This window comes from Pinus tabuliformis, chromosome 8, assembly GCF_031772625.1.
Source record: "Pinus tabuliformis cultivar Carrire ecotype Pingquan chromosome 8, CPIR1, whole genome shotgun sequence".
NCBI lineage: Eukaryota > Viridiplantae > Streptophyta > Pinopsida > Pinales > Pinaceae > Pinus > Pinus tabuliformis.
In genome coordinates this window covers 553414104-553558282 of record NC_142294.1, presented here as the reverse complement: position 1 = coordinate 553558282, position 144179 = coordinate 553414104, and the positions used below count along the sequence as shown (strand labels likewise).

General features: G+C 38.4%; 1 protein-coding gene across 1 annotated transcript; it reads left to right on the top strand.

Moving 5' to 3' along the window:
* Positions 1 to 24653: 24653 nt before the first annotated feature.
* Positions 24654 to 99342, top strand: LOC149236658 (uncharacterized). Its single transcript, XM_089372446.1, has 3 exons — positions 24654 to 24870; positions 86855 to 86919; positions 99008 to 99342. Exons 1-3 carry the CDS (start codon positions 24726 to 24728, stop codon positions 99098 to 99100), a joined length of 303 nt encoding a protein of 100 aa, XP_089228572.1. The 5' UTR covers positions 24654 to 24725; the 3' UTR covers positions 99101 to 99342.
* The last annotated feature ends 44837 nt before the right edge of the window (positions 99343 to 144179 follow it).

Sequence of the window (144179 nt, the reverse complement as noted above, 5' to 3'; positions counted from 1 at the left end):
ACTTTTAATTTGCAATTAGGAACTTGCGTGATAGCATTGTTTGATTGTTGCTAGACCATTTTGGGCTAGTGGGATCGCTTCTGTCGCAGAGGGGATTTTCCTCTCCAACAATGAGGGTGTTACAGGATATGCCTTGGTTTTGTGGCAGGGATTGCCTTTGTTTTGTGGCAGGGATATGCCTTGGTTTTGGATCTTCTGATGCAAAGAAACCTTGCCAGGGATGGATCACCGGGAAAGGGGATGTCGAGGAACTGGAAGGTGAGTGACTGCACGGAGGGGTGGCTGGGGACTGGATTGCTCGAGGGACTGTGTAGCAGAGAAGGGAAATTCGGTGGACGGATTTGTTTTGGTCATTAGCATTGCCAGATGGAATCATATGCACATTAGGAGTGTGCCCTAGAACAATGGGTCGGTAATGTTCATTGAGGGAACAAATAGCGCAAGGATCATGTGTTGGACATTTGGATGCAGGTTTGATTTTGGCAGTGGATCTTGGACTTTCTAGGAGGAGGTGAATCCTGGTATTACTTTGATGGTGGAGGTGTTAGCCTCCATATTCCCTTGTTGCTGATGTGGCATCGTATCCTTTTATTTTTGGTTGAGCAAATGTGCATTATGTGTATATGTTTATATTATTGTAAATATTGTATTGAGCTAGATTTATAAAGCTCCATAGAGAATATGATTATTTGTTGGTTGAAGCAAATGTGTATAAGTGTATGTGGTTGTATCGTAAATATCGTAATGAGATGTGTTATAAAGCTCCAGTAAATGGTAAGATTGTCGTGTTTTCAATAGATGTCAAAGCTGGTTTATAAAGCTCCACAGGCAATATGTATGTATATATTAGCGGTTTTCTGGTCATAGGTGTCATAGGTGTCATAGAACATTGAGGACGATGTTCCACAAAGGGGAGGGTTTTGTAATAGCCCTGGTAAAAAATTAATGTAAAAAACAAAATAAGACCATGGTCATGGGACATGTATTCCAGTTGAATGTTGGAAAAAAAACATCCTAATGGGTGTATATTTCGGTTATTATGGCTAAAGAAAATTAGCAAAGGCTTTAAAAAGGAAAGTGGCATTAATTGACATTTTATTTATGAAAACAAAGGAAATTATGAGAAAAGGAAGGTGAAAGGTCACATGTTGCATGCGAGGAGGAAATTGAAGGAAAATAATGGAAAATGAAGAAAATAGAGGCCTCATTAATAAAAAGGCTTATGAGGATCAGTTCATAGCTTTTGGTTAGTGTTAGATTTTTGTTAATTCATCTTTGGAGTTGTTCTCAAAAGAGGAGAAAAGACCAAGAGGAGAAGGAAAATAAAGCAAGCAAAGGAAGGACAAGGAAGGCAAAGGAAGCAAGGATCAAGCAAGGAAAGGTGGTTTAGGAAGCTTCAACGGGAATACTTGCAGGTAACAAATTGCATGTATGATTTCCTAGTTGGTTCTAACATGCATGGCATATGCATGTGTGTATTTTGGTTTCTTTGTTATCAGTGGCATGGATTTTGTCAGGTTTTGACAGTGGTTTTAGCTTTGCCTTGCCATTTGTGGATAGCCATGGTGTGATGGGATTCTTTCTCAGTTAAGCTTTGGATTGCCGAAAGGTTTTGGATCTGGGTGAGGTGGTCTCAGGAAAATCCCAAGGGTTGGGGGTGGACATGGTTTTCTCTGAGAAGCCCTCAATATGTGGGTGGAGACAGAAAATTCCTCAAGGGATGTTGAATGAATTTTGAGGTATCCAAGCTCGGTTTGGTTTTGTGATCTTGGAGACAGTTTAGGTGAGATCACGGTAGTTTGATGGTGGAGGTGGCTTAACCTTGCATTCCTTTGGTTGTACATGCATTGTTTATCCCATGAGGTCCCACATTCATGCTTGGAATATGGAACATGGGTGATTGGCTGAAAGAAATATTTGGTTTAGCTCAATCTATGGTCGGGTGCTACGTGGAAGTCCCTGACTTGGTTGGCGTTTTCATATGATTGATAAGAGCTATATTTCCTTGTAATTCATGAGTAATTATACTTGTTATTATGTGGATTTAATGATTTTCCCATCATTGTTGTTTATCTGGTCATTTGTTGCTTATAAGCATGGTTTTATGACAAATTAAAGTTATGGCTCTTATCATGTATTCATTCGTAAATGAATGGTTATGAATGCATGACCTAATAGATGTTATTGCGGCTATTATGAGAGGGCATTAGACCTTCTTGATGTTTCTAAAAAAAAATCAGATCTCTATGTCAGAATTTGCATACATGACCTCTAGGTTGCACGTTTACATGTGTTTGATGGAATGTCAGTCCCGGTTGGGAGGGGCCAGGTCAAGTTTTGGTTTATAAGCTTTGTTTCTATGTCATTTATCATTTCTAGAAGTTTCAATGAGTTATGGGCAGAGGCTTGAGTGTTAAGTTTAGATAACAATGGTATGTTATATGCTTTAACACAATTTACTTCAATGTTCCTTATCATCCAAATGACAATTTCCAACTATATCCAATAGCAATCACTTTAACTTAAACACATTGATAGTAAATGCAGATAGAACATAGAAACATGTGCAAAAGACAAGCCAAGACAAGAGGACACAAGATGTGGCGGATCCCAAGGACAAAACCCAATGTGGGGGAAACCCTTTGATCAAATCTTATTATTATTCTTCAATAGTTCAACAGAGAGAGAGTACAAATATCATAATTACATGCCCAAAACAGTCGTGCCAAATCAACAGTCAATGTAGCCCTAACCAGAAAGTCAATGGTGGTCAAAGCTGCCCCAAAATGTCCTCTAAGTAGCTTGGTCAATAGTGGAAGAATGCGCCTCCCAAGGGAGTCAAAGTCAACACAAAATTAGCTCGGTCAACCCAATAAAAAGCCTATTGTAATTTATATGCTCAAACCAGAAATTCAACACAACAGTCAACATGGTCAAACAGTCCCCAAACACCTCGAAAATTATGCCAAAGAATGTGGCCTGCAAAAATTGAAATTCTGCCCACAAAACTGAAGTCAACGTTGGTTTAAATACTCTGAATCAACGTTGGTCAACGCATGCCCTAATCTCTGAAATTTTCAGCCTCCAAAACCAGTCCAGAATTTCGTCCTCTTCCACACGTGCGAAGTAGAGAGCCTCCAAGTTGTACGAACCAGTCAAGAGAGGAGAGAGAAGATGATGTGATGAGTTGAGAATGATGCCCAAATGAGAGAAGGGTCACCTCTATTTATACACTTCATTGAGGGTGAGGAGACACATCCATTGGGCTTCATGAGCCTACATTTGACTAAGGCCAACCTTGACAATTTGTCCATGAGAAAGAATAAATTTAAAATTCCATTTATGCTTGTCAGAATGAGATGATATTTATATCAAAATTGTACCTCTCGAAAAGAGGAATCCAATGCAATAATCATCTGCTTCATATAGCTATCTTAAGGTGGAAGTTGGCCCTAGTTGCCAATTTTAGCACTACCTCTCAACTAGGGAGAATTCCACCTACCAATCCACCCGTCATCATGCTATCCTTGTCATTTTGTACTATCCTTGTCATCACTGCCCTGCTCTACTCTGTTGAACATGAAGTAATAATGAGAAGAAGTGATCGAGAGTGAATCATAATATCATACCACTATCCACTGATAAATTCAGTCCTTGATCCCAAATCAAGTCCTTGAACACCATGCATCCTAGTCATAGGGAATATGGCAGTATGTGATGCATCCATCAGTAGTGCTATGGTCCCTACCCATATTTTCCAAACTCATTCGCCAAATGAGAGGTACTTCCCATGAGTCCCAAACTCTATGGGTAGGATGTGTGTCGGGGCATCAAGAGGAGACAGTGAACCACTCATCCTGCTCATATTCTATAAGAGAAGGTGAACCACTCATCCTATGCATATGTCAGTCGTAGGGGAAGGTGAACCACTCACCCTACATGCACGTGTTGGGTAGGTGAAGGTGAACCACTCACCCAACACACATGTCAACCATAATGGGGTATCACAGGGGAAGGTGAAACCACTCACCTTGTATCCAGTGCACCACTAGGGGAAGGTGAACCACTCACCCTATGATCACTCATAGCTCCAAGAAGTAGCCCAAGCCCCGAGAGCTCCCAGAGCTCTATGTACAACTCATACGGGACCCTCATAGGAGGGTCATTCCATGACTCTTAATCTCTCTCAAAAGGTTAAGAATTTGACCTTCCCCAAAGACTTCGTGAGGATGTTTGTGACTTGCTCATCTGTTCTAATATGTTGGAGCCTTATTGCTCCTTGTTGTACCATATCCCGAATAAAATGGTACCTGATATCAATGTGCTTGGAACGGTCGTGGAACACAAGATTCTCTAATAGTCGAATCCCACTCGGTTGTCACAGAATATCACAATGGTATCTATCACATGCTCAAATATCTCACTGAAGAGCTTCCTCAACCAAACTTTCTTCATAACAGGCCATACTCGTAGCAATGTATTCGGTCTCGGCGGTGCGGTGCTTATTGCAACCAATTTCTACTTCCTGCTCATCTAATATATTGAAGCAAATACCAAAGAGAAGCAACACAGACGTGCTCTTACAATAAACCACACTACCAGCCAGTCATCATGTATATTCATGCAACCTCAAGCTCCCGATAGTGTATCTCAGTCCATAGTGGATTGTGCCCTAGAGATATCTTAAGAGACTCTTAGCAGCAATCCAATGAATGTGATGAGGCTCAACCATATATTGACTCAAAGTTTTCATAGCAAAGCATATGTTAGGACGAGAGTTTACCAAAAACATCAGGGCCCTCACAAATTGACGATACATAGAAGGGTTCGCCAATCCTGGCCCAACAAAACTACTACATAACTTCTTAAAGTTCAGTTCCATGAGAGTAGTCACGGACTTTCAATACACCATCCCACATCTCTCAAGTAGCTTCACAATGTATTTTCCATGAGAAAGGAAAATCTCACTTGGCTTTTGCTAGACCTAACCCTAGGAAATAATGCATCAGTCCTAGGTCCTTCATCTCGAACTCAGAAGCCAACTCCCTCTTACATTGATGAATGAGAGGGTCATCATTATCATAAAGAGATCATCCACATAAAATCTTAGATGAGTGTGGATATGTCCTTTTCACCTTGAAGTATAGATTTGGGTCAATCGCTCCTTATAAATCCTAGCTTCATAAGATAACTATTGATCCTCTCATACCAAGCCCTAGGGGCTTGCTTCAACCCATAGTGGATTTCTTCAACTTGCATACATGTGTCTCACAATCTTGAACCTTGAACCCCTCAGGTTGTTCCGCATAGACTTCCTCTTTAAGCGAACCATGCAAGAAGGCAATTTTTGACATAAAGGTATTTTTCTCTAGAAGTAGAGGGCTCACTAAGAGGTGGATCAATGGGATCCATCAAACCTTCAACATCGGCATTGGTTCATCAGACAGAGATTCATCCTGCTTTTCTGCATCAACATCATCATTGTCCTTCGTAGGGATAGGAATATCTCAGATCTTTGTAAGAGAAGAATCTTCATCGAAAGTGACATTATGAAATAATCCACTTCCCTTTGTCCAGACACATAGATTTTATATGCCTTTGAAGTTTCACTGTAGCCCATAACGTCCTTTCTTCCTAGGTGCATTTAGTTTGTTTCTTTTCTCTTTCGGCACATAAAAATATACGGGACAACAAAAACTTCTAAAATGAGAAACATCAAGTTTATTACTGGTTGATCTGGATTTAAACAGGAATGCAACAAATTACAGATATAACCATAAATACAAAGATGCAGCAAAAATAACACTTCATTTCATTGTTATCAAATACTGAAATATGCTTACAAACAGAATGGAAATAAGACTAGTTCGGGCAATGGTAGCTTATCTCTAAGAAGAGATGTGGCGGCTACATGCCTCTGAACTGTGTTACAATGAGGCTCAAAGGCCTATTTATTATTGAGAAACAATGGAAAACCCTAAACATTCAAAAACATGACACTAGGAGATGAAGTGCCAAACTATGGACCCCGTTTGGGTAAATTAGTACATCAATTGCTCGGGGTCATAACTTTGGCATACGATCTTTGTTTGACATGTACATACCTTGTTAGAAATATCTATTCGAGGACTACAACTTTCGAGTGGCCAACATCGGTCTAGGTCACATGTTGACCTACGTTTTCCCCAAAAAACGTCATTTAGGGCCTCAAAATGGCTCCGAAAGTTCAGGACCCAAAAATTGCCAAAAATGGTAAATTGTGCTACAAATAAGGAAACTAAAAAAAACTGAAAGAAACAATGGTGGGGGTCAAAGTGGAATAGGCAGGTGGCCACCAATATCCACCTAGATCATCTATGAAAACTTCTCTAGGTGTCTTGAAGTCCAATGCTTGATGTGGGCATATATTTTGAACATACATAGCGATGTTGGCAGCTTTTCCCCATAAGAACTTCGATAGACCTTGGTCATTAAGCATGGCACGGGTGGCTTCTATGATAGTTCGATTCTTCCTTTCGCCAACACCATTTTGTTGTGTTTTGTTCAGGAGTATATGCAGTAGTGGTCTCCCTTTAATGTCAACTTCTCTACAATAGTCTTTGAATTCATTTGACTCATATTTGGTCCCATTATTGGTCCTCAATATTTTGATCTTCTTCCCTGTTTGATTCTTGACCAAGGCTTTGAAAGAGCGGAAACATTTGAATACTTCATCCTTCTTCTTTAAGAAATATATATATGTTTTGTGAGAGAAGTCATCCACGAAAATAACATAGTATAAATATCCATCCAAAGATGTTACGGGCAACATACCTGATAGATCATAATGGACCAATTGAAGAATATTGGTGTTTTGAGTCTCACTTGAGGGGAACGGTTCCCTTGTAGGTTTTCTAACTTTACAACTTTGACAAACACCTTCACGATTTAAGTTGAATTAGGGCATACTTGTGACCATCTTCCTTACATCGGGTAAGGCTTTGAAATGAAGGTGAGCAAATCTTTGGTGCCATAATTCAGATTGAAGAGAAGTGTCACAAGTTATTGCTCCCAACGAACTTCCTCCAACCCGATAAAGACCTTCAACCCGAAATCCAACAGTTAATGCATCTCTTGGGTTCGTTTTCCAAACACTAACCTTCCCATCAATGAATGCCACCTTAAAACCTTTGTCTTCCATTGCATAAATAGAGACCAAGTTCTTTTTTCAGAGAATATACATATAACACTTCTTGTAAGTGGAGGGTTTGACCTTGATTTAAGTGAAGAGTAACAATCCCAATTCCTTTTATGGGATAACTGGCATTATCCCCGAGTATAATCTCCATATTCATCTTTTTTTCAACCAAATTTGAGAGAGCTTCTTTGTACACAGTGAAGTGCCTTGAGGCACCACTATCAATCAACCAATGGTCTAATGTATCTGGAGGAGAGGTAGTGGAGAGGGCTGAATAAGATTAAAAAAAAATTGCATTACAACATTAACTTCTTCATACCTCGAGTTTCTCGACTTCTTGGGAGGACGACCATTTCCATTTCGAGCAACGGGAGCATTCCTCTTTCCTTTGTTATCAAACCTATTGTTCCTTTTATTTTCATTTCCTTGAAGTTATTTTTATTGTTGTCATCATCTCTCGGAGTATCCTTCTTGTGAGGACACTCTCTAGTGAAGTGGCCAAACCTGTTACAATTGAACCACCTTCCTTTCCTTCCTTTTTTGAATCCCAACTTGAACCCTTGACCTTGATTCCTTGGACCAACATTGTTCCTCCTCGTAGAATGAGCGGATAAGGTGGTAGGATTGTTTCCATTTGAAGGCTTGTCTCTTTCCATCATCCTTATTTCTTCTTGAGTGCATCTGGCCAATAATTAATCAAATCCTTAAATCTTGTCATTGTTGAGGAATTTAGTGTTAAACACATCCCAATCTCTTGTAACGCCTCCAAGTGCAATAAGAGTGATGTCCCTGTCACCAATGACTTCTCCAATAGATAGGAGATCATTCTTGATCTCGATAATCCTCATGAAGTAGGATGGGATGGAGTCTCCTCTATCCATCTTGATGTTTCAACTTATTCTTGAGAAAGACAAATTGATTTTGCATTATTTACTTTGAGCATCCCAACCAACTTGTCATACATCTCCTTAGATGTTTCCAAATCAGAAATATAGGCAACCGAAGGCTTATGAATATAATCAACAATAATTTTCTTTGCTTTAACCTCACCTTTCTTGTACTTGGTTTTTGCAGCAACGAATGCATTTTAAGGAGGTTCTGCTATTCTTCCTTTGACATAGTCCATAGCATCGTTTTCTTCCAATGTCAAATCTAGACTCATCTTCCATGCATGATAGTTGGATTTTCCTTAAGCTTGTCCTCATATTTGAGGGAAGATGTAGTCATCGTTGAGACTAGTTCCAAGTCCTTGTCCAACAACTTCGCTTAGTGATTGCTTGCATCATATAAGCTATCTTAAGGTGGAAGTTGGCCCTAGTTGCCAATTTTAGCACTACCTCTCAACTAGGGAGAATTCCACCTACCAATCCACCCGTCATCATGCTATCCTTGTCATTCTGTACTATCCTTGTCATCACTGCCCTGCTCTGCTCTGTTGAACATGAAGTAATAATGAAGAAGAAGTGATCGAGAGTGAATCATAATATCATACCACTATCCACTGATTAAATTCAGTCCTTGATCCCAAATCAAGTCCTTGAACACCATGCATCCTAGTCATAGGGAATATGGCAGTATGTGATGCATCCATCAGTAGTGCTATGGTCCCTACCCATATTTTCCAAACTCATTCGCCAAATGAGAGGTACTTCCCATGAGTCCCAAACTCTATGGGTAGGATGTGTGTCGGGGCATCAAGAGGAGACAGTGAACCACTCATCCTGCTCATATGTCATAAGAGAAGGTGAACCACTCATCCTATGCATATGTCAGTCGTAGGGGAAGGTGAACCACTCACCCTACATGCACGTGTCTGGGTAGGTGAAGGTGAACCACTCACCCGACACACATGTCAACCATAATGGGGTATCACAGGGGAAGGTGAACCACTCACCTTGTATCCAGTGCACCACTAGGGGAAGGTGAACCACTCACCCTATGATCACTCATAGCTCCAAGAAGTAGCCCAAGCCCCCGAGAGCTCCCAGAGCTCTATGTACAACTCATACGGGACCCTCATAGGAGGGTCATTCCATGACTCTTAATCTCTCTCAAAAGGTTAAGAATTTGACCTTCCCCAAAGACTTCGTGAGGATGTTTGTGACTTGCTCATCTGTTCTAATATGTTGGAGCCTTATTGCTCCTTGTTGTACCATATCCCGAATAAAATGGTACCTGATATCAATGTGCTTGGAACGGTCGTGGAACACAAGATTCTCTAATAGTCGAATCCCACTCCGGTTGTCACAGAATATCACAATGGTATCTATCACATGCTCAAATATCTCACTGAAGAGCTTCCTCAACCAAACTTCTTCATAACAGGCCATACTCGTAGCAATGTATTCGGTCTCGGCGGTGCTTATTGCAACCAATTTCTACTTCCTGCTCATCTAATATATTGAAGCAAATACCAAAGAGAAGCAACACCCAGACGTGCTCTTACAATAAACCACACTACCAGCCAGTCATCATCTGTATATTCATGCAACCTCAAGCTCCCGATAGTGTATCTCAGTCCATAGTGGATTGTGCCCTAGAGATATCTTAAGAGACTCTTAGCAGCAATCCAATGAATGTGATGAGGCTCAACCATATATTGACTCAACGTTTTCATAGCAAAGCATATGTTAGGACGAGAGTTTACCAAAAACATCAGGGCCCTCACAAATTGACGATACATAGAAGGGTTCGCCAATCCTGGCCCAACAAAACTACTACATAACTTCTTAAAGTTCAGTTCCATGAGAGTAGTCACGGACTTTCAATACACCATCCCACATCTCTCAAGTAGCTTCACAATGTATTTTCCATGAGAAAGGAAAATCTCACTTGGCTTTTGCTAGACCTCCAACCCTAGGAAATAATGCATCAGTCCTAGGTCCTTCATCTCGAACTCAGAAGCCAACTCCCTCTTACATTGATGAATGAGAGGGTCATCACTTATCATAAAGAGATCATCCACATAAAATCTTAGAATGAGTGGTATGTCCTTTTCAACCTTGAAGTATAGATTTGGGTCAACATCGCTCCTTATAAATCCTAGCTTCATAAGATAACTATTGATCCTCTCATACCAAGCCCTAGGGGCTTGCTTCAACCCATAGATGGATTTCTTCAACTTGCATACATGTGTCTCACGATCTTGAACCTTGAACCCCTCAGGTTGTTCCGCATAGACTTCCTCTTTAAGCGAACCATGCAAGAAGGCAATTTTGACATAAAGGTATTTTTCTAGAAGTAGAGGGCTCACTAAGAGGTGGATCAATGGGATCCATCAAACCTTCAACATCGGGCATTGGTTCATCAGACAGAGATTCATCCTGCTTTTCTGCATCAACATCATCATTGTCCTTCGTAGGGATAGGAATATCTCAGATCTTTGTAAGAGAAGAATCTTCATCGAAAGTGACATTATGAAATAATCCCACTTCCCTTTGTCCAGACACATAGATTTTATATGCCTTTGAAGTTTCACTGTAGCCCATAAACGTCCCTTTCTTCCTAGGTGCATTTAGTTTGTTTCTTTTCTCTTTCGGCACATAAAAATATACGGGACAACAAAAACTTCTAAAATGAGAAACATCAAGTTTATTACTGGTTGATCTGGATTTAAACAGGAATGCAACAAATTACAGATATAACCATAAATACAAAGATGCAGCAAAAATAACACTTCATTTCATTGTTATCAAATACTGAAATATGCTTACAAACAGAATGGAAATAAGACTAGTTCGGGCAATGGTAGCTTATCTCTAAGAAGAGATGTGGCGGCTACATGCCTCTGAACTGTGTTACAATGAGGCTCAAAGGCCTATTTATTATTGAGAAACAATGGAAAACCCTAAACATTCAAAAACATGACACTAGGAGATGAAGTGCCAAACTATGGACCCCGTTTGGGTAAATTAGTACATCAACTGCTCGGGGTCATAACTTTGGCATACGATCTTCGTTTGACATGTATAATACCTTGTTAGAAATATCTATTCGAGGACTACAACTTTCGAGTGGCCAACATCGGTCTAGGTCACATGTTGACCTACGTTTTCCCCAAAAAACGTCATTTAGGGCCTCAAAATGGCTCCGAAAGTTCAGGACCCAAAAATTGCCAAAAATGGTAAATTGTGCTACAAATAAGGAAACTAAAAAAAACTGAAAGAAACAATGGTGGGGGTCAAAGTGGAATAGGCAGGTGGCCACCAATATCCACCTAGATCATCTATGAAAACTTCTCTAGGTGTCTTGAAGTCCAATGCTTGATGTGGGCATATATTTTGAACATACATAGCGATGTTGGCAGCTTTTCCCCATAAGAACTTCGATAGACCTTGGTCATTAAGCATGGCACGGGTGGCTTCTATGATAGTTCGATTCTTCCTTTCGCCAACACCATTTTGTTGTGTTTTGTTCAGGAGTATATGTAGTAGTGGTCTCCCTCTTAATGTCAACTTCTCTACAATAGTCTTTGAATTCATTTGACTCATATTTGGTCCCATTATTGGTCCTCAATATTTTGATCTTCTTCCCTGTTTGATTCTTGACCAAGGCTTTGAAAGAGCGGAAACATTTGAATACTTCATCCTTCTTCTTTAAGAAATATATATATGTTTTGTGAGAGAAGTCATCCACGAAAATAACATAGTATAAATATCCATCCAAAGATGTTACGGGCAACATACCTGATAGATCATAATGGACCAATTGAAGAATATTGGTGTTTTGAGTCTCACTTGAGGGGAACGGTTCCCTTGTAGGTTTTCTAACTTTACAACTTTGACAAACACCTTCACGATTTAAGTTGAATTAGGGCATACTTGTGACCATCTTCCTTACATCGGGTAAGGCTTTGAAATGAAGGTGAGCAAATCTTTGGTGCCATAATTCAGATTGAAGAGAAGTGTCACAAGTTATTGCTCCCAACGAACTTCCTCCAACCCGATAAAGACCTTCAACCCGAAATCCAACAGTTAATGCATCTCTTGGGTTCGTTTTCCAAACACTAACCTTCCCATCAATGAATGCCACCTTAAAACCTTTGTCTTCCATTGCATAAATAGAGACCAAGTTCTTTTTTCAGAGAATATACATATAACACTTCTTGTAAGTGGAGGGTTTGACCTTGATTTAAGTGAAGAGTAACAATCCCAATTCCTTTTATGGGATAACTGGCGTTATCCCCAAGTATAATCTCCATATTCATCTTTTTTTCAACCAAATTTGAGAGAGCTTCTTTGTACACAGTGAAGTGCCTTGAGGCACCACTATCAATCAACCAATGGTCTAATGTATCTGGAGGAGAGGTAGTGGAGAGGGCTGAATAAGATTAAAAAAAAATTGCATTACAACATTAACTTCTTCATACCTCGAGTTTCTCGACTTCTTGGGAGGACGACCATTTCCATTTCGAGCAACGGGAGCATTCCTCTTTCCTTTGTTATCGAACCTATTGTTCCTTTTATTTTCATTTCCCTTGAAGTTATTTTTATTGTTGTCATCATCTCTCGGAGTATCCTTCTTGTGAGGACACTCTCTAGTGAAGTGGCCAAACCTGTTACAATTGAACCACCTTCCTTTCCTTCCTTTTTTGAATCCCAACTTGAACCCTTGACCTTGATTCCTTGGACCAACATTGTTCCTCCTCGTAGAATGAGCGGATAAGGTGGTAGGATTGTTTCCATTTGAAGGCTTGTCTCTTTCCATCATCCTTATTTCTTCTTGAGTGCATCTGGCCAATAATTAATCAAATCCTTAAATCTTGTCATTGTTGAGGAATTTAGTGTTAAACACATCCCAATCTCTTGTAACGCCTCCAAGTGCAATAAGAGTGATGTCCCTGCCACCAATGACTTCTCCAATAGATAGGAGATCATTCTTGATCTCGATAATCCTCATGAAGTAGGATGGGATGGAGTCTCCTCTATCCATCTTGATGTTTCAACTTATTCTTGAGAAAGACAAATTGATTTTGCATTATTTACTTTGAGCATCCCAACCAACTTGTCATACATCTCCTTAGATGTTTCCAAATCAGAAATATAGGCAACCGAAGGCTTATGAATATAATCAACAATAATTTTCTTTGCTTTAACCTCACCTTTCTTGTACTTGGTTTTTGCAGCAACGAATGCATTTTAAGGAGGTTCTGCTATTCTTCCTTTGACATAGTCCATAGCATCGTTTTCTTCCAATGTCAAATCTAGACTCATCTTCCATGCATGATAGTTGGATTTTTCCTTAAGCTTGTCCTCATATTTGAGGGAAGATGTAGTCATCGTTGAGACTAGTTCCAAGTCCTTGTCCAACAACTTCGCTTAGTGATTGCTTTGCTTCACTCTTGCTTGGGTTTTGTCTTCACTTGAGCTCCAATACCAAGTTAGTTTTAGATAACAATGGTATCTTTTATGCTTTGGGACAATTTAATTCAATGTTCCTTATCAACTCAATGACAATTTCCAATTATATCCCGTAACAATCAAATTAACTTAAACACATTGATAGTAACTGCAGATAGAACATAAAAACATGTGCAGAAGACAAGCCAAGACAAGAGGACACAAGATGTGGAGGATGCCAGGGACAAACCCCAATGTGGGGAAACCCTTTGATCAAATATTCTTATTATTCTTCAATAGTTCAGCACAGAGAGAGAGTACAAATATCATAATCACATGCCAAAAATAGTCCTGTCAAATCAGCAGTCAATGCAACCCTAACCAGAAAGCCAATGATGGTTAAAGCTGCCCCAAAATGTCCTCCAAGCAGCTCGGTAAACATCAGAATAATGCGACCAACCAAGGGATTCAAAGTCAACCCAAAATTAGCTTAGTCAACCTAGTAAAAGTTAGCTGTAATTTATGAGTTCAAACCATAAAGTCAACACAACAGTCACCACGGTAAAATAGTCCCCAAAAACCTCGAAAATTGTTCCAAAGAATGCGGCCTGCAGAAATCAAAATTCTACCCACAAAATTGAAGTCAACATTGGTCAAATACTCCAAGTCAACGTTGTTCAATGCATGCCTTCATCTCTGAAATTTTCAACCTCCAAAACCAATCCAAAATTTCATACTCTTCCACACGTGTGAAGTATAAAGCCTCCAAGTTTTACGAACCAATCAAGAGAGGAGAGAGAAGATGATGTGATGAGTTGAGATCATGTCCAAATGAGATAAGGGTCGCCTCTATTTATACACTTCAATGAGGGTGAGGAGAAACATCCATTGGGATTCATGAGCCTACATTTGACTGAGGCAGACCTTGACAATTTGTCCATGAGAAATAATAAATTCAAAATTCCATTTCTACTTGTCAGAATGAGATGATATTTATATCAATATTGTACCTCTAGAAAAGAGGAATCCAGTGAAATAATCATCTCTGCCATATGAGTTGTCCTAAGGTTGAAGTTGGCCCTAGTTTCCAATTTTAACAATATGTCATGGGCCTGAAAAAGTGGATCAAAATTTGGGCTAACTAGAAAAGTCCATAGTCGCTGGTAGGTAGGCCTATGGGAGCGACTAGAGGCTTATAGTCTCTTGCATGCCTTGGAAAGGGATCGGTTGAGGCTCTAGGTGAGTGAAAAAGATATTTATCTTAGGGGTTGAACACCTGGAGGGGTTGGGTTGCTCTTGGAGGTCATGTAACACTTGAGGGAAGTTAGTTTTTGACTCCATTTCCTTAAGGTCTTATAGGAGGATCAATCTTATCATAGTGACCCTCAGCTCATGTTTACCCTAGGCAAGCCAGTGAAAGCAGGTAAATGTGGGAGGAGTGCGTTACAGCCTTATTCAGTAGTAAATATCCTTCACTTTTTCCTTCTTTGACTTCTTCTAAGGTTCTACCATTGCCTCGGCTACATGAGCTTCACTTCTCTCATTTCTCTTGTTGTTTTGTTAGCTTGAACAATCCCTTTTAAAGTGTCCAAACTCATTGCACTTAAAGCATTGAACCTTGGACATGTATTTATTCTTAGACTTTCCAAACTTTCCCTTCTTCAACTTCTTGACTCAAGCTATAAAGGCTTGAGACTACTCATTTGATCCAATGTCATATTTTACCTTGATCCTTTATTCTTCCAGAATGCATTGAGCCCACAAATCATCAAAAGGATTCAAATATTTCTTGGAGTAGATGCTTATTGAAAATTTTCTCCATTCTCATGGTAATGCATTTAGTACACAGATGGTCACTCCCGAATCAAAAATTGATTCTCTAAGCCCTTGCAGATGGTCTCTTAGCTGAGAGACTTACATGAGAAAGGATTCCACATCCTCATGCTTTGATTTCTTCATTCTATATAGTTGATTCCACAAAGACATATTTTATCATGATGTACTTACATCGTACAAGTTCAATAGCGTGTCGTACATAGCCTTGGAAGTTTTCAAGTTTTAAACAAATGGAACAAGAGAATATTTAATGGATTCAACTATGATCCTTTGAGCCCTTACTTCCCCCTTCTTGTATTTTACTAGCTCTTTGTCTTGTCTTTGCTAGGTTCAATAATTTCCCCAGTAACACACTCCATTACTTCTTGTTTTGTGAGGATCATGTCAATCATTTTCTTCCATGCTAGATAATTTGATGCTTCAACAAGCTAATTGCTCTCCCTGCAAAAAAAAAAAACCATATGAGATGTAGTTTTAGACATGAAGTAATGATATGATACGTACTTGATAACCAATATTATTCTCTTCCTTGATGATGTCTTCAAATTTCTTGATGCTTCCAAGATCACTGAAGAGACTTCAATAATGTCCTTGAAAGATGTTTCCTAGGATTCCTCCAACGACAACTTTCAAGAGTGATGAATGATACCAAGATCCTTTGAAGCTTCCTTCAAAGATGCCTTTAAATAGATCTCCTTCTAAGTGAGATTAGTAGCCTTCTTGAAGTCCTCCTCTTTGGGCCTTCCTGATGTGAACCTTCTTCTAGATCAATAAATTTCCTTTATCCTTCCTGTTGATAAGAAAACCCTTCTTTGTGTCCACAAGATTATCCTTCCAACTGCCTTCTTGTTCACCTTAACTTTGATTCCATGTTGGAAAATGTGTAACATGGAAACTTATTAATCAATTTTCCTTTACCTTAATACTTGCTTGTGAACTTAGTTATTCTTCTTGTGTTCTTTAGTTAGATCTTTTCATCAAACAAATATAAAGAATGAAACAAAAACAACAAAGGGCATAGAAATTAGGCTCTCAGCCAAGGAAAAACCCCTCTAAGGGGAAAACCCCTCCAAGGGGAAAACCCATAAAATTATTCTCTTCTTATAGAATTTGCTTCAATTGAGACACAAAGACCCAAACCATAGACCAAGTCATTCTCCAAGTACCAAGTCAGCCCTTGAACATGTCTTTCTGTGATTTTGCACCAACTAGCTTCAACCTGCAACTTCCACCTCCCAGCTTCACTACTACAACTCGTTCTCCATCTTCGATCCTGCAATTTCAACCTTGCAGCTTCTATGTAAACCCTAATCCAGCCTCCTTATGAGACCTTCCTAGAGCCAGACAACTCTTGCCAAGGTCAACGAGGTTAAGGTAGGGTATTGTTCCTTCCAACTACAATATTTTGCACTTTGTCCTACTGCAACTTTGGCCTCTTTCTGCAACACCAGAAACCCTGTAACTTCACACATGTGAGAGAGATAAAGCCTAAAAACAAGATTTTTCATGCTTCTTTCTTCTCCCAGAGTTTCGCTTTTCTTCTTCCTGCTTCCCAGCTACAGGTCAAAATATTTCTTGAGAGATCAAACTTCTTGAGGGAGTGAGTGCTAAATGAGGTTGAACCGATTCTTTATATAACCTTTCTAGAGGGTCAAATTCCTTCTTTAGGGAAAACTTGTAACTTCCAGGTTTGACTTATACATTTAGAGTTTCCAGGACTATCTAGATAAATTCCAGGACTATCAAAATAAATTCTTTTTCAAATTACATTTTACTCGGAAGGGTCCTATAAACACGATGTTGACTCCTTTGACTCATGCCAATAAATCCTACGACCTAACAAACCCTAGAAGCATTAAGAACATGCTTCTACCTAGAAGACCAACAATAATGAGCATGAAACCCATGCTTTATAATAATAATTGTTTCTTCTTTTCTTTGTTTGTTACATAGGATGCATTTTGAAATGAGTACAATGATAATTATGAAGACCGAAACTAGTTATATTCATCAACACTCACTTGTACTCCTATGTCTCTATCTTGATTTACTCCTTTTGCCTTGCTAGTCCCTGGTCGTACTTATGAATTTCAAATGGGCTATGGACATATTTGGACCTAGGCCTATTCTGATTTCTAGCACCAAATTAATATTACTTCTGTCATTGTAAGCCTGATAGACTTTGTGATATTAGAGCATTAACTTCTTCATGCTTTTCTTAGGCCTTGATAATCTTCTCATTATTATCCTTGTAAATTTTGAGTTAATCCCTTATGATTATGAGGGTCTCATCTAATTAGGAAGCATCTCTACCACCCTCCTCTCATATGACTCTTCTTCTCTATTATGAGAATTTCTGTCCAAACTGTATTGCACCATTATGTTGCATAATATTTTTTGTCTTTTTATTGGAGTTGTATCTTATTATATGCTAGAATAACACACTAAATTGTTAGTTTAAAATAATCACAAACAACATTGAACATATTAAGTTACCTTGGATATATCAGTACTAGCTTAGGCCGACATGAAGTGGTTGTTTGACACATTCAGACATAACTTAAATAATTTAACAAGTTTTAAATTCAACAAGGTCATCACAACAAACATTGAATTTAACTCTCTCTCTACTTCGGGCTCTTTAAGTCCAAAAGGAAAACCTCAAGCTCCTATTTCTTTTATGGTAATCTACTTCTCTTTAGCCAATTTAGTCCCAATTTTGAACCTTACCTCTTATACCAATTTGTTACACACCCAACCCCTTAATTCCATATTAAATTTGTGGGGCATAATCTAGACTTGGTCTTCAAGTTTTATTATGAATATGGGGTTATCAAAATTCCTCTTTTTCACATTACCTCAAATCACAATTTTGATACCACCTTCATCTTTTGCTCGTCGACAGTGATCCGGGAGGATCCAAAAAGGACTAAAATTCAAAGTCTCCAAAATTTAATGGAAATATTGTCATGTCAAAGAGCTCGATGAGATGATTCCAATGCAATTTGAATCACATCAAACTGATTCTATATGCGGAAGATATCACAATTTGAAGAATTTTGACTATTCAACAAAAAGTCAAAGTCAACGTGGTAGCATGACACATGGCATGACATGGAAACATATGGCACAAGGTAGGCTAACTGGGCAGATGTTGTGAAATTGTGAAATCTGCTACGAAATCAGATGTTGTGAAATCTACTACAAAATCAAAAGCCATGTATTATATATTAAATATTTTGGTTATAACAACTATTGATAATGATCACATGGGTGTCATATTATGTTGGTCATCGGGTATATTATATTAAATGCATTGGTTACATACATGGGCATAGTATATACCAATATATGGTTGTTGTAACCACATCCAAACACATCGTCAAAATTTTAAATTGGTGGATATGTTAATGCCCAAGTTTTACGACAACCATAAAATACATGGACCAATGAATATCGAATACACCCAGATACCGATTGATTCGAGGCATATTGGCTCGTGGTTTATGATATACGCCTGAGGATAGTTACAACGATATGCCAAATATAATGCATGGTTTTAGATTTAAGACATTTGTGGTTTATATTTTCTGACTTAGTTACCAAAGAATCCACAGTAAAAAACCATTTTTCATCAACGTTCCAAATCCCAACTGGGATCCATCATCAGGACTTCATGAATGCTTGATAGAAGAAGAGCTTAATTGAGGGATTAAATAGTAATGAGGAGATTTGGTTTAGGGATGATATGAATGTCGGCCATGTTTCAATCATATTAATTTTATTGATTTATTTTATTTTATTTTTTTTAATTATTGATGAGTTAATTAATTGATTGTAATTTATTATAAATTATTATTATGTTAATTATTATAATTAAGTTTAACATATGGCTCGTTTGTTAGTAACAATGTACCATTTTTATATATGTTGGAGTGCAACCTTCGCGGGCTCGTTACAGACCCCTAATTCTTATATAAACCAAGTGACATGTTATTAAACACGAAGTCTCTTTGGAGCTTTTGAGAGAGCTTTTGGGGAGAAATTATGTGGTTATGAAGTTTTTGTTGAGTTGAGAGGTTTTTTTTTTAACTTGGTTTCTTTTTTAAGTTTATGTTTTTGCATACAGTGGTTTTGGAGCTTAATTTTATAGCAACCAAAGGAATTTTGGTAGCAAAAATCTCAATTTCGTAGTAGAAAGCTCCATTTTTGCAGCAGGCTTTTGTAGGCATTTTAGAGATGTAAAAAATCATTTGAGACTTAACATTGTATTAATAAAGAGGCCACTCTCTTGGAGGCAAGACCTGAGATGTAGTCCACACTGGATAAACTTCGTTATCAATTGGTTTTATGTCGATTTTCTCATTGTCTTGATATTTTACATTTCATTTTAAATTGCAACTTCATTAAAGTATTTCATGTTTGTTTTAAGTTAATTGTTGGTTTAAGTTTTATCATTCACACTTGAACATTTTTACAATCCAAGTCGTTTTAAAATATTCTGGATTAAGTTCAAATCAAAGAGCTTTCCAATCATATAAATTTCATCTCATTTCGAGCCCCAAGCACAAAGTTATGCTCATGTGAAGTTTTGCCCCTTAAGGTCCACATCATCATCCATGCATGTCCACATGGATGTCCCTAGCCACACAATGCCTCTGCATTGGCCCATGTCCCCAACCCACGTGCTATACCGAACCTCAGCATATCAATGATTTTCTATATCATACGCCTTGTTCCAAAGCTTCCAAGGTTATGATATCTATATACCAATAAGGTTTGCTGTGCTGATATGTTCGTATGGTTTTATTATCCGATATTCTGGTAAAGCCGATCTATTGATATACCCACAAAGATGATTAGGTTATTAGTGAATTTATTTATAGCTAGAAATCATTGCAAAAAACCAATAAGTCAATAGGTAGGTGACCAACTTTATATGCCATCTCATAACTCTAACACCTAATCATTATCGACCATGTGGCGAAGATTGACATGCATATCTGGATATCAGGATATTCGAGACTTTCCAAAGAATAATACCTTAATATGATAACTCAACCTATCACATCATCCTCCAACATCCAAATATCGCCTGACATGTGGAAAAATCCAATGTGTACTATGCGATGTGGCACCAACTGACATGTGCCATGAGTCATTCATACAGTTGGCAGACGCAAAGGGGAAAAATTTGGGTGACATATGTCATACACGTAACATCATCATTTGTGACATTGTCATGTCGTCACCCTTTGAAAACTCTTGATATCCTAAGGCTATCATTAGACATGCCTGATCGACAAATTGTTTACCAACAAGTGATAACCTATCTACTAGAGCCATGCCATATTAAGGAGTTTATTAATACGTTCCCAAAAATTCTCCAATGTCTAATATCTGATAAGCTCCTCCTAGTTGGCTCTTAGTCCTAACTCTCATCGATCCATGTAACTTGGGGCTAAAGATGGGGCCCACAAACTCCAAATTTATAAGGAAACTCAAGGGCTCTGCCTAGTTTTTCCTCTATTAACACAAGAATCTTTAATTGCCATCAACAACAAAACCCACTACCTTTTACCATGAGGCTTCAAGTCTTCTTATCTTGATTTCTTATACTATAGGGAGGCACATACGCTAACTCATCTCCATAGGTAGACACAACCTTAAGCTCCCACCATAATACATGGTTAACTCCACCATCAATATAACAATGATACAACATGACAACATTCATGAAACAAAACTGAGTGTAGTCATTACCACCAAGGTTAACATCTCAATTTATGAACTTACAACATAAAGAGGTCACAATTTACATATGGGAAAGGCTTCCATTACATGCAACATTCATTCATAAAGGAATGCATATCAACATTTAAGTGACTACACTATACCTCAACGTTCTATTCATGCTTATTTCCACATAACATTTAATATGGATAAATATAACAACTTCAACCCACTAGCACATACAAACACAATAACATGGCATATAAATATGAAGCATTGAACAACATTTACATTTCATTTACAAGATATAAATACACCTATCTATTCCACCCAATTCTGCTGGAAACTGGAGAAGGGACTACCACTATCCACCTAATTATAGGCATAACTACACAACATTTTTCTTGTAGTTGTCTATCCTTGAGGTGGATTCAGTGTTTTAAAGATCCTTCACTGAGAGTATTACACCAAAAGGGTTAATTCGAGGGATAAAGGATGAAGGCCAATCTCCTTCACTAAATGGGAAATAGGGATGCTACTTCTCAAGCACTAAGGGTCTGCACAACACAAAGGGTTACCCCTTCACCACTTCCTATGGTTCCCACGACGATCCTTCCTCTTTTCAGTGCTTCATGTGCACAAACACAAGTATATAGAAATGTTCTTCTTAGTCTACTTGACTTAGGCAGAGGGTTCTCTCACTAGTTTACCTAGCTATCATAATTCAAGACTCGACTTTGTAGTCCAGTTTCTAAACCTAGGTTTAAAAGTTTACAAGGTTATATGTTCATAGTGGTTATGGGTTTACACATAATTCATGTCTCTTTTTCCCATTTCTATCTCAAATCACTACAGTCCTCCAAGTTATATTCAACACAACAATCTAAAAAAAGTGCCTTCTTTTCTCCCCATGAGCATTGCTTCACGCAGGAGGGGTCCCCTTCTCGAGCTACAAAGCCAACCAAGACTCTGTTGTGAGGTACGTAGCCCATGCTTGAGCGGTTCTAGTACCTCTTCCTCCATCCTCTCATAACTGCCTCGACAGTTCGTAGTTCAAGAAGAACTTCAGGGGTCAGAATATAAAATTCAAGGAAGATAGGAAACTTCCCACTCTCCCTTACGGGCTTCCCAAGTAAGCCATCCTTTAGACATCATGATCCACATAGGCTTGTCCTCCTTCTTCAACTTTTACCAGTTATAATTACATCAAATAGTCTTGGTAATATATCCATGTTGGCTCTCCAACATTATCACCCTTTACTTACATTTCAAAACTTGGGGGATTAGAAAAAGGGATATTAAACTTGCACTATACCCATCACAAGTCCTTACTTTAGATTGCCCCATAGGTTGGGCATATAACTAGTTCTTATAGGCTTCTCACCTTCTCTTGTTGATGACCATCTCTCTAGAGTGCCTTTCCCCTTTCTATATACATCATGCCTTCTCTTATGAACTAGATAGGGGTTAAATCATGCCATCAAAGAGGACATATATAGATTGTACATCCATATGAATTGAACCTCACCTTCGTAGAGCTTGGGCTTGATGATGTCTTTCTATCTACAACACTTCTTAGTCCTGTAGAGATTGGAGCCACTCACAATCCCTCCAAGTCAACTATGTGCCAACTCTTATAGACTACAAGTGGAAAATGATCACCGCATTCCTCGATGAAATAAGAATTGCTATATGTGCCACCTATATGAGCCAAAGATTTAGATGCACTTCATTTTTAGGTGTCCCTTCTATTATGAGATTACAAAACATTGCCATTACCTTTATAGGGACTCACGAAGCTTCCTCTCAACTTTCTTTTGCTATCACGACCAAAGATGTCCAACCCTCTTCATCGAGGAGATATTCATATCGTACTTGCATGCTCCACCACATATTGTGATTACAAAGAGGATCATGTCATACTTTCACATTACTCCATCATATTGGGGTAAAAAGAGACTAATGGATCTTTATAGCACTTTAGACCATAAAGTAGCATGGTTTTAGGTCCCCCCACTTTAACAGAGTAGTGAGAGTTTTATTCAGAGCTTATTTACTTCAACCTTGAGTGTTAAGAGAGTGAGGCTCCCTCACTCCTATGTTTAACCTATTCTCATATAGTTTGACCCCACTATGGTGCTTGCTAACTTTGATAACAAGCTTATATCTCACTTTCCCTCAGACATTATGACTAGGGGTCCTTGACTTCATCCTCATTCTTCTCTCCCACTTGATCAAAATTGAGATGTTTAAGTCTCAAACCCTCATTTTGTTTCAACGGACCTATGGTATTGCTTTATAGCTTATATCTTTTACCTTTGCTTTTAGTTAAACCTAGGGATTAGATTAGTTAGACACTTATTTACATTGTACTATTTTTTTGCTTTATAGTTTTCAACATTATCTAAGAGTTGCTTTTGCACTCTCTTAATGTATTCACGCTCAAAATACATTGGAAGTATCTTTTAATTCCATTGACCTATTTTTGGTCATTTATTGTACATTAATAACATTATCCTTCTCAGCTTGGAGGCATTTGTGATTCATGATTTAAGTAGAATTCTTCAGAATAAATCACATCCATAATTTTGGGTCGATGCATTTCAAATCCTTTTAGAACCCTTTAATTTTGAATTTTGAATTGGTAAGTACCATCAAGAATGAGTTGATTAAGAATAATTTATTAAGGAAATTTGAATATAAATGGAAAACAACATTTTTCTAAGAACAAGTGAAACTACACCCAATATAATCAATTTTAATTTAGATTAAAAACTAAGAAAATTATAATTTTATGTTGTTAAATTAATACATTTAGAATGCTTCATTTTTCAAAATACTAATTTTTTTTAATAAAAAATACATTTTAAATAACACAATGGATTTCTTAAAAAAAAAGGGGAAAAAAAGAAAGAGCAAAACCAAAAATGGGTAATTATAATATTTAATATTAATATAAAATATCTTCGGAAGAAATTGTAATTTCCCATCCGAATTAATTATAATTAAAAATATAATGCAAATTTATCATATAATGTAATTCAAAATACTAATTTTTTCTTTTCAAATTGCTAAATTATTTTTTAATAAAAAATACATTTTAAATAACATAATAGATTTCTTGAAAAAAAAAAGGAAAAAAAAGAAAGAGCAAAACCAAAAATGGGTAATTATAATATTTAATATTAATATAAAATATCTTAGGAAGAAATTGTAATTTCCCATCCCAATAAATTATAATTAGAAATATAATGCAAATTTATCATATAATGTAATATCATAATTTAATAAAAAATACATTTTAAATAACACAATGGGTTTCTTAAAAAACAAAAAAAAAAAGAGAAAAGGAAAAAAAAGAAAGAGCAAAACCAAAAATGGGTAATTAAAATATTTAATATTAATATAAAATATCTTCGGAAGAAATTGTAATTTCCCATCCAAATAAATTAGATATATGAATGTAAATTTGGCATAAAATGTAATATCATATGCCTTATATGGCCTAAGATTTTATGAAATGTAGTATCATATGCTATATATTGCCTTGGAATATTTGCAGCATGAGATTCTGAAGGCGATCCTACCATTATTGTGTTCCCTGAGCGGAAGAGTTCTAGAGCGTGTGGCACAGAGTAGTGATGGCGTTGGGGTTGATCACTGGTTTAGCGAGAGCCATGCGAAGGAAGCGCAGCTCATCTCTGGACATTCTTACATCCAAGAAGGGCCCTCACGACTACTACAAGGGCAAGAACTGCAAATCTACTGGTTTCCACACTAGAAAAGGTAAGTAGGTCATTGAGTTCTTTGCGAAATCATTTCCTTCCATTACTGGAGAAGGGAGATAAGTTGTAATAAATTCACTGTGCTCCTTTGATTACAGCAAACACGCTACGCCCGTTATTTTGATTTTGAAATTAAAATATAAAACATGACCCCCAAAACCCTGAATATTGTTTTCATTCCAGCAACTCTTTCAATGGCTACCCATCATACGTAGCCTCTTTTGCTTTCTCGTCTGTTAAATTGAAACCTGACGTTGCTGGCATTTTGAATTTGCTTGTGAACTGCTGAAGCTCAGGGCTCACAAAAATTCTATGCTTATTAGACCCCCACATTCTTACTATGATTAATGGGGTTTGCACCAACTGTATAAGAATTTTCAATCATTTTAGTCTGTGTGTTTATGAATTCTCTTCTAGCGGTTCCCATGAGCCGAGGTTCTCTTTTAATTACCTCTTCCCTTAAAAGGTTCCAATAAAGCTCAAAAAAATGGGTTGAACTGCAAAAGCCCATTAGTTGCCTCTCTATGCCTTAAAGAGAGAGCACGCCCCACATGTGGGCGATCAACTCATTGGAAAAAGGGTGAAGCATTGAACTGCAAAAGCCCATTAGTTGCCTCTGTATGCCTTAAAGAGAGAGCACGCCCCACCTGTGGGCGATCAACTCATTGGAAAAAGGGTGAAGCAATCCCTGTATTGCTTTAACTCAAAACTGCCGAGTTTTAATGGAGCCCAATGCATTGACACATGACTTTGCACTTTTTGTGGGATATTTCTAGTAATTGTAACAGCCCTGGTTCCATGTAATAAAAGTTAAAAATAATAACCACGGTTGGTGTGACATTTATTCCAAACTGAATGTTGAGCAAAACATCCTAGGGGGTGTTCATTTGGTTTATTATGGCTAAGGAAATTGACAAATACAATGACTAAGACTTTTATGAAAATAATGGAAATTAGGAGAAAAAGGAGTTGAAAGGTCATAGGTTGCATGTGAGGAGGGAAATTAAGGAAAATAATGGAAAATGAAAAAAATAAAGGCCTTATTAATAAAAAGGCTTCTGAGTATAAGTTAGTAACTTTTTGTTAGTTTAGTTTTGGAGCTCTCTCATTATTCTCTCTCTCTCAATTTTGGACACTTAGAGTTTTCTTGGAGCAGTTGGGCATTGGATCAAGAAAGGAAAAGAAGGCAAGAGGAAGCAAAGATCAAGCAAGGGAAAGGAGGATCAAGCAGCTATAATAGGATTCTTTGCGGGTATTGATTTGCTTGTGTGATTTCCTTGCTAGATTTGGCATGCATGGTATTGCATGTGATTTTTTACTGTTATGACATGGGTTTTGCTAGGTGTGATAGTGTTCTTCAACTTACCCTCGCCATTTCCTGATAGCCTTGATGAGATGGGTTCTCATACTTTGGTTGAACTGGATTGCCGCATGGATTCGAAGCTGAGTGAGGTGGATCTCCGAAATGAGAAACACATGGCCTAGTGGTCCCTGAACCAGACTGTGGATAACAGTAAAGTCACTAGCCTAGTAACCCCTGAGCTAGACTGAGGGTTGCGGTAAAGCCAAGATTGTGTGCCTAAGTGGGCTTAGGAATCCTTGCTTGTGAATGGCGGGATATACGATAAAGCCAAGAGGTGGATTGCTCTTCGTTGGGCCTAGTAGTCCCGGGATGGGAGGTATGGTAAAGCCTGGAGAGTGGGTATCGGTGTAGGGTCTAGTGACCTCTGGATCAGATTGTGGATTATGGTAAAGCCTGAGAGACTAGGAGGCACTCAAATTCCTCACGGTGTAGGTGGAGAACTCTGGTAGCATCCATGCTTGTTTGGTTCTTTTCGGTTGGTTATGAGTCCCACATTCATGCTTGGAATATGACACGGGGGTGATTGGCTGAAGAGAGATTTGGCTCAACCAATCTATGGTCGGGTGGAACGTGGTAGTCCCATCCCCGATTGGTTTCTACATTCATTAATGAGAAATTCATTCCCTTGGTTTTTCATGTGTAAATGTACTAGTTTATATGTGGATTCTATGGCTGATGTATTTATGGTATTTTTGTTGTTACTATGTTGGTTATGTATATGTTTTATGACAACAACTATGTTAATTTTAGGTAACAATGGTATGTTCTATATTTAAGTGCAATTTACTTCAATTTTTTTATTAGCCCAATATCAATATCCAGTTTAGCAATCACACCGACATTATAGTAAAATGCAGATAGAACATAAACATAAACAATACAAGACAAGGCAAGACAAGAGGACACAAGATGTGGCACCATCCAGGGACAAACCCCAATGTGGGGAAACCCTTGATCAATTCTTCTTATATTCTTCAATAGTTCAGCAGAGAGAGAGATAGTACAAATTACAAATCTGATAATTTATGACAGCAGCAAGAAGCCCTAACCAGAAAAGTCAACGCTGGTCAAACAAGGCAGAATTCTTCCTCTAAACAACTCGGTCAAACCTAGTCAACTTCGACCTCCAACAACAAGCCCAATCAGCCCAAAATAGTCCAAAAAAGTCCAATAAAAAATTGGTCAACGAAAGTCAAACTGCGACCAGCCCTAGGGTAGTCAACACTGGTCAAATGAGAGGTCAGATTGCCTCGATTTCAGTGCCCAGATCTGCGGCCTGCTAGGAAGGAGATACCTCACCCAATCCGCAGTCAAAACAGGTCAACGTAGTCAAACAACAATCCTTCAGTTCGATCAACACTGGTCAACGCAGTCAAACAGAAAATCATCCTCCTTCCTTTGCACGTGTGAGAGACAGTTGCCCAAATTTGCGTACCCAATCACAAGAGGAGAGAAAGAGAGATGATGATAAAATGACTTGAGGTCTCCTCCTTTTATATGCAACGTTGAGGATGAGCTGGGGGTTTGAATGCTTGTTTTGCTTGCTGACCGACTTTGACAATTTGTTCATAATATAAATAAATTCATATCTTCATTTGTATATGTCGGAATCAGATGATCTTTAGATCAATCCTACACCTCTCGGAGAGAGGAATCCAAGAAAAATATCAACTGTCATAAATAAGATGACCCATCTGGAGTTTGGCCTTAGTTGCCAATTTTAACAAATTATGTATGGCTCTCATCATGTTTTTACTTGTAAATGAATGGACAATGTAAAAATATCTAACGCCGGATCCAGCTTAGATCCATCTAACACTGGATCTATCATGCGTCGAGAGGGATCAAATCCCTCAACGTGCAAACCTTCTTTTTGGTGTGTAGAACTTGAGGAAATGTTTGCACCTAGAGGGATTTGATCCCTCTTGACGCATGATAGATCTAGTGTTAAATGGATCTCAACTGGTTCTAGTTGAGGGAAACAATGTCACATTTTTAGATTATCATTATTATGTATATGTTTGAGATAAAATTCAAAATTCACATTATGTTTTCTTTGCTTGGCATGACCATATCATTCTCTTCTTTATTTTGGTTTGTGTTGCTTTCCTTGAATGGTTTGTATGTCTGTGTTTGGATACTTTGAGTGGTTTGTGTGTTTGGATTTGGATGGTAATGTTTGTGAATGTTACAGTTGTTGTGTTATATTTTTATATGTGTATGTAATTGTTTATTAGTAATTAGTTGGTGATGAAGAAGGGAGACAATCTTGTCAATAGTTTGCAGGAGGATTGATATTGCACATCTATTTCATTTAATTTTAGGTATCACAACTTTTGACAACTAATTAATTCTAAATAATGTTCCTCCAAATATTACAAAATATATCTTGAAGAGTAGTTTTAATAATTTACTGCATCAAGATTACTCTTGAAATAATTTGTTTATTTGTTTATGTTTGAAATAATTTATTTCCTTCAAGAATATTTTCAGGATTTTTTATTTATTTTATTTTATTTTTTATTTTATTTTATCTATAGTCTATTTTGCAAAGTCAAGAAATAATGCGTTTTTGATATTTTTTTAATCACTAGCCAGATTTATAAAATCTTTACATTATTTATTTATCCAAACAGTTATCACATCTCCTTCAAGAATAATTAGATTTGTCTTGATGTTTATAAATATACATTTTCCTCTTATAAATATTTTGAATCCATTGTTGTATGCAATTACTCTATTTTTAATTTTGATTATATGTACTTGTTTATTAGTAATTAGTTGGTGATGAAGAAGGGATAGCAACTTTTGACAGCTAATTATTTTTTAATAGTGTTCCTCTACATATTACTAAATATATCTTGAAAAATAATTTTTTTAATAATCTACAGCCTCAAGATTAACAACATCTAATGCATCTAACACAAACAATCAAATAGGATTAGAAAACACCATCTACATTGAAATCATTGCATCTAGTGCAAGCAATCAAATGAGATTAGAAATCAACATCTACACTGAAATCAATGCATTTAGTGCAAGCAATCAAATAGGATTAGAAATCCACAATTACACTGAAATCCATGCATCTAGTGCAAGCAATGAAATAGGATAAGAAATCCAAATTTATACTGAAATCAAAGCATCTAGTGCAAGTAATCAAATATAATTAGAAACCAACATCTACATTGAAATCAATACATCTAGTGCAAGCAATCAGATAGGATTAGAAATCATCATCTACACTGAAATCAATGCATCTAGTGCAAGAAATCTTCTTCCCTCTCCCCCATCCATATAATCTTGAAATATATTTTTAATAATTTACAGTCTCAAGATTAACAACATCTAATCCATCTAATGCAAACAATCATATATGATTAGAAAACATCTACATTGAAATCAATGCATATAATGCAAGCAATCAAATAGGATTAGAAAACAACATCTACATTGAAATCAATGCATATAATGCAAGCAATAAAATAAGATTAGAAACCAACATCTACACTAAAATCAATACATCTAGTGCAAGCAATCAAATATAATTAGAAATCAACATCTACACTAAAATCAACGCATCTAGCGCAAGCAATCAAATATAATTAGAAATCAACATCTACACTGAAATCAATGCATCTAGTGCAATCAATCAAATAGGATTAGAAATAATCATCTACACTGAAATAAATGCATATAGTACAAGAATTATTATTCCCTTTCTCCCCCCTACATCTATATCTATATTTCCCTCCATCTCTCCTTATTTGTCTCTCTATCTCAACCCCCCCAAACACACACACACTCTATCGATATCTATCTATCTCTGCCTCTCTCTCTCTATCTCTCTCTCTTCTTACCTCTCTTCACCTCCCATCTATCTGTCTCTTCTTCCATCTGCCTCTCATTTGTCTCTCTATATCACCCGCAAAACATACACACTCTTTCTCCATATCTATATATCTCTCCCTTTCTCTTCTCCTTCCCCTTCACTCTCTCTCTCCCCTCTATCTATCTCTCTTCCCTCCCTCTCTATATCTCCCTTATCACTTCCTCTCTCTCTCTCCACCTTTCTCTCTCTACGTATTTCTTCTTACCTCCCTCTCTCTTTCCCTCCAACTCCATCTCTCTCCCCCTCCCTTTCACGTTCTCTCTCTCTTGCTTTGTCCCGCCCCCCTTTTGCCCCCCCCCTTTTGTCTCTCTTCACCCTCCAACCCTGTCACTATCTCCCTCCCTCTCTCCTTCTCTTCCCCCTTCCTTCCAGCTCTCCTTCTTTGTCTCTCTATCTCACCCCAAAACATGCACACACTCTCTCCATCTGTCCCTTGTCACTACCTCTCTTTCTTTCTCTCTCTATGTCTTTCTTTTTCATTTTATCTCCATATCTCCCTTGTCACTCCCTCTATCTCTCCACCTCTATCACTCTGTCTTTGTTCTTCCCTCCATATATATATATATATATATATATATATATATATATATATATATATATATATATATATATATATATATATATATATATATCTAGAGTTAATATATATCACGATATATTAATATATATTATAATATAAAAAAAATGAATATCATAATAAATTTAATATTGTTTTAATCCAAAGTTATTAAATTTAATAATAATATTAAAATTAGATTTAATAATATTTTTAATGGCATGATAACAAAAATTATAATAAAACTACATCAAATTAATATTTTCAAATATTAGAACTTTGATGTGGAAATATTTGTCTTTAAAGACTTTAATATATCCATAGGATATGGTTTTTCCCTTTAAATATTCATTTTACAAATATTTAATCAAAAGAAATATTAAAATATTTTGGAGCAAGATTTTCGATTCTTTGTGTTGAATTAACCTTTTTCTTTTGATTTAAGAGATGTTATTAGCTTTAGTAAATCTGAGTAAAGATGTTTAATATTTTACCTAATTTGGAATTTTAATGTGGTAATTTTTTTTGTTAAAGGTAAATTTATGATCCATTCAAATTCACGTATATGATAAAGGAACTATTAAATGCATGAGATAATTTATTATCCATTCAAATTATATATAATAATACATAGTTATATTTTAATAATTAATCTTAGTCCATTAATAAGATTAAAAAGTTATATATAATTTAAGATTCAAGCTAATGTTTTGGCCGACATTAGTAAAAAATATTTTTATTATTTTTTGAGGACGTGACATACTTACACATCGGGGTCATATTGGGCTGTAGAATGCGGGAGGGAAGAGAGATAGACACGGGGGGGGAGGGAGAGAGGAGAGGAGGAGGGAAGAGAGATAGACGGGGGAGAGAGAGAGTGAAAGGGAAGAGAGAGGGAGAGGGAGAGGATCATACTGTGGATTACGGTAAAGCTTGAGAGACTAGGAGACACTCAAATTCCTCATGGTGTAGGTGGAGAACTCCGGTAGCATCCATGCTTGTTTGGTTCTTTTCAGTTGGTTATGAGTCCTTTATTCATGGTTGGAATATGGCACGGGGGTGATTGGCTGAAGAGAGATTTGGCTCAACCAATCTATGGTCTGGTGGAACGTGGTAGTCCCATCCTTGGTTGGTTTCTAAATTCATTAATGAGAAATTCATTCCCTTGGTTTTTCATGTGTAAATGTACTTGTTTATATGTGGATTCTATGGCTGATGTATTTATGGTATCTTTGTTGTTACTATGTATGGTTTTCATCATGTTTTTATTTGTAAATGAATGGACAATGTATCTATGACCTAATAGATGGTAATGCAGCAAATGACATGAGAGAACAATGGTTCTTAGCGATTCTCAGATAAGTACGAGATCTCTATGGTTAAGTTTGTTGTTTACACTTGTAGCTTACATGTTTGTGATATGTTTAGCGAAATGTCTATCATGGCTAGTAGGGGTTTGGTTATGGGCTTGTTCAACTAATTCCTTTTGCATCATTGTTTCCTTGTTATTTTATTACTTTGAAGATGTCATTTCATTATGGGCAGTGACCTGGGCGTTGGGCCTGAAAAAGTGGCTTATATCCCAAGGATGCTGGCACAAAAATGGACAAAATGGTCCCTGGACATTGGATTGCAGGCCTGTGAGAGCATCTAGAGGTCCCTGGACGCTGACATGTCCATAACATGAGAATGTCTAGAGGTCAAGTGATCAAAAAATTCAGTGGGACCCAGGGGCAAGTTGCCTGAATTGTTGGCATGGTTCTCAGGGGTCTTGTAGTTGATGTGGAAGTTTTGCATGTTGTGTTTCTGTCGATTCCATTTCTTTAAGGTTACATAGGAGGTTGAATCCAATCACAATAGCCTCTCGTCACATGTTTATCCTGGTTGGCCGGTTACTTGGGTAGATGTGGGAGGAGGGTGTTATAGTAATGATAAATTGCAAAGTGCATATTTTACAATAAAAGTTGGTATAGGCCTTTACAAAATAGACCTAGTGCATAATGCCAAACATTCTTACGAGTTTGACCTATGTATTTATTTAAAACTCAACCAAGAGGGAAGTGGGTTGTAGGTCTGTCTAATTGTAGGAGTATTATGCAGATTATGTATTGATCACAATATTCAAGTTGGCGTCCACTCGATGAAGAAATAGGTTGTACTTATTAGAATATAAATTACACCTTGGGGATTAGGACATTGTAGTGGAATACAGGTTCAACAACATTTTGCAATGAATAGAACTTTCAGACAATGGTAAGGTCATATTCCAACTTCAACATTTTAGGGTAAACATATACCACCATGACACCTACACCTAGTACTGGTGACAATTTACAAAATTGTTTCATTTTTAAAGTTGACTCTCAAAAAGGTGAATATAGGTCGAGTAGCATCTCCTGTCATCCGTCATTATAGGAGCGCAAATTAACAATAAGTTATTGCAACGAGTTCAAACTTCAAGCTAGTAGGCCATGGTAAAGTCATATCCAAACTATCACATTGCTCAATAAGCCAATACTTGCATGCAACCTACACCTAGTGCTAGTGACAATCTGTAAAATGTTTGTTGGGTTTTAAATTGATGGTCTAAAAAATGATGTGGACTGTCCTTAGAGTCATTTGTGTATTTTCTTGTATCCGTCCTTAAGAGTCTATATTTTTTCTTGGGGGTACTTAGTCATTGGGATTGTACATATGGCATGCTTCTCTCCAGATGGGGTTGTATTTTTTGAGGACTCTGACTTTTTAGACTTCCCTGTTGCATTTTTTTTGCAACTCCTTTGGCCTTCTTTCTTGAGGCCTACCTTTGAGAATACACTTTTGAAATATGCCTGTGTTAATCGATATTTTCAAATTTATGGAAAATATAGTGGAGCAGATTTGAATAAAGCATGAAATATAATCAACTGGAACAACAATGTGACTCGTAGAAGTTGTACAGGGAAGTGTTCTCTATATGGTACTTTCTAGGGATGTTTCACCCACAACTATTACTGATGTTTCACCTACAACTGTTACTGCACTGAAATAAAATGGACTTCTTGCATGGTATAGCCATCTCAAAGTGTTGGTCTTGTGCATTTGGTTACATGAGAGTCAAAGTGAATTTTTTTTTTTTTAAACTATAACTGTTGTTAGCCTCCTATTGCAATAGGTTTCATATTTCATGATTGACTGTTTTACATGCCAAATATGTCATCTTTGCATGCTGCAAGGTTCCATATTTCCAAGAAGTTCCATTTTGAAGAATTATACCATTTTTGAAGAGTTTTACAGTTAAGGGAAAGCCAAACAGCTTAATCTTGGCTCCCCTAGGTTTAAATTGCTTGTTTTAGAAGATAGAGAATGAAAATATGTCCAAACAGCCTAAGCTTGGCAGATGAGTAGCTAGGTAGAGAAATGAAGGAGCCCAACTGCTTAATCTGGGCCCTTGGAAGAGATAAGGGTAGATTTAGATAGGAGGGCAGTCAAAAGAAAAGAGGATAATCAGGGTCTGCAAGTTCAAGTGCACCCAAACCAAAAAGAAGAAAAAATGCTAGGTAAGTAGGCTGGGTAAGTAGTTTTGTGGTTGCAGAATCAAGCTATGTGATCCATTTCCTGTTTTCAAGTGTTATATCTATTCAAATCACAATTATGAGGCAGTTTTCATTTGGAGGAGCTCAAGTGAGGCATGTCTAACTCCCCCTTCTTCTTATTCTCCAAATCATTCACTAACCTCCCCAAAGAGGTCAAGATCTACTTGATATCTATCAAGTTTCATCATTTGTCATATCATTGGCCTAAGTAAAGGTTTGCTTTGCTTAGGAGTACTCTTATTCACTCTATAAGTCATTTTTCCCTTTTAAGTGGCCTAAGATCTCTAAACTTAGCGTTTTCTTGTCATTTTCATATTAACTTCTAACATTATTATATAAATCCCTATCTATTTCCCCTTCCCCTTACTAAAAAGCACTAAATAGGTCCCCTGTGTACATATCCCCTCCCTCTAGTTGAAAGATAACCTTGACTATGATTGGGAATTGCTAAGTTTGCCTGAAACTTAGCCAGAACCCTCGGTTGCCTCTCAAACCATCTTCTAAATGCATTAGGACTCATTCCTATGCATAAAATTCCCCTCCAAATGTATAAAATCCATCTTTGGTCGTGTTTTACCTTTCCCAAGGCATAAACCCCTTTTTTGGCCATAAGCCCTTCTCAAAGCACATAAAACCCCTCTCAAGTGCCTGTGAACTCCTCCAAAGCGTGAAATTCCTTTTTAGGTTATCGGACCCCTTCCGAGGCCTCAAAAACCCATATTACCCAAAGTTTTGACCCCCCCGCCACATAAATAAATCAAATATATGGCAGGCCCCTGTACACTAACCTGCCGCCAGCTCCGCGCTCCGTCGGCCCTCCGATCCGCCCTCCCAGATCCAACGGCCCAGGTGCATTTCGGAGCCGCCCCGACGTCCGACGCTTAGCCTCCGATAGGCTAGCGGTTTCCCCACCGTGCAAAAGACGCGTGTCTCCACGCGATTGTATCGGAGCCCCTTTGACAAATACCGCTCCCGTACAGAAGGCGGTCCGATGAAACCACAAACCGCCTTCTGTCTCTCCGCCCCTGACGTCAGCACCACGTCACTGCCACCGCATCTGCCTCCGTCCCTACCCTGCCAACGTGTCCTGTGCCATGTCATCAAACCAGTCAGCTGCCACGTCACCCAGTCGTACTGCCACGTCACCCTGCCGTATCGGGACCCACCGCTGACGTCATGCTGACGTAATCACCGAAAAGGCGCGAAAGGTGAAAATCGCAGCAAAGGATGCCCAGAATGAGAAACTAAGACAATTTTTGATGCGTGATCGCATCGCTAAGAAAAAATGCTCAAAATGGAGGGCTTAAAAACCAGCCTCAGCCTAGCACAGTTATCAGGTTGCATTTCTCCGCCATTATTTGACAGGATTTCTTCATGTAGGTTCATATTCAATCGGCCAGCGCCAATCGCATTCTAGAGGCCACGAAAAGCATTTGCAGCAATTATTTTTGCCTTGAAAGGGCAGAAAAGGGGCGATTTGACAGTTTCAAGAGTATCAGAGGAAAGATAAAGCCCAGATTAAATTAAAGAGTATCAGTGAAGCGACAAAGAGTATCAGATCGGCAATATCAAAGCAGGTGAACATTAAAGGCCTCCATCCAAGTCAAAGAAGCAGTAAAGGCCATTCAAAGCTCATCGGATCGAAATTAGTGCACATTAAAGCCACCTAAAAGCAGCAGAACCGCCTCACTACACCGAGCCACCAAGGACACCATATTAACTCATTTTGATGCAGCTGCCTCCAGCGCAGCTCAAATAAATATCTTCTTGCATTAACTTCAGGACAAGATTAGGTTAAAGAACTCATTTCCCTCAGATCTGTTTAAGATCTGCTGTAATAGATATTTTTGGATATTTTCTCTATATAAACCACCCTAATTCATTGTTTAAAGGGTTGGTTGGTTGATAATCCTCATTCTAGACTTGCGCTGTATATTTTGAGAGCTCTATAATCAAAGACTGCTGGAATGCTTTGGATGAAGAACTGACTGTTGTGTTATTTAATGGCCAAAGAGTGACTGTGGAATTCCTGTGCTACTACATGGCTCAATAAGTGTTTTCCTACCTCTGTTTACAGTTTACATATGTTTATGCCATCATTGTGTTACCATATAAATAGCAAGAAAGAAGAATAGCTTAGGTTTTGCTTGACTGCACCCTATGCTCAGTTCTTGTTATTTCTATATGTTTTCTTCAGAAATGGTTATGAATATGCATACTTAAATGATCATGTTTACCCTGTTTCTTTCACATATGACTGTTATTTAGGAATTCTTGACTGCTCCTAGACAAACTTTCATTCACCTTCCCTCTCTGTTAGCTAATGAAAGATTCTTAGTTGCCTTTCATCTCTGACCTTCATTCCATCTTTATTCCAGCTTGATATTGTTCTATGTGTAGCTATCCTGCTCTGTATTCCTCTTATGACCAAGAAAACGCAACAGCAAGCCCTAATCCATGACTCCATGCCCAATGGTTTGAACTTCTCACTCTATGCATCCCAACTCTGCTTGAAAACATCATCCTTCCCACCAAAATCAAAACAAAACCCATGTACACCATAACTAGCCTAAAATCAACCCAAAACAAAGTTAAATCATAAAGAGAGAGCCCTCTCTGACTGCAGGTAGGCTAGGACCTGCAGCCCAAAGATTGGTTTGTGGTTACCTCGGCCGTATCCCTTAAGGAGCCAAGGGACAACCTGAGTGATAACATCATTGGCGACTCCGCTGGGGAACTTATTCAGAAAATTCCAAAAAACAAGTTAGAAGCTGGCTCCCAAGAAGAAAACACATAATACTAGGTCAAATCCAGACCCAAATCCACCAGCTGTTTTTGAAAATCCCAATTTAATCTCTAGAAACCTTAGCAAACAAAAACAAGAAGAGTTTGCTGATTCTAGTCCTGAAACAGTTCAGCCAAGTTGTTTTCCAACCCCTGTTAAAGTTTTGTTTCGTTCAACCCCTACTTCCCCTTGTTCGTCATCCACCTCTCCAAGCACCTTTTCCACACCTCCATTCACTGCGCATACTACCACTACCACCACTGTTATTACAGCTCTTCCAGTCGTTCCACTTATCCCTGTAAATATGGCTAACAGATATGCACCTTTACAGTTACCTGCAAATCCAGGGGCTATGCCTCAGGATTATCAAACCAAAATCACATATTTTGAAGGTACTAGTTTTGGCACAGCCCTGCAACATACCAAGAAAATGCAGGACTATTTTGAGAGTTATGAAATAGATGATGATAGTGTAAGAATGAAGATTTTTGTCCAAAGTTTAACAGGAGATGTAAGGCCCTGGTTTAGAGCTCTTCCTGCAAATTCCATAGCTGACCCAGAGGCCCTTTACCAAACATTTCTTAACAGATGGGAGAAGAAGAAGGACCCTCTGCACATATTATCCAAGTATGACACTATCAAAAGAGGCCCTCAAGAAGCTGTCTTAGACTATTGTGCCAGGTTTAACAATGTTTACAACGCTATTCCACAAAACCTTAGACCTCCACCTGATCTTGCTTTATACAAATTCCCTGATGGATTTGATTCAGACATGGCTTATCAGTTAAGGGAAAGAGCCCCTCAAACCTTAGCAGACATGCAGAATGTAGCTGTTAGTGTGGAGGCAAATCTGATTGCCAAGCGAAATAGAGCAAGAGCTGAGAGAAGAACTACTTTTAAAGATGAACCTTCAGCCTTTGAGCAAAAATTGGACACAATCATCAAAGGTATGGACAGCTTTGAAAATAGAATGGGAACTATTGAAAGAAAAGCCTCATGGGAAGGACAACAAAACAATCCTATCAGAAATCCAAACTTTAGAAAAAATCAGAACCCAAACGTTGGAAGGGCAAGTCCTGACCATGATATAAGACCTCATTTTTATGAAAACTATGCTGAAGCATCCACATCTAGTGAGCAGATAGAGGACACTCACATAAACTTGATGGGTTTGAAAAGTGAACAACAAGTATTTCTAACCCAAGAAGACCAAGATGACCATGATATAAATCAATTTCAGACCAAGTCTGGAGAGTCATTTGACTTCAAACAAGGCTATGATTCAGCTGTCTACGAAGTCCATAAACAATACAAATTGAGAACAAGAACCATTGATGTGTTTGATCCCATCAAGCCAAAGGATGCCAAGCAAGCTAAGAAAGTAAAAGACAAGGCCGCTATCACAGAACCTGCTAATAAAACAGACCCAAAATTAAAAGAAGTGACCATAGAGGATGTATCTGACATGCAGCCCTCTAATAACCAGCCTTTTGTATCCTTTCCCTCAAAAGACAATGTAAATAGCACTCCTCAAAGCCTTCCCAAAACAGAACAATCTCAAGAAATCACTGATAACCAAGAGAAGATCACTGAAGATACAATTGAAAAGGGAAAATCTGCCAGTCACAATACTAAAACACAGTCAGAAAAACCTTTTGATTTAGAAGCAGAAATTGGTAAATTAAAGATATCTATTCCTCTCTCTGAGCTTGCCAAACATGATGTGTACAGACAGCAAATCAAAAGATCACTGCAAATGCCAGAGAACAGGGATGATGTTAATGTCTTAGATAATCAACCTGAATTACTTTTTGGTCCTGAAGTCAATGGTAAATCAGGACATGGAGCTGTTCTACCCTTTTATGTCAGTTTGCACATTCATGATAAAGTGTTGCACAATGCTATGTTTGATTCAGGTGCTTCACACAATCTAATGCCCAAAGCTGTAATGGAGAAGCTAAACCTTGATGTCACTAGACCCTACAAAGACTTATTCTCATTTGATTCTAGTCAGGTCAAGTGTTTAGGCTTAATCAAAGACCTTTGTGTGTCTTTAGTCCAATTTCCCAACAAAACGATCCTAATGGACGTGGTGGTAGCTGATATTCCACCCAAATATGGTATGCTCTTATCAAGATCTTGGGGAGAAAAACTCCAAGGATCTCTCCAACTAGACCTCTCCTATGCCACTATTTCAGTCTTTGGGCAACCAAAGAGACTGTATAGAGAAACACTGAAAAAGTATGTGGTAAGTAGTGAGGAAAAACCCCAAAACTTTCCCATCTACTCAATCCATTCTGATATGGATTCCTTTATATTATTCAATGATGATAGCTGCCCTCCCACTGATGAGAAGCCTTTGCCTTTAGAACAAGAAACATGCATCAATCAAGAGTCGGTTGCCCATACCCATGAAACCTTAAAACAATTAGTGCAACCAGCATACAAGAAGAACCACATGAAGCACAAAACCTAGGTCCGCCCAATCCTAAAATGACTGAAACTCTTAATACTAACCACAAGCAAGAAATCACATGGTATTTAGAGTTTGATGGTTCTGTTAATAAGCTAGGAGCAGGGGCAGGAATATGGATTCACAATACACATAACAGCGATGCAGAGGGTCATGCTTACAGACTAAACTTCAAATGCACCAACAACATGGCAGAGTATGAGGCTCTCCTTTTAGGTCTTAAACTGCTCAAAGCTCTAGGCGCTGCAAAAGTGTCCATTCTAGGTGACTCCAATTTGATCATTCAACAGATGAAAGGTAACTTTGTTACTAATGACAATAGGCTAAGAGCTTATAGGTCTGCTGCCACAGAAATACTCAATTCCTTCACCGAATCCAAGCTTGCTAAGATTTCTAGAAGCCATAACATGCATGATCATAGTCTAGCTACTTTTGCTAGCACTTGCAAGCTGCCCTTTGAGCCCAATTACCACTTTACTGCTGAGATAAAGCACAGGCCTGCTGTCCCTAACAATATCAAAGATTGGCAAGTGTTTGAGGATGATGCTCAAATCAACAATTTTCTTACCTTACAGCAAGAATTCTCAAGCTTAAACATTGATGAAGATGCCATGGATGACCCACAACAGCAAATGAGCCAAAATGAGCAAACTATAACAGCTGAAGCAGCAAATCAAATGCTGCACCCAACCATTTTTGATGAGAAAAACATGCAAGAGCTGAAGCAAATGCATTTAGATGAAATAGCTGAAGCAGAGGCCGAAGTGATTGATTTAAAAGACAATTTTCTACCTGCTGGCCTCACTCCATTAGAAGACATATTTGATTCAAACGATGTCCCCAAAAAGCCAAAGATGCAGCCCTTAAACGCTGTTGTGGAAGACTGTAATATTGGGACAGCAGACAAGCCTAAAATGATTAAACTGTCCAAGTCTTTGCCTCCCGATCAAAAACCAAAATATGTTGATTTATTTAAAGAGTTTCAAGATGTATTTGCTGGAGTTATGAGGACCTTAAGTCCTATGACACCTCAGTTATTCAACATACCATCCCTTTAAAGCCAAATCAAAAGCCCTTCAAACAGAAACTAAGGAGAATCAATCCTGTGCTTCTCCCTTTGATTGAGAAAGAAGTGAAAAGAATGTTTGAGGCTGGTATCATAGCACCCATTAGATTTTCAGAATGGGTATCCAATCTTGTTCCCACAAGGAAGAAAACAGGGGAGATTAGACTATGTGTGGATTTAAGAAATTTGAACCAAGTCTTCCTTAAAGATCACTACCCATTGCCAAAAATGGACCACATTCTACAAAGAGTAGTGGGGTCTTCAAGAATTTCTTTGCTAGATGGCTTTTCAGGTTTTAATCAAATACTTGTTCACCTGGATGACCAAGACAAGACAACCTTTACAACACCGTGGGGAACCTTTAAATATGTGAAAATGCCTTTTGGACTAAAGAATGCAGGTGCCACCTTTCAAAGGGCCATGGACATTGCATTTGCCAAGGAAATCCATGATTTCCTAGTGGTTTACCTTGATGACCTTACTCCTTTCTCAAAATCTGATCAAGAGCACCTTAAACACCTAAGGCAAGTGTTCCTAACCTGTAGGAAATATGGCATTTCCTTAAATCCTAAGAAATCTCTCTTCGACCTAGAAGAAGGCAAATTGCTAGGCCATATCATTTCAAAAGATGGGATTAGAATAGATCCAGAAAGAATCCAAGCCATTTTGCAAATCCCTTATCCGAGAAACATCAAAGAACTGCAAGCATTCCTAGGAAAGATCAATTTCCTAAGGAGATTTATCCCAAACTTGGCCGAGCTGATAAGAATGCTAAATAAAATGTTAAAGAAGGATTCCAAGGTAAAATGGATTTTAGAGGCCAAGCAAGCCTTTGAGGGCATAAAATCTGCCTTAACTCAAGCCCCAGTCCTCACAAGTCCTCAATTTGATAAAGATTTCATCATTTTTTCATTTGCATCTGAACACACCATTGCTGTTGTCCTTTTGCAGAAAGATGATCAGGGAAATGAAAAGCCAATTGCCTTTTTCAGCCGAGCCCTTAGAGATGCACCCTTGAAATACCAAATCATGGAGAAGCAAGCATATGCCCTTGTTAAAGCAATCAAAGATTTCAGAATTTACATTTTATATTCACATGTGATTGCTTATGTGCCAAATACTGTTGTAAAATACATATTAACTCAAGAGGGCATAGAAGGCAAAAGAGGCAAATGGATTGCCAATATCCTTGAGTATGACATTGAGATAAAACCCACCAAGCTGATAAAGGGACAAGGTTTAGCCAAACTGATGTCCGAAACCAATTTTCAAGCCTTAGACATTAATCAACTGGACAATGAACAGGAGCTGGCGACTCCACAGATCAGTGAAGCTTTTTTGCAATCCCCATGGTATGCTGATATATGTTTTATATTGTTAAACCTGTGTGCTCCTCCAGGGTTGTCCAGAACCAAAAAGAGATTTTTAAAGATGAAAGCATCAAAGTTTTGTGTCTTAGATAGTGCCCTGTTTTGGAAAAATCATGAAGGAATATTGCTGAATTGTCTAACTATGAATGAAACTGACAGTGTCATGAAAGAATTTCATGCAGGGGACTGTGGAGGGCACTTATATTGGAAGTCCACTGCTGATAAGATACTAAGGGCTGGTTTCTATTGGCCCTCTTTGTTTGCTGATGTGAGAAAGTTTGTTGTTTCATGCCACAAATGCCAAATCTTTGAAGGCAAAAGAAAGCTTCTGCCCTTGCCCCTTAAGCCCATTTCAACCGAGAAGCCTTTTCAACAATGGGGTCTTGACTTCATTGGAGAAATCCATCCATCCTCTTCTGGCCAGCATAAGTGGATTCTAACAGCCACAGATTACTTTACCAAGTGGATTGAAGCCATCCCATGTAGGCAAGCCAATGACTCCACCATCATCCAATTCCTTGAAACCAACATTTTGTCCAGATTTGGCTGTCCTGAGAAGATCATTACAGATAACGCTGCTGCCTTCAAATCCAAGAAAATGATCAGTTTTTGCCACAAATTCCACATTACCTTAGGTCACTCCACAGCCTATTACCCTCAAGGTAATGGCTTGGCCGAATCATCCAACAAGAGTCTGATTAACATCATTAAGAAAGTCTTGGAGGAGAACAAGAAGAACTGGCACAAAAAGCTTGTAAATGCCCTATGGGCAGACAAATTGTCAACCAAGAGATCCATTGGGATGAGCCCATATGAGTTAGTCTATGGCATGGAGGCCAAGTTCCCCTCTTCTTTGGGAATCCCTGTTATCAAATTGCTGCAAGAGATTCAGGCAGAGCCAAATGATATCCAAAGAAGAATAAACCAAACCATCCATTTGCAGCAAATAAGAGAGCAAGTGTACGACAGAGCTCAGATTTTACAAGAAAAGCTCAAGAAAATGTTTGACAAAAGAACCAAGGCTGAAGATTTCTGCATAGGAAACAAAGTCTTAAGATGGGATTCAAGAAGAGAGGACAAAGGAAAGCATGGCAAGTTTGATTTCCTGTGGAAAGGCCCCTTTATTATTTTTGTTGTTCAAGGCAACAACACATATTTTATGAAGAGTTTGGATGGCAGCACAGCTGAAGAAGGCCCTGTCAATGGCCAAATGCTAAAGCACTATCATGATCCCTTTTGTTGAACGCAGCACAGCTCTGTATACTATCTGTACATTAATATTTGTAGTTTCAACACTTTTTCTTATAGCAGGCCAATAAGAGGGAACAAAGCAGCAAATTTTGAAGGAAAGATCAAAGAAAGCTCTATTTCAGATCTCTGTTTTTGAAATAATTCCAAAGAAGTGCTCAGGCAGATTTCAATATGTTTACAAGCACCCAAAAGGCAAGAAGCAGAGCTGTAATTTTTCTGCAATTCAGCTCAAAAGGATACTGCATATCAACTTATAAGAATTCAGTCAAAGGCATTGAGAAGAAGGAGAATTTCAGTTTACAACAACAATTGAAGATCAAGGCATTCTGACCTGCTATTCTTGGCTTTTCATCTTGAAAAGCCATCCCCAAGTGGAGCCACTGTTAGCCTCCTATTGCAATAGGTTTCATATTTCACGATTCACTGTTTTACATGCAAAATATGTCATCTTTGCATGCTGCAAGGTTCCATATTTCCAAGAAGTTCCATTTTGAAGAATTATACCATTTTTGAAGAGTTTTACAGTTAAGGGAAAGCCAAACAGCTTAATCTTGGCTCCCCTAGGTTTAAATTGCTTGTTTTAGAAGATAGAGAATGAAAATCTGTCCAAACAGCCTAAGCTTGGTAGATGAGTAGCTAGGTAGAGAAATGAAGGAGCCCAACTGCTTAACCTGGGCCCTTGGAAGAGATAAGGGTAGATTTAGATAGGAGGAGAGTCAAAAGAAAAGAGGATAATCAGGGTCTGCAAGTTCAAGTGCACCCAAACCAAAAAGAAGAAAAAATGCTAGGTAAGTAGGCTTGGTAAGTAGTTTTGTGGTTGCAGAATCAAGCTATGTGATCCATTTCCTGTTTTCAAGTGTTATATCTATTCAGATCACAATTATGAGGCAGTTTTCATTTGGAGGAGCTCAAGTGAGGCATGTCTAACTCCCCCTTCTTCTTATTCCCCAAATCATTCACTAACCTCCCCAAAGAGGTCAAGATCTGCTTGATATCTCTTAAGTTTCATCATTTGTCATATCATTGGCCTAAGTAAAGGTTTGCTTTGCTTAGGAGTACTCTTATTCACTCTATAAGTCATTTTTCCCTTTTAAGTGGCCTAAGATCTCTAAACTTAGCGCTTTCTTGTCATTTTCATATTAACTTCTAACATTATTATGTAAATCCCTATCTATTTCCCCTTCCCCTTACTAAAAAGCACTAAATAGCTCCCCTATGTACATATCCCCTCCCTCTGGTTGAAAGATAACCTTGACTATGCTTGGGAATTGCTAAGTTTGCCTGAAACTTAGCCAAAACCCTCGGTTGCCTCTCAAACCATCTTCTAAATGCATTAGGACTCATTCCTATGCATAAAATTCCCCTCCAAATGTATAAAATCCATCTTTGGCCGTGTTTTACCTTTCCCAAGGCATAAACCCCTTTTTTTGGCCATAAACCCTTCTCAAAGCACATAAAACCCCTCTCAAGTGCCTTTGAACTCCTCCAAAGCGTGAAATTCCTTTTTTAGGTTATCGGACCCCTTCCGAGGCCTCAAAAACCCATATTACCCAAAGTTTTGACCCCCCCGCCACATAAATAAATCAAATATATGGCGGGCCCCTGTACACTAACCTGCTGCCAGCTCCGCGCTTCATCGGCCCTCCGATCCGCCCTCCCAGATCCAACGGCCCAGGTGCATTTCGGAGCCGCCCCGACGTCGACGCTTAGCCTCCAATAGGCTAGCGGTTCCCCACCATACAAAAGACGCGTGTCTCCACGCGATTGTATCGGAGCCCCTCTGACAAATACCCCTCCCGTACAGAAGGCGGTCCGATGAAACCACAAACCGCCTTCTGTCTCTCTGCCCCTGACGTCAGCACCATGTCACTGCCACCGCATCTGCCTCCGTCCCTACCCCGCCAGCGTGTCCTGTGCCACGTCGTCAAACCAGTCAGCTGCCACATCACCCTGCCGTACTGCCACGTCACGCTGCCGTACCGGGACCCACCGCTAACATCATGCTGACGTAATCACCGAAAAGGCGCGAAAGGCGAAAATCGCAGCAAAGGATGCCTAGAATGAGAAACTGAGGTAGTTTTCGATGCGTGATCGCATCGCTAAGAAAAAATGCTCAAAATGGAGGGCTTAAAAACCAGCCTCAGCCCAGCACAATTATCAGGTTGCATTCCTCCGCCGTTATTTGACAGGATTTCTTCATGTAGGTTCATATTCAATCGGCCAACGCCGATAGCATTCTAGAGGCCACGAAAAGCATTTGCAGCAGTTATTTTTGCCTTGAAAGGGCAGCAAAGGGGCGATTTGACAGTTTCAAGAGTATCAGAGGAAAGATGAAGCCCAGATTAAATTAAAGAGTATCAGTGAAGCAACAAAGAGTATCAGATCGGCAATATCAAAGCAGGTGAACATTAAAGGCCTCCATCCAAGTCAAAGAAGCAGTAAAGGCCATTCAAAGCTCATCAGATCGAAATTAGTGCACATTAAAGCCACCTAAAAGTAGCAGAACCGCCTCACTACACCAAGCCACCAAGGACACCATATTAACTCATTTTGATGCAGCTGCCTCCAGCGCAGCTCAAATAAATATCTTCTTGCATTAACTTCAGGACAAGATTAGGTTAAAGAACTCATTTCCCTAAGATCTGTTTAAGATCAGTTGTAATAGATATTTTGGATATTTTTTCTATATAAACCACCCTAATTCATTGTTTAAAGGGTTGGTTGGTTGATAACCCTCATTCTAGACTTGCACTGTATATTTTGAAGAGCTCTATAATCAAAGACTGTTGGAATGCTTTGGATGAAGAACTGACTGTTGTGTTATTTAATGGCCAAAGAGTGACTGTGGAATTCTTGTGCTACTACATGGCTCAATAAGTGTTTTCCTACCTCTGTTTACAATTTACATATGTTTATGCCATCATTGTGTTACCATCTAAATAGCAAGAAAGAAGAATAGCTTAGGTTTTGCTTGACTGCACCCTATGCTCAGTTCTTGTTATTTCTATATGTTTTCTTCAGAAATGGTTATGAATATGCATACTTAAATGATCATGTTTACCCTGTTTCTTTCACATATGACTGTTATTTAGGAATTCTTGACTGCTCCTAGACAAACTTTCATTCACCTTCCCTCTCTGTTAGCTAATGAAAGATTCTTAGTTGCCTTTCATCTCTGACCTTCATTCCATCTTTATTCCAGCTTGATATTGTTCTATGTGTAGCTATCATGCTCTGTATTCCTCTTGTGACCAAGAAAACGCAACAACAAGCCCTAATCCATGACTCCATGCCCAATGGTTTGAACTTCTCACTCTATGCATCCCAACTCTGCTTGAAAACATCATCCTTCCCACCAAAATCAAAACAAAACCCATGTACACCATAACTAGCCTAAAATCAACCCAAAACAAAGTTAAATCATAAAGAGAGAGCCCTCTCTGACTGCAGGTAGGCTAGGACCTGCAGCCCAAAGATTGGTTTGTGGTTACCTCGGCCGTATCCCTTAAGGAGCCAAGGGACAACCTGAGTGATAAAAACTGCAAATAGTAAAGAATATATTTTCATCTTCCTTTCAGCTAAACTCCTCATTTGCTTAACCATGACCATCCTGTTAACTTTTGGGGTTACTCCAAAAGTGTTTTCACGTTACTAGGAGAGTGCTAGGTCTCGTAGCCCCTTTGGTGATACTTCATGGACATATGGGTGGCTTAGTTTGGGTGGATGCTTGACCTTTGTTAGTGTGCTAACATAGTGCCACCAACTATGAGGTTGTTACCCTAATTGACATCATGACTAACCAATTGGGTGAGCACAACAGGGGAGTTGATTGCTTGATTAGGGGAGGTACATACCTAGGAGTAGCTCTAGGCACTTGGAGGAGGAAACTTAGCCCTAGGACCTTAGCATTGTGTGATATACACCTTGGAGGAGGAAACTTAGCCCTAGGACCTTGGCACTATGTGATATACTTCAAAATTAAATCACGGGAACTGAAAAAATATCACACACACAAAATAATAGATATTAGACACCAATATTTTTGTACATATTGTCCCTAGAAAACCCAGTGTGGGGAAAACTAGTTCTACAAATGAGGGTTTTATTAATATTCAACAAATCAAGGATTACATAAACTGCGTGCCTTTTACTGGAAAAGCTCTAACAATATTTGTCCTTCACTTCTACTGGTCAAATCGAACCTCTGGAAACAAACTCGGCCCTCTGTGTGCAACTCACACTTCCTCCAACAACTTGCATTGGTAGAATGGAAATGCGCATGGCCTCCTGGAAAACGCACTACCGTCGAAAAATTGTTTCAACAATTAAACTGCCTCTAGCAATTTACTAAAAGCCACTCACACTTCCTCTGGTAATCGAAAATCAATCTGTAGCTCCAAAAATTCGCACTAGCTAATGCAACCTCTCTATAGAAATAATTAGGCCTCCTTCCTTCTCTCGGAAAATTGGAATCTCTGTGAAGAATTTCTCTCCTTAATTTCTACTGTTGAAACCTCGCTGCTAGTGTCTCCCACACTATCACTGTGGTCTTGCTATCACTGCAAATCATTGTGTTCAAATGATCTCCAAAAGGCCCATTGATCTCCTCTTATAATTTCTTGTTGAGAAATCAACGTCCATGATCTAACTCTAATCAATGGCTAAGATCATCTTGACTTCATTCAATCACTTTTCTAGAAGTCACTAGAGAAAAATCAATTTGTCTTAATTAACGACTTTTCTTAAGTTAGACTTAGGAAAATAATTAAACTGGCTATTTAAATCTAATTCAGACAATCTTCCTCAAAATCTTTTTCTAGGTATTGGAGATAATTAATCCATCTACGTTTTTAGCCTCCTAGACACCACGTGATACTAGAAAACCTATCTGAGCTACATGAACTAACACTCCCTCTTAGCGAGGAAGGTGTTCTGCATAACACCCAACTTATTTCGGAAGAAGATGAATCTCGCCTTCCCCAAGGACTTAGATTGTCCCCTACCTGCTGATCTGTAGGTATATACTATAGTTGAGCTATCTTGCGCTATACACAATCCTTGATGAAATGATACCTGATGTCTATATGCTTAGACTTGTCATGAAACAATGGATTTTCAAATAGCCTGATGCAGCTTTGATTGTTGCAGCGTATCACTGTTGTCTCTACCCTTTGACGAAACAAGGTTACTAATAGCTTCCGAAGCCAAATGGCCTTGCATGTCGCCATGCTAGTTGTTGTATACTCCGCTTCCATGGAGCTCAGTGCCACGGACTTTTGCTTCCTACTATACCAAGAGACAACTCTTGATCCCATGCTGAAGCCAATGTTATTAGAATTGGATTGGTCATCGAACCGGTAAACCCCCCAGACCGAGAACCAGTCAGAACCAAACCAAAATTGGTAAGAAAACCAAATGAAAAAATTGGTCAACAAAAAACACATAAAATACTCAATCTTTAAAGAAAAACACATACATTCATGTGCATCCATATGAATCCAAACCATTTATACACAAATAAGGAAAAATTATCATTTATAGAGCATTTAGGGGTGCACATAACCAAAATAATATCGAGTACAATCCATATTTGAACCAAAATACATTAAAAAAATAGGCCCTAGATGACCTCTAACATCCAATAAAAGTCATGCTACCACAAATAAGTACATATCATCAAAATATTTGCCTACATTGGGATCTTTATCATCAATATCACCCTTTAAAGCATTAAAATAAGATAAAAAATGCTTAGCATGTCAATTCAAGATTTTGTTCGAGTGATGGTACATTTTTAGTAGGATCATGATAGAGGAGTTCAAAAATCAATGCCACTATCATCAAGGTACATAGAGGGCTTGGTGTTCTTGATTAAATACTAGTTCCATACCCTCATACATGACAAAATCTGAAAACATTGCAATCCTGAAACCTTGAAATCTTGAAAAATTGTTAAGTTTGCTGGATTTTGAGTGAGATCTAAAATTCTACTTTCTACATATGCAATCCAATGAGGTTAGAATTGTTCTCAAACATCTTGAGTCATTTCATGGTAATGTTAAAAATTCAAGTAAGGATGAAAATGAAAGATAAAGGAGAATGTTACTTTTACTTTAAGAATTTAACATTTCCATGAATTGCATAGCAATTGTAGGGCTATAGGCTTGAATATTAGGCACATATTGTGGGCTAGTACTTAGCTAAGACAAAAAAAAAAGGTAAAATAGGCCCCACATGCTGCATTGTATGTAGATTTATTGAATCGGTATCAAATTGACCGGTTTGGTGAAATTTCTCGGTTCAGTACTAAATTGAAACAGTTCAGGAGTAAAGTTTGAACTAGTTTTGCCCTCCAACCAGTGGGACCAATTGGTTTAGACTGACTTGGTTCGGTTCTGATAACACTGGAAAAAGAAACACCCTAAAGTGCTTTTCTTGTCCACTGTACTACCTTCCCAGTCTAGCTCAGTATAGCCCGCCAACCTAATACCATCACCTCGAGCATATTTGATCCCATACTCAATTGTACCATGCAAATTCAACAACACATGCTTTGCTGCCGACCAATGCACTCTCTTCGGCTCAACCATAAGCTCACTGAGAGAGTTTACCGCAAAGGATATATCTGGATATATCTGGTCTAGTGTAGACGAAATACACAAGAGGGCCAATCGATTTCCTGTATAAGGTGTGGTCCACCTCCTTCACCCTTGATGCATCTACCTTCCTCCAATTCATGATCATGGGTGTAGACATGGCTCTGCAATCCTCCATCCCGAACCTCCTCAGGATCTCGATGTAGTATTTCCCTTGCCCAAGGAAAATATCCCCATTTGTTTGCCACACCTCCATGCCTAGAAAGTAGTGCATAAGCCCCAAATCCTTCATCTCGAACTCTGCTGCAAGGTCCCTCTTGCACTCCTCTATGAGCCCTAGTGAACTTGTTAGAAACAAGTTGTCCACATACAGAACAAGAATGAGAACCTCACCCCCAACCACCAAGTAGTAGAGGTTTGCATCTGCCTCACTCTTCACGAAGCCCATTCCCTGCAAGTATCTATCAATGTGCTCATACCACGCCTTGGGAGCTTGCTTGAGCCCGTACAAAGCTCTCTTTAATCTGCACATGTGGGTCTCACTGTTGTGTGCTACAAAGCCCTCTAGTTGCTCTATGTATACCTCCTCTTCCAACTCACCATTAAGGAACACTGTCTTGACATCCATCTGATGGATCTGCCATCCCATTTGTGCTGCGAGTGAGATTATGGCTCGTATAGAAGTATACCTAGCCACAAGAGTGAGTGCATCCTCATAATCTATTCCCTCCTTTTGAGAGAACCCCTTGGCCCAAACCTTGCCTTGTATTTTTTGATGTTGCCATCTGCATCGTGTTTAAACTTAAAAATCCAATGTGATCTAACCATCGCCCTATCTGTAGGTCTAGGCACAACCTCCCACACATTGTTCTGCATGATTGAGGTATACTCCTCAACCATAGCATCCTGCCACACCTGTTGTCATGCAGCCTCCTGATAGTTGGAAGGCTCGCTATCTACCAATTGACTGAGTAATGCCATGTAGCTAGTGTACCTATCTGGTTGTCTTCGTTGTCTATTGCCTGTCCTAGGAGCTCCCATAAACTCCTGAGCATCCCCAAGTGTCTGTTGAACCTCATGGTTCCTCCTACCAACTGTAGTGGGTGGAATCGCTATGTTGTACGAAACTTCTAGGAACCCCACGTTTCGAGACGTACCCGTACCCAAAACTCAGCCGAAACTCGACCATCATGTAATTGTTAGAAAATCATAAAGGCAGAAAGATTTTCTTATACTTGATAATTACTTGTGATGTTCGTAACTTCTTATCAGGTTTTCTTTATATCTTCTTTTGTTTAGTTCATCAAGCAATTACCAAAGCAAAAGCACATAAAACAATGGACACCAGATATAGGCACTATGCGAGGGCAAAACCCCCCTTGAGGGGAAAACCCAGTCAAAATTATCTTCCTTTCAATAGTATTCTTTGAGACTCTTCACCCTAGACAAAGACCAAACCTTCCCTCCACACTAAGTCAACCTCCCAGATCTTCGACCTCTCTTCCAACAACTTCGATTATGTAGTAGCTTCCGGCATCAAGTAGCGTCCGACATCAACGAAACTTGGAAGACTTTGATCTCCCAAACTAGGGCACAAAAGAAAGAGCGAGAGGCACCAAAATTTTTCTTTTCTTCTTCTTCTTAGACTCCACCCAACTTGCATTTCCTTTAGCTTCCTTAGACACACTTCACACTTCTCCGGCTTCCTCGAACTTGCTTGAGATGAGATAAACCAAACGAATTCGACTTGCTTCTATTTATAAGCTTCAAGGGAGAATGAATTGATGTCCTTAGGCTGACTTGATCTCTTTTAGGCTGACTTGGTGTGGACTCTGGAGGATACATAAATTATATTTGACTCAATACTAAACCTTTTTATATGATTCAAAAGCCCAAGAAGGGTCTCTTTGAATGTACAATGACTTTATAAACTCAGAATAAATCCTAGAAGTCCACAATGGGGACTTCGACTAATATAATGATGACCTAAGCATGAAACCCATGCTTTAATAAGTCATTGTTACATAATAAAAATTCTTTTCTTTATTCTTTTGACAAGTACATTTCATGATGACTCAAATACATTAAATGATTACCGAACCAAGTTACATCTTTCAACACTCCCTCTTAACTAGGGAGGTATTCATCATATACAAGTACAAGGAAGATCTCAACTATATGAACCATGAAGAACTTTAGGCAACACAATGCCATGGACTAGGTTCCTGACCAGGGCAATCTATCCATTGGTCCCTCAACAGTTTAGGCACCGCAATGCCATGGACTAGATTCCTGACTAGGGAAATCTATCCATTGGTCTCCCAATAGTTTAGGCACCACAATGCCATGGGCTAGATTCTTGACAAGGCAATCTATCCACGTGGGAATAAGATGGACTCAAGCTTTCAACCTCTCTAAGTACCATCGGGCTTATTTGCTAACCCATCAACCCATAAATCCAGGTGCGTGTCAGAGCTCAAAGACCAACGCCACCTTTCCAACTTCAGGACCTAGACATCAACATAAAGTTCCGGCCAGATGTCCTCCCAGGCAATGCTTCACTCACAAAGCCTCATCACATCTTGATCCAGCAGATCAAGGACAACAAATCTCTCCCGATCAAAATGATTAGTAACCAACATGCTATCAAAAACCTTGAAAGATTTCCCTGTTCAAACACAATCCCAATTAATAATATACTTTCACATGTACATAATCAAATACAAACCTCTAGGGTCGTTCTAGATGTTGTTCCTCAACTCAGTGGGACTATCAATCGAATTTTTGACAGAAGATTCCTCAATCATATGCTTTCCTTTCCTACATGCAACAACATATTCTTCAAAATTCATTCTCCAATCACAACTATGCTCTCCCTCTCAACCAGGGAGATTTCCTCTATCCAGGCTCCCTCTTAATTTCAGGGAGATTTCTTCTATTCAAGCTCCCTCTTAATCCAAGGAGATCAGCTTCTTCTTTTCATCATTGAAGAATCTTTTGTGGCTTCCAACCATTTCATCAGAGTTGTCATCATCCACATCATGCTTATCAACGAACATCTTCACCATATTGAAGATTGTGTACCTGCACAACTTAGATAGCAAGTAAAACCAAATTTATAGAAGCATGAAGTTAGCCATATTAGAATTACAGAAGCATTTCAACTTTATATATCAGATACCAAAACAAGCAAGAGATACATACTCTTTCAACATCTTACTAGGGACTTAGTCATAAACCCTAGACTACTTCATTACAACTTTCATTACATCTAGGGTTTTAATGTTTCTTCCAAAGGTACGACATACCTTACTACAACATATAGCAAACCCTAGAAATAATTCAAACAAATATAGATCTATAAAGCATCTAACAACTTTTTCATAATTCATATGTTAGACTTCCCACTAGGGATTCACACAAATCCTAGATTTCATGCATGAGAATTAATCAATAAAAACTTATCACAGTTTAGTCATCAACATGTCCAAATTCTACTAGGGTTAGTTGCAAACCCTAGATTTTTCAATCAAACATCAATCACAATTAAAACTCAAATTTCAACAATCTTACACAAATCTCAGAGATTGTCATCATACATCAGAGATTTTCACTTCTACGAAGGTTCAACTCCAAAACCCTAGAATTTCACAAATACTATCATCCTAGAGAAACAAACATTTTTTAGGGCTTAGTTCCAAACCTTAGGATTCATGATCACCGATAAATAGATCAACTCATACATCTAGGACTTCATCATCATGTATAGGCATTTCATATCATGTGTTAGTCAAACCCAACTTCACAAATATCAATAAGAGTTAGACAAACAAACTTGATTAGACTAAGGTTTGATCAGACAAGCACACATTCTAAGGAAATCATTTCTAAGACATTATAAGGGTCTCGCTGACACATTCCACCAAACCCTAATGAGTTAGGGTTTCAACATAGAAAACCCAAAGTTACCAATACTTCAAAGGTTCAGGATTTTAAGCTTTATCATTCAATCCTAACAAGCTAGGTGTTCTGATCTTACCAAAATTCCAAACATGACATTATCAAAAAAAACTTTAAATAACATTTCTCAATAACCCTAAGCAGTTTAGGGTGGCAGACATTCACATTAGCATACCCTTAGGTTAGGGTTTTCTAGAGAACTTGTCTAGGGTTCTATAAAATCAATTAAGAATATGAGTGGGGTAGATTTATCAAGTGATGAATCACCCAAAATAAGAATCAATATGATTCAATATAGCTAGACATAACAATGTTAGTAATAGATTGTCAAATGAATAAAACATTTAAAGAAATCAATGTTTTGTAGTTTAAGGCATACCTTGTTTCTTAACAAACCTTGTCTTGGGTGGCTCTCTTCCATACTCCTTGAGGATATAGTAGATGTTTCCCTATTCAAGACAATAGAGGGAGAATGATGATTAGTATTAATATAATCAAAACTTAAACAAGTACATGAAACCAAAAACTGAAAGGAAATGAGATAGTTATCTTTGGGAGATGTTGGGGGCTCCCTCCAAAGCTTGAGGGATATCTATAAACTTATCAAAACAAAAGAAAATGCCTTTTTCAAAAGCATGTAGTTATCTTTGGGAGATGTTGGGGGCTCCCTCCAAAGCTTGAGGGATACCTATAAACATATCAAAACAAAAGAAAATGTCTTTTTCAAAAGCATGTTAAAACCTATAGATTCTAAAACATCAAAAATACAAAATAGGACATCTAAGACTAAAAACAAAGGACTTAGTAGTGCAGGTCCCTTATGTCAGATTCTTCGGGTTTGGCTTTCTTTGAATCTTCTTCTTCAACAATGTTAGCATGATCTCTCTCTCTTCTTATAAGTAAGCTTCTCCTTCTTAGCTTCTCTTTTCTTCCTTAATGAGTCAGTAGTAGGTTAGTTTTCTTATACTACTGATTAGCTTTGTATGTGAGTGAGTTAGCTCAACTTTCCTTACTACCTCTCCTAGCCTGGCATAGTGATTAAGAGTGATGAGGAAGGTAAATGGTGAGGTGAGGTCCTAAGGAATATCCTTATTACCGAGGGTTACTTACTAGCATGCACACTATTCTCTTCATTCAATACTCCCTTTTTCTCGGAGTTTCTCTACAAATTTGCTAAGAAACTCCGAGCGTAATTACGTATAATAAAGTAACTAGAGAGAATTGATGTAATTATGCATTTTTGATTCTTCTCTTCGACAATGCAATTGTTATATATGTCATTACACTTTCTTATCTTACCTTTGGTCTTTCCTTGCCCTCCTCTCCTCATTGTCAACAATGGTGGAAATCTTCAACTTAATTATCCTTATGGGCTTCCCCCTTTTTTCCTGTAATACTTGTAATACTTGTGATACCCGTAACATCCATTTCTTCTGCGTTATTGGGCAGTCGTTCAATAACTAACTAAGAGTCGCTTCTATCTCTATACGATGCTTTCCTACTTACCAAGATAGATAGATTTCGTTGAAACTGTTAATTTGGGGTAGCATTGGATGCGCTCTAGCCACGAAATTTGGTGGAGAGGTTGGGGCACATGAGATCTCGAATACCCAGAAAGGGTTTGGGCAAATTCTAAACAGTTTGAAAAATATTCAATTAATTAATATTTTTAATGGAGTCCCTAAGTCTAAACTTAGGGAAATTAAAATATTAATGTGGATTAATATAAAACTATGTTAGAATGGTCCAAAAGACATGGATCAAGCCAGATCTAATTTTAGCCGTTGATTAGGGACTTAATCTCGGCCGTTGATATGTCAACGAGAAAAGTATAAGAGGAGGCTTGAGGGTCATTTGGAGAGTACACCAGATGATCAATCATTCTATTCTCTAGAGCGGGGTTTGCTAAAAGAGATAGAATCAGTGATCGGAGTTGCAACTGAGGGGCATTGAGTACAGAGAGCCAGAGAGGTAGAGATAGTGTCGAGAGATCAACGCAGGAGCCAAAGAGTGACGCAGTAGCAGCCAGGGCTCATGCAGGGCCACGCAGAGGCATCCAGGAGCTGCGCAGTGCTTCAGAGAGGCCAGCGTAGCTGACGCAAAGGGCCAGAAGGCTGACGCAGGGCCTCCTGAGGCTGCAGGTCCATTCAGGGTGACACAGGGCCAACGTTAGGCAGAGAGAGGTTGACGCAGTCCAGAAAGGCAGATGCGGGAGTTTCTGGGGTAGATTGGAGTTGAGGAGCTGCCGAAAGGTTTATCCAGGGTTTTAGCCTGGACATTTGTCTCAGACTGAGAGGTACTATTGCCAAGGAAATTCTCTGTTGGGTAAGCCAGATTTGGCACCCAGATACTCTGAAATTGTTTAATAAGAAAACCATCAGATAGTTGCACTGGTTTTCTCGCATTGGGTTTTTCCGAGGATATTGGTTCAAAAATCACGATGTTATTTGGTGTGATTGTTTTTGTTTCCTTTAGTTGATGATCTGTAATATGTTGAGCATGCACTAGTGTTTATTTTCAGTATTTACATTGTAAATAACTTGTTAAGTAACGGAACAAGTAGGTAGGAATAAATCAGTAAAGTGCATGGAGGGTTTCTAACTAGTAGACTTGGAAACTTCAACATGGTATCAGAGCGTGGTTGCAGATCACAAGAGAACTGAAGACATCAATCGAGCGGAGCAATAGCAGCAGAAAACAGTTGTCCCGAGTGATAGAAGTTGTTTCTAGTAGAGCAGCAACAAGGGAAGTGTGACGCAGTGCCTGCGTCATCAAGGGTGAGCCAGGAAGAGGCAGCGCATAGGCTAAGGGAGGCAAAGGGAGACTCACGTAGAGCCACACAAAAGCTAGGAGGGCTGACGCAGTTGGCTGAGGAGGCTGGGTTGCTGGTGCCGAGCTTGCGCAAAGCCTAGGAGCTCTCACCTTCAGGTTGATGGGGTTTAGGAGGCTGTGGGAAAGTTGCAGAATGGAGCTGGTGAGGTACTGTAGTCAGAACAGTACCTGACAGGGCAAGGCAAGAGGAGGGAGTTGCTACCGAGGGTTTCTAGCTGAGAAATTCGGATCAGTGGTGCAGGTGCACATACGATCAAAGTAGGGGGCTTCTCGACATCGGCAGAAGGATTTCCAGGAGGGAAATCGAGACTCAAAGGGATTCACATCGAGAACTTCCAGGAGGGAAGTAGAAGAGCATCATGGCACTACATGGAGTAAGAGACCAGGATAGGCTGGACGGAGCGTCAAGCTTCGTAGTCTGGAAGGCCAAAATCTTATCCGTACTTGACAAAAATCGTGTCAAGCACTGCGGCTTGAAGACAATAGCTATCCCAGCCGCCTCAGCTGAGAACGACAAGTACGAGGAGGCAATGGCGAGGGCAAAGAACATCATCCTTGACAGGGTCAAGGACCATGTAGTACCACACATTGCCTAGAAGGAAATGACAAATGAGATGTGGGAGGCCTTAAAGAAATTGTACCAGCATACTTCTGTGTAGAGAAGAATGTTACTAGAAAATCAGTTGAGGTCATTTCAGATGAAGAAGGGAGAATCGATTGACACCTTCCTCGGAGGACTGAATGAGATCCGAGATCAGTTGACTGCCATAGAAGCCACACCAGATCAAGAATTAATGGTGAGGACAACCCTGAATGCAGTCTTAGAAGATTGGGAGGTATTTGTCCAAAGTATACTGGGCAGAGGGACCCTTCCACCTTTGGAGGAGAGGTGGGCAACTCTTCGCCAAGAAGAGATCAGGCGTCAGACAAAGGCAGGAAGCAATAGTAAGGGGATTAGAGTAAAAAAGGAGGAGGAGGAAGATGTTGCCCTAGCATCTGAGGGAAGGCAAGAAAAACGGAAGAAGAAATATCTCTCCAAGATCAAGTGCTTCCATTGTGGGGAGTTGGGTCATTATGCGACCCAGTGTTCAAGGAAGAAGAGTAAGGGAGAGTCTTTCGAGACTAAGGCAGCGCCAGCAAGGGCAGAGAAGGAAGTGGAGACAAACGATGACTGTGCCATGAGTGCACACGCACCACTTGAGCGGAAGTGGGGAGACATCGAGCTATAGTCAGATGGACTACAGGCGATGAGGGGCAGGATCCTCGAGGTACCCAGCCTCTTGGATTAGACCTTGCTACGGGAGCCCTGAAGAGGAGTCGCATGACTGGCTGATGTGGGTAAAATGGATGCGGATGGAGCAACGGAGAGAGCTACAGTGCAGGAGTCCCAAGACAGCACGAGGCTAGCAGGTTGCAGCAGTGCGAGAGGCACGGGAGTGTTGCACCAGTGCAGGATGGCACAGAGAGGTGTGTAACGGTGCGAGATGCAGAGAGTTGTAGCAGCGTAGAGGTCAGAGAGGGAGCACATGTCAGCGACAGAGGGAGCTTCAACATTAGGGGGTGTCTCTAGCCCAACAGAGAGGTCAGAGTTAGGAGATCAGTTACTTACTTCTCAGTAACTGAGTTGCAGTGCAGCAGTGGGCAGCACAATGCAGCATGATGAGAGGAGTTGCAGTGCAGATGCAGTGTTGGGAGAAAGGACCAGCAGCAACATGAATGCAGAGGGGGTTGTAATACGGATGCAATAGTGGTATTGGTAGGGCCATGGGTAGTAGTACAGGATGCAACAATGTAGAGGATGTTGGGCAGCAGGTCTAGCATCAACACAGGGACTGATGCCGGAGGATCAGGTCGATACTCAGTGAGGAGTATTGCTAGAGCACAGTTCTCGGTAAGAGGGAGTGTTGATTTGGGGTAGCATCAGATGCGCTCTAGCCACGAAATTTGCTGGAGAGGTTGGGGCACATGAGATCTCCAATACCCAGAAAGGGTTTGGGTAGATTCTAAACTGTTTGAGAAATATTAAAATAATTAATATTTTTAATGGAGTCCCTAAGTCTAAACTTAGGGAAATTAAAATATTAATGTGGATTAATATAACACTGTGTTAGAATGGTCCAAAAGACATGGATCAAGCCAGAAATCTCTTCTATGTTATTGGAGATATTGCTTGTGTGATGCTAGGTTTTGTTAATGTGATGTTATGGTTTAAACTTTATGCCATGCATCTAAGCCCTAGAGAAGAACTCGACGTTGAGGAAATTGTCAAGCGAAGTTTGTAACTCCGAATGAAATTGTGTTTTGTTATTTACAATATTTACACTAATTTCCCAATCCCTTAGGATTAGGTGTCAACATTGCCCCATTAATTTGAAGGGATGATGGTGAGTCCAAGCATCATTCTAAATCTTTCAAACTTTTCTCTTCCAAGGGCTTTGGTGAAGATGTCTGCAATATGCTCGCTTGTGGAATAATGTCGTAGGTGGATAGTCTTGGCCTCAACATGATGTCGAATCAGATGATACTTTGTATTGATGTGCTTGGTTCTATCATGGAACTTTGGGTTCTTGGCCAACTTTATTGCAGAAGTGTTGTCAATCAAAAGAGGAGTATGCACTTGTTTCTCTTGCAAATCTTCCAGAATTTTCTTGAGCCACACAATCTCCTTCGTTGCTTCAACTATTGCCACATATTCTGCCTCAGTTGTGGGATTTGCTAGAACTGACTATTTGCGTGACCTCCAGGAGACAATTCTTGATCCAAGACTCATAACATATCCTAAAGTAGATACACCATTTTCTTTGTCTCCGTCAAAATCTAAATTAGAGTATCCAATCAAACTGATGTCATCCACCTGTATATACTTGAGTTCCCTTCAAGTACTTTAGTACTCTTTTTGCAGTAGAACAATGGCCCTCACAAGGATTTTGCATAAACCTGGAGAGGATTCCAATAGCAAATGAAATGTCCAGTCTGGTAGTAGTCAGGTAGTTGAGACTTCCTACTAGCTGTCTGTACTTTGTTGCATCCTCAAATTCTTTTTCTTAAGTGGTTGTGAGCTTTAAATTCTATTCCATTGGAGTAGTTAAGGGATTGCACTCAACGATGCCAAATTTGTTCAACATATCTCCAATGTACTTCTTTTGAGAGAGAAATATAAACTTTGGATGTTGGTTTACTTTGATACCAAGATAGTAGTGAACATATCCCAAATCTGTCATTTCAAAACCTTTATTCAGTTCTTTCTTTATGGATGCAATGTAATTTTAATTGTTTCCTGTGATTAGAAGATCATCTACATACACCACAAGATATACAATTGTTTTGCCAGCTTTCTTGACAAACAAAGTTGCATCATCTAGATCATAGTGTTTGAAATTGAGTTTCAGAAGATGCTTAGTCAATTTCTCCTTCCTCAAATCACTTTTCTAAAATTCATTAGGGCAAAATCTATTTGTCTCAATTAATCCCGATTAGTTAACCCATTTCCCTAAGTTAGGAAAATAATTAAAACTGGTTAATTAAATCTGATTAAGGCATTCCACTTAGAAACTTTTTTCTAGGTTTTGGAGATAATTAATCCACCTGTGTTCCTAGCCTCATAGACAACATTTGAGACTATAATACCTGTCCAAGCTACACAAACTAACAGAGTGGAGATCTACTCCAATATATGATATCCATATTTCGAGGTATGTGCAACAAATTTTGCCTTCATTTTTTTGGTTTTTCAAGATTTAATATAAATTTAGATATTCCTCTTCTTGCCCTTTTTTAATGATTGATTTAACACTTATATAGCTATGATATTTTAGTTGCAACATTCTTTGAGGTTTTTATGGATTTGGATTTTGAATTTAAGCATTTGTTTTGTGTCATAGATCTAAATTTTAAAAATTTAATCATAGCTCTACAAACTTGCAAAGCCATTGGACCAAATGTGGCAAAGCTGTGTTACAAGCCATGTGGAATGGAAATGTTTGGTGGAATCACCCACTTGAAATACCATCTTGCCAAAATCATAGGTCATGAAGTGGATATTTGCCCTATAACTACCCTAAACATTGTCCTTATTACAAAGAACTCAATTCATGATACTACTAGAAAGAGAGATTAGAGTGAGGAACTAAGGAATTGCATGGGAACCACAAGCTTCTCAAAGGCAAGGGAAATCTAATCCTTGGCCATCCCTTTTTAGTGCATTATGATTATCAGATTATTGTTATAGTATCTAGATGCCTCATGATTATCATCTCATGAGATACATTTGTTTTTGTTTTGATGTGATTATGTATTATATTGTTAGGATTTATGACTCGGAACACAAAATATTTTAGTATCAATGATTGATGTACCACTTGACATCTTATACATTTTGTATCGCACGTTTTATTTTCATATTTGTGTGAAAATGTGTTTGTTTGATGTTGATAATACTTTAAAAGATTATTTTGAAAAAAATGATTATTTTCCTATTTTTTAAGTTTTTCAATACTTTCCCCAATATTGCCAATAATTTAAATTTTGGATCCCTGACAATAAATTGCCAATAATGATAAATGTAACATTGTCCCCAATTAAGTCACTACAAATATCATTGATTTTCTAGTAGTAGACAAGACTAGAACAATTTTCTATCTGATAATTACTTCCAAGATACAATTTTGACTTCTTTAGAGCATTCCAATCATTAAGCAGTCACGCATAGAAAATTTTGACCATTAACTTCAGTAGAGCAATAGAGATCACAGTATTAACAAAGAAACAAGAGACACCAAAATTTCTTGGGTTAAAACCCCATAAAGGGGAAAACCCGATAATCTTTCCTTATGAGAGAGAGCGCAATTCATCCAAAATGTACATCAGAATATTCCATTCAAAGGTCAACGATAGACTATATTAAATGCCAAGTCAAAGTTCAATCTAAGGAGAGAGAGAGATAGGTCAACAATCTGCTCATTGAACAAATTTTGCACAAGCTGCCGAATTTCGGCATGAGGTTGCTGGTCAAAGGGCCGAAATTTGGTCCTACAATTCCATAGAAAGGTTCATTCAAACCTCAGAGTTTGACCTGCGGTCAAACCTCACTCAACATATAGAACAAAAGCAAAAACTTGGTCAACGAATAGTCCAAGATCCTGAGAATATTCGACCTCTAATCACAGTGCAAGATTCAGTCAAATAGCAGAGAAAAGAGCCAAGTCAATGCTATTGATGAAATTGTGTCTGACAAAGAACTTGCGATCTCAACACTCAATGGACTACCACGGTCATGGGATTCATTTGCATCAGGTATAAGCAGCCGAAAGAAAGCTCCAAGTTTGGAAGAATTATGGGCAACTTGTTCTGAGGAAGAATCAAGACTTTTGTCTAGAGGAAGAAATACAAAGGAAGAAGAAGATTTCCAAGCATATGCAACTCGTTCCAAGAAAGCTGGAGGAAGAAATAAGCCCAGTTTTCAGAAGAAGAAGAGGGATTTTGATAGAAGACTAAATCCTTGAAGGAAGAAAGATATGTCACAGTTTCAATGTTTTCATTGCAATAAATTTGGTCACTTCAAACTTTCAAAGCCCAATGTCCCCAAAGATCCAATGATAGGGAGAAAAGAGGGAAGCAACATGCTACCACGACAAAAATTGATGAAGATCCCAAGAGACCCAAAGTTGAAGGAGATAAACACCACTTTTACTCTTCTGCACTTGTTGGATCTCTCGCAAATGACAAAAACATATGGCTGATTGACAATGGAGCTTCAAGACATATGACAAGGGATCGTGATCATCTTACAAGTTTGATGGAAAAGAGATTGACTCAAAAGGTGGAGCTTGGAGACAATAACAACTATGCAGTCAAAGGAATTGGGACAACATCCGTTGAGATGGAAACAAGTGAAAGCGTTCACTTGAGCAACATACTATATGTTCCAGGTTTGAAAAATAATTTGGTTTCAATTTCATGTTTAGAATATAGAGGAGCCTTCATTGATGGGAAAGTCCTTGTGTGGGCCAAGGGCTCTAGTATAAATTCTGCTAGGGTTATTGGGACTCATGAAGGAAGGTTGTATAAACTCCTGGGGCAACCTTCCCAAGCTTTAGTACATAATGATATCAATCCATGTGAGCTATGGCATAGAAGATATGCTCACCTTCATTATAGAGCCTTGCCAGCTTTGAAGCAGATTGTTTCAGGTGTACTAGATTTGCAAATAGATCATGAAGGTGTGTGTAAGGGATGCACTCTTGGAAAGAATGTCAAGAAACCCTTTCCAAGCAGTGAACATAGGTCCAAAGAGATTTTGGATCTAGTCCACTCTTATGTGTGTGGCCCTATGCCGATGAAAACTCTTGGAGGTTCTCTCTACTATGTATCCTTTATCGATGATTTCTCTTGCAAAACATGGATCTATCTTATGAAGACAAAAGATGAATTTTTTAGAATTTTCTAGGAATTCAAAGCTGAAGTGGAGAACCTGACAAGGAAGAAGACCAAGAATCTAATATTAGATAATGGAGGAGAATACACGTCCAAGGAACTCATTGCCTTTTGTAAGGAAGCTAGGATTAAGAGGGAGTTGATAGTCCCCTATAATCCTCATCAGAATGGAGTCGTTGAGAGAAAGAGAAGATCTATTGAAGAATCTGTGAAGGCAATGATACATGATCAAGATGTGCTAATGTTCTTGTGAGGAGAAGCATTCAGGAAAACTGTCTACATTCTAAATAGAAGTCTTCATCAAATGTTGGAAGATAAGACTCCTGAAGAAGTGTTCACCGGTCAGAAATGTTGATTTGGGGTAGCACTGGATGTGCTCTAGCCACGAAATTTGGTGGAGAGGTTGGGGTACATGAGATCTCCAATACTTAGAAAGGGTTTGGGTAGATTCTAAACAGATCAGGAGATATTAAAATAATTAATATTTTTAATGGAGTCCCTAAGTCTAAACTTAGGGAAAATAAAATATTAATGTGTATTAATATGAATCTGTGTTAGAATGGTCCAAAAGACATGGATCACGCCAGATCTAATCTTCGCCGTTGATTAGGGACTTAATCTCTGCCGTTGAGATGTCAACAAGAAAAAAGAATAAGAGGACGCTTGAGGGTCACTTGGAGAATACACCAGAGTGATCAGTTATTCTATTCTCTAAAGCGGGGTTTGCTAAGAGAGATAGAATTAGTGATCGGGAGATGCAGCTGAGTGGAATTTGAGTACAGAGAGACAGAGATAGTGTCGGGAGAGTAGCGCAGTAGCCAAGGAGAGTGACGCAGAGCTAGCCAGGGCTAACGCAGGGCCACGTAGAGGCAGCCGAGAGTCGCACAGAGCCTTAGAGAGGCCAGCGTTGCTGATGCAGAGGGCCAGAGGGCTGACGTAGGGCCTCCTAGGGCTGACGCAGACCCATCCGGGGTGACGCAGGGCCAGCGTGAGGCAGTGAGGGGCTGACGCAGTCCAGAGAGAGGCTGACGCTGGGGTTTCTGGAGTAGATTAGGGCTGAGTAGCTGCCGGAAGGTTTATTCGGGTTTTCAGCGAGGAGATTTGTCAGAAACTGGAGAGGTATTACTGCCAAGGAAATTCTCTGTTGGGTAGGTCAGATTCGACACCCAGATTGTACTCTGATATTGCTTAATAAGAAAACCCTCAAATCGCTGCACTGGTTTTCCCACATTGGGTTTTTTTGGGGACATTAGTCCAAAAATAATGGTGTCATATTGCGTGTTGGTTTCTGTTTCTTTTAGTTGCTGATCTGTAATATGTTGAGCATGCACTAGTGTTTATTTTCAGTATTTACATTGTAAATAACTTGTTAAAGAAAATAACAAGTAGGTAGGAATAAATCAGATAAAGTGCATGGAGGGTTTTTAATTAAGTAAATTTAGAAAATTCAACATGGTATCAGAGCGAGGTTGCAGATCACAGGAGGACTAAAGGACATCAGCAGAGCGAAGCAATAACAACAGAAACAATTGTCCCAACGTGACAGAAGCTGTTTCCAACAGAGCAACAAGAAGGAAGGGTGACATAGTGCTTGCGTCATCAAGGGTGATCTGGGAAGAGGCAGTGCAGAGGCAAAGGAAGCCAAGAGAAGCCTCTCGCAGAGCCACGCAATCGCTGGGAGGGCTGATGCAGTTGGCTGAGGAGGCCGGGTTGCGGTGTCGGGATTGCGCAGAGCCTAGGAGCTCTCACCTTCAGGTTGCTGGGGTTTAGAAGGCTGCAGGAATATTGCAGATTGGAGCTAATGAGGTACTATAGTCAGAACAGTACCTAACAGAGCAAGGCCAGAGGAGTTGCTACCGAGGGTTTCTAGCCGAGGAACTCGGATCAGTGGTGCAGTTGCACAAGATGATCAGAGTAGGGGGCATCTCGACAGCGGAAGAAGGATTTCCAGGAGGGAAATTGGGACTCAGAGGGAGTCCAGAAGAGAAATTCCAGACGAGAAGTAGAGAGACTCAGCAGGAGTCGAATCGAGAACTTCCAGACAGGAAGTAGAGAGACTCAGCACGAGTCGAACCGAGAACTTCCAGACGGGAAGTAGAGAGACTCAGCTAGAGTCGAACAAAGAAATTCCAAATGGGAAGTAGACTCAGCAGGAGTCAAACAGAGAACTTCCAGGTGGGAAGTAGACTCAACAGGAGTCGAACAGAGAACCTCCAGACGGGAAGTAGACTCAACGGGAGTCGAACAGAGAACTTCTAGGCAGGAAGTAGAGAGACTCGGAGGAGTCGACAAGAAGAGCAGAGAGATGGCCATGAATGGGCTGAGGGATCAGGACAGGTTGGATAAGGCATCCAACTTTGTCATCTGGAAGGCCAAGATCCTGTCTGTTCTATGTGCCAGGAGTGCACACGCACCACTTGAGCGAAAGTGGGGAGTCATCGAGCTATAGTCAGGTGGACTACAGGTGATGAGGGGCAGGATCCTCGAAGTACCCAACCTCTTGGAATAAACCTTGCTACGGGAGCCCCGACGAGGAGTAGCAAGACTGGTTGAGTGGGTAGAGACGGATGCGGATGGAGCGGCAGAGAGAGCTACAATGCAGGAGTCTCGAGACAGCGCAAGGCTAGTAGGCTACAGCAGTGCGAGAGGCATAGGAGTGTTGCACCAATGCAGGATGGCACAAAGAGGTGTGCAACGGTGCGAGATGCAGGGAGTTGTTGCAACAATGCAGAGGTCAGAGAGGGAGCACTTGTCAGTGGCAGAGGGAGCTTCAACATCAATGGGTGTCTCTAGCCCAACAGGGAGGTCAGATTGGGAGATCAGTTACTTACTTCTCAGTAACTGAGTTGCAACGCAGCAATGGGAAACACGAGGCAACATGATGAGAGGAAGTGCAGTGCAGATGCAGTGTTGGGAGAAAGGACCAGTAACAACACGGATGCAGAGGGAGTCGTCATACAAATGCAACAGTGGCAGTGGCAGAACCATGGGCAGCAGTATAGGATGCAACAGTGCAGAGGATGTTGGGTAAGAAGGCCTAGCATCAACACAAGGACCGATGCTGGATGATCAGAGTAATACTCAGTGAGGAGTATTGCTAAAGCACAGTCCTCGCTAACAGGGAGTGTTGATTTGGGTTAGCATCGGATATGCTCTAGCCACAAAATTTGGTGGAGAGGTTGGGGCACATGAGATCTCCAATACCCAGAAAGGGTTTGGGTAGATTCTAAACAGATTAGGAGATGTTAAAATAATTAGTATTTTTAATGGAGTCCCTAAGTCTGGACTTAGGGAAAATAAAATATTAATGTGTATTAATATGAATTTGTGTTAGAATGGTCCAAAAGACATGGATCAAGTCAGATCTAATCTTAGCCATTAATCAGGGACTTAATCTCGGCCGTTGAGATGTCATCAGGAAAAGTATAAGAGGAGGCTTGAGGGTCACTTGGAAAATACACCAGAGTGATCAGTCATTTTATTCTCTAGAGCGGGGTTTGCTGAGAGAGATAGAATTAGTGATCGGGAGATGCAACTGAGGGGCATTTGAGTATAGAGAGACAAAAAGGCAAAGATAATGCCGGGAGAGCAGCGCAGTAGCCAAGGAGAGTGATGTAGAGGCAGCCAGGGCTCACGCAGGGCCACACAGAGGCAACTAGGAGTTGCGCAGAGCCTTAGAGAGGCTAGCGTTGCTGATGCAGAGAGCCAGAGGGTTGACTTAGGGCCTCCCGGGGCTGATGCAAACCCATCCGGGGTGACGTAGGGCCAGCGTGAGGCAGTGAGGGGCTGACGCAGTCCAGAGAGAGGTTGATACTGGGGTTTCTGGAGCAGATTTGGGCTGAGTAGCTGCTGGAAGGTTTATCCAGGGTTTTAGCCAGGAGAGTTGTCAGAAACTGGAGAGGTATTACTGCCAAGGAAATTCTCTGTTGGGTAGGCCAGATTCGGCACCCAGATTGTACTTTGATATTGCTTAATAAGAAAACCCTCAGATAGCTGCAGCGGTTTTCCCACATTGGGTTTTTCCGGGGACATTAGTCCAAAAATAATGGTGTCATATTGCGTGTTTGTTTCTGTTTCTTTTAGTTGTTGATCTGTAATATGTTAAGCATGCACTAGTGTTTATTTTCAGTATTTACATTGTAAATAACTTGTTAAAGAAAATAACAAGTAGGTAGGAATAAATCAGATAAAGTGCATGGAGGGTTTCTAACTAAGTAAATTTAGAAACTTCAATAAGAAACCACAGGTTGATCTGAAAATATTTTGTTGTCTAGTGTTCGTACATGTACCCAAGGACAAGAGAAATAAGTTAGAACCATTTGGAATGAGGGGATATTTGTTGGGTACAATGAGTCATCAAAAGCCTATAGGATCTATATTCTAGGGTAACGATAGGTTGAAGTAAGCAAGAACGTGACTTTTGATGAAGATGCCACTTACTGGAAATCCATAGAAGAACACGTGGACACTGATGATCAAGAGTAGATGTGGCTCCCAAAGAAAAAGTTATAGGTCCTCCCACATCCTCAAGGCATCCTGATGATCATGAGGAAATGCCAAAAGGACCTTGTGAACCATTAGATCTTGTGGTTGTTCAAGAAACTAGAAAAAGACTAGCTTGGCTCAAATCTATTTTGTAGGATGCAAAAGGACATGCGGCAACAGGGGTGCCTTCAGGGAATCTAAGTGACCTAAGAGGTATTTTGATTATGCAACATTAATGACTAGCTTGATTGACTTCGAACCTTCCAACTTCGAGGAAGCAACCACCCAACAAGTTTTGAAGGATGTAATGATGGAAGAACACCAATATATTATGAAAAATGATGTCTAGGTGATTGTTCCAAACATGAAGGAAAGTTTGTGGTAACCTGAAAGTGGATATATAAGATCAAACGTGCAGTAGATGTATGAATTGACAAATACAAGACGAGATTCATGGTTAGAGAGTTCTCCTAGAAAGAGGGAAAAGATTATGATGAAATCTTTGTAGCGGTTGTCAAGTACACCACTATTAGATCTCTTGTTTCTCTTGCTTCGTTTATGGGATGGAAGTTACATCAGATGGATGTAAAGACCACCTTTCTCAATGGCGTGGTTGAGGAAGATGTGTACATAGAGCAACCTCAAGGTTTTGAGGTTCATGGGAGAGAATCTCTTGCATGGAGACTGAAGAAGGCCTTGTATGGACTCGAGAAAGCATCAAGAGCTTGGTATTCTAGAATTGATGGATATCTGACAGGTCTTGGTTTCTCTAGGAGTGCTGCTAATCCAAACCTATATGTCAAGGTTGTGAAGGGTGAGCCTATGATACTACTATTATATCTTGATGATTTGTTCATGATAAGTGTAGAACATCTTATTATTCAGAGTAAGAGGGAGTTTGCCTTTGAGTTTGACATGAAGGATCTTTGCCTTGATACATTTCTATTTAGGATTGGAAGTTTGGCAAAAACTCGTTGAAATCCTTCTCAGGCAAGGAAAGTATGTCATTAAGATTCTTCAGAAATTTGGGATGATGGAAAGCAAGTCTATGGCAACTCCTCTGGTGACGAATATGAGAAAGTTGATGGATTTTGAGTCTGACTTGGTAGATCCATCCATGTATCGACAGTTGATTGGATCGTTGATGTATTTGGTTAATATCGGGCCAAACATTTGCTTTGCAGTGAACACCTTGAGTAGTTCCAGATGGAACCAAGACATGAGCATTGGATTGCAGCAAAGCACATATTAAGATATTTGCATGGTATTGTTTGAGATATGCCTCGAGTGGTGAGATACAGTTGCAGGGATATTCCAATTTTGACTGGGCAGGGAGTGCCGATGACAGGAAGAGTACATCTGGTATATGTTTTAGATTGGGCTCCATTAACCACTCCATGTCAACTACCCTATAACAGTGCACATTTTTGCAAAGGAATTCCATCATGTTTGAGCAGTCAAATATCTCGGATTCATCGTCATCAGTCATCAGTCTATCGGAGTTGTAAACCCATTATGCAATGTTTGTAATGTAAATGATCTTAGTAAGACCATATATGTATGTAACAACCTAGGTAAGCCTATTATTTTGGCGATGATTTTAATCCCAGAAGGTTTTTCATCTCACTGATTCATCTGTGTTTCTAAACATGGATGATCGACATAATTTTTCCCTCCAACCTCACCCCAAAGCTAGGGTGGAATTTATCGTCAAGGTCTTAGGTGAGTCCTAGTGTTCTTAGTAGTCTTTTGTAAAAGTGATTTTGGAATAATTTAAGCTAATTGGCTAAATTATTTTATTAAAAGTCACTTGGTCTACTAGATCATATTGGTCGCAAAATTGGGTAAATTATTAGGGGTTTATGTCTAAAGGTGTTTACCCCTTTCAAGGGTTGAATTAATTATAATATCTTGATGTAAAAAGTATTTTGGTGCATGGTCCCTCATATTTTATTTTTTATTTTTTATTTTATTTGAATTTCTTGCTTCTTTTCCCTATTCTTTTGTTGTTATATCTATTAGACTAATCTAAGTACCCACAGGGGATTTGAACCGGTGACCTATCGCAAGAAGTGCCTTAACAACGCACCCATTCACCATCAATCCAAAGCCCCGTGGGCATGGTCCCTCATATTTAGACACCATGGCCTAAATATTTAAGGGTTGAAAAAATTATTAATACTTTTTAGTACCAATTATTTAATTTTTATGGACAAAATAAATTAAAATCCTAAGCCAGAAAATTAATTCATTTTTATTTTTGGTTTTCTGATGAAAAAGTGGTTAAATAATTAGCCAAAATTTGGTCAGAAAATAAAAATGAGAGAAAAAATAAATTCTCTCTAAGTGAAAAATATTAAATTAGGGAATGTGCACTTTCCAAGAAAGAGAATCTCCACAAATCAAGCAAGAAAAAATTCAAAAAAACATTTTTGGCCTAGAAAAAAGGAATTAATTCCCAGAAAAATAGATTTTTTTAATGAAAATCGAATTTATGGTCCACGCTGGTTAAGAGAATGGGGGTTTTCGAGGAGAAAAAGTCAAATTTTTTTTTTGGACTAAGAAAAAAGGCATCATCAAGGAATTTGAATTTTTTCTCAACCAATCAACGATGAGGATTATTTTGACATGGATCAAGCATTTAATCAGCCAAGATCAAGTCAAATTTGTGCACCTTCATGGAACTAGCCGTTATTCACTTGGAAGAGTCTCTAGAGCTCTCATTTTTTCTATATAAGGAATCATATAGTCATCATTGTAATATCTCTTGATGTTGTGCTCTGGCATTTTGGTCTTGAAGTTTTCTCTATTTTGAAATAATAATACATAAGTCTTTGGGGTGAAATATTGTGGCTCTTCTCTTATAGATATGGTAATGAATTCTTGAGATTAATTTTCTATTGGTGGTTTTATTTGTTACTTCATTTGCTTACATAGAATTACTAGTGTATAACCATCTTACACTGGTAATTAGATCTGGAAAATATTTTAGGATTGGAAGTGGCTAGTGCGCTTTTGTTTAAGTTGCTAGAATTTTCTTCCATTATATTTTTCATGTCTCATCTGAAGCTAACAAAATTTTTCTGAGTTGTGTAGAAAACATCTAATTGAATCAGATCTCAAGCGTGAGGGGATGCTTTTGCTTAAGTTAACCAACTCTTGAGTGAGGAAGTGGGATAATCCACTTTATTTCACTTGAAGGATTTATCTGAATTACTAGTGTATAACTATCTTACACTGGTAATTAGATCTGGAAAATATTTTCGGATTGGAAGTGGCTAGTGCGCTTTTGTTTAAGTTGCTAGAATTTTCTTCCATTATATTTTTCATGTCTCATTTGAAGCTAACAAAATTTTTATGAGTTGTGTAGAAAACATCTAATTGAATCAGATCTCAAGTGTGAGGGGATGCTTTTGCTTAAGTTAACCAACTCTTGAGTGAGGAAGTGGGATAATCCACTTTATTTCACTTGAAGGATTTATCTGACAAATTTGTTCTAGGGTTTTAGACCTTAGCTAGAGGAAAATTTTATTTATCTCATTTATCTCTTTTTAAATCATTGTGCTTAAATAATATCTGCTATCTAGAGCTATTACTTGCTATTTGAAGAATGGGGTTGGACTCATATTCTTCAGGATAGTCCTTGTAGATTTGTAAATAATTTTTCTTGGTATAGATTTAGTAAATTTCTGTATATTTTGGTTTTTATTTTGTTGACTTTGCAGATTCTAAATAGGAGGGATAAGGGTTTTATTTTTTGAAGGTGATTCACCCAATAGATCAAGGAGAAATAATTTTTTTTTTGTGGCTTGAGTCCAATTGAAATTTTTTCTGGGCAGCAACAAACGTTTAGAGGCCTCCATTGCCTCTAAACCGAATCTTTCTCAAGGGGTTCTCAAGCTTATTTCATTAATCTGGTTTTTTGCAGCAATTTGTAACCTTCATTTGGCAGGGATTCATCAGAAGTTTTGAGCCCAAATTTCCAAGGGTTTGAATTTCATCGAATAAATTTTAAGAGTAGCTGCTAGGATTTGATCCCCTTTCAAATATCAAAATTTTAAATTTTGACAAGGGTTTCCATTTCAGAAATTTTGTAAATAATTTCTTCAAATTTATTTCTCAAAATTTTCGTTTGCAAATCTAGCTTGGGCTTTGATTTTCCAGCCTTGATACTCATTTTGTGACTCAACAGTTAGATTTCTCTTGTTAGATTAGTCACTAACCTTGAAGGCTTTTTACTATTTAGATTCTTTTCTTGTTTCAGATTTTACGTATTTAATCATTGGAATTTTGCAGAAGTAATCATTGAATTTTGTAGGGTTTTTCCTCATAAAAAAATTGGCTAGGATTTGGTATTCTGAAAATTGGATTTTGGTATGAAATTTTGAGGAAAAACTGCAAGGGCTGGGAAGCTTCTTTCGTCTCAGTTGTGGGCTTGAAGGAGGGTTGCAATCCCTTTCTGTTTTGAAACAAATTTACTTCAAAGCTATCACATAATGTTTTTAGAATTTAAGTCTCAGAAAATCCACAATTAATTATACAAATTCTGTCAAATTTTCCAGCCTTTCTTTTTCCTAGAAAAGGGGTTTATCATTTGTTTTTGGCATAAACTTTGTTGGTATAATCTTTTGTTTGCTTGACAGGGCCAGGAAAGTCTCTTTGGGAGGCTTATTCCCCTCTTGCCACAAGTTCAATACTTACCTCAGTCACCTGCATCTAAATCATCTAGGCTGAGGGCCCTTGCTGCCTCTACATTGCCAAAGCAGTAGGTCTTTTTGACAGTCATTTCATCTATTTGGGGCAGTGAACTGAGGAGAACCATTCACTAAACTTCAAGCCATTGTTGTTGCAGAAAACTCATCTATTTTCTGAGTTTGAAATTCAGATTTTGCAGAGGTCTTGGTTTTCTAAGCAGTGAGTAAATTGGTTATCAGTTCATCAAAGTTTGGAGGCAGTGATTTAAGGTTGACCTACTTGTCTTGGGGTGTTTTGAAGTTGTGATTGTAATTGGATCAACATTATTGCTTGAGGAGAAAAGTTATTTTAAATCCTCTTATCATTGTAAATCTACTTAAGTCTGAAAGGAGCCCTTCTCTGTGTCAAAGGGCCTCTCTTGTAACATCTAAAAAGAAAAAAACTTGTAATTTTCTTAAGAAGGCATTTTGGTTTTGTAAGCCTTCTCCAAAAAGTTCTAAAGTCCTCTCACTCACTGTCACAAGAAGGACTTCTCTGTAACATTTCAATAAAAGATTCATCTTTTTTGTTTTTTAAGGGAGCTTGGGGTACTAACCCCTTGGCATCCTTGTCTCCACTTTTAGGAGGAATCTCTTGTGTGTGTCTTAATTTATCTCTTATTGCATTAGTTTTAGATCTGGTTCTTTAGTCCTGCTATTACTAACTTGATCTTTAGATCAGTTTCCTTAGTATTGCTTTCTAGATCTCATTATGCATCTTTTCATTTTTTTTTTAGTTTGAGCTATTTTGGTCTGAATTACAAGTTGAGTATCTACTGTCTTAAGCTCATTTGTGTTGTAGTGTTTCCTAATTGTTTAGTTAGAAATCTCATCCGCCATCCTAAATTTGTGCTTTCATTATTTAAATCTCTTGCTTATTTCAACTGTCTAGGCTCTAAACCAGTAAGGAACACACCTAATTAGCACATTTAAATGGTATTTGAGTAATTATTCCTAACATTCTTATCATCTTTATTTCTGTAAGTATTTCCAATTGTTTCATTGATTATTTTCATTAGCTGGTAATCTTGTGCTTTGAAGTATTTATCTACTTTGTGATTACAAGTTTATTGGCAATTTGCTTTCCTTGAAACAACATTGTTATCATTGAAATCTTGCATCAATATTTGCATTTTAGAGTTAGATTTTGCATTCCACCTTGCTTAATTTGCATTCAACTATCTGGTTTTGTCTAACTTGGCATATTGTTGTTTTGTGAGCACTCTATCTTTACTTGCAATACTATATTACTGCTCTTGTATTGTCATTTAATTTCCTTGCTCATTGCCCATTGATACTGCTACTTCTAATTGAGCTTCTCTTTAAAAGCAAAGTACACGTTTCTTTCATTCGTGCAAGTTATAATTTCTGCTCATCTTTTAATATTGTGCCATTTCCTATACTAATACTTGTCTTGCAACATTATTTATCTTGTGACTCGAAATATTATTATATTTTGCAAGTGTTGAATCTCTATTAGGCATTGTTATAAGGCACTGATTTATCATTGTTAATCTAGTAATTGTCTTATTTATCTTATTGAGATTGTTTCTTAAATATTTACATTGCTCTTTTAGTAGTCAAAGTTGCTAAATAATTTTTTAATCAAGTTGCTTAGATAAATAATTGCCTTGCCCTTAGTCTCCTAGACTTGTTGTTGCAACAAGTTTTCGCTTTCTAACTATCCTTAGGGACTATCCCCCTTAGCTTATCTAGGAGAGAGCTTAAACAAAGTGAGTAGGGATTAGGAGACAACCCCTACTTTGAGGGTTGTGCCTTTGAAGATTATACCTTGCGGGGTTAGAAATTTTTCTTGTACTTGGGTGTACATCTTAGGCGACAACAAGCTCTACTATGATATCCTAGATGAGCAGGAAGCAAACATTTGTCGCACTCAGTACTGCAGAAGCAGAGTATATTGCAACTTGTTTGGCATGTTGTGAGGGAGTATGGCTTCATAAGTTGCTCTCTGGATTGTTTGATCAGATGCTGGAACTAACTGTGCTATTCTGTGACAATCAAAGCTATGTGATGTTGACAGACAGTCCAATATTTCATGATAAGACACAACATATTGAGATCAAGTGCCACTACATTCGTGATATGGTACAAAAGGGAGCAGTGAGGCTCCAATATATTTCCACTGATGTACATACAAATGATATACTTACAAAGCCTCTGTCCTGGGTGAAGTTTGTATACTTCAAGGACAAGCTTGGACTTGTGGAGAACCCTGTATTAGTGAGAGGGAGTACTAATGTGACATCAACAGGGGCATGGCTCAAACTATTGGTGACAACAAGAGCATGGCCTGGACTGTTGATGAGTGGACAACAGGGGCATTGCCTAGACTGTTGGTGAGATAGCATGAGTGTTAACATTTGCAACTACTGCCAAATTCCACCTTGGGACAACTCATATGATGAAGATGATTATTGCATTAGATTCCTCTTTTCGAGAGGTCCAATTTTGATATAAAGATCATCTCATTCGGACAAGTGGAAGTGGAATTTTGAATTTATTCTCTTTCATGCACAAATTGTTAAGGTCGACCTCAATGTAATGTAGGCTCAAGAAGCTTAATAGATGTGTCCTTTCACCCTCAACGAATTATATAAATAGGAGTGATCTCTCTCCTCATTTGGACGTCTCTCACTTATCATTTCTTCTCTCCTAATCTGATTGGTTCGTATAGCTTGGCGATCATCTCTCTCTCTCTCTCACACGTGTGGATGAAGGACAAATTTTGGGGTTAGATTGCAGGCCGAATTTCAGAGTTTCAGGATAGAGTTGACCAAGGCTTCCAAGTTTGACTGCATTTTTTGGGGCATAATTTCGATCTCGTGGTCACATTGATTGGCACAAAAATCGAGGTGTTTGGGACTGTTTGACCAGTGTTGAATTTTGTTTTGACCACAAAAAATCACAACAGATTTTCTCTCTCTTTTGACCAGGTTTGACCAAGCTGTTTTGGGCTGCGTTTAACCTCCTCTTCAGGCCAAGTTTGACCAAGGAAGACCGAGCTGCTTTGGTGAAGTTTTGCTATTGTTTTGACCAACATTGACTTTCTGTTTAGGGTTGAAATTGGCTGCAGTTGATTGCAGAATTTTACAGGGCTGATTTGACTGTGTATTGGGCAAGTGAATTTGATTATTGTACACTCTCTCTCTGCTAAACTATTGAATAATATAAGAAGATTTGATCAAAGGGTTTTCCCCACATTGGGGTTTTTCCTTGGCATCCGCCAAATCTGGTGTCCTATTGTCTTGACTTGTTTTCTACATATGTTTTTATGTTCTATCTACATTTGCTGTCAATGTGATTAATGGTTAATGTGATTGCTACTGGAAATAATTTGAAATTGTCATTGGGCTGCTAAAGGAACATTGAAGTAAATTGTGCTATAAGCATAGAACATACCATTGTTATCTAAAATTAACATGGTTTCAGAGCTCAAGTGAAGACAAAGCCCAAGCAAGAGTGAGGAAAAGTAATCATTAAGGGAAGTTGTTGGACAAGAACTTGGAACTAGTTCCAATGATGACTACATTTTACTTCAAATCAGAGGACAAGCTTAAGGACAAATCCGACTATCATGCATGGAAAATGTTTTTGGATTTGACTTTGGAAGAGTAGTGGAGCCTCCTTCAAGTGCACCCGCTACTGCAAAAACAAAAGTACAAGAAAGGTGAGGTTAAAACTAGAAAATTATTGTTGATTCTATTCACAAGCCTTTGGTTGCCTATATTTCTGATTTTGAAACATCTAGCAATATGTATGACAAGCTGATTGGGATGTTCAAAGTAAATAATGCAAATCAAGTTCTCTTTCTCAAGAACAGGTTGAAAGACATCAAGATGGATAGAGGAGAATCCATTCAATCCTACTTCATGAGGATTACCAAAATCAAGAATGATCTCCTATCTATTGGAGAGGTTATTGGTGACAGCGAGCTCACTCTTATTACACTTGGAGGCCTTACAAGAGAATGGATGTGTTTAACACTACCATCCTCAACAATGACAAGATTCTAGGATTTGATGAATTATTGGCTAGATGCACTCAAGAAGAAATAAGGATGGTGGAAAGAGACAAGCCCTCAAATGGAAAAAATCCTACCGCCTTCTTCGCTCATGCTAAATGGAAGAACAACACTGGTCCAAGAAGACAAGGTCAAGGGTTCAAGTCGGGATTCAAAGAAGGAAGAAAAGGAAGATGCTTCAATTGCAACATGTTTGGCCACTTCGCTAGAGAGTGTCCTCACAAGAAGGATACTCCAAGAGATGATGACAACAATAACAACAACTAGAAAGGCAATGACAATCAAAGGAACAACATGTTCAACAACAAAGGAAAGAGGAATGCTCCCGCTGCTCGATATGGAAATGGTCGTCCTCCCAAGAAGTCAAGAAACTCTAGGTATGAAGAAGTTAATGTTGTAGAAAAGCGAAAAGAATTTTATCTTATTTCTGCCCTTACCACTGCCTCTTCTCCGGATACATTGGATCAGTGGTTGATTGATAGTGGTGCTTGTTACCACTCAAACCAGCAGGGGACCTAAAGGGGTTCCCTAAGAGGGCAACTGCAAGATTAAGGGCAACTGTGGAGGCTTAGCCCACCGTCACCACAGCTAAGTCTTCCTTTTTCTTTATAGAATTTCACCGATGGGAGGAGTCCTGATAGTGTAGGGATTCACTTGTAAAGTATATGTCAATGGATAGGTGAGAAGTGAACCCAAAAACTCTTTCCCAAGGATGGAGTGAAGAATGGAGCTTGCTTGCCCTTTAAGCAAGAGACTTGGTCCACCAAGGATAAGGGATGAGGATTGGAGGCTTGAGGGAGAAAGGATAGGCTTATGAACAAGTTTCTCAATCCATATAATCTTTGGGAAACTTGGATTCCCAAATGGTCCTTAACAAATAGTCTTTATTGAGAAGTGGGGCCACACAGGGCCAAGTGGACCCAACCCAGGTTCGGGGATGGAATGTAGCAACCAATGATGTTCCTATCCTGGATAAGATGAGGGGAAATGACTAAACAAGAATTGATCCTATTGAGGTCTAGCCTTCGGGTTGCCTGGGCACAATTCGGTCCTAGAGCTAGGGCTTGAGATTCCCGTAGATTCCACTGTCAGAATGGTTTCAAATTTGGAGGAGAGGGAGGGGACCCACCAGCGCAGTAGCCTAGAGGAGATCGAAATTTTCCTTGGGCAAATTGTTGGGAAATTGATGCCCTAGGTGACCCACTGGAGCTAGACTCGGCAAAAAGGGGAAAATGGTGAAAAGAAGGTTAATATGATCACCCTTTTTATGGAACCAGTGCCTAGTTCACTTGGGGATATGGAGTCAAGGATGGTAATGAGTAAAAACTTGGATTTTTTATCAAGGAGGCCCAGAAAGTCAACTTCATCCAATGTAGATAGTAAGAAAAGAAAAGTGACTTTCAAGCATTTATACTTTAACGCAAATGATGCTAACTTCTCGAGATAAATAAATCTTTTGGACATTTCATTCATACAACATTGGACCATACATTAAATTAGCTAAAACATGCTCAATTCCACATTTTGATAATGCAACAACTAGGTCTAATTTTAGCAGTATGCAGCGACAAGAATAATAACATCAAAATTTACTTACAACATTATGGAGTATATCCAACCAACATTTCGTTTCCTCAATAAAGCTCCAAGGCAAGAGAAATAGCCCAAATCCATACATAAAAATTCATCCATCTCTGAAAATATCCACCAAGGAAAAAGTGCAAAAATTCTCTATGATTAGAGAGATACGAAGTCAAGTGATGATAAAATGAATGCATCTAACATCAATATATAGCCTCCTAAGGAATTTGAATTACCCTATGCCCCCCTAAAGATAAAATAATCTGCAAATAATAACTCCTAATGGTGACAAGCCCACCATACTAGCTCATAATGTAAAAAACAAGCCTTACAAGGGGCCAAATAATGATGTATGCATGTGTTAGGGCCCTCCAAAGGCTCAATAACATCATGAAGTGCCATATTGAGGAATAAATTCCTCAGAATATGATGGACAAAGGGGTGGCCCCTTATTCTCCAAGTAGTAGACCTGTGGTGCTCTCAGTGGGTCTGAGGGCACATCAATAACCCCATGGGTCTCCATATGAATCAGAGATATCTGTAGATCCTTTGCAATGGTCTAGGTGGTGGAATGAATGCTGCCATGACATCGTACAAGTGTTGGGACACTTGCCAAGGGTGTGGGGCTCCTGTGAGGGCCTGCTGGGCATAATGTACCAATCACGTCGCCATCGTCCCAAAAGTGGATCGCTAGTAGTCTTTGAACATCCATGAAGATTCATGGAGTGTTGTCTGCTGCTATGGAGGCCCATGGCTCTCTATGCACACCCTACATGTGCCAATGTGGGCCTTTGGGGGTCAGGATCCCATATAGGGAAGCCAAACCCAAATGGAAACCACTTGCAATTCTGCATAAGATCCAATGTGTCCCCTAGGCTTCCAGTACAATCAACATTAACATAATTGGGTAAAGGAGCTTACAAACCATGGATAACAAAGTGGGCACTTCATAATGGCATGCCCTTTCGTAGTGGGTTTTGGCATGTGCTATTGTCTCCAAACTCCAAAGGGGGTTAGCCAAGTACCTCCTTAGGTGGTTTCAGCCCTTAGAGGGGATAATATGTCCAAGGTACACCCTTCTAATGGGGGTGGCAAGTGACAAATAGGTGAGATGGAATAGGGAATGAGGGAGGCAACCCTGGGCCACATAATGGAGCATAGGGGTAGCTAGATAAGGGGAAGCCCACACCTAGGTATATAATGTATAGGATGGAGTATTCGTGGTACATGAGGTGCCCCGACCTTGATTTTTCCACCCTTCTTTATATGCCTTTTGCCTTTTAATAATTTTCTTTAATTAATTGCTTGGGACTCAAAGGATAAGAGCATGATGTGTATAATATAGTAGTGATTACCCCTTTTGAGGTAGGGTGGTTCATTGCCCTTTAGGGGTTGGGACAATCATGGGCTCCTAAATGATAGAGGAGGCTCATATAGGGCCTATGGAACCAGGGTGATGGCCATGGATGGGGTAGAGCTCATGTGTCGACTTTTGCCCACGTGCTAATTATTATTGTCCTGACCATCTTTTGCATTTTGTGGTACAATTTCTTGTTAAATGTGGCCATTTATGCTTTTCACTTTTTATTTTAATGATTCAACCTTCGGGGCATCATTCTAGGCCTGACCCAAGGTGGGGGCAAGGGGATAGAGAGGCTAGCCCTATGTAGACCCCGAATGGGAATTTGGACCTGGGTGGGAGAAAAGATGAATGGGGTATAGTGAGTGGAAAGGGAGTGATATGTGCGGATATAGGAGCGGGACCATGCACCCAAAATCGGGGTTTCCCAAGTAGTACCACCCTAGAACCAAATGGTTAATAAAGGAGATCCCAACAGACTAAGATCCAAAAGTGGCAACCAAAAGAGGTCAAGGGGACATGAGCACAAACTAAGCCCACTCTTTCCGCCAAATCTCCCCATCAATCCATACCCAAAAGTATCCATGATAAGTAAACCCAATACTTAATTACCAAATGACAAGACATACCTTTAGATTCGGGAGCTCCACCTTCAAACATACGGTCAATACAGGTGGGTGAGGGACCACATGGATGGCTTAGGTGGCAGAGAAATGGTACAACGAGCTAGTAGGAGGCATCAAGGGGTTGCTGGCTACCGACTGAGGCTCATCATGGAGAAAAAATTCTCTTGGGCATATCACGCACAAGGTGGTGGGTAACAGTGCCTCAAGGCACTTCACTGGGTACATGGAGGCCCTCTCAAACTTGATTGAAAAGAAGACAAATATGGAGATTATACTTGGGGATAATGCCACTTATCCCGTGAAAGGAATTGGGACAGTTACTCTTCACTTAAATCAAGGTCAAACCCTTCATTTGCAAGAAGTGTTATATGTACTTGATTTGAAAAAGAACCTGGTCTCTATTTCTACGATGGAAGATAAAGGTTTCAAAGTGACATTCATTGATGGGAAGGTTCGTGTTTGGCAAAGGAACCCGAAAGATGCATTCACTCTTGGATTTAGGGTTGAAGGTCTCTATCGGGTTGGAGGAAGTCCATTGGGAGCAATGACTTGCAATACTTCTTTTCAATTTGAATTATGGTAGCGAAGATTTGCTCACCTTCATTACAAAGCCTTCCCTGATGTAAGGAAGATGGTCACAGGTATGCCCAAATTCAACTTAGATCATGAAGGAGTTTGTCAAGGTTGTGCAACTGGAAAACGTACAAGGGGACCATTCCCCTCAAGTGGAAGTCAAACTACCGACATTTTTCAATTGGTCCATTATGATCTATTAGGTATGTTCCCTGTAACATCTTTGGGAGGATATTTGTACTATGCAATTTTTGTGGATGACTTCTCTCGCAAAACATGGATCTATTTCTTAAAGAAGAAGGACGAAGTGTTCAAATGGTTCTGCTCTTTCAAAGCCTTGGTCGAGAATCAAACAGGGAAGAAGATCAAAATATTGAGGACCGATAATGGGATCGAATATGAGTCAAATGAATTCAATGACTATTGTAGAGAAGCTGGCATTAAGAGGGAGACCACTACTGCATATATTCTTGAACAAAATGGTGTTGCCAAAAGGAAGAATCGAACTATCATAGAAGCCACCCGTGCCATGCTTCATGACCAAGGTCTACCGAAGTTCTTATGGGGAGAAGCTGCCAACACCGCTGTGTATGTTCAAAATAGATGCTCACATCAAGCATTGGACTTCAAGACACGCGGAGAAGTTTTCACTGGTAAGAAACTTGATGTCTCTCGTTTTAGAATTTTTGGTTGTCCCATATATTTTCATGTGGCGAAAGAGAAAAGAAACAAGCTAGATGCTTCTAGGAAGAAAGGAACGTTTGTGGGCTACAGTGAAACTTCAAAGGCATATAGAATCTATGTGCCTGGTCAAAGAGAAGTGGAAATAAGTCATGCTATCACTTTCGATGAAGATTTTGCCCTTAGGAAAATCTGAGATCTTCCTATCCCTAGGAAGGACAATGATGATGATACAGGAAAGCGGGATGAATCTTTGACGAATGATCCAATGCCCGATGTTGAAGGTCCAGTGGATACCATTGATCCACCTCCTAGTGAGCCCTCTACAAGAAAAAAGACCTTTGTGACTCAAAGATACTCTTGAAGATGCCGAGAGACATGTTGCACAAAGGGGAACATTTCGTGAAAGCAAGAAGCCAAACAGGTACCAAGGGTACTTAGCTACTATGAGTACCATTGTACAATCTGAGCCATGTACATTCGAAGAGGCCATGAAGCACCAAGTCTGCAAGGATGCGATAAATGAGGAATATGAGTCGATCATGAAGAATGATGTCTGATATGTGGTTCCTAGACCCAAGGACAAGTCAATGGTCACTTCAAAATGGCTTTACAAAATCAAACATGGAGCTGAGTGGAGTGCTGAAAAGTTCAAGGCCCAATTCGTTGCTTGAGGCTTCTCTCAAAAGGAAGGAGCAGACTTTGATGAGATATTTGCATTGATTTCCTGATATACCACCATTTGTTTGATCGTAGCCCTTGCTACCTTGCAAGGATGGAGCCTACACCAAATGGATGTCAAAACTGCTTTCTCGCATGGCTCGCTTAAGGAGGAAGTCTTTGTAGAACAACCCAAGGGTTTCAAAGTTCAAGATTGTAAGACACATGTATGCAGGTTGAAGAAAGCCCTATATGGGTTGAAACAAGTTCCCAGGGCTTGGTATGAGAGGATAGATAACTATCTTATGAAGCTGGGATTTACAAGGAGTGAAGTTGACCCGAACCTATACTTCAAGGTTGAAAAGGACAAACCTCTCATTCTGGTTCTTTATGTGGATGATCTTTTTTTGACAGGTGATGACCCTCTCATTCATCAATGCAAGAGGGAGTTGGCTTCTGAATTTGAGATGAAGGACCTAGGACTAATGCACTATTTCCTAGGGCTGGAGGTTTGGCAAAAGCCAGGTGAGATTTTCCTTTCTCAAGGAATATACATTGTGAAGCTACTTGAGAAATGTGGGATGGTGTATTGCAAGTCTGTGTCTACTCCGATGGAACTCAACTTCAAGAAGCTATGTGGAAGTGCTGTTGGGCCCGTATTAGCAAACCCTTCCGAGTATCGTCAACTTGTGGGGGCCTTGATGTTCTTGGTAAACTCCCATCCTGACATATGCTTCACTGTGAACACATTGAGTCTGTTTATGGTCGAGCCTCATCACATTCATTGGATTGTTGCTAAGAATCTCTTAAGATATCTCCAGGGTTCAATCCACTATGGACTAAGATACACCGTCGGGAATTTGAGGTTACATGGATATACAAATTCTGATTGGGCTGGCAGTGTGGTGGATCATAAGAGCACGTATGGATGATGCTTCTCTTTGGGGTCTACTTCAATATCTTGGATGAGTAGGAAGCAAAAATCGGTTTCTTTAAGCACCGCCGAGGTCGAATATATTGCTGCGAGTATGGCCTGTTGTGAAGCTGTTTGGTTGAGGAATCTTTGCAGTGATCTATTTGAGAACATGCTGGATACCACCGTGATCTTCTGCGATAACCAAAGTGGATTTCTCCTTTCAAAGAATCCCGTGTTCCACGACCGTTCCAAGCACATTGATATCAGGTAGGACTTTATCCTTGATATGGTACAACGGGGATCAATGAGGCTCCAACACATCAGGACAGATGAGCAGGTGGCAGACATTCTCACGAAGCCTTTGGGGAAGGTCAAATTCTTAACCTTCTGAGAGAGACTTGGAGTCGTGGAAAGACCCTTCTATGAGGGTCCCGTATGAGTTGGACACTGAGATCTGGGAGCTCGTGGGGGCTTTGGGTACTTCTTGGAGCTATGAGCGACCATAGGGTGAGTGGTTCATCTTCCCCTAGTGATGCGCTATGTACAAGGTGAGTGGTTCATCTTCCCCTAGTGGTGCGCTATGTACAGGGTGAGTGGTTCACCTTCCCCTGTGATACCCCATGATTGTTGACATGTGTGTAGGGTGAGTGGTTCACCTTCCCCTGTGATACCCCATGATTGTTGACATGTGTGTAGGGTGAGTGGTTCACCTTCCCCTACGATTGACATATGCATAAGATGAGTGGTTCACCTTCTCTTGCCGATGGCCCAACATACATCCTACCCATGGAGTCCAGGACTCATGGGAAGTATCTCTCATCTGGCCAACGAGTTGGGAAAAGTGGTTAGGGACCATAGCACTATTGATGGATGCATCGTGTACTGCCGTACTGCCTATGACTAGGATGCATGGTGTTCAACAACTTGATCTGGGATCAAGGACTGACTTTTGTCAATGGAGAGTGGTAAGGTCTTGTGACTAACTCTTGATCACTTTTTCTTCATTATTACTTCATGGTTCAGTAGAGCAGTGATGACAAAGATGGTACATGATGACATGATGGCATGATGATGACAAATGGATTAGCAGGTGGAATTCTCCCTAGTTGAGAGGGAGTGTTAAAATTGGCAACTAGTGCCAAATTCCACCTTGGGACAATTCATATGATGAAGATGATTATTGCATTGGATTCCTCTTTTCGAGAGGTCCAATTTTGATATAAAGATCATCTCATTCGGACAAGCAGAAGTGGAATTTTGAATTTATTCTCTCTCATGCACAAATTGTTAAGGTCAACCTCAACTTAATGTAGGCTCAAGAAGCCCAATAGATGTGTCCTTTCACCCTCAACAAATTGTATAAATAGGAGTGACCTCTCTCCTCATTTGGACATCACTCACTCATCATTTCTTCTCTCTCCTAATATGATTGGTTCGTACAACTTGGTGATCATCTCTTTTTCTCACACATGTGGATGAAGGACAAATTTCTGGCTTAGATTGTAGGCTGAATTTCAGAGTTTCAGGACAACGTTGATCAAGGATTCATTGATCAAGTTTCACTGTGCTTTATGGGGTAGAATTTCGCTCTCTTGAGGTCACATTTATTGGCACAAAAATCGAGGTGTTTGGCACTGTTTGACCAATGTTCACTTCTGTTTTGATCGCAAAATCGCAACAAATTTTCTCTCTCCTTTGACCAAGTTTGACCAAGTTGTTTTGGGCTGCATTTGACCTGCTCTTCAGACCGAGTTTGACCAAGGAAGACTGAGTTACTTTAGTGAAGCTTTACTGCTGTTGTGACGAGCATTGACTTTCTGGTTAGGGTTGAAGTTGATGGTAGTTGATTGCAGAATTTTATAGGGCTGATTTCACTGTGTATTGGGCAAGTGAATTTGATTATTGTACTCTCTCTGTGTTGAATTATTGAATAATAATAAAAAGATTTGATCAAAGGGTTTTCCCCACATTGCGGTTTTCCCAGGCATCTGCCAAATCTAGTGTCCTCTTCTCTTGGCTTGTTTTTTGCATATGTTTTTATGTTCTATCTGCATTTACTGTCAATGTGATTAATTGTTAATGTGATTTCTACTGGAAATAATTTGAAATTGTCATTGGGCTGCTAAAGGAACTTTGAAGTAAATTGTGCTAAGCATAAAACATACCATTGTTATCTAAAATTAACAATGAGGGACAAACATTCTTGAGAGGAATGGTCCCTGAGGCTTGGACAGTCAATGGAGTGGGTGCCTTTTTAACATCATGGCCTACAACAAGGCCTTTAGAGTTGTGACATGGGTGTCCCTAGGGTTTGACCATGGGTGATGGCAACCCTGGACTAGTTAGAGTACCATGAGGTGAGGCACCCAACGAATCATGATGACTAGTGGAGTGAGTACGATTGGTTAGGAGTGGTACCTATTGATGATGATGATGCTGATGTAGGTCAAGAGTGTTGGCCAAGATGATGATGCTATCAATGAGTTGTACCTTTCCTTGGAGAAATCATGCATACAAAGAACATCTGGATAGTAATTATGATTTATGAATACCTCCCTAGCTAAGAGGGAGTGTTGAATTTTATAGCTATGGCCTGTCTTCATAATGTTTCATTTGTACTTGTAATGATGAAATATAAATTATATTTGTAAAGGAAAAATTATTTGAAGCATGTTTTTCATGCTTGCAAGAAAAAGAAAATATTTCTTGATTTTATATTCAAAAGAATTCTTTTTAAGCGCATGGGGTGTAGCTAAATTGGTGATCGCCTTATTATGAAGTAATATGTAAAGCATGAGATTCAAAGTTCAAATTCCCGTGGGTTAGACCAACAAAAAAAAAGAAATTGTTTCAAGGCATGTTCTTTTTGACCTTATCAAGAGCGAGATAATGAAAATGAAAATTTGTATTGTAGACACCACAAGATGCCCAAGTCGGCCTCCTAGTGATGAAGCCAGCCCTGCCCAAGAGACACCTATTCGACCCCTTCCAGCGTGTATATATAGCGACCATTTGATCTCCACTCCAAGGCATTCACATCTCTCATCAATCAAGTGTATTTCTGATCTGGTATAGCAAAGGAGGATGAAGAAGAAGAAGGCCGAGTTGAAGAAGAAGAAGAAGCCGTGTTCAAGATGTCTCCTTGCACATGTGTCCTTTTGCTGCCCTTGCATGTGTGATATTGATGGTCTGAAATTTCTGTGGTAAAATCTGGTCACAGTTCTGAAATTCTGAGATAAAGGAGAGGCCGAAATTCACCCCTAGTGCAGACCTACAGCAAGTTTGTGGAAGAGGCTTCTTGAAGCGATTTGGAGAAATTTGACTTGGCATCTTGTGGTTGCCATCTTGCTGTTTTGTTTGACTTTGATGTATTTCTTGTTGCATTGATTCTCTAAGGAAAAGGTTGGCTGGGATTTCCCCCTAGTGGGTTTTCCCAAGGTAAAATATTGTCTCTTTGTGCATTGTGATCCCTATTGCGCTATTTTCTCTATGGTTGAATTTCTGAATGTGTAATTGCTTAATGATACATTGAAAGTGCAAAATATTCATCTACATCATTGGAAGTAATTATCGAGTTTTAGAAATTAGTGCTTGTATAATTTGCACAAGAAAAATCAACATGTATGACTATTTATTTTCAATCATTTTCAAGATGTCGAAATGTAAACAACTTCTTATCTTCTTTTTTGCCTTTCAAATAATTTGTCCAATGTTCATATCCCAATTGTTGCTTTTTCTTTCATTCTTGAAGTCTTTCAGGTTGATAAAGGGAAATATTAGGTCAAGAAATATATTTTGTTTTGATGTAGGGATTTCTTGCTATAGATGGTTTTAGTGGAGGCTGTCTCTATGAAGAAGGGGTCAATTTAGTGAATGTTTTACACCTGGATTTTTATACATATGTAGTATATAATATATAATTTATGACTTGATATAACATAGAGTTAGCATTGCATCAAATTTCAATATTTGTGCATAACCTATTAATTGCAAAGTCTCTTGCCTTAAATGTTCTTGATATGGATCATATGAACACCTTATTATAAGTAAAAGTTATTAAAGTTTATATACGAGATTTCTTTAAAGAATTTAATCTAGAATAGGAGGATGAGAGTTAAAAGATCATAAAGGTTTCTCCTATATTCATTTTTAATATTGATTGCATGTTTGGCCATAGGTGGCTATGTGCTGATGGATGCAAAATTGCCACATTATGTTGTTCCTGATTTAACTGGATTCAAGGTATGTCCGATATTACTTTCTTTTGATAATTTGTTCTTAGCTTAGATTTGTTATGTAGCTCATTCAACAAATGTAACATATGATACAAACATAATAATCATTAATGTTTACATAGGAGATCACTGTAATCATTTAACATTGTTGTGAAGGGGGTCAAAAGAGTTGTTAAATGGATTATCGTAGTAAGTCAATATTTAAAATTTGGATGTAACTTCTTAGGCAATCATGACTAAGAAGAATATTGGATATGTAAGACAAACTTTCAAGACACAATGTGGTAAGCATTTCCCTATCTGTATTTAATGTTTGTAAAAGCCAAGGCCCATCTCTTCAATCTTTTGATCATTGTTACCAACTTTGCATGCCAAAAGCCAACATATCCCTAACATTATATGTTATTTGTACAACTAAGGTGACAGGTCCTTGAATAGCTTAAAAATGACACGTGGTACCTAGAATTTAGTCAGATATGTAGAGAGAAACTAATATATGACCTAAATACAAAGGTTATTTCTTATAGGAGGATAGTTTGTTCCATTCCATGCAAAGGAGTATGTTTTAAAATGAGGGGATGTTAGAAGTTTGATTTTGAACAAGGCACACAATACACTATATTCAATGCATCCTAGTGTGAAGAGAATGTATATTGACCGAAATTGGCTCTTCTTATGTGCCAAAATAAAAATGAAGTGGTTCTACATGTGTGTAGCTGTTTATTATGTCAATTGGTGAAGGTTTAGGGTCACCACCTAGATGTACCCTTGCAACCTCAAAGTATTCTTCAATCAAAATAGGATGTGATTTCCATAGATTTCATGGTAGGATTAACTTTGACTCAATAAAGATATGATGTTGTGTAATGTCCCAAGGGGATTATTGCCTTTTTAGGGTTAAGGCGGACAATACCAAATTTTCAAAATAATCATTTTACTTTAGGCATAGATAACTTAAGAGTATACAATGATGCAAACAGTAGTAAATTTGTCAGTATATCAATATAACAGTCTGCCACTAGGGCTGCTAAATGAGTATTTCTGACTCTCTGAGTAACTAACAATTGCTGTCTATCAATACAAAATATCCACTTCTGTAGTTACAACTGCATCAACAATAATAATCCTCTAAATTCTTTGACCAACCTACGGACTGAATATTTGCTTGACCTCTGTTTACTAAGGACTGACTGTGCCCTAACTGTTCATCTACTGTCCTACTCAGACCTGCCAATCCTCGCTGCCAGATTAATGCGTTGGGATTAGAAGAATACCCCAGAACCCACAGCTGAGTATGCTACCCAAGTCCTCCCATGTGGTTTTACACAGGCTGGCCAAAACATCAATTGCTGAGTTGGTATTTTCTGTTCAGGGGGTCCGAACTCACTGAAACGCCCTCGGCCTTGTGTTTTGTGGCCTGCGGCCCATGGCTGTCCAGAAAACATGTGATGGCCAGGTCTGCCAGAAAAGTAACTTCGCTGCTGTTGAGCAAGACTTGATTGACCAAGTAATAACCACAAGAAATTTGCTTTTTTGCTAGCCAGTACAGACCCGAGTTACTCCATAGATTATGCTGTAACAGAACAGAGAAAAGAGGGGACTAGCTAGTGTGGGATCACTTCCACCGAAACTAGTCAAGAGAAAAAGGGGTCTTAAAACCCTCAGAGCCTCAGGTAAAAAAACAGAGATAATTCAATCCAATTCCATGATGATAAAATGATTCTATCTCTCTCTTATTTAGATTCCTTATGGGGGTCTCCTTTCCTTAATTTAATGAGAGGGGTTGTAAGTTTAGCCCCCAAATCTGGCTTTTTGCCCCAGCCACCCCCAAATTTACCCAATGTTGCTCTAAAACATTGGATAGTGGGTTTCCCCCTTTATCAATGACTATAGACTACGGGTTTGGATATGCTATTCCGTCCTCCCTTGGGCCATTAATCCATAGGAAACATTACAGTCCCCTCTTCGCAACATTGTTTTTCTTCAAGCAATTTCATGTTCCAGTGCTGCATAATTTTTCCTTTCATTAAACTCAACACCCATGCATATCCTACATGGCTTTCATCAATTTCAGTTCCACTAGTGCAATGTCGTTCTGCTTCATTGCCCTCATTTCCCAGACCTACTTCATTTGCTTCATGTTGACTTCTGTGCTCCCTTGCTGACAACAATACTTGAGGTGTGCCTATGTGGATGCCTTCTCTCCCAGTTTCCAGTGCATGTGCTAGAACTTGTCCTTCATAAGCTGATCGTGTACTTCCATTATTATCCAATTCTTCGGAATCATTCTCCTCAGTGTCACTTTCCATCTCTCTTGAAGTTTTTGACTGGTGGGGATCTCTTGAATGAACGAAATTTGCTTTCGAACAGAATGCTGAAGATGAAATCCCGTCAAATAGAGTGAGGTCGTACGAAAGACTGAAGTATATTAATGCTTCTAGTGCATTGCTTGATGGGAGATCATTCAAATCACAATTCTGAACATGCTTTGCTATCTCAGAAATTTTCAAACCATTAGTCCCTTCCGGCAGCTGCTTACCAGCAGGCATGTGGCAAAAGCTCTTTTTGATTGTCTCGGATGGGCATTAATCAATGGACCTAGTATTTCCATCAACGCTTCATTTATGCAGTAGAAAAGGAGACATTTTTCTGATCTTCTCCCATGAACTTCACTTTTATAGATGGAACCTAAGTGGCTTAGTTCAGTATCAAGTTCCTTTGTTTGAAATTGCATGTCATCCCTGTAACACTCTTCTATTTTCTCATATAGAGAGGGGTCCAATGGATGACTTGACAAGTACCATTGTGCAAAAATCATGTCCACATTCCCAATGAAACCACTTGCCACGAGTACCTTTGTGAGGTACAGTAGATCAGCACGTCTCTCTTTTGGACATGAAATATCATTTAATAGCACAGATCCTATATCTACATTCTTATTTATAGAAACTGGAAATCCTAACAAAGGTGAACCTTTAGTCTCAGATTGTAAGTTGCATTGCTTTTCATCATCAATGTTAGTTTTTTCGGTATTGAGGTCCTCCAACTCTAATCTTTGCCACAATAAAACATCTTTAGATGCATGACTTGGTTTTCTAGGGCCATGAAACTTGAGAAGGTCAAGGCATAAATGCAATTATTGCAGATTTGAACTTATTTCTTTGAAACCCTTGTGGCTAAGAGTTTCTTCTTTGACAAGGCAAGTCCAGATCTGATACTGGACTTGGACGCCCACCTTTTTCTTTGGTTTTTTCCGAGTCGCAGAATTCATTTAATTCATTTACAGGCACTTAATCTGTTGCAGAACAAGATGGAACATCCAGCAGCTCTCCAGGTAACATTTCATCTGTCATGCAGTCAGCACTGATACCAGACAATGTTTCATTCTCTACTGTTGCAGGGACCAAAATTGGTGCTTCAAGAATGCATTCTTCAGATCCTTTCTCATCTACAGGTAAGATTCTATATATGTTGTATGTGCTCTGCAATAGTTATGTTGCCATGTCCGGAACGTCTCCTGATTGTGGACAAGTTTTCGCCTGTGATACAACCAGAGGATTAAATAATCTCTCCTTGAGTATTCCTGATTTAAAAGGAACTTTGGGCAGTAAATCACTTTTATCCAAGTGAATTTCAAGATAATTGTTTGGCTGCAAGGTACACAGAGATTCCATTTTCTTGCTGTTTGTCCTCTGCTTTCTCAGCATAAATCTACCTTTCAAATTTGAAACTTTAGCTTTAAACCTAGATCTTTTGCTCCTATATTTGATTGATTACACAGGTAGGATGTCGTGTTGATTTTTTGTGTAGCATCGAGAGGTATTCCCGCATTCTAGAAAACTTATGAAAGATTAAATTAAAAATTTGATTTTTGGAGCGTCAAGTCGGCCCGGGAGGACAAGTCAGACCAGCTCATGAACGAACATGCTCCTTGGGGTGTTTCACCCCATTCGACTTGTATAAATAGGCATTGTGATGCCTCATTTCTACACCATCAAAGAAAGCAAGTCTGAGCAAGAAAAATTGGTTTTGGAGATCATCCTTTTCTCTCTCTCTTGGCTGCATGTGTGGAGCAGTTGACCAAGTTATATCTCTGTTTGACCAAGCTGAATGGGCATTGACTGAGCTGTTTTAACTTTTACCTCAGGTTTGACTGCCGAACTGTACAACATTGACTGCAGGGTTGATTGAAGGGCCTAACTTTTTACTGTAGGGCTAAATTTGACCACAGGCTGACTGTTTGACTAGCATTCTCTTAACTGTTTTGGCTAGTTTGACCGGTGTTGACTTCCAAAAGGTTTGACCGGTATTTGACTTGGATTATGGGCACAGATTTCTAGACAAAACTGCTGATTTTGTAAACCTTGCTGAAGAACATGAGAGGGAGAAAAATAAAGGTTCTTCGTACAATTAATGGAGGCGAGTACACAGATAAGGCCTTCACGGGGTTTTGTGCGAAGGAGGGTATCAAGAGAGAATGGACAACTCCATATAATCCACAACAAAATGGGGTCACAGAGCAGAATAACAGGTCGATAGTTGGAGTAGCAAGGGTGATGCTATATGACCAGGATATGCCTAGATTTCTCTGGGGAGAGGCATGTAGTACAACAATGTATATTCAAAACAAAGTTCCTCACAAGGTGCTAGGGAAGATGACACGTGAGGAGGCCTTTACAAAAAAGAAGCCAGAGGTTGGACACTTCAAAATCTTTGGCAACATAGCTTATTGTCATGTGCCAAACGACAAACACACCAAGTTGGATTAGACTGCGGAGAAGTGATATTTCGTTGGGTACACCAAAACGTCAAAGGCATACAAGATTTACATTCCTAGTAGCAGGAAGATTATCGTGAGACGAGATGTGAGGAGAAAGCCTTCAGAAGATCTCGCGAGTTGCCAACAGATGATCAGAGTGGACCAACAAAAGCTCCAAGAGTTGAACAAGGATCTTAGTCTTAGGGCACTAGTACGAGTATAGTGACTACTACAGGTGTAGAGGAGAGTTCATAGCAGATGGAGCAACAGGGACAGGATGAGGATAGGATGAGGAACATGAAGCTCCACCCACTACCAGTGGAAGAAGAAACGGGGAGGTGCTTCAAACATTGAGAGGTGTGCAGGAGTTCATGGGAGCTCCTAGAGGGAGCACCGGAGAGCAAAGACAACCAGTAGGTATAAGGCATTGGTGGTAGAGGTCATTAACAGAGAGCCTTCCAACTATCATGAGGTCGCGCAACATCAGGTGTGGCAAGATGCAATGGTGGAGGAATACAACTCCATCATGTTGGATGATTTATGGGAGATTGTGCCTAGGCCGTTGGACAGGGGAGTAGTTGGCTCTCGTTGGATCTATAAGATCAAATATGCTATAGATGGCAGTGTGGACAAGTATAAGGCTAGGTTTGTGGCCAAGGGTTTTGCTCAGAAAGAGGGCATAGACTATGAGGAGACATTCGCTCTAGTGGCCAGATACACTTCTATCAGGGCTGTGATCTCTCTAGTAGCATAGATGGGATGGCAAATTCACTAGATGGATGTCAAGATGACTTTTTTGAATGGAGTAATAGAAGAGGAGGTGTATATCGAACAACCAGAAGGATTTGAGACACATGGGAGGGATACCCATGTTTGCAAGTTGAAGAGGGTGCTATATGGACTCAAGCAAGCTCCCAGAGCATGGTATGGTCGGATCTGTTGTCACTCGTAGCAGATGGGCTTCACGAAGAGTGATGAAGACTCAAACCTCTACTATTTGATGGTAGGAGGTGAGATTTTCATTCTTGTATTATATGTGGATGATCTATTTTTGACAGGGTCGTTAGGGCTCATAAAAGACTGCAAGAGGGACTTAGCGACATAGTTCGAGATGAAGGATTTGGGATTGATGCATTACTTCCTAGGACTAGCGGTGTCGTAGATAGATGGGGAGATATTTCTTGGGAAAGGTAGATATACTATGGAGATTCTGAAGAAATTTAGGATGCAGGACTATAGACCCATGTCTACGCCTATGATTACCAACTGGAGGAAGATAGACGCATCAGAGGACACAACAGTGGACCCAACCTTGTATAGGCAACTTTTTGGCTCTCTTATGTGTATGGTCAAGACAAGGCCAGGCATTTGTTTCATAGTCAACACTCAGTCAGTTCGTGGTGGGATCAAAGAGAGTACATTGGACAACAACGAGACATGTATTGTGATATCTACGAGGTACAATCGAGTATGGTTTGAGATTTACTTGAGGTGATGGTGTCATATTGATGGGATATACAAATTCAGGCTAGGTAGGTAGTGCAGTGGATCAGAAAATCACCTTAGGGTGTTGCTTCAATATTGTATCAGGGGTTGTCTCTTGGTGCAACAGGAAGCATAAATCTGTAACACTGAGTTATGCAAAGGTAGAATCCATGGCAACAAGCATGGCTACATGTCAAGCTATTTGGCTTTGGACGCTCTTGGTGGCACTATTTGGTTAGAGGATGGATTCAACCAGTATCTACTATGACAATCAGAGTTGCCCCAAGTTCTTTGAGAATCCAGTGTTCCATGATAGGTCGAAACACATCGACATCAGATACCACTTCATCAAAGATTGTGTACAACATGGATCAGTTCGGCTACTGTATGTTTCCACAGATTTGCAGGTTGCAGATATTTTGACAAAGGCCTTGGGTAAGGCAATGTTTGTCTTCTTCAGGGATAAGTTGAGAGTAGTGGAGAACACCTCGCTAAGAGGGAGTGTTAGTTTTTGTAGGTCACATAGGTGTTCTAGTCTCTTTTGGCTACGAGGCTAAGGAACAAAGGAGGATAATTATCTCCAAGACCCAAAAAATGTTGCTAAGGGAAATGTCTTAATTAGACTGTTTAGCTAGTTTTTAATTATTTTACTAAGTCTAACTTAGGAAAAATGGTTAATTAAATTAGATTAATTGAGAGAAAATCAATTTTGCTCTAGTGATCTCTAGAAAGGACATGAAATGGACTCAAGATGATCTTAACCATCGATTGGAGCTAGACGTGGTCGTTGATTCGTCAACGGGAGATTATAAGAGCAAGTCGATGGGCCATTTAGAGATACAAGAATTGCAATGAGAGCAAGGGTGTAGTGATAGCATGGAGGACACTAGCAGTGGGGTTTCAATAGGAAAATTGACGAGAGAATTTCCAGAGAAATTCTTCACGAAGATTGCGGTTATTTCGAGAGAAGGAAGTAGGCCAAATTAATTTTGTAGAGAGGCTGTAGCTAGTGCGAGGTGTTGGGTGGCAATTCCATTTCCAGTTGCCAGAGGAGGTGTGAGTTGCTCTAGTGAATTGTTGGAGGCAAAGATTATTGCCGGAATGAATTTTCGGAGGCAATGCGATTTCCAGAAGAGGCCCAAATGCATTTCCAGTTTTTGCTAGTGTGTGTTGGTGGAGGAGGTGCGAGTTGCATAGAGAAGGGCTGAATTTGTTTGCAAAGGATTTTCTAGTTCGATTTGGCTAGTGGAGGTGAGGGAAAATTATTGCCGAAGCTTTGCCAGTGAGAGGCAAGCAGTCTAAGTAATTCTCAATTGCTGAAGATTATTATTAATATTAAAACCCTCATCTACTGCATTGGTTTTCCTCACATTGGGGTTTTTCCAGGGGCTATTGTCCAAAAATATCGGTGTCTAAATTTTGTGTGTGCATTACTTTTCTTAGTTCTTGTTATTATTGGTGAAAATTGCGGTGGTGATTTTATTTGTTATTTGCCTTAATTAATTTCTTAATACAAATAATCTGCATAAGATAGAAGAATAATTTCCAGTAACTGCAATTAAGGAAATTTCACATTTAAGGAGATAATTTCTTCTTTAATCCTTCTCTCTTATTGATCAAATTCAGTTTATAGCTTGATCAAATCCTCAAATTTTTCTCTAAGATGACTTGTCAAAATTTCTTCTCTCCTTTTTGCCTCATGTGCCTCTGTCTTTAAGCGAGCAACTTCTTTTTGGCTTGTTTTGCATAAAGCTCTTCTAGCCTTTACCAAAGATCTTTAGTTGAGGAGCATTGTCCCACCTTGTCTTTTACAGGATTTGATAAGCTTCTTAGAATGGTATCCATTGCTCTTGCATCATCTTCTTTTGACTCCTTTGTGGTTGTATCTCCAGTGATAACTGTGAACCATATATAATCTAGGGTTTTCAAATAGATCTCCATAGATACGCTTCATAACTCATAGTTTGTTCCATCAAACATGGGAGGTGGAAACATGACATTTGGGTCAACTTGATCTTCATTAATGACTTTAGTATGTTTTGGCATCATTGCAATGGAGGACACTTTCTTTTCCTTTTCCTTGGAGCATTTGGAGGCTAGCCTTTTTGCCTTTCCCATCTTTGTTCCCAAAATTTGCTTTCCAGCTGTTAGATTGTGATGAAGGAACCTGCTCTCATACCAATTGTTGGAAATACTGGGGGGTGTGAATCAATATTTCACTTTTTCTTACAATTTAGTATCATAGAGAATAAACCAATAACATCACATCAAAAGTACACAAGATTTATATTAACATTTTTTTTATATCTTTAAGGAAGCTACAACTTCCAGTTTTACCAGCCACTATTGTAAGGAGCTACAACCTCTAATAATTTACTAGCCACTACTATAAGGAGGTGACAACCTCCTAAAGGAAGCAACAACTTCCTTCCCTAGCACCACCCTGCCACCCTTAATAATAAAAGATAGAGCAAAAATTTTAGGCTCCCGTACTAGGGATAGTGACCCAATTACAACTCTAAACAAACTCAACAATTATACAATCTTGTCACTGTCCTCTTTCTCAACTATTGTTGCTCATCAACTGCTGTCTTACTGTATCATCATCAATGAACTTGTACGCATGCAAATTCACGTCCCCAAGCTGCTTCATCAAATATAACTCAATGTGCCTTTGGTCTACCCAACTTCTAACTGCCTCAACCTCTGCCTAAGACAACACATGATCATAATCTCAGATTATCCTTAGATGTGCTCTCAAATTAGGCCTTAGAATAATCTCTGGACATTTTAATGCAGTGTTGATAATATCAGCGATATTTGAAAATATCGCGATATTTTCGGCAAAACAATATATCGCCGAGTAAATATCACAATATTTTCAAAATATCGGCAAAATATCGCGATATTTTGAAAATATTGGCAAAATATCGCCATATTTTGAAAATATTGGCAAAATATCGCCATATTTTGAAAATATCGGCTATGTTTAAAAATCTGAAAAAATTGATTTTTTATGCTTGCCGATATTTGCCGATATTTTGCTGATATTTTCACTGATATTGTCGATAAGATGTTTTCTGGACCCTCGCCGATATTTTGTTGATACCGATATTATCAACACTGGTTTAATGTATAGGTTTCGCCATGCCCCAACCAAAACTTTAATTAGGCCTCCAAGAGGACCTCAAAAAAGGTCTGATATGTACCTAAACTAGATTTGGAAACTTGGCCTAAACAGGCTTCTTGGGTGCCCTGAAACTTGGCCTAGATAAGCCTTTCTTTTGCTGCCAGAACAAGACAATTCGTCCTGACTCTGCTGCCAGACTTCCCATTCTCCTCATCCTGTGGCCAGCACAGGCTAGATCTCAGCCCCTCTGCCCACGGCCTAAAATAGGCCCTTTCTCTGCAGTATCACAGCTCCAACTTCAGCCTTATGCCTGCGGCCTCCCTCCTGAGGTTCTGTGGCCTTCCTCCCTGCAACTTTAGACCCTTATACTGTTGCCTACACAGGTCCAAAATTTGGCCCTCCTGTGGCTTGAAACAAGCCTGAATTTTGGCCTCTCTACAGTTTGCTTCAGGGCTAAATTTGGCCCTATTCTGTGGCTAATTTTGGCGCTTAACCAGTCCAGATCAACGAATATTTCCATCTAAAACTAGTCCTCAGAAAATACTTGAGAAATTTGTTCCGTTAGCATTGATCACTGCTCTTCATATCACCGGATTCCTCTTTCTTTTGGCTTCGGACTATTTCAGAGATATATATGCTCAGATGCTCCAAATTTACTCCATTGGAATGCACATGACTATCCATATATATACACATTTGGAGGGAGGCCATTTTTAGGGCCGACCTGAACTTAGAACCAAAATTTTGCCCCTGAAAAGGCATGTCTGCTGAAGCTGACCTGTAAAAGGAGGCCTAGCCTTCTTATAAAAATAATCTTTGTCTTTCATGACAGCGTCTTTCAAGGCTGATTTGGACAAATGCACTTGAGGTAAATTTGATTACAATCTAGACCTCCTTCTAGGGGAAACATTGAAGCTTAAAGATCATGGATTCTTGGGGCATGAACTGAAGAGTCAAGACACACCCATCCATTTGGGGCATTAAACTTCAATCTTTAATATCTCTCCAAAAAAGAGGACCCACAAAGCGTGCAACCTATCACATGAAATGGCTTGATGAAGGCTATCAATCTAGGGAGGGGTTGTACCAAATTTTACTGACTTTTGCATGCATATCATGAAACAATTGCATCATATCAAAGTCCCTTTCACCCTTTGACATCAATGGCAATTTCTTCCAACAATGAAATTGATTATTTAAATTACCTTCTGCTGAACTTGTGTTAGGAACCTAGCTGTGTATTTATTCAGTAGATCTGTTTTCTGCTAGGAATAAAGTAGCAGGTGCTAGGTGCAGGAAATCTGACACATCTCAGTGATTGGGTGGAGAAGGACTTACATTCAGGTGTGTAGCGTTCGACGAGAGTGTACGGGGCAACAAAGTAGATCCAAGTCAACCAATCAAGATTGGATAGATCTATGGTTTGATCAGTTGGATGAGTTCTAGGTTTATTTTTGTACTTGTATTTTGTTCACTAGGCCATTATGCTATGAAGGGGGAGCATGTGTTTGTGAGATTGGTGTACTGAATTATTGCTTCTGCCGTTATAATTTTTAAAAACTTAAAATCCTAGCTGTGCTTTTATTCGGTACATTTACGTAATAATTGTTTTTATAGCAAGGAATCTAATAGGTAATAAACTGCCACATTTCTACTGTTAGGAAATTAACATCCAACTCATACAGCTTATAAATCCAGGGCTCTATGCCCACTGGGGTTTCAACCTGGGTCATTAACATGATGATGCCCTATCTCAACGACCATTTGAATAATACCTTAAAATTGAATAACAGTTGCATCACTTTTCCCAAGAGATGGATAGAATTCAACCATACAGCTAGATATTTCTGTTCGTTTTCCGTGGATTTATGGAATACTATTACAAGTTCTTATTTACATTTATGGATCATTGAATTTTTATACAAGTATAGCTTCTAGAACATATTTAGAATTTTTGGAGAAATATTACCTAATTGTTAGAAAATAAGCCAATTTGCTTGTGTTGTCTGGAGCAGTGCAAATTGGAAAAAACTTAGTTGTTTAATGTTTGGTCATTTTCACTGAAAATAGTTTTCAGATTGAACTTCACATTGTAAACAACCAACCAATTCTATACTTGAAGGCTGAAAGTATATTATTCAGGATAGAGTAATGATAGAGAGAAAATCATCTTCTAGCTGAACTATTTTTTTTTTGTTTTATTTCAGAATTTAACAGAGTGGAACATCGTTTGAATTAAGAGGTGACCAACTGAGAATATGTCTTTTTGATAAGAAAAATATATTTTTGGTCTGCCGGGAACAATGAAGCCCAACTCAGTAATGGTTACTTTAAAGCGCAATTTAATGAGGAGGACGTCAATCTTGCCCACTTATACACATGTTGAGGGTTTTATGCCCATGGGAATTTGAACCTGGGACAATATCGTGGCAATGCCCAGTCTCAAGTTTCAACCACTGCGTCAATAGCCTGAAATACCCAGAAGCTAAATATATGTATTAATACTCAAAATAGTATTGTATGACAAGCAGTTTGGGGGAATGCCAGCAACAAACATGCTACATTGCTTAACCAATCGCATGAATTTACTGAATCTCGTGGAACTAATTTAACTGATCATTGAAAAAGTTCTAGGATCCATTTTGGTATTTGTTAATATGTTATATATAATAGTTTCCTTCTCATTGGAAATTAACTGTTTATTTGAATGTTTTTGTGCAGTTAAAACCTTATGTGGCACATACTGTTTCAAGTAAAGCTACAGCCAATGACAATTCTAAATCTGAGACTTCAGAGACTGCAAAACTCCAATAAATAGTATTTTCACATCTCATCTTGGAGTATATTACAATGGTAGTCTTTCCGGTAGTTTATTGAAAAATTTGGAAGGTATTTGAGTTGTCACTAATTCATTTGAACAGAAAATACAGGGTGCTGTATTTTGATTGTTACTATCACTTGCATTTTGCATGTGCAAAATAGTACTTGTTTTTCATTCCAAGTAAGAGATGATCATGTTGATAAGTAATAAGGCTATTCATGCCTATTCTTGACTACCATGCTTGGAAGCGTAAGGCATATTATCTTTACAAGGTGCAGTGGTCAAATCAGTAGCAGTATATTGAAACTTTTGAGTACATTAGGCAGCTTAGATATTACCAACATGTAAGAATCAGAGTAGCATTTTTTCTTAGCATTCACCATTCATCCTTGTTTTATAGAATACAGTGGGAATATCATCCGATATTTGGGCATTTTATTAAATTCACGCCTATTTCTTGAATACCTTGCTCACAACTGTTCAATGAAATGCAAAATTTATTTTCTTGACGAATCTTTTAATTGTCTCTTTCTAGTCAGACTTTTATCTCCCAAAGGCTTACTTACAAGATGCATTTAATACTTCTGTACACATTAATATAGTTTGATCATGTAATGATCCCTAGTAGTATGATACTATCCTCTATCTCAGCTTTTGTGATAAAGTATGTGGCATTTCCTTGCCATTTGACGTTATAAACAATTCGTAGCTAGCCTGTATGGCCAGATAGATGAATCAGATTATTTATATTTCTCTTGATTTCTAGTGTAATACTCATTGTTGTGTGACTAACATCATAATAGAAAAAAACGTTTTGTTAGTGCCCAAATGGATTTTCCCAAAATCCATTTGGGGCATTTTCATTGGAGATGGTTCAAGGAGACATTACAAGATGAATTGGTTGGTTGGTCCATCTGATGTAGACAAACTGCTGGTAGCCTGTTAATACTACCAGCAGTTATCCATTCACTCAAAACCTCCTTCTTCTCAACTGTTCCTGCAACTGTGTGAGCTACAGGAAATTAAAATTCATGCAACTATGGATAGAAAGCTCAAATGCTCTCTTTTGACTCTGGGGAAACTCACCCAGGTTTGAATTTCTCTTGTTCAATGAAATGCAAAATTTATTTGCTTGACAAATCTTTTAATTGTCTCTTTCTAGTCAGACTTTTATCTCCCAAAGGCTTAGTTACAAGATGCATTTGATACTTCTGTACACACTAATATAGTTTGATCATGTAATGATCCCTAGTAGTATGATACTATCCTCTATCTCAGATTTTGTGATAAAGTATGTGGCATTTCCTTGCCATTTGACGTTATACACAATTCATAGCTAGCTGTATGGCCGGATAGATAAATCAGATTATTTATATTTCTCTTGATTTCTAGTGTAATACTCATTGTTGTGTGACTAACATCATAATAGAAAAAACGTTTTGTTAGTGACCGAAATGGATTTTCCCAAAATCCATTTGGGGCACTTTCATTGGAGATGGTTCATGGGGACATTACCAGATGGATTGGTTGGTTGGTCCATCTGATGTAGACAAATTGCTGGTAGGCTGTTAATACTACCAGCAGTTATCCATTCACTCAAAACCTCCTTCTCAACTGTTCCTGCAACTGTGTGAGCTACAGGAAATTAAAATTCATACAACTATGGATAGAAAGCTCAAATGCTCTCTTTTGACTCTGGGGAAACTCACCCAGGTTTGAGTTTCTCTTGTTCAATGAAACATTCACTCGACAATTCATATGCTGGCACAATAAATTTGGTGTAAACCCAATCTGCACTTCACCCTTCTCTGCAGCAGTGAAACGATGACTTGATCACCATTTTATAATGCTCTATTTCATCATACAATTTTATTCATTCATAAAATCTATTACAGGAATTACCTGTGATATCTTTTGTGCCCACGATATCACCTGAGTGTATAAATTAGCTGTTCAACCAGGAACTGGGCACATTCAAAAAATCATCTATGCATTCAATACAAGCAATCAAATTGCAGATTTCATATATAAACAAAATAATTACTCAGAAATGAATGCTCTGCCTCAGAGAGCTATTTCCCATTCACATGACAATTGGGTGTAAAATGGAATTTGATCCTCAAAACAGAGCATACCTGATTCTTCAAACTTGCATTCAATGACGATTTACTGTGCTATTTCTTCAAGACCAACACTCTTTACTTCAGGGTTCGATTCAACACTTGGAACTTGATTTTGCACGAGCATATGTAAGAAACCACCGCTTACCTTCAGTGCACTTCCAATGGGCGAATGACATCTCGTACAATTATATTCTGCAATACTTCCACGTAGAATCTTACCTATGGTGGATGCAGTCAAACTCCAATCAATACTTCTACCAAGATTAATATTCAGCCACAAATAAAACCCCATTGCACATGCATAAAGAATTATTGTCTTGGAAAATTGTACAGGAAGTCATCACCCACATAATCAACACAATGATTTCAAATCTGGAATTGCTATCTTCACGATAGACACTCATCATGCTCAGTTGAACCTTTTAACAAAGATTCCATAACCCTTCTTGCCCGATTCTTGACATACAACTTTCAATCCAATGCAGATTCAATGTGTTGAAAATTGGGGCAGCTATGGGATGAATTTCCGCAAGAGAAACCATATTGCCCTAAAGAGAATTCAAGAAAGAGAAAAAAGAAATATCATTATTATTATTGAGTGCAAATCGGCTTGGCATTCCTCTCATTAATATTTGATGTGACAAATTCAATTTGGGAAAACAATCATTAAAGAAAATATATTTAAATATAATTTTGAGCAAATTTGAATTTAAGAATTTCCCTCCAAATTCGTCAAGTCAGCTTGACTTCTTCAGTCACCCAATCGATCATGACGATTACTATAAGTATGAGATCAATCCTTCTCCATGAGCAGTTCGAGTCACTCATACACTCCAAATCTTGGTGTGAAGATACGAGGCTACATTCCTTGAGGAAGTGTGAAAATATGACGTTGAAATATCTGTGAGTGCGAGTATCCTCTTGGAGATGATGTATACTTCTGTGGCAGCTCGCTAAGGTTGCTGTGCAGTTTATTTGATTGGCATCCTTGCGGTAAGTTCGTTTAACCATAGGTCTATTCTTTATGATCTTTGTGGCTCCTTCATTGTAACCTATCTGTGGCCTATTCCTAGTAATGTATATAGCCCACTTGTTATAACATTTGTGGCCTATCTTATGTGGCTTATGCGGCCTAACTTCAGTAATTTCTGCGGCCTAATTTTGTGATTTATGTGCGGCCTCTCTCAGAGAAGATGGGCTTGTTTTAGCGAAGTGAAGTAGCCTCTTGGTGAGGCTCTAACAACCCTATCTCTCTATGGTTAGGGTTGTTGAAATATGTAACTAGGTTCGGTCTTCATAAATATATTTGAGATGTACTTATCAAAAGAATGAAGAAAATATTATTATTATTATGACTTATTAAAGCATGGTTTCATGCTTGGGTCATCATGTTATAGGTCAAAGTCCCCATTGAGGACTTCTAGGATTTATTCCGAGTCATTAGAGTAATTGTACATTTAAAGGGACCCTTCTTGGGCTTTCGGATCATGTAAAAAGAATTTTTTGCGTCAAAAATAAATTTAGTCTCCTCCACACGAAGTCAACCTCAATAAGATCAAGTCGGCCTCAAGACAAGTAATTCGACCTCCCTAGAAGGCTATATATACAAGGCAGTTCGAATTCATTTGGAGCATCTCACTCTCTCTCACATAGTTCAATTTCTGAAGTTGGAAGCTAGAAAAGTGTGAAGTTGGCAAAGGGCTAGAAAACGCTGGAAATAAGTGCGAGTTTTTGGAAGGAGATAGAAGACCTCAAGATTGAAATTTTGGGACAACTCTCACTTAGTTCTTTGGTGTATCAAGGGAGATCAAAGTTTTTCTAGTTTGGTCAAAGTTGCTGTTGCTATTGCTGCTGGGTCGAAGCTGCTAGTTCGAGGTTGCTTTGGAAGGACTATCATTTGCAAGAAGGATTGAGGGTTGACTTGGGGTGAAGGAAGTCTCTGTCTGGGTCTAGAGTCTTGGATTTTCTCGAGAAACTATTGAAGGAAGAATTGTTGATTGGGTTTTCACTTAGATAGGGGTTTTGCCTTGGCTGTCTGCCTACATTTGTTGTCCTTGTGTTATTGTTTTGGTAATTGCTTGATGAACTAAAAGATAAAAGAAGAACATAAAGATAAAAGAATCACAAGTAATTGTCTATATAAGAAAATCTTTCCGCCTTTTTGATTTTCTAACAAGGGCATTTCTCTCATGTCCTTCAAAGTCCGTTCTTATGTGACCTGTTAAGAGTTTAGAGCGTCCTTCTTGAGCAGTCATATGACAATGTTTTGTGTGCCATAATCCTTTGTGTTTGATAAAGATTCTTGTTCTTGTATGACAATGTTTTATGTGAAAGACAATAATGTATGTTAGTGACCTTATAACAATGGTCTCATGATTGTGATGTATAACACATATTTTATGACAATATGCTTTATGGTAGAGATATATATCAATGTCCCTATGATTGAAATGTATGGAAGTGTTCTTGTATAACAATGCTCTTGATTTCAGTGATAACAATAATGTCTACAATACCCTTGATGAGAGTAACTACAATAATCTAGATGATAGTGCTCTTGATGTCAGTCATAACAATAATGTATACAGTGTCTTTATGTCAATAATATATGGAAAAATATTTATGATGATATCTTCAATGTTGTATGGTAGAATATTCTCATGCCTATGATGAATGGCAATGATGTATGTGTGATTTCATGATTGTAATCTATGACAGTGATGTGTGACAGTGCCTCTATGATAGATGTGACAATGATATGTATGGCAGTGATGGCTATGACCATGATGTATATGACAATGATGCTTATGACAGTGTTGACAATAATCCCCGTGACAAGGAAAGGGTGAATACCTCCTTGAGAGGTATGTCTGTTGCTATCTCATGAGGATCTAGTATGATCTAGGATTGGCCATCGGTGGCCTTATGTGATTGATGATGAAAGACTTATGTCTCATGCTATTTGTACATTGTATTTTATCTGAACATTAGATGAATATTTAAGAAGAAGAATTTGGTTGGGTTTTTCCCCTTGTTGGGTTTTGCCCTAGTCTCTGACCTAAATCCTGGTCTCTATTGTGTATACTTTTCTTTTGTTGTTCCTTATTGTTCTGCTGCATTGTTGGTGATTATATCTCTCAACATAATTGCTAATGATGATATGATGTTATGGGGTGAATGTAATGTGAAAATATTGAGAAAGTTTAAAAATGCACCTATAGCAGAGAACAATTTAGCCCTAAAAATTAACATGGTATTAGAGCTGAGTTGAAGAAAAGTCATTGAGATCACCCCTATGTAGACACCTATGATGGATTTCTTGATCAAGCAGAGTGAAAGAGATGAAGATGTTGGAAACCCAAAATAATGTTAGGGTTTGAAGGAAGCCTTGGGAAGTCCCTGTTCTTATAATAGCGGTTAGGGTTTAGGAGAAACCCTAGGAGTGGCCTTAGATATGATAAAGGCTTGGGTTATACAATGTTGGACCCTAGTGTGATTATGATTAGTAAGAAACCGTTAAGTTACTTAAGTACCCGTGATAGATTCAGAATAACCCTAGATGGGTCTGTCTCTCCATAGTTGATGGTATAATGTAGACCCAATGGTCATCTTGTATGTTAATAGTTGGGCTTGGCTGCTGATGAGGGAGATTAAGGATCTGGAATGAGGATACATGTAATGCTCAAGAGGATGCATTTCTTCTGAAGACATCATTGACATATGGTTGATAGTAGTGAATCATGGAGGTAGGATCAAGAAGGAGCTGATAGTTTCCTAGAAACCTCATTAAAGATAAGTACTTTCAAGGCTTATGTTATTTCTTTATGACATTGTCCTTGTTTAATTTGATTTATGTTTATTCTTCCTACATGAATATTTGAATGCTTCTTCCACTAACTTCTTGGATGAGGATGTGATCCATCTTGAGGATCATCATGATGCAGAGTAATGCAGTAAGAGTTAGCTCCAAGAGGGAGCAGGTGTTGGAAAATGAAGCATCCACTCTCATATCTAGAGAAGAAAGACAATCCTGCCTCATCATTAGGTACACTTTCATTATGTTTATTTACTTTGCTATTATTTCTCTTTCTCTTGTTCTGGGGTCATTAGGTACATCAGATGGATGTAAGGACCTAGTTCTCAATACCGAGATTGAGGAGGATACAAAAACATCCCATGATTATAATGGCACTTGAAATGGACAAGAGCTTATATCTTGAAGGAAGGATTGTAGTCTTCCAGGCTAATGATTATGAATGGAGAGGCATCCTAGTAAGAGGGACTAGATTGTTAGGTTGAATGCAACAATCTGACGAGATAATGAGAGCAAAGTGTCCTTCATGCAAGGACCATTCTAGATGACAAGATGCAGTAGTGTCAGATGCTTTGACGATATTAAGTTCCACAGTTACAAGGAACATGCTCTCAAAGGGAGAAGAATGTGACAAGATCCTAACACTTGTTGCCAAATGTACTATTATTAGATGTACGTGAAATTGGCTTCCTCTATGATGTATTTAAGGAAGAAGCATACTTAGAGCTACCTCAGGGCGTTGAGGTGCATGAGTAGGAGACTCATGTTTGCAGATTGAAACAAGTCCTATGGGCTTGGTATACTTGGATTGATGGACATCTGATGTGGATACCAACCTCTCTTCAAGGTTGAAGATATGTCTTTGATATTTGGTTTTATATATGCTAATAATTTATTTATGACATGATTGAATTATCTCAGCGTTCGGTACCAGAGGGAGTTGACCTCTGAGCCCAGGTGATCAACTTCTTGAGATTAGAAGTGTGATAGAGAGATGATGAGGATTTCCTTGTTAAGGGAAGTATGTTGTCAGATACTTGGCATGATGGATTACATTGAAGCAGTTGAGAGAGACTCCTCTTCAGATACATATTTGGTGGATCCCATGATGAGCAAGAAACTAGGTGGATCCTTGCTTTGCAGAGCGTACCTTGAGCCAAATAGAGCTTGGACATGTATATTGAGATGTTGCAAATTTGATATTGACATACCTACATGGATTGAGACAATGAAGAGATATGCCTATGCCAAGTGAACCAACAATGTCGTGATTAGGAAGAACACATTGAGGTGTAGCTTCAGCTTGGGGTCTGCCATGATTTCTTTGATGAGCAGGTAGTAGATTTCCAGTGCACTTTGTCTAGCAGTGGTTGATCATATTGTGAGCAATGTGATTTCTGATGGAGCATTGAGGCTTTGACACAAAGGGAGCGATGAGGCTTTAGCACAAAGGGAGCAATGAGGCTTCGATTGTGATTTGTTGCGGAATTGAAATAGTGAGGCTTCAACTGATGAGTAGGTTGTTAACATTCTCACCAAGCCTTTACCGAAAGGGAAGTTCTTGGTCTTCAGAGAGCAACCTGGAGTTGTGGAGAAAGTATCCCTTTTAAGAAGGGATTTTGGTTGATCACGAACACTAAGCTCTGGGAGCTCTTGGGGGCGTGGGGTACTCCTTAGAACTATAGGGTTGGAAGATCCTTATCATTTTGATAAGTTGATCTACCCTAGTCAAGTTTGGGACTTGATGAAGTACATACCCCAACATGCATCCTACCCACAAGTCAGGCTTGTTGGGATTGCCACTCATCTGGCCAATGAGTGAGGAGACTTAGGTTGGAAGATCTTTACCTATAGCGGATGCATCTGGTAAATTGATCTCCCTAAGTCCAAGATGCATAGTGTTCAGCCACTTGATCATTGAGGATCAAGTTGGGTGACATAGGGTTTGGAAGATCTTTGTCACTTATGGCAAATCGATCTCCCCTATTGTCAAAGATATAGGGTTTGGAGGACATTTACCCTAGTGGTAAATTGACCTCCCCTATTATGTGGATGGATTTTCGATTAGCCGGTTGGACATAGGGTTTGGAAGATCTTTGTCACTTATGGCAAATCGATCTCCCCTATTGTCTTTGATATAGGGTTGGGAGATTTTTAACCTAGTGGTAAATTGATCTCCCCTATGATTCTTCTTCTTCTTTATATCCGGACATCATTGTTTAGCTGAGATGAGGTCATGGAGCTTGACCTAGAGACTAGTAGGGTTTGGAGGATCTTTACCCTTGTGGTAAATCGATCTCCCCTACCGTCGATTGTAGATTATTATTCTTCTATGAGATGAGATGAGATGGGATGAACTTATCATATGTCGAGACATATATATCCGAGATGATACACATGGTACAACCAGAAATTCCTCCCTAGCTGAGAGGAAGTGTTGAAAATTGGGGCAACTATGGGATGAATTTCCCCAAGAGAAACCATGTTGCCCCAAAGAGAACTCAAAAAAGGGAGAAAATAATAATTATTATTATTATTAATGAGTGCAAATCGAATTGGCATTCCTCTCATTAATATTTGATGTGACAAATTCAATTTGGGTAAGCAATCATTAAAGTAAATATATTCAAATATAATTTTGAGCAAATTTGAATTTAAGAATTTCCCTCTAAATTCCTCAAGTCAGCTTGACTCCTTTAGTCACCCATTTGATCATGAGGATGACTATAAGTATGGGATCAATCCTAAAAGAATTAAACAAGGAAAACATAGGAAAATTCCAATAATTTAAAAATTAGGGAACTCACTCCCTTAGTAAAATAAAGGCTCCTTAGGCCTAATCAGCAACGCTGATTTTGAGAGCCTATGCTCTTGCATCATATTTGCTAGGTCAAAAAAATTTCATGGCTTTCTTGTCATGGGCTTTCAATAAGTGAGTCCTCCAGGATCCCATACTTGATTATGTTGTTGTCCATTTGTTTTGATGTCTTGTTGTTTCATCATTGCTTGTAGGCTTCCATGATCCCATACTCTGCTTTACTGCCTCATTCACTTTTCTGCAAACTCATTTCCAATTAACTGCAGTCTGCTGCTATGTCTTTGCTTCAGCCCTCTGTCAACCTCCATAAATTACTCTGTCCTTTCCTGATACGTACCTTGTTTTATTTCTGCATATGGAATTTTTATAGTTTCTGCCATTTCATCATGTTCATAGTTCATATTTTTTGCTTCATCAAAGCCTTTATACTCTTCACCTATCAACATGTATTTGTCTTTGCATAGTTAACATTAGTTAGCCTTGACATGGGAAAATTACAAGAACTCCTTTTCCACACCATCCATCACAAATATACAAAGTACATAATTGCCTTTTCCAATTAGATAACTTGCCAACACGTTTCTTCTTGTACTTGGTCAATTCCATGAATTTGAATATGCTTTAACAAATTAATAACTTGTTCTTTGGCTATCATGGCTTCACTGTTATAGTCATTTTCCAAAATTTTATGACAGCGCTCTTCATACCTCAATAAGGCATTTCACTGTCTCACCATCTCATCCCAAGAATCCACGTGCTGTTTAATTTGCTTAAAATTTACATCGTGTTCCTTAGTTGCAAATTCTTTTTCACCTTTTTGCTGTCCTAAGTCTGAAATTTCTCTCTGTCTTGTCTTCTTCTTTGACTTTTCCTCTTGGAACACTTTCCATCTGCATTGCTTTTTCTTCATGTTGGCTATTTCATCCTTCATAATTTCCTCTGGTCCTTTTGCAATATTTTGAGCCGAGTTCTTCTTTTTAGCTTTCATCTCATTCCTTGGAATTTAAAACTCTTCCTTGGTTCTATGTTCTTCTGGTACTTGAATTGTTTGGTTCTTGTCTTTGTCTTTGTCTGTTGTAGACAACTTTGGATCCTTTAATTGTTTGTTGTTGATTTGGGGTAGCATCGGATGTGCTCTAGCCACGAAAATTGGTGGAGAGGCTAAAACACATGAGATCTCCAATACCCAGAACTGATTTGGGCAGAATCTAACCAGTTTGGGAGATATTAAAATAATTAATATTTTTTAATGGAGTCTCTAAGTTTAAACTTAGGGAAAATAAAATATTAATGTGAATTAATATAAAATTGAGTTAGAATGGTCCAAAAGTCATGGATCAAGCCATATCTAATCTTAGCCGTTGATTAGGGACTTAATCTCGGCCGTTGAATTGTCAATGAGAAAAGTATAAGAGGAGGCTTGGGGTCACTTGGAGAACACATCGAGTTGATTAAGAATTCAATTTTCTGGGGCAGGGCTTGTTGAGGAAATCGAAGGAGTGATCAGAGTTGCAGCTGAGGGGTAGTGAATACAGAAGCAAAGAGGTAGAGAGGGTACTAGGAGCATCAGCGAAGAAACCGGGAGAGAGGGACGCAGAGCAAGCAAGAGGCCACGCAGAGGCAGTGTGAAGCCACACAGAGGCAGCCAGGAGTTGCGCAGTGCTTGAGGAGAGCCAGTGTGGGTGACACAGAGGCTCTAGAGGTTGACATAGGTCTAGTTGGGTTGACGTTGGGCTGACGTTGGGCCAAAGACACTGACGCAACCCCTAGAGGTAGACATTGGGAGATTTCGTGGGGCAGTTTGAGCTGAGAGTTATGGGATTGTTCATCTGGGGTTTTTAGTCGGAATATCTGTTTCCGATTGAGAGGTACTACTGCCGAGAGCATTCTCTATTGGGTGAGCCATTTCTGGCACCCATATTGTATTCTGAAACTGCTTAATATGAAAACTCTCAGATAGCTGCACCGATTTTCCCACATTTGGTTTTTCCGGGGACATTAGTCCAAAAATAATGGTGTCACTTGTGTTCTTGTTTTTCCTTCAGTTGATGATCTGTATGTGTTGAGCATGTACTTATATATATTTTCAGTATTTACATGGTAAATAACTTGTTAATTAACATAACAAGTAGGAAGAAATAAATCAGAAAGTACATGAAGGATTTCTAACAGTTAGACTTAGAAATTCCAACATGGTATCAGAGTGTGGTTGCAGATCACAAGAGAACTGAGGGCATTAGCCGAGCAGAGTAGCAGCAGCAGAAACAACTGTCCCGAGTGACATAAGCTATTCCTAGCGGAAAAGCAACAAGGAAGGGGTGACACAGTGCCTTCGTCATCAAGTTTGAGCCGGGAGAAGGATTAGCATAGTGGCAAAAAGGAGCAGACCTGATCTACGTAGTGCCCGATCATGTTTTGTTGGTGTTGGGATTGTGCATAGTCTAGAGGCTCTAACCTTCAGTTTGTTGGGGCATAGGAGGCTGTGGAGAAGTTGCAGAGTGAAGCGGGTGGGGTACTATGGTCAAAACGATACCTAACAGGGCAAGACCAAGAAGGAGGGAGTTGCTACTGAGGATTTCTAGCCAAGAAAGCCAGATCAGTGGTGCAGCTGCACTAACGATCGAAGTGGGGGTATCTCAACATTGGTAGAGGGGTTTCCAGGAGGGAAATCGAGGCTTAGAGGGAGTCACACCGAGAACTTCCAGGAGGGAAATAGAGAGACTCAGAAGAGTCAAAAGAGGAGCAACGAGATGGCAGTGAACGGGGTAAGAGATCAGGTTAGATTGGACAGAGCCTCAAACTTCGTAGTTTGGAAGGCTAGGATCTTGTCCGTTCTAGATAGGAATTGTCTCAAGGACTTCTCCTTGAAAATGGTAGTGATCCCAGTTGACCCGGCTGAGAATGATAAGTATGAGAAGGCAATGGCAAGGGCCAAGAGCACCATCCTTGACGAGGTCAAGGACGATGTAGTACCATATATTGCCGAAAAGGACACGACAAATGCAATGTGGGAGGCCCTGACGAAATTGTATCAACATACTTCCGTGCAGAGGAAGATGCTACTAGAAAATCAACTGCGGTCATATCAGATGCAGAAAGGAGAATAGATCGACATCTTCCTCGGTCGATTGAAGGAGATCCGGGATCAGCTGACTTCCATAGGGGCCATGTCGGATCAGGAATTAATGGTGAGGACCACATTGAACGCAGTCTCAGAGGACTGGGAGGTATTTGTCCAGAGCATACTGGGCAGATCGACCCTTCCAGATTGGGAGGAACTGTGGGCGACTCTTCGTCAGGAAGAGATCAGAAGACTAACCAATGTAAGAAGCAGTGACAAGGGGGTCCGAATCAAGGAGGATGCTGCCCTAGCATCTGAGGGAAAGCAGGAGAAACGAAAGAAGAAGGAACTCTCTAAGGTCAAATGCTTCCACTGTGGGGAACTGGGTCATTATGCGAGCCAATGTCCGAGGAAGAAGAGCAAGGGAGAGGCTTCTGAGACCAAGGTTGCGCCAGTAAGGGCGGAGAAAGAAGTGGAGACAGATGATGACTGTGCCATGAGTGCTCATGCACCTCATGAGAGGAAGTGGGGAGACATTGAGCTGTAGTCAGATAGATTACAGGCGATGAGGGGCAAGATCCTCGAGGTACCCAATCTCTTGGATTATACCTTTGCTACGGGAGCCCCGACGAGGAGTAGCAGGACTGACGAATGTCATAGTTGGGAGATCAGTTACTTACTTCTAAGTAACTGAGTTGCAGTGCAACAGTTAGCAGTGGTAGTGCTATGGGCAACACGATGCAACATGATGTGAGGGATTGCAGTGTAGATGTAGCAGTGGTAGTGGCAGGGCCATGGGCAGCAACACAGATGCAGAGGGAGCTACTGTACAGATGCAATAGTGGCAGTCGCAGGGCCATGGGCAGCAACACAGATGCAGAGGGAGCTTCCGTACAGATGCAACAGTGGCAGTGGCAGGGCCATGGGTAGCAGTACATGATGCAACAATGCAGAGGATCTTGGGCAGTAAGCCTAGCATCAACACAAGGACTGATGCCGGATGATCAAGGTGATGCTCAGTAAGGAGTATTACTAGAGCACAATCCTCGCTAATAGGGAGTGTTGATTTGGGGTAGCATCGAATGTGCTCTAGCCATGAAAATTGGTGGAGGCTAAACCACATGAGATCTCCAATACCCAGAAATGATTTGGGCAGAATCTAATCAGTTTGGGAGATATTAAAATAATTAATATTTTTAATGGAGTCCCTAAGTCTAAACTTTGGGAAAATAAAATATTAATGTGAATTAATATAAAACTGAGTTAGAATGGTCCAAAAGTCATGGATCAAGCCAGATCTAATCTTAGCCGTTGATTATAGACTTAAACTCGGCTCTTAAATTGTCAACGAGAAAAGTATAAGAGGAGGCTTGAGGGTCACTTGGAGAACACACCGAATTGATCAAGAATTCGATTTTTTGGGGTAGGGCTTACCGAGGAAATCAAAAGAGTGATCAGAGTTGCAGTTGAGGGGCAGTGAATACAGAGACAGAGAGGCAGAGAGGTTACCAGGAGCATCAAGGAAGAAGTAGGAGAGAGGGACGTAGAGCCAACTAGAGGCCACACAGAGGCAGCTAGAAGCCACATAGAGGCAGCCAGGATCTGCGTAGTGCCTAAGGAGAGCCAGCGTGGGTGACACAGAGGCTCCAGTCGCTGACACAGGGCTAGTTGGGGTGACGCTAGGCTGACACTGGGCCATAGAGGCTGACGCAGTCCCTAGATGCAGACACTGGGAGATTTTGTGGGGCAGTTTGGTGCTGAGAGCTGTGGGATTGTTCATCCGGGGGTTTTAGTCGGAATATCTGTCTCCGACTGAGAGGTACTACTGCCAGAGCATTCTTTATTGGGTGAGCCACTTCTGGCACCCAGATTGTATTCTGAAACTACTTAATAATAAAACCCTCAGACAGCTGCACCGGTTTTCCCACATTGGGTTTTTCTGGGGCATTAGTCCAAAAATAACGGTGTCACTTGTGTTCTTGTCTTTCCTTCAGTTGATGATATGTATGTGTTGAGCATGTACTTGTATTTATTTTCAGTGTTTACATGGGAAATAACTTGTTAATTAATAGAACAAGTAGGAAGAAATAAATCAAAAAGTACATGATGGATTTCGAACAATTGGACTTAGAAATTCCAACATTTGTCACGCTGATCTATTTCCTTTATTGTGGCAGCTTTTTTGCCAATTCCACGATTTTCAAAACTGTAAACGCATTCTCAAACACACAATTAGTTTTCAAAACTAGAGAGTTTTTTGTCTCATTTGATAATTCAAACAACTCTTCCATATGTTGTTTGAGTATTCCATAAGATGGTCATCATCTTCTCCTAAGATCGACCCTTGTTCAGGCTAATGAAAACTGCTTCGTTTTCCAAAGACTTCTGCTCATACTCAACTGCCTTATGTTTTTTTGCTTTCTTTAACCAAACTTTCATCACGTGCTTCTGTCTCCTTGCAGTCAACTACTTAATAGGTCATCGAGCCAACTTCTTCATTACCCTTCCACATTTATGATCTTCCTCATTTTTCTATAGCAGCTCCATTAGCACACTAAGGTGCGCCTTTATCTCAATTGTATCTTTCTCAAATTCCTCATTACTTATCTTCCACTTTGTGTCATTTTCCTTGACATCTTCTTCCCTTTCGCTGTGGCTTTCACATGAACCTTTGCGATGACCATTAGTAGTCATCTTTTCTCCCTCCTTTGTGAACTTTACCTTGTTCACCGTGAGCCGCAGCCAAGTCAATACCTCACCAAGCTTTCTCTGAACTTGGCCATTTGGTATTCCAATGGTTAACTCCACTTGAATCTCTTGAGCACTCACTGCTATTTTGGCTGCTGTACTTAGCTCACCCACTGAGAACTTCCGCTTGTCCTCCCTTCCAACCTCAACTGGAACTTGTTAAGGTTCTTACCACGATCAAGAACATCACTTGTTCTTGGTTCCAACTCTCCTAGCTGTAAGCCATTGTCACAGTAACTTCTTCCAGTGCTAATGTTTCCAAATAATGATGTTCCAGTCAATAATTCACTGGAAAGATGAAGACAAAAAACCAAATTTACTTACCACCATTCACTTAAGCCGGCATTGTTGTAATTCTTCCACTCTGTCCATTATCTTCTTCTAAACTCCTGTTGTCTACAAAGCATTTACTGCAAAACCAATCGCTGCTTTCACTGTAAGACCTTACACTAATCTCTGCTTTTCTAGGAGCATATTTGTGCTCTGATACCACTTTGATGTAGACAAATTTCTGGTAGGTTTTTAATACTACCAACAATTATCCATTCACTCAAAAGTCCATAGTTTTAAAACTCCGACTCCGACTCCGACTCGGCCAAGGGTCGACTCCGACTCGGTATCGACTCGGCCGGCTCGATTTCAATGACTCAGTCGTTGTAAAAAATACATTAAATATTTATTTTTTATAAAAACACATAATTTTAAAGATTTTCATTCATGTTTCCAAACACACGGCATTAGAATATAGATAGAAGACAACATATGATCAAAGTAGGCTCATGAATATATCCATTATATCAAAATGGCACCCAGTGCATTGTCCAATACATACACGATGATGATATAGAGATCAAAACAAAAACACATAACCAAGGAGGCTATAAATGGCCTCTACAACAAAAGTCTGTGACCAGTACTACTGGCTACTTCTAGAGTTGCCAACATCACCTGGCTCAGTGTTACTTGGGAGTAGGAGCGAAAGTGGGGAGCGAGAGCGAAAAGAGGAGCGGGAGCGACATTTTCAGAAGCTCCTGGTTTGGGAGCGAATCCCAGAGGAGTTCGACAACCAATGTCACTAACATCAAGGTACATAAAGGGATTGGTGCTCTTGATTAAATACGAGTTCCATACCCTAATACATGACAAAATTCAATGGAAGCATTGCAATCCTCCAATCCTGAAATCTTGAAAAACTGATAAGTCTGTTGGATTTTGAATGAAATCTAAAATTCTACTTTCTCCATATGAAATCCAATGAGGCCGAAATCACTCTCAAACATCCTGAGTCATTTCATGGTAATGTTAAAAATTTAAGTAAAAGGATGAAAATGAAGATTAAGGAGAATGTCGCTTTTACTTTAAGAATTTAACATTCCCATGAAATTTGAATAGCATATCAATAGTACAGAGCAATTGAGTGTGTTAAATAGGGTTTGGGAGGGGGAAATGGACCCCAAATAACATTTAACTAATTCATAAAACACATTGGAGTCCAAACCAATCAGCAAACACCTTAAAAAATCATTAAAAAATTGTTAAATTGCTGTTTTACTGGGGTTACGGGCCGTTATTTGTGACTCGGCCGAGTCAGTATGGAAATGGCTGAGTTGGCCGAGTCAGCCATGACTCGGCCAAACGAGCCGTTTCTTCTACCGAGTCACTCCTGATGGCAACGAAATGGATCAACTCGACCATTTCGGTTTCAAAACGGCCGAATTTTAAAACTAAGCTCAAAACCTCCTTCTCAATTGTTCCAACAATTGTGAACAGAAAGTTCCTGCAACTGTATGAGCGGCAGGAAAATAAAATTCTTGCAACTATGGATAGAAAGTTCAAATGCTCTCTTTTGACTCCGGGGAAACTCACCGATGTTTGAATTTATCTTGTTCAATAAAACATTCACTCTACAATTCATATGTTGGAATAATAACTTTGGTGTAAACCCAATTTGCACTTACCCTTCTCTGTAGTAGCAAAACCATGACTTGATCGCCATTTTCTAATGCTCTATTTCTGCATACAATTTCTTCATTCATAAGATCTATTACTGAAATTTCCTGTGATCTCATTTATGTCCGCAATTTCACCCTAGTGTATAAATTCACTGTTCAACCAGGAACTAGGCACATTCACAAAGTCATTTATGCTTTCAATACAAGCAATCAAATTCCAATTTCATATATAAACAAAATAATTACCCAGAAATGAATGCTCTGTCCCAAAGAGCTATTTCCCATTCACATGACAATCGGGTGTAAAATGGAATTTGATCCTCAACACAGAGCATGCATGATTCTTCAACTTGAATTCAATGACGATTTACCTTGCTATTTCTTCAAGGCCAATGGCCTTTACTTTAAGGTTCGAATCAACACTTGGAACTTGATTTTGCATGAGCATATGAAATAAACCACCGCTGACATTTAGTGCACTTCCAATGGGTGAGTGACATCTAATACAATTATATTATGCAACACTTCCACATAGAATCTAACCTATTGTGGAGGTAGTCAAACTCCAATTAATACCTTAACCAAGATTAATATTCACCCACAAATAAAACCCCATTGCACACACATAAAGAGTTAGTCTTGGAAAATTGTACAAGAAGCCATCACCCACATAATCAGCGCAATGATTTCAAATTTGGAATCACCATCTTCATGATAGATACTCATAATGCTCAGTTGAACCTTGTAACAAAGATTCCAAAACCTCTCTTGCTCGATTCTTGACATGAAACTTTCGAGCCAATGCAAATTCAATGTGGCACCAATGTCCTTCTTCAATGCCAACCTTCCCAAGCCTTTCATGTAGAGACTTAATTCAGCAATTCTGATATAGAGTCTTCCGATCTCCATGAAGATCTTTAATCAGAGATTCTTGATCATGTTGCACATAAATAGCGATTTCTAACGATCAATTGTTGGGTGCACATTTTTGGTATTGTCTCTCTCATGTTTCACACCCTTCAACCATAGACTTCTGAGCAATAATTCATGCAATTTCCAATTGATTAAACATAATCATTTCTAGATTCAATACAATCGATATCTTCATTAATAACATAATTGTTACATAAGATTCATGGCCTGATCATACAAAGTGGGCGTGCTCTGCCTTTGCCTTTTTTCCCTATCTGATAGACGCTTTATGCCCTTAGGCTTACATATTTGAACCAATTGATTCTGAAACCATAATTGGTTCAACTCCACAAAATCCTCACTCATTAATCTCTAGGATCCTTCAAATCCACAAAATCTTCAAAAGATATCTAGGATCATTCATTCACCCCTAGGATCTCTCTAATCTCACAAACTCTCAAAATCTACTCAACAAAAGTAGATTTAACTACATATAAATCAATTTCAACTTAATCCTATACAATTGTCACTAGAATTAAACAAGGAAAACAATGGAAAATTCCAATAATTTAAAAATTAGGAAACCCACTCCCTTAGTAAAATAAAGACCCCTTAGGCCTTTTCAACAAAGTTGATTTTAAGAGCTTGTGTTCCTGCATCACCATCATTTGATATCAAGGGTGTGTGATTGTGGCACATGGTTGGATGCTTTTTTATTTCTTGAGAGTTGATGGTTGGGTATGAAATTCACATGCAAGTATGTCTTAAAGACACATCACAAAAATTATACTCTCATATCAGTTGCATGAATTAGACACATCACATAATTTATACTCTCATATTATTTGCATGAGTATTTGTTGGTAGATAGTACGTCGTACTTGTAGATTTGTTGCAACTTTTAGAGAAGGTTCAAACTTGGTTGGTTGGCCCATCATTTGACATCAATGGTGTGTGATTGTGATACAAAGTTGGCACACGGTTAGAAGCTTTTTATTTCTTTAGGGTTGATGGTTGGGTAGGAATCTTCAGGACACATCATAAATATACTCTCATATCAATTGCATTTGTTTTTGTTGGTAGCCAATACCTCATACTTGTAAATCCAACTTTTGGAGAGGGTTCAAAATTTAGGCAAATTAGAGAAGTTTGAAGTTTTAAAAAAATTCTATTTTTTAGGATGCTTCTATTTTTATAAATTTGGCTTGAATCATAGAGTGGTCACATTCTAGGGACCGGGTTTGGAGATTTGATCATTGTTCAAATTTCAACAAATTTTGAAACCATGAAAAATTTGGTCTATTGCGCATTATATTTTTTGTGGGTTGGTTATGTTTTTGGGACCTATTTTGGCATACATCACCAATATCAACTGTCTTGTCATTTTGAGGAGTTTGATTTTTCAGGCACTGGATATGTATTGGCATGTTCTAGTAGATTATTTTCTTTTTTAAATGGAACATATATGAAGATTTTATTAAAAGAGAGTTGGGATCCGACCCAAAACTGTTACATTTCTTCATTATTGTTAGTATTATCATTATCCCTTGTGGGTTGAAATTGAGCATGGTGACTCAGTCCAATCCCTCAAGCGAGATCTCCATGATACATAAATTTTATTCCCTTTCCAACTAAAGATTTTCCAAAAAACTCCCAAGAGCCTAATGTATTTGCTTTCCATTATTGCTTATCGTTTAAAATTTGTTTGCCTTCTTGTTTTCCTTGGTGATATGCTTTTGCCCTTTTTCCCAACTTGGATCCAATATGTGTTTTTGGTGGATCCGTGGTGTTGCTTTTTTGGGAGTGTTTGCTGTCTTTATCACTCTGTCCATATACCTGATCAACCCAAGAAATTGTGTTTGTTGTCTTATTTTCTATAAACCCAATGGGGGATCTAGAGTTCACGGGGGTTTGATAGACTTGGTCCTCCTTTGTTTCTGAATTTGGTGGATCTTCTTTAACTTGTGTTTATTCTTGGTTGTCTTTTTCTTCCTTCGACAAACCTTCTTTGTCTTCTTTCAAATTTTATTTTTCTTCCTCCATATCCTGGATCTCTTCTTCCTTGTATACAATATAATGTTTTGGCTGAGCACCTTCCCACCATTTGGGCCTCGGGCTGTTGTTCCGACCTTTGTTATTTTGCAGCCTCTTGGGACAATCCTTGATTACATGCCTTGTTTCATAACATGTAGGCATCCAAATGAAACATTTTCATGATCAAGCTTCTGAACCCATACATAATTTGGTGTTGTTAGGTTGATCTCAGTGAGAAAACTTTCGTTAAAATCCATCTCCACACATATTCGAGCATAAGTTTTTTTAGGGAAATGCTTAGATCTAGGGCCACAATTGTAATATTTTCCTATTGCATTTCCAATAGTAGTGAACATAGAGAAATTCCAAAGATTTAAGGGAAGATTTGGAAGCCTTACCCATATTGGAGCTAAGGAGATTGTCGCTGTAATCAGATCAAAAGAAGGGGACCAGGGCTACATGAAGAGACCAACACTACCCCATAACTAGGGCCCGAAATCCCTGATGATCTTCAAATCCTCATGGTTAACGAAGAGAACAAAAAAACCCTGAGCCATAGGGAAAATATTCAGATCTTGAGACAAGAGGGGTTTCCATGTATCAAAAATCCGCTTATGTAGATCAATAAATCATGGCCAAAATCCATTAAATCTACAAATCAAACCTAATTCTGAAAAATATTTCGCAATGTTGACAACTTCATCCCTCAGAGGGACATTAAAAGTAGGAGCTTCGTGGACAATGAGAAGAGTAGTTCCCGATTTCAACACGGAACTATAAGAAACCTTGGCTTGATCTGCCTAAGAAGAAAGACTTGCAAAACCAATTGCCATTTCTTCAAGATTCATTGATTTCCTCATTGAGACGCAGGTATGCACCATTATGAGCTGTGAAAGCTCCGTGCAGGGCTGGGAGGGCCACAAATGGGGGTCAGCTAAGCTAAAATGCTAGCTACCGTAGGGGCTTGTTGCTGTAGTTGCTACTCCATTCTTACAGTTTCAAACTCCTGACCTCACAGAAACTAGAGCAACAACTTACCAGTAGACCAATGGTTGTTTGTTGCATGTTCTAGAAGATTCTTGATTAATGGCCTGCATGATATTTATTTGCAAACTTAGGCAAGTAAGCCTAGAAGGTTCCATAAAATAGGTTGACTTAGATCTAGGGTGCATTTGTTAATGAATTTTTCTTATACCTTGTTGGTGATTGTCATTTATACTATTTTAGTATGTACATTTCCACATTTAAGTCATAATTGTAGTGAATTTTTTGGATATGAATTATGTAGATATATAAGTAGATATATAGAAAAGTTGCGATTGTTTCAAGTGGATTCTTAGGTCTTTGACTTATCTCATAACTCTTTTCTTTTTATAATTCCTTAATTTATTTTACTAATTTCCAGTTTGTTTATTAATTTTATCATATTTTAAACACTATCCTAATTAGTGATATTATTAACCATGCTTATAATTTATTAATTCTATATGCCTAATTATGTTTGGATTAATTATTTATTTAAAAAAAATATATATTCCTCATAATTTTGGCTATAACCCCGCTTTATTTAGTTAGTTGTTTGAATTTGACCATGTCCCTACTTATTCAATTAAGCGCTTATTCCTTTATATTTTACAATAATATCGACATGATCCTTTAATTATGGGTAGAGTGGCCACTTAAAATGTTGAGAATTTTTAAAATCTTAACAAAGTTCATATCTAAAAATTTCACTGCAATTTATACTATTGTTCCTCTTAATTTTGACCCTAACTCCCCTTTATTTAGTTAGTTGCTTCAATTTGACCATCTTGCTACTTATTCAATTAAGGGCTTGCTCCTTTCTATCTTATAGCGACATTGATCCGATCCCTTATTGATGGGTAGAGTGGCCACTTGAAATGTAGGGTGCATTTTTAAATTTTAACAAAGTTCACATATAGAAATTTCACTACAATTTATACTATTGTTACCATAAGAAAGTGTGATCTACCTTGCTATTGTTGCATTTTAATGAGAGTATTAGTCATGGCTTGACTTTAATTTGAAGTCTACTATTATTGTTGAGTTCCCTATATTAGAGGGTTTGCTATCCTTAGAAGCTAAAGTGCACTTTGTGAAGAGAGTCCCTAGGTTTTTTATGGGTTTCATGAAGAGATTCCCTACATTTTTTATGGTTTTCATTAAATGTTAAGAATAGCATGGGGAGGTGTGCACCATTGGAAAGATTAGCTTGTTAATTTTTATCATTTTTATCTTACCCTATACTCCAAACACATGCTATTTTTAGTTCCCTTGCACTAAGTTCAAACCTTGCTTTTTCCTTAAGTGAATCCTTTTATTTGCCTAGAAAAATGCACCTAAGAAAGGTATTCTCTTCTATTTCTAACTTTATCATGCATCATTCTATTAGAGACGAGGTGCAAAGTATTTGCCTAGAAAAATGCACCTAAGAAAGGTATTCTCTTCTATTTATAAATTTATCATGCATCATTCTATTAGAGATGAGGCGCAAATTATTTTTAAAGATGGAACACTATGCTTGAGGATGACTTTTAAAGTTTTATTGATGGATTTCGAAACTTTTTCTATTTTTATTATATATTAGATTTAAATTTATTCTATTTTTAGTTCATTGCTATTATCATAATTTATTCTACAAGCAATAGAGAAAGGTAATTAGTGATTTCGTCCTTTCCTTGCTTTATAGTTTCTTCTAGAGAATGAATTGAGAGCTAGTAATATAGTGCACATGTTGCTAGAATGACTTGGTTATGATCATTGTGATTGTTTTTGATCCTATATGATGTGGGGAAATTAAAGGGGCTTGGCTTCCTTGACATCTTTGAGAGTGATTGGTGTCTTCCAACCTATTGAAGCTTTGTTCTTCCTACAATCTTTGGTAATAAAGACTTCTCAATGACTTCTTTGATGACCATTATTACTTGTAAGAAATTACCATTACTTGTTAGAAATTCTATTAGTTGTAGACTTGGGGCTTATTGTGTGCCTAATAAGAAATTTAGTAGGAATTAAATAGTTTTCATTTTCCTTCTAAACCATATGCAAAAATTGATTCATTATTCAAAGAGGAACATGCTTATGCCATAAATCAATGTTTTCTTTCTTTTGATTCTAATTTTGGTTGTTGTTTAGGAAAAAATGCAAAACATTGCTTCAGGAAAATTTATAAAATGCTTATATTCTTGTTGAGTACTTATAAATTCATTTTAATGATAAATCCTTCACGTTGATAATGTATGTGAAGATGGATACACAAATACAAATGTTTCCCATTGCACTATAAAACATGTGAATGGATTTTTGATGATGAGGACCATTTTGAGAAAGAGCATGATGATGGAGTGACCTTGTCTTGTAATGATGTTTCTTGCATGCTTTCTTATATTCATTTGTTTGTTGAGCTCAAGAAAAAACCAAAAGATGTATTTGAGAGTGTTATCAAGACTCTGGAACTTGAGGAGGAGATGGTTCCTCCCTCTAGTGGTGTGTTTGATTTGGTACAAGATGATTTGCATGGAATCCATGGACATAGTGAAGATATTCCTTATATTTTAGATTCCATTAAAAAATTAGATTAGGGGAAATAAATTGAGATGCATTTGTTAATGGTAAGGACATGCATCTACAAGAGGGGTCATCACTCTTTTATGTGATGCTATGGACTCATGTAGAGCCATACATAGCGTTTTATGAAGATTCATAAATCAGTCTAGAGGGTGTCTTCCTTTGATTGCATTGATCATGATGAAGAAGAAGAGGATTATGAGAAGCTTCACACAATTTTTGTTATTGATAATTTATAGAGTATTGGATATCCTTTTTATGAAATTGATTCTGAGAAAGAAGACTTGAGTTTTCAATTTGCTTTGACAATTCTTTCTAGCACTAATCGAAAATTGGGAGATGAGGAGCAATAGATTAATCAAAGTGATTTTGATTAGCATGAAACATCTTTGGTATAATTTATTTTGGAAGTAGACCCAGTGTTAGATTTTGAAACATATTTCCATTTTTCCAAGAGTGACTTAGTTTGGGACAAGTACTTTGCAAACATATTGTTATGAGATGAAAAGCCATGTTTATGGAGTGGGGTGGGGTTCTTGATTTAGACGATGTTAAATTTGAAGAAGAACAACATGGAGTTTACTTTGTCCTTAAAAAAAATTGTCCCGATGATGCGTCCTGTGTGTCTCACTTCCTATTTACTTTGTTGCATAATTGAAACTAAGGGATTGTTACTTGACTCTAAGTTATAGATAATGTGATTTATAATAGTTTTGGAGTATCCTATAAATATAACTGTTTGAACTATTGATTTTGTAGTGCTAATTAGACAAGCAACAATTTCTGCGTCTAGTAATTTACTTCCAATGATATATGATGTTACTTTAGCACACCCCAACAAATCTGTTGGACACCTAATCCTCTATGGGTTGGTGGGGAATGTGAACAACCATCGGAGTCCAAGAGACCTTGGAATATGGAATCCAATGGTCACTCAAATGTACTATAAACATATATCATGTCAATAATATATGCAAGTCAATGCTTATCATTCATATTCTTCCTCCGCCATGTATGTGTTTAACATGGTATCAGAGCGGGCGTTCTCTTGCCCTGCTTCATTTTGAGCCACTAATTTTGTGATTTCTATGTGAATGAAAGTTCGGCTATGAGTCCTGCATTTGATGAATATCCTATCAGATATATTTTAGCTGCATTCTCTTCCTTAGTAACTCCTTTTTGATGCTCTGTCTATTCTAATGATATGCTTTCTAATGCTTTGTCCACTCGAAGGTCTTGACATCTGTGCATCACTTATACACATTAACGTTCTAGCCTGCATACCCACATCGCTGTCTGATAGTGTGTTGGTCGAACTTTGTTGAATCCCTGTGCGTTGAGCCAAGTCCTTCTTATTGATTCATTAATTAAGAACTTGTCTTGTTGCTAGTCACCATGGCAGTCGTTACGGCACCAAAAATTGCGATTAGACAGAGCATTGATAGTTGACCAACGAAAGTCGCCATCACTTCTAAGATGAGCACAAAATAAATGTAGAGATTCTGGGAGAAGGAGGTCCATGATCTGAACAACTCACTCGTTAGCCCCATGGGTATGATCAAAAGGGGTAGACCAACTGTTATTGAATTGAACAACATTTCCATCTGTGAAGTGGCTGGATTCATTTTAACTATTGCCTCCTGTAAATTCCCAAGGAAAGAATCCATTATCAGAGCTTCAGAGACCATTATCACTCCCAAAACATTGAAATTCTGGGACGTTTGAGCATCTGCGAGCGTGAAAATGATTAAATCGACTACGAGAAGTACAACATAAACATATTCATGCACATGATACTTCCGCCTCAACCCAGGTATAAAAGGTCCCATCACCATCACCGATATATTAGAAAGTTCTTTGAAGGGTTGTACATTTAACGGAGCTTAAGCTTTGGGTTGATTGTGAATGAACTGCCTCAATGGTTTACAAAGCGCTTTTAGAGCCTCGATGGTTTACAGAGCTCTTTTAGATTGTTCCAAATGTTATATTAAATAGTGTACAAAGCGTGCGAAAGGAGAAACTATGGGATATATTTTGGTAATATCTATAGGAAGAGAATAGTTGAGACAAAGCTTGTAGGGTACTATCTACGATGTTTTAAAAAAAAGCTTCAAACATCCATCCAAAGTATGGCAAGCAGGTTCGAATGTTTGTGACCTGTGTGTTGACACATATTCCTATGTGTTGGTGTTTCATTCATATAGTTGAACAATCATTCATTGTCATATGCTAGTGTTGTCATATGCTTTGAAGACTGTATTGGTATATATATTATTCGATTGCACTAGCTAATGAGTTGAATTTAAGAGCATATCAAGATTCATTGAAGAGTGTGTAGAGAATCCTTTCAAAAAAAAGGTTGTAAGTTGCAGCTACTATAAAAAAGAAAAGAAAAGAAGAGAGGGTTTTGTGCAATTTCTAGCTTAAGATATTATTTATAAGGTTGGAGAAAATGGCTAGACTTGATGATGCATTAGAGTTGCTAAATACTCTAATTTATTCCATTGTTGATGAGATGGTCCAAATCACTAGGGACACTCTCTCCGATATTCGAACTTGTTTACAAAATGCAAAATAAAACATTGAATTTTTGCAGCTTGAATCTCAACTATAGCAAGTAGAATTACAACAATGGAGTCGTCATTCTGAATCTGTTTTTATTCAGAAAATTGAGACAGACTCCCATCAACTGCCAAAAAGTAATCATATCAATGAGATTAAGATTGATTCAGATGCAGTACCCATCTCAAGAGCAGAGTTGAATGCAGAAGCAGAAATTCAACATACGCTTCCCAAGCCCATCATCAGACCTTGGGAAGAGCTTGTCCATAACAAGCACATAACATGTCTTGGATATGATAAGGAGGTTTCCTTTCACATTCCAGATTACTCAAAGCCCATCCAATTTCAGAGTGTTGGATTCCTTTATGACAGTTCACCTTCACCTGTTCTAGATTATGCTCCTCCACATTCGCAACCAAAAGTTGTTAAATACCAACTGTGACCGAGTTGGCCATATGAAAGATCATTGTTTCGATCTTCATCCATGCGATCACTGTCATAAAACCACTAATTCTTCAAACAGATGCTTCAAAAACAAGCTTCCTGCAAGAACAAATATTCATCTTGGATGGATCGCTTCTTGGCAATGGGCTTCAACAACCAAGAAGATATTTTAGTCATATGTTAGAACTTGCTCTAGAGTATTGAAAAATCTTGCAGTTGAGTTTTCTCCATCATCTCACCTTGTATCTGATAGGAGGGAAAGTGATGGTTATCTACAAGCTTCAAAGCCACATCAAACGAGTCTGAGTCACAACCTGCCATACCAGATTCAGAGTTGTAGCCAGAGATAAAGATGCCCCTAAGCATGCCTTCGGTTGATGATCAACCTTAAACCATCTATGCGGGGTTGAGACATCCCTTCAAAAGAATTAGGGACACTTCCTCTAGAAGAAGACTTCAGCTTCTTGCTAGTTTTGGAAGAGTTCCAGGAATTGCATTAAGCATTCCAGAGTTGTTGGTCATCCTTAAACCATCAAAGGTTTTGACCTCCCTTGATCTCTTTTTGTATGATTAGTTTTTGCTGTGCTAATAGAACTTGTAGATCTCTAAACATGTGCTTGCTTATTGCTTCTTGTGTTGAGGTTTCATTAGCTATTTGTGTATGTAATTAGGTAAATTTCTTTAAGTTTAAAATGACATTCATGAGAAAAATAGCTTCAAAAACAAATACTGAACAACAGACATTCAAAATACAACAAAACATCAAAGAGACACTTTAACACATTGTTTTGATGAAGGAGTTGACCCCTCCCGGGCTACATCTCCTTGGTCCAGCTTCCATGGTTTGGGCCTCTGTATTAGCTCAATGTGGAAAAATTTTGTTTTACAAAGCTCTATGGCTCCTGATACCTACACCAATGTGTTCAGAATGTCCAAAGTAGCTAAGAACCCCTCTTCCCGAGCTCAATTTGGTCAAAAATTGCTTTCTCTATGACTCCGACAGTCTTTTCCCACAAATTTTCCTCTAATTTTGGAATGACTCCAGTTAGCCCCGCTAAATGTGGAGGCGAGCCCAAAATTGGTGGCATCGCCAAACTTGCCGCCGTTTTAAACTGCATTTAATTAATTTTAAACTCGGATTAGTTAACATAAATCCGCGATTAACACGAAGACTGTGGAGTTAGTGCTAACCAACCTTAACATCCGGTGGAACTAGACACATGATAACTGTTTGGAGTTTTTCGGATCCATTAGATAAATTGTGGCATTAACTGCATCATGTTGTTCAAATGTGGAGTTAATGTCGCATTAACTGTCGGAGTTAGAGCCATCAGATAAACTGCAGCATTAGCTGCCTCGTGGTGTTCACATGTGGAGTTAACGTTGCATTAACTGCCAAGGTCGGAGTCGTCGAATTAGTTGACCATTTAATGTTGCAGTAATCACGTTCACATGTCGAGACTACTAACCGTTGCGGAGTTGGTGAACTATCTATCATATAAACCACAACCTTGAATGCAGTTAACAATAAACACGTTCACATGTGACCATTGCGGTGTTGGTGGGTTGGAACCGCCAGGTAACATAACTTGTAACCACACGGTTTGTAACATTGCGATCACATGCGGAGGGCTGGCCCTCCTAACTGCCAACCCCAACATTAATAAACTTTAAATATATGTCACGAACCTATGGGGTAAGGAACACTTGGTAGAGGAGTTGGTTAAGGCGTGTGGATTGTGTGCCGGAGGTCATGGGTTCGACCCCGACTTCCACCAAATTTTGTTGAACTGAACTCTGTTTAGGCCGTTGGCAGGTGCCACATGGTGGCCTTTGGGCTTGCCACGTGGCATCCTTTCGTTGGCCCAAAACGAACCAATGGAAACGAGCCAACACACCACTTGAAACCCAATGAAACAATGCCATTTGTCCATCTATGATTCAATGTTGACCACCATTGACCATGTCTAGTCAGTTGCCATGTCAGCAATACAAACTGCTGACTGTGCAATGATTGGGAATTTTTAAAAAATTTCCCCTGTTTAGAAAAGTGATCAGAACACAATAAATTTCTCATTACGAACTTGGTTTTTGACGAAACTAGCTATGTTAGGATCGTTTTTCTGATACAGACACGATCTTTCAGGTTTCGAGCCATTCTGAGAACTTTGATTTTTGAGCTAAATACTGAGCACCTGATCATCCATTTTTAGGTTGAGTTTCTCCCTTTTTATGCGGGGTGAGACCTCCCTTTCAAGGTTGAAGGTTTCCCTCTTCAAAACATGAGGAGTAGGAACTGCACTAAGCATTCCAGTGTTGGTGGTCATCCTTAAACCACCCCCCTTATACCAACATTTCAGATAGCACATTCAACCTAGTGCTTCCATGCATTTTTGTACATTTTTTATTAAAACTCTCTTCTTGGACTCATACATACCCCTTCGGATTAAGGGGGTGAATGTTGGACACCTAATCCTCTATGGGTTGGTGTGGTATGTGAATAGCCACCGAAGTCCAAGAGACATTGGAATATGGAATCCAACAGTCACTCCAATGTACTATAAATGTATATCATGTCAATAGTATATGCAACTCAACGTTTATCATTCATATTCTGCCTTCGCCATGTATGTGTTTAACAAAATCATTAAACAATTACACACATAAAATTCAATTGGTCAAACATTGGTTGTCTTAGAAATTCAATTCCTTAGAAACTTCGACCTCTTCCTCAAATTACTGTTAATTTGGCAGCTCAGTGACAAATTCCAACCATGGGACGAGATTCCTCTTTTCGAGAGGAGCAATTTTGACTTTTGAAGTGCTCAATTTGGACAAGGGAATATGTATTTATGAATAAAATCCCACATGTGCATATTTGATTAGGTTGGCCCTAAAGCAAATTAGACACCCTTAGAAGGATATAAATACAAGTAACCTCAACCTCATTTGGACATCATGACAGAGCATTCTTCTATTCTCTTCTTTGGTTTGGCTCACACAGGTTTGAGGCAAGTTCGCAGAGATTGGTTGGCACAGGTCCGAAATTGCAAGGTCCGAAGCTCGCATCTTTGTTTTTAAGGTTTTGAGTCTCAGCTGCATGCATGTCATGGAGAAATTTCGACTATAGTTGTAGGAATGTCATGGAAAAATTTTGATCGAAGCCGTTTAGCCGCATGCATGACACATCTTCCCTGTGACTGGGATTTAGAGGTTGAATTTTCAGTTGATCGAAGTTTTCACTCATTGACTGCAAAGTTTGGCAATTGACTACAGACAATGACAATTGATTACATTTTCCTCAATCAGGGTTTTGGATTATTAGCATTGTTGGATTCTTCTCATGTATATTGTCTAGTTGTTTTTGCTGGATAGGTTTATGATTGAAGATATGGATCATTGTACTCTCTTTTACTAAATCATTCAATGACAATCTAATAAAAAGAAGAATTTGAAAGGGTTTTCCCCATAGTGGGTTTTCCCCTGGTCTCCGACCAATCCTGGTGTCTCTATGTGTGAATGATTTTCTTCTTTTGTTCCTTTATGTTCCGCTGCATTGATAATGACATTGTTCTTTCTATATAATTTCATATGTTGCTAAATAATGTTGTAAAACTGAATAATGATATGATGCTATGGGGTGGATTTAATGTGTAAATGAAGAAATGCAATTATCAAAGCAAAGAACAATATAACCCTGATAAGAAATTAACATGGTATTAGAGATAGGCTAAAGAAAAGTCATTGAGATCACCCTTATGAGGACACCTTTGATGGAAGCAAGAGAAGATGGTGGAGACTTAAAAGAATACTAGGTTTTGTAGGAAACTCTAGGCAATTTTTTTATTAGGGTTTGATGGATAATATGAGGTTAGGGTTTGGTAGAAACCCTGGTTTATGGAAAAGATTTGAGATATGAAATCTAGAAACCCTAGCATGATCAATGTGAAGATGTTCAAAGCACTTGTGACAAATTTGATGAAGCCCTAGATGGGATAGTCTCTATTAAGCATGGTTGCTGATGAAGTTTGTTGAGATAGAGAGGGCTACATTGTTATGGATGAGAGATGGTAATGAGCCTTGAAGGCTGGTTCAAGAGGAAGTTGATCTCCTCTCATTAAGAGGTAAGTACCTTTTAAATTTATGTTACCTCTTTGTGATTCTATTCCTGTTTGGGTTTATTTCTTTGATTATTACTTATATTTCCTGTATGTATATGTGAGTATTTGGATACTTCTGACCTCTTGATGAGATGTGATAAATGGATATTTCTTGAGGATCATTTGAGATGCGGAAAAGGATGGATAGTGTAAGAAGATGAGAGCTACAATTTCCAACGGAAAGGAAATTGACAAAATTCTCCCATTGCCAATGTCAAATAAGAATGTGCACATGTATTGAATACTACAAGGTATATATGATGTGTAGTTTCAGTTGCAATATTGGATGGCAAGGTAAGCCCTAAGGCATGATGAGTATATCACCTTCACAAATGGCTCATTCATGCAAGGGAGTTTGATTCATGATACTTATGATGAGATGGTGCACTTGGTATTGGACTAGTATCTTACATTCTATTAAGCCATGGTAAAACTAGTTATAAACATTAATTTTTGATATATTGGTATACTTGATATTTGGCATTTTAGACATAATGGATTTATTGATCTTATAAAGAATGCTAGCACATTTATTCTTATATATAGTAGCTTGATACTATTGATAATGTTTATAACAAGCAAGGTAACCATGATGATAGAAGTATAACAATGAGATTGATATTCAAGATCTTCTTGTTGACCGTAATTAAGTTTTGATGAGCTTAATAATTATAACATATGGTAAAATTGAATGCCCTGATTTGATGGATTGAATTATGTGATAAAGAAGTGATGTTGTGATCACGATTCTTGAAGTATAATCCTATTATCAATTTGATATTAATCCTTGATGAAAGTTTGATGTCATGTTCTTATGTGATCTAGTAGCTAATATTAACATGTTATGACCATGATGAATATATGTGTTAGAACTTGATATAGCTTGATTTTATGATATGAAAGTTCTATTGATGCGTGATAGTATTATAGATAGGTTGATGACTTGAATAATAATGGCTGAAGGGGTTGCTCATTAAGAGGGAGAAACTCTTCATAAGATCCCTGCACCTATTATCATTTGCATTAGATGTATAGAATATTATTTATTAATGAATTTTTTTGACATAAATAGATAAATATCTGATGTTGTTCGTCTGCAACAAGTTCTGGTTTGAGAAGAGGGGGTTTCCCTTAGTTTAAACCCCAACCGCACAGAATCAAGCTCATTAGTTCGGTTATAGGCCTCCAACCGCATGAAAGAAAGTGTATGGGTGTAGTTGTGCCTGTAGGTCACAAAAATTGAAGCTTTATGCATAAAATTAGGAACGCACTAGGAGTATGATAGTCCTACAGATATGGAGAAGACAACTAAAAGTTCCATGAGTAGGGAAGTTTGAATATTTGTCTTACGATAGAGAATGTGAATGTGTTGACTAAACTTGTGTTTGTAGGTGACCAAAATATGCATATCAATATGTCATTTTGATTTAACCATTGAAGCTAGTGTATGACAATATTTGATAACAGTTGCAAGGGTTTGACAAGATTTGGCTGATTGGTATAAATAAGGAATGTTTGGAGTTTTGACATGATGCTTGATAGTTCACAAATATACTTTAGAACATTGACATGTTGCTTCATATGTTTTTGGCTTATGGATTGATTAAATTCACAAAGATAACAAATTAGAGTTTTGACTTGATGACTAATGATTTGACTTGATATCTGATGATTTGCCTTGATGACAGTGCTATGTGAACATATTAACTTTCAATGAATAATATTGGTATTCAATAGTGATTTTGTATTGGTCTCATTGGTTGAAGTATAAATAGTTGTGATTCAGTATGCAATAATTTCACAATGAATAAGATTCTTGGTATATGTATGAAACTTATATGACTTGTCCTTGATGTATGCATTCATATTTAGTGGCAAAAATGATTCATGCTATGATCATAAGGATGGACTGATGAAATTTGATATTGCATATTAACAACTTGTTGACATGACAATAGATGAAGTCATGGCTTGATATTTGGATGTGAGCTCCACTTGGAATTTGGTCTGAAAAGTTTGTCACAAGGATATTGGCATAAACTTTTATGATTTTGACATTAGTTTTGATCTCACACCTAAGGCTTAATAAGTTGACTTAGTTTATCTGATTGCACAATATTGATTTGTGTAAGGCTGATCATATTGCTTTGGTCAAGTGTTATGTTTGCCGAAAGTATTGTATGAAGCAAAGTTTCCCGAGCCTAGTATGTCCGCATTACAATTATATGGTGAAGGTAGGAAGATGTGCCAATCCAAATCTCTACTTCAAAAGGGGTCCAAGGTGTGGCTTTGATTTTGGTTTTATATACTGATGGCCTATTCTTGACAGGTAATGAGCCTTTAATGATCAAAGTAAGAGGGAGATGGCCTCTGAAGTTTGAAACGAAGAATCATGACATGATGGATTATGTTCCAAAGTTGGGAAAAGAAAGTATATATTGTGAAGCTATTGAAGAGTTTTTGGAAAGTGGAAATGCAAATCCTTGGACACTTTGATTGAATTTCAACAAGTTATGAAGAGATAATGTTGAACCTGATTTGGAAACCGCTAGTTGATTGAAGCATTGGTGTTCTATGTGAACAACAGTTCATATATATGTTTTTCATAGAATCTAAGTCAATTCATAATTGATCCACTTCATACGCATTGATTTTCCGCTAAGGACACTTCGATATATTTGCATGCGATGATCAATTTTTTGGTATGTGACTGCATGGATGTACCAATGCTAATCAAGATCATGATTGATGATATAAGCACATCTGTGTACTGCCTTAATATGATATTTTCCATGATATTTTGGATGAGAATTCCGTAGCATTAAGCACGACCGATGTTGTGTACGATCTTTCTACCATGGCTAGATGCGAGGCAAGATGAAGAAGCTCTTTGGAGAGCTGTTTGAGCAGGTTCTGGATATGACACGAATACATTGTGATAATAATGAGTGGGATCCGATTGACAAAGAATCCTGTATATTTCTGGGACCGAGATACCTTCATATATTGAGATAGTGTTGTTGTTCGAGACAATCTTAGGCTTGTGGTTGCTACCTCCATGAGAGGGAGGTTGAACAACGTATAATTTTTGTGATATTTATATTTTTGTTCTAATGTAATATTTGATTTGATGTCCTGTATGAACATGAGACTGTTACTATTGAGACATGATGATTATTGGATATGAACATGATGATATGTTTCAGTTCTACTGAGAGCAGGACTGATCGAGAACAATGACCCAACTCTTCCCCCTGTCTGAGTTTCCGGGGTGAGGAATTGCGATGGAGGGATCCTGGGGTTGAGGGAACTATGGAAAATAGGTGTGCATGATCCATACTCTTGCAATAGGTCGGGTATATCCCCTATTGTCACCCATAGGGTGTGTGTGATCCTTGTCTGTTTTGACAAGTCGGCTATCTCCCCCTATCTTGGTCTATGCTGAGTTTACCCATGTTGGAATCATACCCATAACCCATGCTTGTTGGGATTGTTCCTCCTTGTTTGGTCAAGTGGTTGAGGAGGCTTGGGGGCGTGTGATCCTTACCTTTAGTAAGTCAGGTATCTCACCCAAGCTTGAATTATTATGCAAATGTTCTACCACAAGACTCTTGAGCGTCATTATTGGGAAGATTAGTGGGCAATAGGATGGGTTGAGATGTGGTCGCCTATATCACCTATTGCTCGATATGGGGTTGAAGATGTTTAGATCCCCCATGAGATTCCGTGTTGATATGTGCTCCCCAATGAGGTTCCAGGTTATGCTAGGCTCCCTGATGATAAACTCTCTAATGTTTCCTGGGTGGTAGCACTGGGCTCCTCGCTGACAGTGATTCCGGGTTGAGATGTGCTCCTCGATGTAGTTTCAGGTTGAGATGTGATCCCTGATATTGTTTTGGATTGAGATGTGCTCTTCAATGTGATAGAAGGTGGTAGCTTAGGCTCCCCTCCGATGTCAAATTATTCTTGTTTTAGACTCAAGAATGTTTAGCATATGAGCAAGGACAATCAATAGATGAGTAGAGATGAGCAATACTGACATTTGATGATGAGATACTTGAGATTGATTATGATTTGATGACAAGACTCTTCTGATGACTACATGATGTAGTTGGAATTTCTCCCTAGCTGAGAGGGAGTGTTAATTTAGCAGCCTAATGACAAATTCCAAACATGGGACGAGATTCCTCTTTTCTAGAGGATCAATTTTGACTTTTGAAGCACTCAATTTGGACAAGGGAATGTGTATTTTTGAAGTAAATCCCACATGTGCATATTTGATTAGGTCGACCCTAAAACAAATTGGACACCCTTAGAAGGCTATAAATACAAGTAACCTCAACCTCATTTGGACATCATCATGGAGCATTCTTCTATTCTCTTCTTTGGTTTGGCTCACATAGGGCTAATACAAGTTCGTGGAGATTGGTTGGCACATGTTCGAAATTGCAGGGTCCGAAGCTTACATTCCTGTTTTTAGGGTTTTGGGTCTCAGCCGCAGGCATGTCATGGAGAAATTTTGACTGCAGTTGCAGGCACATCATGGATAAATTTTGACCAAATCCTTTCAGTCACATGCATGACGCATCTTCCTTGTGACTGGGACCTAAAGATTGAATTTTCAGTTGACCGAAAGTTTCACTGATCGACCACAAAATTCGATAGTTAACTATAGACAGTGACAATTGATTACATGTTCGTGAATCAGGGTTTTGGATTATTGGCATTTTTGGATTCTTCTCATGGATATTGTCTATTTGTTTTTGCTGGATAGGTTTATGATTGAAGATATGTATCATTCTACTCTCTTTTGCTGAATCATTCAATGACAATCTATTAAGAAGAATAATTTGAAAGGGTTTTCCCCATAGTGAGTTTTTCCCTGGTCTTTGACCAATATTGGTGTCTCTACGTGTGAATTCTTTTCTTCTATTGTTCCTTTATGTTCGATGCATTGATGATGATGTTATTATTTCTATATAATGGCGTACGCTGCTAAATAATGTTGTAAACCTGAATAATGATATGATTCTATGGGGTGAATTTAATGTGTAAATGAAGAAATGCAATTATCAAAGAAAATAACAATATAGCCCTAAGAAAAAATTAACAATTACTTCTCACGTGTGTGAGAGAGAGAAAAATATGAGAGATGAGTGTATATGAAAATGAGAGGTTCAAGTGTTTTTTTTTATAATGATTTTAGGGTTCCCAAGAGGCAAGTATATATATATATATATATATATATATATATATATATATATATATATATATATATATATATATATATATATATATATATATATATATTTATTTATTTAACTTGTGTAGCTATGCAATACCTCCCACAACCCCTCAAAAATCAACACTCCCTCTTAGCTAGGGAGTTATTCACCTTGACTTCCTCAAAATGCCCACTTAGTTGAAAAATTTGTCCATCCCAAGAAAATATTAAATGAGCCCGTTATGTTAATGTATCCATTCACTTCATGTTCCAATCCAGAACCACATGGAAAGCATCCTACATCAACATCATGCAAAGGATCTAGTCACCTACTAGCCAAATACCCTTTGGTGATATGGTCAAGTACCCCTTGACTAGGGTAAAAAAAAATAGTTTTGGGTCACCAACTAAGCAAGTCGTCACTTGGAACTAGGTCAATTTTCCCTGATCAATGGGGAAACCTTGAGCCCATTTACCATTCCCCCATGTCGTCACATAACACTTGAATTGTAAAAATACTTGCTCGATGCTTTTAGTCACTCACTTTACCCACTAGCCAAGTAACCCTTGGAAAATATGGTCACAACCTTTTGACTAGAGGAGTACTCTAGGCCCTGATGCTATCTGGTCCATTATCCCTAACCACATTACATGGCACCTGGTTAATATGCTTGACCTAGGGATAATATCTACCCCGATGCTACAACATCAACACTCCCTCTCAATGAGGGAGGCATTCTCAAACACTCCAAGTTTATCCCTGATCAAGTATGCAAGCTTCATTTGGGACAAAGGCTTTGTGAGAATGTCAGGAACTTGTTTGTCCATAGGAATGTATTGGAGCCTCACTGCTAACTTCTGTACCATGTCTTGTATGTAGTGGTACTTGATCTCAATGTGATTCGACCTATCATCACAGTCATTTCCAACACTTGATCGCGCAATCCTACGGGCAACTTCTAAATCCACACTGCTTTGAAACTCGCAATAATAGCTGCAATATACTCAACCCTCTAGAGTGCTGAGTGCGACAAATTTCTACTTCCTGATCATCCAGGATATAATAGTAGAACACAAATTGAAGCAACATCATGATGTTCTCTTCCTGGCTTCGAGACTTTCTGCCCAATCAGAATTTGAGTATCCCTACAACTGTACTTCACCATTTGGGACATATCTCAATCCATAAATGACTATACCACACAAATATCTCAACACATGCTTTTTCACAATCCAATGTACATGCCTAGGTTCCACCATGAACTAGCTCAGAGTGTTCACTGGAAAGAAAATATTAGGTTTGGTATTAACTAGATACATCAAGGATCTGATCAATTGTTAATACATAGAGGGATCCACTAAATCTAAGTTAGAGCCTCTCAACTTCTTCAGATTGGTCACCAGGGGAGTGGCCATGGATTTGCAATCCATCATCCCAAATGTTTGAAGGATCGTAATAATATACTTTCCTTAACCAAGGAATATCTCACCTGACTTCTACAATACTTCTAATCCCAAGAAGTAATGCATCAAACCTAGATCCTTCATCTCAAACTCAAAGGCCAAATCCCTCTTACACTAATCAATGAGATTTTCTGCTCTTGTCAAAAACAAGTCATCAACATATAACAACAAGATCATAGGCTCACCTTTAACAACCTTGTAGTAAATATTTAGATCAACGTTACTCTTGGTGAAACCAAGACTCATCAGTTATCCATCAATTTGAGAATACCAAGCCCAAGGTGCTTGCTTGAGTCTATACAAATCCTTCATCAATCTAAAAACATGAGACTCCTTTGCATGTACCTCCCTGAGGTTTCTCCATGTGCACTTATTCCTCAATTATTCCATTGAGGAAAGTGGTTTTCACATCCATCTAATGCAATTCCGAACCCATAATAGAAGCAATAGAAATAATAATTCTAATAGTAGTGAATGGAGCAAATGTCTATTCATAGTCCTCTCCCTCTTTCTAGTAGAACCCTCTTGCCACAAATCTCACTTTGTACTCCTCTATGATTCCATCTACCACATGCTTGATCTTGTAGATCAACTTGGAAGTCACCATTGACTTACCCTCAAGTCTCGACACAATTTCACACACATCATTATTCATGATGGGCTGATATTCCTCCATCATGGCATTCTTCCAAACTTGTTGGCCTGCTGCCTTCTTATAGTGGATGGATCAGAGTCAATGATGTGAATCATCAATGCTACATATCTTGAGTACTTCTTAGGACGTTTTCTTTCCCTGAAGGTGCTACGGGGAGTTGAATTCCCCTCTGCATCCTTCAATGTACTTCGAAGCCATTCCGACCTCTTCTTGGATTCTAGAACAATTACCCTAAGTGGGTCCACTGGCTTAATGGGCCCTTATGGGTCTTTTCGATGATCTAAAGGATGTTCCATAGGTAAAAAAGGACCTGAACCCATATCCTTGGGAGCCTCCCGCTCCTCATCATCATGAGAGACCCTTTGGTTCTCCAGTAGGCTACATCCTTCTTTTCTACCTGACTGTCTACTTCCTTTGAACTAGAAGATCTTTCATTCATCTTGCATGGTTCTAGATGTTTTTACAATTTCTCCCTCTCAAACACAAATCACTCTTGCTGAGTTTATGTTGGATCTTGGGAGAATCCTCCAAGATGACCTTTAAATCTCCTAGGTTAATTCTTTATGAACACTAGTGGATCTATGTCGCTATTCACCCCACACATATTCTAACCGTTTAGTCATTGGTGTTATGAGGTTAAATCTCTCCTCGTATTAAAATTTGTATTTTACTCCATTGGAATTAGGTTATAATCTACCCACATCGTATTTGAATTTATTAAATTATTCCTCCATAATTTATGTGATTCTTTTCATAAATTTAGGTAGAAGTAAAAAGTAAATATGTAGTACATTCTTTATATTTTGGTAATTAAACATATATACCAGGACCCACCATAATGTATGCAATTCTTTGCATAATTTTAGGTAGGAGTAAAATTAAATATGTTGTACATAAAGATTGTAATAACCCTAAAAATTTACAGTGCCCACCATTATTTATGCTCTGACACCATGTTGATTTTCTAGTGCTAATTAGACAAACACAAATTTCTGCATTTAATATACTTCCAAAGATATATGATATTACTTTAGCACACCTCAAGCAATTACAAAGAAAATTCAACTGGTCAAACATTGACTATCTCAGAAATTCGACTCGTTAGAAACTTCAACCTCTTCCTCAGAATATGAGTGATGAGTGTATATGAAAATGGGAAGTTAAGTATTTTTTTTGTAGTGATTTAGGGTGCCCAAGATACACGTCTCTTTGCAATTTTTTTTTAAAACTTGTGTAGCTAGTGTAACTAGGGAATACCTCCCTTAGCTACCCAAAAATCAACATAAATGTCAATGCCTTTTCCTATTTTAAATCCGTACCATGGAGCATAGACTCTCTTTTATTGAAAAAAATTACTTGTATGCTATATTTTTTTTTTTTGAAAAAGAATATGAATATTGGTTGTTTATTATTGATATGTTACTATTATATTATGTTTATAATGATTTCTATCTGTTTTATTGCAATTTTTTTTGTAATGGAGCCATAAAATTTTAATTACTTCATTCTCTATGGTTATTTGTAGCTTATTCTTTTATAGTTAAATAAATTTGCATTTAAATTAATATATTGTATCCATCTATATTATTTTGTTTTGGCTATGTTATTCATCTATTTTTTTAATGTTGTTTAAATTATACATGTCATATTTAACTCTCCTATAATAAAATACTATTATTATTTGTAGCTTACTTTTTATAATACAAATAAATAAGAATTTGAACTAATGGTCTATATTATGTTATTTCTTTATTTCATTTAGATTCTATTTGCATTCTACTTAATTCACCTATATAACATATTTCTATATTCTTCATTAACCCACTTCAATAGAATTAAGTGATTTTCCTAGATTAAATTTTCATTTACAATAACTCATTCCATTACGTGCTTACAATGAAACCCAACTCAATTTTAATATGGAGCATGATATAGTTCATAAATCAACCTATCTTCTGAAAATCACTTATTAGAAGTGTTTGTTTGTAGATGTAAAAAAAATTCAATAATCACATATCTATTAGAAAGTTTGTTTGTAAATCCAGAAAGAAAAAGAATTAAAATCAACTACATTACATCTTAACTCACCAATACCACAAGAAGAAACAAATTTAGAGATTGTTTCTTAACTCATCAATGTTACAATGAAGAAAAATAATTCAATGGTTGTTTCTTAACTCACCAATGCTACTATGAATGATATCGATAAGAAAAAACTAGATCACTTAGAGAGATCATCTCCTTGAAGTGACTTTATTATACTGGAGATGTATAACATATACCTATCAGTGATGAACATGAGAAAACTAGAGCCATAAGAATGATTGCATTGTTTGATATGAGCTAAAATATATTTTCTTAAATCTCAATGGTGATATTGAACAAAATGGTAGTACATACAAATTTATAAAATGTTCAGTCAATTTATATATCACAATGTATCAAATTAAAAATTAGTAATTGTTCTTAAATGTGTAAAGACACACTTACAAAATTGATAATGAAAAAAAATTGAGAAGAAAAAAAACGTTTGATATTTGTACAATATTTGAATTGGGTAGAATATTAACAAAACATAATAAAATTCACTAAATAAGACATCCTTCAATTGAGATGTAAAATAATTATTGCAAAGGTTGTTTACACAAGACAATATTTTGGAAAAATTCTTTGTTGACTAAGAGTTGACATGTCATGTTAATAGTTGGTGAGCTTAGCTTGACATCTCGAGTTGATAGGTGAAATACGTTAAATTCATGGAAGTGGTACATTTAATTCCTACAAGATGAAAGAATTTGAAGAATGAATAAAGATAAAGAAGAAAATGAAAATGATAATATTTATTGCTTAAGTACAAATAATGTGTTACATTGGGGGAAAAATAATGTGTTACATAACTAACAATTATAAAATGGTAAAATTCAATAGATTTAAAACAAGAGTAACTTAAAATTGGAAGATCACAATCAACTCCCTACCAGCTAGGTGATTACAATACATGTCTTAATAATCTTTTCATGGTTAGTGATTTACATATTCCATTTTTTTGGTCATTTTCCCTTGATTTTCGTCATTCATATTTGAGATGTCCTAATCAAATAAATAAATTAAAAAGATATAGTAAATGTCATGTATTATTTATAAATAACATGGTGCTTATGTCTATCCACTTGTTGAAAGAAATGACCCACTATAACCATGTCACTAATTTGAAATTCAAAACCATTATCTATGTGCATTCCAACCATTTACTTTTAATTCGTGTGTAATGCATGAATAGTAGTATAAATTTTATGGATTCCCTTTCAATGCAATGGAAACAAACACATTCACTATGCAATAAATTTCTCTATATATAATTCAAATGGTACACATAATTAATTTTGTACACATCTAGACCTTTAATTTTTTAGAATATGTTATATGTACCTTCCTTGATACTATCTAAAATTTACTCATAGCCCTTGGAAATCATGGATTCCTTTGCATTTCACTCATCCTGAGTTACATATCCATCACATTTAATCTTTGAATCCAATTCCACATATTTCCATGGTTTCCCATATCCATTATTAATGTTTTCACATTAATCGTGGGTTTTCTACTTGCATACTTTCTAGTATCAATTGTATGCATGTTATGCAAAAATTGGGTTTGGATAAAGAGAAAATCCATAACCATCAACCCTACCACACATTATTGTGATGATAGGTTCACATCACAGAAATACATACACTCAAAGGACACTCGCAAAATAACTACATTTGTAAAATTAAATACGAGGCTATAAATTATGTAGTTTTAATACAAAATTCTAATCTTAAACATTGTCCTTTCCCTCTCATTATAGTCATGGCTTAATTTTGATTTCCAATATTTAATAAAACTATAATATGATGGAAAAAGACATGCCATTAATTCATTTGGTGCCTCTCAAGTGCTTTTTTTATACAAGCACCTACCCCATCACGCTCTCCCTTTCCATTTCCCATTTCAAGTAACTCCAAATAGGCCTATTTCATTTTGTTTTTTGAATCCATTTCGACCAATAAAAAGATCATGTTCATTTAAACTACTCGTCACATCCATTAAACCAAATCCAATTTCTTTGAAGTTGATCCCATGATTTTTGAAATCACTATAAATTATATCAAAGCAATGTTAAGCAAACAAATTTTGATGGTCATGGTATTCAACTAAAGAAATCATGGAAGCAATACAACATAGTATTAACTCTATCACCAATGTTCTCTTGTGCATGTCTATGTACAATGTGCACAAATTTAGTAACCTAGTTAGAATGATAGTGTCCACTTTGTATATCCCTTTATGCAACAAATGCATCACTTTCAATGAAGTCAACCATTGATACTATTGTTTCATTAGGAAGTACTTCACAAGTTTGTTTGAATCATAAATCATATCACCTAGCCCCGAGAGGGTACTTGAATATTTATATATTTGATCTCTAAAATTCTACATGAAATCTATGATGGTAATGTCATCTTCAACTAGATAAAGAAATATTTCTATCTAAACTTCTAAAAAAAATTATAGTGAAAATGTCATTGTGACTCATTTGAAGGAGAAAAACCATAAGATTGTATGCTTTGATGCCAAATGTTAGGAAATAAACACCCAAATAGCCTGAAAATATAAAGAGTAATTCCACGCCTTGAGGATCACATATAATAATGAATGATAAGCCTCTTTGAGGGAGAAATATCATTTTATAATATAACAAATGTATAAGATGAGATGATTTCTAAAATTAGGTCTCCTTGGTATATAAAGGAAACAAATGGTACAATTATCATTAAAGGGTCTAGCTGAAAACACAAATATAACAATATAAATGCGATACTCAATATATATGGTTTTATGTAAGGTTTAACATGGAGCTTTATCTAGGTATTAACAATAACTATTAGTTTTTTTTTAGCTTCAACACCATGCAATACTTGAGCTTGTATTGATACTAATTTTAGTTAAAAGAAAATCAAATATCTTATGAATATGTACGCACATGATACAAATAGGAATCATATCACCTTGAATGTTAGTTGATTTAATATTGTCAAATAGGTTCTTATCAATAGGTATTCCATTGCAACTATCTTTTAAATGTGAAACTCTTCCTACAAGAGAGCCTTATTGTTTAGTTGTGAAATTTAATTGCTTAAATCACTGACCATTAAATTATCAATTCAGATGATGTAATATTACGAGGTGATGGAAAAATATATGCAGGGTTGGGTAGAAATCTAATCTAATGCAATAACTCATTTGCTAGGTCACTTCCAAAAACTGAATTCGAGGGGAAATATGCTCTATTCTCTGAAGGATTGATATGGCTCTATTTTAGTGAAATTAACAAATAAAATTGTTGGGTCCCTATAATACTAGTGATTACCCCATTACTATTGTAGTTGTACCCCTTATTAATATTGTTGTGCCCCTATTATCCCCATATTCTTATTACTGTGCCCCATAGAATCCCTCTATTGTTATTTTTGTGGCTTTATATTATTATTGTTAGGTCGGCTGGGTTATATTGTGACTCCTTAGACTCCTATATATAGAAAGGAGGTTTTGTCATTTGAATCATCCAAGAATTGTTCATTTATGTAATGTAAAGGAGGTTGCCCCCTCGAAGAGGCTGAATTCTAAGGCGTTGATCTATCTTTTCTATCTTTTTTTGAGCTGGTTTCATAACATTTGGTATCAGAGCTTTGGATTCTAGGGTTTCGCTGCTCCAAACAGGTCATCGTGGAATTTTCGCTATAACTTTTTTTCTGCGACGTTTCAGAAGTTGAAAAAAAAACCCATTTGAGAAGACATCGTGCTGAACCTCGGGTCCAAATTTCAGAGCTTGTTCGCGCTATATTTGCGGAGATATGATCCGAGGAAGTTGGTCTTTTTGCAGACTCTTGAATTACTTTCCAAACAGGTGACCTAGGGAAAAGCGTCATAACTTTCTCTCTGGGGATCAAATTGAAATTTCGTAAGAAGGTACAGAAAGAGGACGGACTGTAGTTTCTTTTATGCATTTTTCAGATCCAAAGGTTGAAACAGTGACTTGTGGTACGTCGTACAAGTTCGCTCTACTGAACTAGTCTATAATCAAGTCACTGTGGGAGATTTCGCATAACTCTTCCTTGGAGAATCCAATTTGGGTCAGACTTGTGGCATTGGAAAGAGGACACAGAGGGCTACTGCAGATCACAAATTCAAATCTAGATGATTGGAAAGTACAGAGATACATCAGAGGCAATATCGATCTCCTACAAAGTGAAAAAAGGTGTGTAGATTTTCTTAAATTTTTGCTTAAGCTTGGTTTGAAAATTTATTTTGAAGGAATTCAAAGGGTATAGTAGAGCATTATTATCGGTAACTGATGCCTCGAGGAAAGAAAATGCAAACACCTAGTAAGGAACCTGAAAGCTCTAGCATGACTCATGAAGAAGAGGAAGAAATGCAACATGATATATCAAAATTACAAGACCAAGTGCAACAACTGTCCCTTGCACAAAAATGAACAGAATCTAAGATGGATGGTTTAAAGAAAGGCGTAGAAGCTAAGATGGATTGTTTAAATAAAGGTGTAGAAGCTAAGATGAATGACGTGGAAGCTAAGATGGATGATTTGAAGATAGATTTGAAGACAGACATGGAAGAATTGAAGATAAATATGAATAAGTTGCTACAAGAAAGGGTCACTAATGGTGAAAGGGTAGTAAAGGAAACTCATGATGAGAACAAAAGAAATGTTAATCATGATTCCATAGACTCTAATGTTGGATCAAAGACCCACCATATTCCAAAAATCGATATGAGGAAGTTTGATGGCAAGGATCCCGCAACATGGATATTACAGATGGAGCAATTTTTCGATCTCAATAATGTGCAAAACACACAAAAGGTACGTATTGCAACTTTATATTTGGAACCAAATCAGTTTGTATGGTATCAATGGCTTTGCTCTCGTAAACAATTTATCACTTGGGCAATTTTTACGGAAGAATTGATAGCACATTATGAGGATACAAAAAGCAACACTTTTTTTAGCCAATTGATAAGTCTCAAACAAAAGGGTTCAATAATGGAGCACATTGAGGAGTTCCAAAAATTGAACATAAGGGTAAAAGATATTCCAGAGGAGCATAGGATTGATGTGTTCATAGGGTCTTTAAAGGATAATATCCAACATGATGTTCGCCTTTGGGAACCTGATTCATTAGAGAAGGCATTCAGGTTAGCAAGAAAAATGGAAAGCAAAATTATGGCAACCAGGAAGCATACCACTCACAACTATAAAGACGGAAGTGTTGTTGCCCCTAGTCTTCCACAACCTATAAGGTTGACACCACAACAATTGGAAGAAAAAAGAGCAAAAGGGCTTTGTTACAGTTGTGATAGCAAATACACTAAAGGTCATAAGTGTGCTGAGAAGAAATTATTCTACATAGATTGTGAAGAGGAAGAAGAAAAGGAGCAAGAAAGGTCAAAAGAA

What these genes read in the sequence shown, in the direction of transcription:
- LOC149236658 (XM_089372446.1), top strand. Translation starts at nt 24,726, where the DNA reads ATGGCGTTGGGGTTGATCACTGGTTTAGCGAGAGCCATGCGAAGGAAG. An exon ending in TGGTTTCCACACTAGAAAAG is followed by an intron (nt 24,871 to 86,854) that starts GTAAGTAGGTCA and finishes GTTTGGCCATAG; the next exon opens with GTGGCTATGTGCTGATGGAT. An exon ending in CTGATTTAACTGGATTCAAG is followed by an intron (nt 86,920 to 99,007) that starts GTATGTCCGATA and finishes GTTTTTGTGCAG; the next exon opens with TTAAAACCTTATGTGGCACA.